This window comes from Sander vitreus, chromosome 22 (assembly GCF_031162955.1).
Source record: "Sander vitreus isolate 19-12246 chromosome 22, sanVit1, whole genome shotgun sequence".
Taxonomy (NCBI): Eukaryota; Metazoa; Chordata; class Actinopteri; order Perciformes; family Percidae; genus Sander; species Sander vitreus.
The window spans coordinates 24,991,382-25,096,381 of NC_135876.1; the positions used below are offsets into that span (position 1 = coordinate 24,991,382).

General features: G+C 42.4%; 6 protein-coding genes across 14 annotated transcripts in view; 2 read left to right on the forward strand and 4 right to left on the reverse strand.

Annotated features, from left to right (window-relative positions):
• The window catches only part of nebl (nebulette), a 162,458-nt gene extending 159,620 nt beyond the window's left edge, over positions 1 to 2,838 (reverse strand). Inside the window, exon 1 of one of the 2 annotated variants that reach the window (XM_078280898.1) lies at positions 2,554 to 2,838. In XM_078280898.1, coding sequence (XP_078137024.1) covers positions 2,554 to 2,622 — 69 coding nt within the window. In that variant the 5' untranslated portion in view covers positions 2,623 to 2,838. The remainder of the gene's footprint in view (positions 1 to 2,553) is intronic. The other variant, XM_078280896.1, reaches the window with a different exon arrangement.
• A 1,196-nt stretch (positions 2,839 to 4,034) lies between these two features.
• On the reverse strand, positions 4,035 to 15,933 carry LOC144537222 (uncharacterized). 5 transcript variants are annotated; one of them, XM_078280756.1, is made up of 7 exons: positions 15,754 to 15,933; positions 15,013 to 15,183; positions 14,284 to 14,404; positions 13,311 to 13,853; positions 11,168 to 12,792; positions 8,878 to 9,046; positions 4,035 to 8,568 (listed from the first exon to the last, which is right to left on the reverse strand). In XM_078280756.1, exon 7 carries the CDS (start codon positions 8,502 to 8,504, stop codon positions 5,916 to 5,918), a length of 2,589 nt encoding a protein of 862 aa, XP_078136882.1. In that variant the 5' UTR covers positions 8,505 to 8,568; positions 8,878 to 9,046; positions 11,168 to 12,792; positions 13,311 to 13,853; positions 14,284 to 14,404; positions 15,013 to 15,183; positions 15,754 to 15,933; the 3' UTR covers positions 4,035 to 5,915. The 5 variants fall into 5 exon arrangements, with proteins under 5 accessions (XP_078136882.1, XP_078136881.1, XP_078136883.1 ...); XM_078280755.1 differs by having other exon boundaries at positions 4,035 to 8,572; XM_078280757.1 differs by having other exon boundaries at positions 4,035 to 8,572; positions 13,311 to 13,872.
• A 2,750-nt stretch (positions 15,934 to 18,683) lies between these two features.
• LOC144537225 (uncharacterized) lies at positions 18,684 to 23,401 on the forward strand. Its single transcript, XM_078280761.1, has 2 exons — positions 18,684 to 18,737; positions 19,607 to 23,401. Exon 2 carries the CDS (start codon positions 19,853 to 19,855, stop codon positions 22,151 to 22,153), a length of 2,301 nt encoding a protein of 766 aa, XP_078136887.1. The 5' UTR covers positions 18,684 to 18,737; positions 19,607 to 19,852; the 3' UTR covers positions 22,154 to 23,401.
• A 1,555-nt stretch (positions 23,402 to 24,956) lies between these two features.
• ezh2 (enhancer of zeste 2 polycomb repressive complex 2 subunit) lies at positions 24,957 to 48,282 on the forward strand. Its single transcript, XM_078280760.1, has 19 exons — positions 24,957 to 25,350; positions 27,522 to 27,645; positions 30,095 to 30,223; positions 30,637 to 30,756; positions 31,581 to 31,701; positions 31,874 to 32,053; positions 34,974 to 35,079; positions 37,200 to 37,363; positions 38,188 to 38,285; positions 39,577 to 39,838; positions 40,304 to 40,470; positions 41,001 to 41,136; positions 42,507 to 42,632; positions 42,731 to 42,909; positions 44,152 to 44,247; positions 44,637 to 44,718; positions 46,908 to 46,988; positions 47,084 to 47,168; positions 48,038 to 48,282. The coding sequence occupies exons 2-19, from the start codon at positions 27,529 to 27,531 to the stop codon at positions 48,096 to 48,098; spliced, it is 2,310 nt and encodes a 769-aa protein (XP_078136886.1). The 5' UTR covers positions 24,957 to 25,350; positions 27,522 to 27,528; the 3' UTR covers positions 48,099 to 48,282.
• Positions 48,283 to 59,306: 11,024 nt separating this feature from the next.
• Positions 59,307 to 67,550, reverse strand: LOC144537226 (protein NLRC3-like). The gene is given in 9 exon segments (XM_078280762.1): positions 59,307 to 60,057; positions 60,274 to 60,450; positions 60,854 to 61,027; positions 62,189 to 62,362; positions 62,980 to 63,153; positions 63,776 to 64,131; positions 64,133 to 65,532; positions 66,290 to 66,378; positions 67,405 to 67,550. Coding segments are annotated over 9 exon segments (2,706 nt in total). The 5' UTR covers positions 67,533 to 67,550; the 3' UTR covers positions 59,307 to 60,023.
• Positions 67,551 to 78,493: 10,943 nt separating this feature from the next.
• Positions 78,494 to 105,000, reverse strand: part of LOC144537221 (ras-responsive element-binding protein 1-like) — an 81,388-nt gene continuing 54,881 nt past the window's right edge. For 3 of the 4 annotated variants that reach the window (XM_078280751.1, XM_078280752.1, XM_078280753.1), the window contains 13 exons: positions 102,409 to 102,550; positions 101,623 to 101,771; positions 99,253 to 99,442; positions 98,074 to 98,358; positions 96,406 to 96,877; positions 94,497 to 96,249; positions 92,782 to 92,963; positions 90,702 to 90,893; positions 87,151 to 87,312; positions 85,552 to 85,716; positions 84,510 to 84,622; positions 81,938 to 82,625; positions 78,494 to 80,268 (listed from right to left, as the gene is read on the reverse strand). In XM_078280751.1, coding sequence (XP_078136877.1) covers positions 79,592 to 80,268; positions 81,938 to 82,625; positions 84,510 to 84,622; positions 85,552 to 85,716; positions 87,151 to 87,312; positions 90,702 to 90,893; positions 92,782 to 92,963; positions 94,497 to 96,249; positions 96,406 to 96,877; positions 98,074 to 98,358; positions 99,253 to 99,442; positions 101,623 to 101,771; positions 102,409 to 102,550 — 5,170 coding nt within the window. In that variant the 3' untranslated portion in view covers positions 78,494 to 79,591. The remainder of the gene's footprint in view (positions 80,269 to 81,937; positions 82,626 to 84,509; positions 84,623 to 85,551; positions 85,717 to 87,150; positions 87,313 to 90,701; positions 90,894 to 92,781; positions 92,964 to 94,496; positions 96,250 to 96,405; positions 96,878 to 98,073; positions 98,359 to 99,252; positions 99,443 to 101,622; positions 101,772 to 102,408; positions 102,551 to 105,000) is intronic. The other variant, XM_078280754.1, reaches the window with a different exon arrangement.

The following is a 105,000-nucleotide window of genomic DNA, read 5'->3' on the forward strand; positions in this document are numbered from 1 at the left end:
AGAGCAACGATCCGGGTGACGTAGCAGCGACAGCGGCATCAACGGGTCGCTGCGCTTCGGTGGCCGCCACGTTGAATGTAAACAAGAAGCTGCTTGGTCGCTTCTCTATCGTCATCGTGTTAAACCAGCCAATAGCGCGGCAGGTGGATAAGCCAGTTTGTGATTGGTCCCCGCAAATTTGTAACGGAAGCAGGAGAGATAAACGTGCAGGTTTCCAGCCTGAGCTGCAGGGAGATATCAAATCACCAGCAGACCGGGCTGGGGTTACCCAGTCTAGGTGTTTATGTCTCTGTAGCTAAAATGTAAAGGCAGTGACACCTAGTCTTGCAAAGGGCCTGATTAAATGGGCTTTTTGAAAGAGACTGCAGGGAAGTCTGAAGTCCTTGGACAGTGAAGTTACTTCTGTCTTTCTTCCTCCCCCTCTCACTCTCCTTCTCCTTCTGGCTTTCTCCATATACTTCTTTGTTTCTTTGCCAGCCTCCTCCTCTCTAAAGCTCTGCCTCTTACACTGCTTTTATTCCCTCTTTTATTCATTTCACTCCCTTATTCTCTCAGGACAGAAGGTACATTTAGTCCTGTTTGGTCTAGAGATATTGAACAATAACACAATCAACAAACAGTATTTGCTACAGCTCCGTGGAACGGGAGTCTTTTATTATGAAAGGGGGGAGCTAATATCATGAGCAGTGCCTACATGCTGTTGTGTCATCGGATGCCTCATAGGACAGACAGTGAATGCATGAGACCGCTGAAGATAAATTAATGTTTTATCACAGTTATGCAACAGACTATTACAGAGGTGTTAGCTTGCAAACACAAAAATCAACCCTTACTTTTGTATACTGGCAAATAAAGGGCAAAGAAGTTTATCAAGATGCTCCTAAAATATTCCTACAATATCCCTTATTTAATTTGTATAACCACTTGTGCTATTTTTATGGTGTGTTAATATTTATTTGCCACAAAACTTACTGTATGTATCTTTAAAGATGGCACGATAGCAGTTTCATTTAGGAACTTCTACTTGGTGGTATATGCACATGGACTATGGACTGTCTGACTACCTCTGATCACTATGCACTTTACTAATACACCTCAACAATGGACTATATACATATATATATATATATATATATATATATATGATCATACTGCATTATGTCTCTACTATTATATTGCACTACTGGTTGGATGTAAACTGCATTTGGTTGCACTGGTTGTCCTTATTTGTGCAATGACAATACAGTTGAATCTAATCTAAAACAGATTTACAGGTTTTTTTATGGGGGAACACAAGGCCTAAAATATAACATAGATATGATAACATATCATAGAGGGTTATGTTGTGTTGGCATGACACTACAGGAATGAAACTTCCCATTAAAAATGATAAAGTCATCGTAAGATGATAAAATAATGCTGCTAAAAGAATATTAAAAACTGATCAACTATATTCCATCATTAGATCAGAGGCCAGAGAACTAATAGATAGATACGTGCTTGTTCTGTTTTCTGTTCTTTGAGGATTCAATATTTTGGTACCACTCTTGCAACAAAGTATTGGAGTAAATTATTCATAATGACACGGCAGATACGCCGTCAACACAAATCTAAGATATTTGGAAAGGAGATTTGACTACACAAACCTTCACCAATCAATCAATCAATCAATCAATCAATCAATCAATCAATAACTCAATCGATTAAAACTGCATCAGATCCTGAGTTCTCAACTTTAACAGCATTTTTTTGGCAAACACTTATTTTACTTGATACAGATACATATACATATATGTATCTATATATATATATATATATATATATATATATATATATATATATGTCTACATCTCATTAGGCATACACATTTATTACATTCTTTGTACATTCTTGTTTACATTTCATTTATCCATTTTCAATTACTGTACACCTTTCTACTACACAGTTATAACATCTACATCTTATAGCTTATTCCCTGTTGTATATTGTTCTTAAGGTATATTATTTCTTTTCTTGTTTGTCAAGCAATTCTATTATGTTTACATTCTTGTCTTTTCATAGTCATAGTTAATATTTAATAATAAGCTATGGCACTGTTCACTTTTGCACTACCACCACTGCACACACTCTACCATAGCACCTTATCATGGTCATTGCATCACATGGTCAGTCCACACCAGACCCCTCGGGATGAATAAAGTATATATATATATATATATATATATATATATATATATATATATATATACCTTCTGCACTATTTTATGTCTAAGATTATCTTCTTTTTTTACTTGCATGATTTGCTTTTTATACATATTTAATGAGTATTGTTGGAGGGAGCCTAAGAGCTAAGACTGTCACTGGAATCGACTGACTATCTGTAATTGCTGTGCACATGACAATAAATATCTTAAATAAACAACTTAAAATCTTTGAACTCGGATTAGCGCCAGTTTGAAGGTTATTATCAAGGTTTTATCAGACACAGTAAGTGCGAAAAAATACACCTGCGTGATTCTGGATGTTTTTATGGTCCACAAACAAAGTGCTAACCTTGTCCAGGCAGCTGACTTTCTCCGTCGGGTAGACAATCTTCCCACAGCGGGCACACTGGGGGTTCATCCTCCAAAACCTCCTCTGTGCTCCCCAACCGGTAAATTCCACTTGTTATGCGAGAGATGTCAAATGTTGTCCAGAACGAGAGTCCCAAAATGTCTCCACTGAGCCACTCTTCACACTGTAAACAAAGTGGAAAAAGATGGAAATGTAGCGGAGAAACCGCGGCTCTGCTCCCTCACTCAGCGACTCACCGTCCGGTGTGAAGGCTGGATGCTGCGCTGCTGGGACCGACCACTCCATTGGCAGCAAGCTAGCGGAGGCTAGCACGACGTAAACAGGAAGTTAGCCGGGAGAAAACAGGACGTGGCTTTACGTTCCTTTCAAAATAATAATAATGAAAAAAATGACAGAAAAAAATAAATAATTGAACGAACATTGTTCAATAAATAAACACGATTTTATAGGAAAAGTGAGGTTTTTCTAAAAAATAAATAATAATAATTAAAATCAATTAATTTAATTAAAAATAATTTAAAAAAAATGTAATAAATAAAGAAGTACAAATACTTTGTTACTGTACTCAAGTAGATTTTTCAGATATTTTTACTTTACTTTACTATTTATTTAAAGTGCTGACTTTTTACTTTTACTCCTTACAATTTTAACACATATATCGATACTTTCTACTCCTTACATTTTACAAAATTGGCTCGTTACTTTAGTTTAAAATAATTTCAGTGAAGTTACCGTTATTATTTTTCGCGTCATCAATACCAAATTCAATCTAATTGGATGGGAATATACGTTGCACTTGACGCACCACTACAAGATGACGCGACAGATTCGGCAGCATTCATTGGCGCCAAATCATTGCGGCTTGATGGTGATAACGTTAGCAAATAGTAGTACGGACGGCGACATGATTGAAAATGAAGAAAACAGAGATCCCAGAGATTCGGCAGACAAGCAGCAAGACATTCTAGGCTACTTTTACTTTTATACTTTAAGTCAATTTCCAAGCCTGTACTTTGTTACTTTTACTTGAGTAAAGAATTTAAATCAGTACTTCTACTTTTACTAGAGTATTTTTTAACACAAGTATCTGTACTTCTACTTGAGTACGGGAAGTGAGTACTTTTGCCATCTCTGGTCATAACTAGTCACGTAAAGCAATACTGTAGTTTTACAGAACGAACGTGTTATTTAAATACTTTGAGTAATAAATACAACATATCTTCTTTGCAGCGTCCACGCTGTTTGCACATTACGACTTAGGATACACCTCTTTGTTTACATTCATTTATTCAAATTAGTTAGTGTCGGAAAAAATCCCGTGAACGTCTCCTCATGTTGGAACAACTCAGTATGTCGGCGAAACTACACAGGTTGACGTCGTACTACGCAGAAACAAGGCGGAGCAAAGTCAATTTTGGGTTGAAGGTAAGACACTTTTTTATTAATTCACGTATTGCATATCAAGGTTTTGCTCACATGTAGTTTTTTTCTTTCTATTTCGTAGAGGGACCTATTTGTGAGAAAAGTTATTTATAAGCATCAACCCTCATAACAAGTCAGGTAAAGCAATAATTTAGCTATAAGCAATAAATAGGACATATCCTCCTTGTAGCATCCATGGCGTTAAGGCCACATTTTGGTTAAGTTGTTTACTTTCACTAAGTTTTCCAGCCAAAACACTGTTGTTGCTGTTGCCTCTGTATTGTTTTGGTCTAGTTTCTGTATTTGTGATGATTACCTGTAAATGTCAAGGCTGTCTTAATTGTTTTTTTAATGTTTTTTAGGTTTTGCACCCTCAACGCCTCAATGGACCTCCACTCAAGCCATGGGTGAAGTGTGCACATTGCACATGCATGGCTGGCATACCAGACTCTTACATACATGTTGGGGCTCTCCTGTTTTAAAATTAAAGAAGCAGTGTGGATACAGGGGACCAAGACGGTCACTGACGTTCCAGCCGACTGGATGATGCCAAGTAGTGTGGAAAAGATCCAAGCAAAGGTGGGCCACAAGGTTCGACTTCTCCTCTGGTGCAGGTAAGAAGATGGGGCTTTACAAGTGCATAAGTGAAGACAGAAGAATGTCAGCGATAGGAACTCAGCTGTTAGGTGCAGCATGATCCCAAAACACACACTTTCTGCCCTGTCACCCCTACTTCATATTTACAGCAAGGCTGTTTGTCCTTCTATAATGGAGGACTATTACCAACATAAAAATCTCAGCCTTGAGTTTGACTTTAATAACTGTGTCCAAGTACTCAGCTACACATTGACATCTAAAATACACCAGAAAACACTGTCTCTTAATCTCCTCCTCTCCTCTTTGCCATTTCTGAACTGCAATTTCTTTTTACTTACAGTAGTGATTAACATATATGCTGATACCAATATGGCTGTGATAAATTAAATATGGCATGCTCTACACACATTAAACATTAAGCATGTTTGTATTTATTATATATAGGCTGTAATGGCTGTAATATTTAACGGTAGCCTCACAGCATGTTTCACTGACCCCAACCACTCATTCTGATCATCAGTGAGCAAATGACTCCCCCTGCTGGCTGATTAAGGCGTAAAATCAATTAAACAGAGTTATTGATTTGAGATTACTAAAATACGATCGTTTAAATAAAACTTCATTGATCTGACAACAAAGTAAAAAGTAAATGAATAGGCTACAGCAATATTAAGAGCAGTACTTTAAAAGTTCCATTATTGTTTCGTGATGAATACAACTTAATGACACCTGGTTTTTGTTGGGGGCATTACAGAAAGCAAAGGCATGACTAAATAAAACAACATCAACAGTACTAAATTCAGACATAAGGTGCAACAGACTGCAGTCGCAATATTTGGTTAAAGGTGTTTTAAATAGATCAGTTTGTGAATTGAATACTTCAAATCCAACATTTAAAAAATTCCTTTAAACCTTTATGGCAGATACTTTAAAGAAATAAGGTAAAGGTATTTAAAAACATGTATATAAAGAAAAAGAAATACAAGTTTTACATTTAATTGTTCAAACATTTCCAAATGTATTTACAATTTATGGATTCACGTGATCATGAGGTTCCTATATATTTATCAGATAATCCATCTTTCAACTATTATCAATTATTTTAACAATTATTTAACAGATAAGTCAAGACCAACTACTCATAACTACCTTAGGCCTGAGCTATGTACGTCCCCCCCCCTTTTTCACTTTGTCAAGGAAAGTTCTGAAGATAGTATCTGTTGCAGGGAAACAGTTATTGTAGCAGTCTTTTGTGGCAGTTACATGATGATCACTTTAACACTACCAGGTCAACATGTTCTGCATGACTTGTTCATTTAGCTTCAGATCAACCCAAGATGTTCACAGAGAAACGGGTCGGCCTCACAGAGGAACTCAATCATCTCTGAACTAGCAGCTTCACCTTTCTTCCTCACTGTGTCGACAACAAAACGAGCTTTGTCTCTTCTGTTTTGCATCGAGTCCGCTGACTCCCTCTCAGAATCAGCCATCACCTTTTTCTCCAACAGTTTGTCCAGCAGACTTTTGAGAACAGGTCCTGATATCCCATCGATGAAGCTGCTCCGTATGTCCAACAGCCTGTCATTAGGACGGAGATTCACAGCGCTCTGCCCACCGGACCTTCTTACTCCAGTGGATGATAGACAAACTCGTCTTTCCCAGACACTGTGGGAGCTGTTGGTGTCCCTCAAAAACAGCTTAATGTGTTTCATTATTGTTTCTAAGCTCACCTGGAATGATGGGAAGAAGTTATCATAGTTGTCACAGTCAAACTCTGCTTCTGTTGGTTGAACTAGAACTGAGTCGTCTTCAGGACAAGTGGACAGAGAGTATTCCTGCTGTGGGTGCAGTTTACAGTGTGGGGATGTCTCTATGTATCTCTCATCTCCAACTAATTTCTTCCGGATGCGCTGCACATCCCGGAGAACAACGTTCCTCGGTAGCAACAACACATTGAGGAGGGATTCGGGATCAGGATCAGCTGGGGGTCTGTAGAACAGCAGAACCAGCGCTCGGACCGGGTCAGGTGGTGAATCTTCATCCTTGACATTACCGAAACCAGAAAACCCTGTGATGTTTATAATAACATGAGTTTCTGTTATCCTGTGAGGGCTGATTAACTCGATGCCTTCATTGTTCACATGAGCAACTGACAAGAAATCACATCCACCTGTGCAGCGGATCTCACAGTGTGGGAGATGAAGCTGACACACCGACTGCTGCAGACATTTGATGTCAAACAGGGGTCCTGCAGGCTTCTTGTGATGCTGGGCCAGTAGCCTCCTGTTCCAAGGGACAATCCTGTAAACCACGTCCCCTTCTCCCTCCATGTGGAACACCAGGCCGGTCACACTGCACTGGTACAGGCCTGGGCAGGAGCACTGGAACCTGTAGGTTTCATCGGTTTCATCAGCAGTGATATCAGGTGTAAACTCCTCAAAGCTGGTTTTTAACGGAATGTCAGGTAAGCTTTCAGATCGTGTAAAGGTCTTGTTCTTTTCAGAGGTTATTTGACTCAGTGGAGGCATGCTGGGAGGACGAGGCAGGCAGCTGGAGTCTCTTCTTCTACAACCAGGATCTGAGGAGAATATTTGGCGTTGAGAATGGGCTGGCAGGGTGTTTGTGTCTGAGTAATTCACAGCTGTAACAGGTGCCTCCATTTCCGGGTGGAGAGAGCAGGTTTGGATACTGACAGTAGAATCGGAGTTCGAAAAGCTGGGACCTTCATCATCTGAGTATTTTCCTTTCATAAAATGTAAAAAAGGGATTGATAAAGAAGGAGATCTACAATCATCGTATTGAACAGAAAAAGAGGGAGTGTTCTGGCCAGAACAGTCATTTGGTACACTATATTGGCTCAGGCTATCCATATCAGGCAACTCAGTCTCAAATAAGCGTATCATTTCGTCACAAACATGTTCTTCAGAGGATTTGGTTTGGTACTGAAGGTTCGAAAGGAACAGATCTGTAACCGGTGCCTCCTTTTCCATCGGGGCATCACTGCCACCTATTGGTTCCCTTTCAGACGAAAGCTGAAATTTTGTTCTGCTTCTTTCAGTGCAGGCAGTAACCCAGGGATCATTTGTGGGTATTTGTATTTGATCTACAGGGGCAGCTAAATTTGGGGCTATGTATGTAGAACCTTCTGCATTTTTTGTCATTTGTGTTTCTGTGATTGAACCAGAAGTTTGAAAAACATTGTAGTCAGGGAGATCACTGGTAGAAGCAATACTAAGGGAATCTTTCTCACATAGCTTCCGTTTTCTGAAGCGTATAAGGGACATAAAAGATGACTTAAGAGAATGCAAGTCCCCAGAGATTTGTTTTAAAGGCATGTCTGGTGAGCTATTTGCTCCTGTGAAGATATTGTTCTTTTCAGAGGTTATTTGACTTGGTTGAGGGTGCAATATCAGGGGAACGTTGCTGTCTTTTGTTCTTCTGGTAGATAAATCTAAAGGCTGTTCATGGTCAAAATAGACAGGCAGAGAGTTTTGACCAACCACAGACGGATGGAAAAAGGAAGAAGGTGGAACGTTTAAGCTGGAGCTGCTATCTTCTGACATGTACATGTTCTGTGACATATTTCCTGGAGTTAGTTCCAACTGTGATGGATTAAGGAAGTATGGAAAAGGTTTTGTGTCTGGGTCAAGATGGACTGTCGTTGTGGGTGTAACTTCCAAAGAGAGAAGAGGGGAGGAAGAAATACTGCACCAACTTTGGCTTTGCAGCTTAACCCTCACATCGTCCTCTGAAAACTTCTCATCTGCATTCATCTGTTTTTCTGAGATGGAAGTTTGACGTCCTTCATTGAACTCCTCCTCCACCTGTGGTATATCACCTGCCGGTTTACACCTGCCTGCGTCATACTCAGAAGAGGAGGGCGAGGCAACGTTTGTCTTTTTTCGTTCCATCTTTCAACTTGATTTCACACAGAAACCTTTAAAACATCTTCTTCATGTTGGCTGCTGTTTTTTTCTTTCTGGTCCAAGACAGAAATAAAGCAGAGAATAGAAAATGTAAGTCATTTTTAAAGTATAAAGTTAGAAAATAGGTAAGTATGCTCCATATAATAGAAATAAGAAATAAAAAAGAAATATGTAAACAAGGAATAAAATAGAATAGGAATATGTAAACAGAATAGAAACAAGAAAAAGGTATTTAAATGGAAAGTTAAAATATGTGCATTAATCTAAATTGTATAGCAATAACATTCATGTAAAAATGTAGATACTAAATAAGTCAAAATAGGTTACTAAGGTATATACAACAGTGTAAATAATCAACCTAAGGGAGGAGTTGAAGAGTTTGATGGCCACAGGCAGGATTGGTTCGGGTCACATGACGTCACTGTAGCTTTTCGCCGCCATCTTTACGACCAACGGTCTCAGTTATGCCTCCGATATGTTGTGCAGTTGGCTGCAACAACAGCTGAAAGAGGAACTGGTGTTTTATTCTATACAAAAAGAAAAGTATAGAAGAAAGAAGTGGTTAGCTGTCATTCGAAGAGATCATTGGACACCTTACTATGCAATGAACACTTCGTGTCAGGTAATCCTTCGCCTCAATTTAGCTACGTAGCTAGCTAGCTAGCTATTAGCAGCTAAGGGACGAAACAAGCTACCGCAAACTGGAGATTAGCTGCTAACGCTAGCTTTCGGGGCATTTGGAAAGTCACTATTTTATACCACTAAAAAAGCTCAAAATAGCACCACACTTCAACGGTAGCATAATGAGGCTCCCTAAATGTTAGCCGAAGCATTGAGAACTCTGTAAGTGTACAGACAGTTTATTAAAAAGATAGATTATGAGGACTGCGTCCGATTGCGTCCGCATGTAAACATGTAGGCTACAGTCTTTATAATCTAAAAAAAATCCATCCATGCTGTTTTGAGTGAGATACGGTTTCTGAAGTGTGAGAGAGAGCTGTGCAGTACAACAAAAATATGGTGTTTTTTGAAAATTAAACCATGTAAACCTATTGTGGTACAACCTTAAAATACAATTATGAAGCTGAAAATGAGCAGAATATGGGAGCTTTAATGCTTCAGCTAACATTTAGGGACCCTCATTATGCTACCGTTGAAGTGTGGTGATATGTTGAGCCTTGTTAGTGGTATAAAATGGTGATTTACCAAATGCCCCAAAAGCTAGCGTTAGCAGCTAGCTAATCTCCGGTTTGCATGAAAACATCCCAGAGAACGGTCGCCTCGGTACACACGTTATTAACCACTATGTTCATTTTGCGCCAGAATTGTCTTTTAAACCTATATTTCACATAAACACAAATCCCGAAAGTAGGACGATGTCAAAGTTAATTTTTCGGTCTACCTATGCAAGTCCCTTTGTTTAGCCCATGTAGTAGCTAACTTAATGAAAAGATTTATCAGCCACCATTTGCTTAGTGCTATCCTAGCAGTTAAAATGAACTAATTATTGGGTTTTAAACCTCCCAGTTTCCTTATCTGTCCCTTATTACAACCTACATAGGTTCTAAGAGAGAGAGAGAGACTCAGGTTGTACAATATCTCACACATGTAATCTTTTACTATGCTCTGACTTTCTAGGAGCAAAACAGGACAATCCTTTGAGCCCAGATTTTGTGCCCAGTCTTTTTGCACACACCTCGGCGAGGGAGAGGGATAAGCAACATCATGCCTGCAAAAAGTTTCAACAGACTCAGCTGATGAAGCGCAAGATACGCGAGACCTGCAGCAGTCTTGCTGACCCTTCAACCACCGATGTGGCTGACGTGGAGGAGCATGAGGTCACTACTTCCACTGACCACAACTATACTAAAGACACAGGCCCTGGCATCGTAGAACCATGCGCGACTCCATCCTGCCAGGCTACGATGTCAGCACTGGAAAGTGAGTGTGCGAGGCGAGGTCCGTGAGTTAAGGGCCAGGGCAGAGGAGCGGTCCCTGAATGAGGAGGCATTCAGGGATAATGACACCATGGTGCTGGAACTCACAGGTCTTCCGTCCTTCGCCAAATTAATTGTTTTGTTTAATTTTCTATCAGAATTTCTTAAAGTTGGACAATCAATCACCCCGTTCCAATGTTTAATCCTAACATTAATGAGACTGAGGCTTAATGTGCCGCTTTACTTTTTTTGCTTACTTATAATATCAAAGTCAGCTGTCGTCAGAGTGTTCAATAGCACATTAGATGTAATGTATTTCAGATTATCAGATCTAATCTTATTGCCACAAAAAGAACAAATTCAAAATAGTTTCCCAATGTGTTTCAGAAATAACTTTAAGAACTGCACCTCCATCATTGATTGTTTCGAAATATTTATAGAAAAGCCAAGTAACCTGAGATGCCGTGCACAGACATACTCACAGTACAAGCACCACAACACTGCAAAATACCTGATCTCAATAACACCACAAGGTGTTATATCTTATGGGTCAAAAGGATGGGGTGGTCGCACAAGTGGCAAACACATAATGGAAAATTGTGGCTTTCTTGATAAATTGTCACCTGGAGATGTCATTCTAGCTGATAGAGGCTTCAGTGTGAAAGAGACAGTGGGTCTGTATTGTGCTCAATTGAAAATACCAGCGTTTACCAAAGGCAAGCAACAGATGCATCCACTGGAGCTAGAGGCAACTAGGGGACTCGCAGCCATCAGGATCCACGTGGAGCGAGTCATTGGCCTGGTGAGGAATAAGTACACTGTTCTTCAGACCACCATCCCTCTGTCCCTCTGCCAAGCTGGCGCGCAAAGGACAGCCCTCCATTGACAAAATGGTAACAGTTTGCTGTGCTCTTTGTAACATTTGCCCATCTGTCGTCCCTACAGAGTAGAGAGGTGATACAATTGCTTTCCTTGTAAATTGTAATGTATGTAGTATCTTTAGTATTTGTGTGGACTCTTACAATGAACAACTGATACATGCAATTAATAATTATTTGTTTATTGTCCATTTGTGGATGTATGGATCAAATGTATTTGTTACATGACTACAAACACATGCACACAATACAATATATACAATGACAAAAGAAGAAAAAAAAGAATGTAATATCAATTCATCAATTAATTCATTTATAAAAGCTGCAACTCTGTTCTTTTAAATCAAGGCTGGCTGCCTTTCTTTAACCCTCCCGTTGTCCTCGGGTCAAATTTGACGCATTTAAAAAAATAAAAAATAAAGTATCGGAAAAGTGGGTTTCTTTCAACCAAATGTTCAGGAAACTAACGTGGATTGTTCCACACAATGCTCTGCACAAGTTAAATAAATGAGCCTACAACTTTCTTTAAATTAAATCCACAAAAAACGTCAAAAGGCGCAGAAAAAAAATGACGAACATCGGAGGGGAAAGCAACAAAAGTTTTTAAATTTTGATCCAGAAAAACAAAAAGTTGTAAGATTTGTAACTGTTTTGAACTGCTCTTTAATGTTTAATGTAGTATACTGCACTGTAACTTCTTTTATTTTATCGGTTTTTATTTTTATTATCGGTTTTAACCGCTCTTTAATGTTGCTGATATGTGCTATACAAATAAAGCTGCCTTGCTAACTTCATTTCTTGTTTATTTGCTTTTTGCATTCTACACACTTCCAACTCTTTGGCACCCTGCTCAGCTTCAGACATGACTTGTGGAAGCGCTTTCGTTTGCATTGCTCAGATGTGCAAGAGAGGATGTCTGTGTCATCAACAGGGTTTCCACAGTAACATCCCTCAGGTGCCTTCTCAAGGTTGGCACTTGAGAGGTGTGGCACAGTAAACCATTTACCCAACAGCTCAGGCAGTACCCCTGTTCTAATGAACTCTTCCACCCTAGTGTAGGCCTCATCAAGAAAGTGTTGATCAAATTGGACTTCTTATGGTGTCCACACAACAAAATCTCCGTACATTACCTCAGCTACACGCATTTGGGCCTGCAGTTGGTACATGTAACTATGATCTTGCTAGAGGGGCATACCTTCCGCAGTCACAGTAAGGCAGAAATGTGGGTCGCTGACACATTCCTTGAGAGCACGGCCATTAGCATTAAAAGGACATTTTATTTCAAGCACACCAGTTCCATGGCAATCACAGGTCACCACACCATCTGGCGATGCTCCTAGCCACGGTAGGTCCGGGTTGATAATGAGCCCTGATGCTGTAATGCTGAAGTTCACATGGAGATCTCGCATGGTCTTCAGGTACGACTCCCTGGCAGTGTCTTCATTTTGCAGACCCCATCTGATGAAAACATGCAAGTCTGTCAGCAATGATATTTCAAACTTTATGTAAAACCAACTAGCCTTCATTGTCCCAAATATACTATAGCACTGTTACATTAAGTATAATTCCTGGAGTGTATTCATGATGGAATTGCAAGAAAAAGGCATGTTAATATGTCTTACTTTCTAAACTGTATACCTGGTTGCTGCTGTTGAAAAGCGAGAAGACTGGGGATAGCAAACTCTCTTTATCAGCGATGAAGAATTCTTTGTCCTGGCTGCCTCATGAAATGCTGATGCGGTAACTCTCCCTGCTCTCTGATCAAACCATACCCTGGACTTTCTCTGCTCTCTTGTCTTCTCCTCAACTAACAAACACTCCAAGAATAACCAAATCATCAAAAGGGTTGTAATGGTAATTATTACAAAAAGCATGATGTGGTACAAGTGGTGCTTGACAATTACCAGCCTTCAAGGTGGGAAATGACAAGAAAACGTTTGAGAACCACTGTTAAAGAAGTCTTTTTCATATCTTACCTGCTCAGGAGTGAGATGCAGCTCCTCAAAAATCCTAGCAGCCTCCTCCAGCAGTGCGGGCAAATTCAAGCCTGGTGCTTGAGTACAGCGTAGGAAGAGGTGGTGGCATGTCCAACTGTACAGTCTTGGGCATGTATCTGATAGAATGGCCTTCAACAACTGACAAAATGGCACTTTTCTTAGGGATGGCCTCCAGGTTTTCACTGTGGTGGAGCTGTTCAAAAAACAGCTTGAGCTCATCAGTGGATGCTTTCATGTGATGGTGCTTGTCTTGTTTTTTATCTTTCTCCTTATTTTGAAAGATGTTTGATAGTTCATCATATTTCACGAGTTTTTGCCTTGGCTCTTCCCATGCACATGCTTTGCCTGTCCCTCTCTGTGCTCAACAGCAGCTAGGAGTGAGAACATTAGTGCTGCGGCGTGGGAGCACACTTCTCCCAGCCCTGCCATACAAGTGCAGTGTGCCATAATGACAGTCCCTGCCTCCTGCACCACTACCCATGGCCATGTTGGCTTAGTGTTAAGAGCCTGTGAATGATGGACCTGTTAAGTGAAGAACAAACTATTAAATAGTGAATATCTTTTCTAATTCTCCTACTATTGCTGTAATGGATAGCATAATAATAGTTGGAGTCGTAGATCTTCTGTAAACCTTCTGTAGGACAATCCAGGTAGCAACTAGCACTAAAACTGAGCAGCTAAAGCTCTAGCAGAAAGCTGAAGTGCTCACTAGCATCACTGACATCAACAATGATCAGAGTAACCCACCACAAAACTGTTAACATAAAGTCACAATCGCCTCGTTTCCCTTCCCTTCATGTTCTTTCAATGAGTACACATCTGACATTAAAGAACATTATCCAGATTAATGACAGCTAGCCGTGAGCCGTGGCTAACAGCTGGCAAGCTACCAGCTGTTAGCCACTTAGCTAGCTAACAGCTCGATACCTAGTAAGATTTTTATAATACTTACATTTCCCATGATTAAATATAAATCCTTGGTGGCCAGGTGCCGCACTTTCACGTCTTTCACCCATCCAGCCACGGCATACTGATAAGCATCGGTACTCTTGAAAGCCTTCAAGCTATCCACACTGTAGGAGGAGGGGTTATGGACAAGATAAATATATACATCATGGAAGGCCAATTGGGGCAAGTCTGCGGCAGATAATAATGGACAAAAGAAAACGGGGGGGTAACAAATAAGGATCAGAGCCTAAAATCGAAATTTGTCTGTCTGTCTCTCTCTCATTCAAATGGGCAGCGCGGGCGAGATCGGTCGTAAATATAGCGCCGTTCAATGTGGTAGTGACGTAGATGGCATCTATGAATAGACTTCCTGTGATGCATCGCTGTGGAATAAGTCTAGGGCTTCCTGTGTGTCACCACTGTGTCATGGAGTGGGAGACATTGTCCAAAATGACACATACTCTGATCTCAAACTGGGACAGAGTGGGGCTAGTTTTTGGGGCTCCAGCCCTGAACGTTTTCCCTAAAGCCCCAAATCTTTTAGGGTTTTAAAATAGCTTCAACTTTGTGTCATTTCCCCTCAGTCTCTCTGACTCGACATGCAAATCAATGGAGTAAAAGCTCTATTGCTGGGAGAAATATTGCTTCTATTATTTCGTTCTTCAACATTTTACAGTGTTTAAAGAAATGTACTTAGTGACTCTGGACAACTGATATATAGCCTACAACATACCTTTGTTTACAACATAGCCACGGCTTATTCCTCTTTCCGTGTTTTGACTTCCTTCTTCAGCCACAGATGAACCCTTTGACATCTTATAGGCTAGTACAAGATTTTTTTTTTTTTAATTGTTCATCCACTTTATTGTTTTTGGCTCCTCAGTGTTTAACCTGCTCACATATCCTGAAAAAAAGCAGTTCATATTAAATCAAAATCGACCATAAATGTTTGCAGCTCATTTAAATGGACTACATTATACAGCGCGTTACAATGTTGTCTCTCATTCACTCATTGATACATGGATAGCAGCAGGCTCTGACCACACACTTTACTTCTCATATATATTTGCTAATAAACATATATTAGTTCAGTTATGAGTTTTTGTAAATATTACAGATACTCCTACCACCAGTTTTATTTCTACGAACTACAGACAGGGTGCGTCATACTTTCTTTGGTATTTTTTCTTTTCTTACTCATGCTAGGGTGTTATTTCCACTGGGAACAGAAAATCCCCGGCCGTGACACTTGTATGTGAGTGACTGTGTTTGTTTTGTTTGTCTTTATCTGCAGTATGCTTGCTGTGTGTTCTGTCTATTCTGTGTCGTGCCTCTTCCGAGTAGAAGAATAATAAATAATAAAGAAGAGGAAAATACTCTGGTTCCTCAACATTTTACAGTGTTTAAAGAAATGTACTTAGTGACTCTGGTCAACTGATATACAGCCTACAACATACTTTTGTTTACAACATACCTCATCAATCTTGTTATCTGTATCAATGACCGTCTCCGGGAGCGTGGAAGAAAGAGATCCCTGAGGTACAGAGCAGGACCGACACCAAGGAACCAAATAGAGGAGGATTAAAACATTGGTTATTTTAATATCAGATATCAGATATACTTGATGCTCATTCAGCTCCACTGACTGATTGTGAACACAGCAAAATGAAAGTGAAAGTTGAAGAACCAGTAAACTCACCAGAAAGGAGTCTACATGTGTCATACATTTAAGCATGAGTCAGATGAGAGGTTGGGATTCAACCATAAAAGACCTGAGAAGAGAGGAAAGACTGAATGGAAGTGGGATGACACACACTTCCTGAAAGAGGTCCACATTTACCATAAGACTCAACTCTTACTAAATGTAATATACCAAACAAATATGTTAAAAAAAAAAAAAGTGCGGGGGGGGCAGAGAGCTGGCTTCAAGGAAAAGAAGTCTTCATGTATAATGCACTGCTTTAATCCAGTGGTTCCCAACCTGGGGTCCGGGGACCCCTCATGGAGGCGGCAAAGATCACAGGGGGTGCGCAAGTCTTTATCTGGTTTGAGGTTGAGGTAAAAAAAAATATATATTTGCACGTTAAACAAATTATGATAATACACTAGAATATATAATGTATACAAAAGTCTATAAAAACTATGTATTTTTGTTCTTGCTTAAAACTGTAGGCAGGCTACTTAGTAGGCCAAACCTCCGGGACCTCTTAACCTGGGACCCCTGCTGTCATCAGGTCAGCTGCTAGCTGCTAGCTGCTGTCATCAGGTCAGCTGCTAGCTGCTAGCTGCTGTCATCAGGTCAGCTGCTAGCTGCTAGCTGCTGTCATCAGGTCAGCTGCTAGCTGCTAGCATCCCGCCAGAGCATCACTGTTTTATGAATGAAACATAGCAGAGAAACGTAAAAGTGCTGATAACTCCTCTGTATCAAAAAAGAAAGTAAGGCTCTAAGTAGGGGGGGCGCCAAGGAAAAAAGGTTGGGAACCACTGCCTTAATCTATTGTCATTTGAGTTATTTTTTAAAGAAAATAGCATATAATTAAAATACCCCAAACCTTTACAGTCCTACTTAAGTACAACACTTGAATACATTTACTTAGTTACTTTCCACCACTGTTGAACAGACAACATTTCATAAAAGTTATTAAACTATAAATACTAACATCAGCTCAGCCTTTCCTCATGTGATGATGTGATACACTTCCCAGTTAAATGAACTTCCTATAATCTTCCTTTCTAAGTACTACATGTATGATTACTACATGTCTTGAGAAAGGCTCTTGACAGAAACGTCGACAACCAATAAATCAATGTGGAAGTGTTTGTGGGACTTCTTTGGAAATGGATCTTTGGGGGAATGAATTCCCTGCACCACAAAAAAAGACAAAGCAAGGTGTGTGAGTGTTGCTTTCTAATCATTTGGTTTCAACACTGTAGTATATATATATTTTTTAAATGTAGATAGTCAACTTATGTCCCCTACAGAAGACAACAAGACTAAGACCATGAAGGTGTGTCCCAAATGTAATGGCAATCCATCCAACAGTTGTAGAGATATTTCAATAACAACCCAAAATGATAGAATATTAGCTTGTATTTGCTTGAGGAAATCTCAGAAGGATCACTGAAGTCATTAGGATGCATCTTTTGGGGAACTTGAATATCTGCATCATGGAAACCCATCTGATAGTTGTCCAGACATTTTACCCAAATATTAACCTCATGGTGGCGCCAGAGTCAAAGTTAAAGGATCAGAAGTCAAGGACCGCCAGCATGGCTCTAAAGTCGCTTTTCTACTACATGGTACCTGCTCGACTCGCCTCGACTCTACTCGCCTTTTTTGGTTTTCCATTACGAAAAAAAGTCCCTGGTACCTGCTAACAGGTACTTTTTTTAGTACCACCTCAGTCGAGGTTCCAAGCGAGCTGAGGCGAGCCGAAAAGGTGACGTGAAAGCGACAGACGGGGGCGTCCTGAACTAACCCGCTATCTTTAAATAGTTTATCCAGCTGTGTTTATTTCTGCTGCCTCCAGCTTCATTTGAAACTAAATGTGTCTTCTGGCAACAACACACCTTCCACGTTCTGTGTGTCGCGTTAGGTCACGGCAGTTTCCTGCGGCGCCGCTTGTTTTACAGTTCTGCGGAGGCTCCAGGCAGAGCTTTCGCCGTAGCCACGTACACACACACATGGCCGGCTCGACGCACGCACCAGCACACAAGTATAAACATCAGGCCACTTACATAGGCTACGGAGAAAGCTCTGCGTGGAGCCTCCACAGAACTGGAAAACAAGCTCAAGTGGCCTGATGTTTATACTTGTGCACTGGTGTGCGTGTTGAGCCGGCATATAACGACCAGCCACGCTGAGGCGGTACTAACATCTGCAACGGAAAACGGACGCACAGTGTGTCGAGGCGAGGCGAGGCGAGTAGAGCAGGTACCATGTAATGGAAAAACGCCAAAAGATCTCACAAAGTTAAACTAAAACAACTATATGAATCTATATTAACAGAGAAGTTTGATATTAAATAGGATATAAATGTTCACACTGAAACATTTGGCGTCACTCAAGGAAATTTATATACACAAGTATTCAATTCAATAACATCCTAATCATCTAAAAATATGAGAATCATTCATTTATACACAGTTGTAAGCTAAAATGATTAAACAAATACAACCCAAGATATACCAGTATATCTGCACATATTTCAGTTTTTTTTGTTAACATACACTCACAAAAACATATGTACATATCATTGGTGGAGAGACAATAAGTAGTTTACTTAAGTACCGTCAAAGTTTGAGGTATTTTCATTTTATACTTCTACTCGTATTGTACTTTTTACTCCTCAACAAAGGGTTCATCTGTGGCTGAAGAAGGAAGTAAAAACTAAAAGTAAAACACGGAAATGATCGCAGAGGTTTCCAGATGGGTCCAGAAAGTCAGTCCCTTTACCGGTAAGTCTGAAACAAAACTGGTGTGGTAACATCTTTATTAACAGCTACAACTTATAATTAGACATGTGTTTGTCAGAATTAAAGAATAAAAGAAGTGCATTTAGTATTGTAAATTAAATGTTGAGGTATGTATACTTTCTGCTACTTTAATATCAATTACATTTTAGTTATGGTATCAAATCATAACAAGAGTTATCTCAAGACACTTTACAGATAGAGTAGGTCTAGACCACACTCTATAATTTACAAAGACCTGACAACTACCCATGAGCAAGCATTTGGTGCGACAGTGGCCAGGAAAAACGTCCTTTTAGGCAGAAACCTCGGACAGACCCAGGCTCTTGGTGGGCGGTGTCTGTCGCTGCCGGTTTGGACTCAGACACTGATACAGATATAGAGTAATATGATGCAATGATTTGTAACAGAGTATTTCTACTTATACTAAGTAATATATGAGTATTCTTCCACCACTGCTGTTAAAGGTGTGTATCAGTGACAATGAACAAGTGAATGATTCTGCATTTCAAAACCCTGCTGAGGAGAATAAAAAAGTAGTACACACTGTTATAAGTCTAAGTTCTGCATTCAAAATATCATTAATGTAAAAGTATCAGCATTAACATATACGTACCAAAAGTGAAAGTACTCATTATGCAGAATAATCATTATATTACTGGGTTATACTTATATTTTCTATTACATTTCTAAATCTGCTAAGTAACAAGTACAGGTATTTTACTAAATATATTATAAACCTTGTATACATCCTGTATACTAGTAAACTAGGTTAATTTGTACAGAACTGTATTTTATTGATTAAATTAACTGTAATATTTGTAAGAGATTTTGATTTTGTGATTTCATTTCAGGGTACAGATCAGGAGAAACCATCCAAAAGGAGAACGGAGCCAGATAGAGGAGGTTTGAAACATAAAAACTCTCAGAAGAAAAAAGATCAGACATCAAAAACAAGGAAGTGACGTTGAGCTGGGGCTGAAGAAGGGAGTCGAAACGAGAAAGAGAACACGGGAGGGAAAGGTCACGGAGATCTCCTGGCTTCTGTTGCTCATTTGAGCTCCGCTGACTCTGATCGTGACCTTCGTGAACGCAGCAAAATGGCATCAGCTGTGAAACATGAAAGAAGAGAAAAAGAAGAATCATGTTTCAGCAGAGCAGCCAGAAGTATCAGGAGAGCTCTGTCCAGGATTTGCAGAGGTAGAGATAATTCTCCCTCTCCCACCGTTAACTCTGACAGTGACCAACATTACTATGAATGTTCAAAATGTTTCTCCTCTCTTCCTGACACAAACTCTTTGCAGTATTGCAATTTATCTCTGCCTGGAACAGAATCTATTCACAGTTTTCCCTCCCGACATTCTCCTTTCATTATTGCGTGCCAGAAGAGAAAATCCAGTGTCTCCCACCTCAGAAGAAACAAAAAACATAAGAAAGATTCCCATAGCATTGCTTCTATGACTGATTCCTCTGACTACGTGTTAGGTCGACCTCCACCTGGTTCCCTCACAGAAAAAGAAATAATAAAAAATGCAGCAGCTTCTACGCCAGGAGTCAATCAGGATGATACCAGGGAAATGGAGCTGCATGCAACAGCTGGTCCTTCCACCCTTCAGTACTCATCCAGCGATGATGATGATGATGATGATGATGATGATGATGATGATGATGATGATGATGATGATGATGATTCAGAATCTGATACATGTTATCACAGAGAAAAAGTAAGGGAGGAGTTATCTCGTAGCCTCTTGTTTGGCTGCCAGGACCGTGAAACTCGTTGTCCTCCTTTATCAGACCCTAACTTACGTCTTCCAAACAGAAAAGAAACAGATGATGGTGGACCCAGCTTCACTAACTCCAGTTCTACTGTCAGTATACCGACCTGCTCTCAGTCCATAGCCCCAAATGTTGCTGCACCTCCATGTCCACAAGTCAGACCAGCCTGGATCATCCAGGACTCAACTCACTGCACTGAAGGAAGCAGAACACAAGATGCATTTCAGTTTTTGTCTTTCCATTCTGAAAGCGAAGCATTAGGTGACAGTGATGCCCTGATGGAAATGGAGGCACCTGTTACACGTGTTTCCTACTCAGACACAAACACCCTGCCAGCCCATTCTCAACGCCAAATATTCTCCTCAGATCCTGGTTGTAGAAGAAGAGACTCCAGCTGGCTGCCTCGTCCTCCCAGCATGCCTCCACTGAGTCAAATAACCTCTGAAAAGAACAAGACCTTTACACGATCTGAAAGCTTACCTGACATTCCGTTAAAAACCAGCTTTGAGGAGTTTACACCTGATATCACTGCTGATAAAACCGATGAAACCTACAGGTTCCAGTGCTCCTGCCCAGGCCTGTACCAGTGCAGTGTGACCGGCCTGGTGTTCCACATGGAGGGAGAAGGGGACGTGGTTTACAGGATTGTCCCTTGGAACAGGAAGCTACTGGCCCAGCATCACAAGAAGCCTGCAGGACCCCTGTTTGACATCAAATGTCTGCAGCAGTCGGTGTGTCAGCTTCATCTCCCACACTGTGAGATCCGCTCCACAGGTGGATGTGATTTCTTGTCAGTTGCTCATGTGAACGATGAAGGCATCGAGTTAATCAGCCCTCACAGGATAACAGAAACTCATGTTATTATAAACATCACAGGGTTTTCTGGTTTCGGTAATGTCAAGGATGAAGATTCACCACCTGACCCGGTCCGAGCGCTGGTTCTGCTGTTCTACAGACCCCCAGCTGATCCTGATCCTGAATCCCTCCTCAATGTGTTGTTGCTACCGAGGAACGTTGTTCTCCGGGATATGCAGCGCATCCGGAAGAAATTAGTTGGAGATGAGAGATACATAGAGACATCCCCACACTGTAAACTGCACCCACAGCAGGAATACTCTCTGTCCACTTGTCCTGAAGACGACTCAGTTCTAGTTCAACCAACAGAAGCAGAGTTTGACTGTGACAACTATGACAACTTCTTCCCATCATTCCAGGTGAGCTTAGAAACAATAATGAAACACATTAAGCTGTTTTTGAGGGACACCAACAGCTCCCACAGTGTCTGGGAAAGACGAGTTTGTCTATCATCCACTGGAGTAAGAAGGTCCGGTGGGCAGAGCGCTGTGAATCTCCGTCCTAATGACAGGCTGTTGGACATACGGAGCAGCTTCATCGATGGGATATCAGGACCTGTTCTCAAAAGTCTGCTGGACAAACTGTTGGAGAAAAAGGTGATGGCTGATTCTGAGAGGGAGTCAGCGGACTCGATGCAAAACAGAAGAGACAAAGCTCGTTTTGTTGTCGACACAGTGAGGAAGAAAGGTGAAGCTGCTAGTTCAGAGATGATTGAGTTCCTCTGTGAGGCCGACCCGTTTCTCTGTGAACATCTTGGGTTGATCTGAAGCTAAATGAACAGGTGATGCATTCAGTTTAAGAGTATTTTCTGCAAGAGACCATGAACACAACAGCCCAGTTTCTTCATAAAAGTGTATTTGTATCTGATCAAATGTTAAAATATAAGAGCTAAATAGTAGGCATCTAATGTGCAGCTGGTTAGTTAAATTGGGTTTCCGGTTGATGATGCTGTGTGAACTACTTTTTCTTCAGGGAATCTCCCTGAGCTGTTTTTACAGACTGAACATGAGAGGAAACTGTGTGCCACCTGCTGGCTGACATGAGTTACTGTAAACTGTTGATGCCATTTTATTTTACAGGATGTTGGAGATTAAGTAATTCTTGTTCACAACAGTTCCATTTGGTGGCTCCTCTGGATGAATGAATGAATGAATGTATTGGTCGTAACCAAAGGATAGGGTCAGAAGCTTCAGCTTATATAAGACCCAACCATCTCACATACAAAGTGACAAGGAAAAAAATGTACAAGACAAGAAAGATAAAAATAAATCATACAAAAAAACTAAAGAACATATACCCTTACCCAGATAACTTTCTACATACATGCATACATACAGTGTGTTTGCATACACTTACCTACTTTATACATACATACATACACACCTACGTATACCCATACGGGTCAGTACTTATATACAGTACATTGCCACCATAAGGTGAATAATATCCTAAATAATGATGATAACCATAACGATAATAATGATGTTCATCATCATCATCATCACCATTATCAACATTCTCACAGAATAATACTACTCAATGTCTGTACTTATCTAGTGTCATGTCTTTGAACCCTTTTTTTTAATAGTAGGATAGTAGTATACAGCTGTTATACATCATATCATCCATACAGGGATAGTAGTATACAGCTGTTATACATCATATCATCTATACAGGGATAGTAGTATACAGCTGTTATACATCATATCATCCATACAGAGATAGTAGTATACAGCTGTTATACATCATATCATCCATACAGAGATAGTAGTATACAGCTGTTATACATCATATCATCTATACAGAGATAGTAGTATACAGCTGTTATACATCATATCATCCATACAGAGATAGTAATATACAGCTGTTATACATCATATCATCTATACAGAGATAGTAGTATACAGCTGTTAAAACATAATAAAATATATGACACACTGGTATCAGATCGGTACTCGGTATCGGCCAATACGCAAGTTCAGGTATCGGAATCAGTGTGTGTGTGTGTGTGTGTGGGGGGGCATCTTTTCAAATACGCATCATAAATTGCCAATTTCCGTCAATAACTGTGTCTGTGGGTGGCTTAGTGACTACCTCACCTATAGGCCAGTAAACCAATCACCCCCTGCAGTAACTCTGAGGACCCCCCTAGGGGCCCCGGACCCCCTGTTGAAGATCCCTGCTTTAAAGGGATAGTCCAGCTCCCTTCAAAGCCACCAGACTTCTTTGACAAAAACAGTCACTTTACCTGCAGAACACGGGAGTTGCTGCTCTGCTGCTGCCTCCATCGGTCAGTTTGTTTAGGTTACTGTTTGACTTTGGTGTTTTAAACGTGTAGGAACTAACAAAACAAAAATCAGACGGCAAGAGTTATAGATGTGTTAGATTAGTACATAATCTAGGAACTATTATAGATTGAAAAATGTAAACATTCATTTTAAATTGTTATAAATTAATGAATCTGAAAGAGAATCATTCTTACTTGAGTTATGTTGATAGAATCCCTTTAATCCCTTTTTTTTTAATTGTGTATTGTGTCTTTTTCTGCCTACTATTCTTTTTGTTTAAATATGTTGCTTGTAATTCATTTAAGATGTGTTTAACAAGATAATGATTAACGTGTTTGTGAGCCTATTTGAAGATTGCAGATTGCAGACACTTTGGAGCTGTGAGCCAATGGCTGTTTGGAAGAGGCAGGGCTCAATAAACCTGGCGACCCTTCCAGTCCATAAAACTGTAATACATCCATGCCCTTGCTGCACAGCCACATGCTTCGTGTGTGTGTGTGTGTGTGTGTGTGTGTGTGTGTGTGTGTGTGTGTAAACTGACGCTTAAACTAACTATACTATCTATTCGCAACATGACACCGACACTGGTATAGAGAATCTAAGATGATAACAACTTTATATATAGCACCTTTTAAAGCAGAGTTTACAAAGTGCTTTGACAGACAAAAACAAGGCAAAAGCAGGACATCCAGAGGTCAATATAACAAAAGACAGCCAAACAATGGCAAGGTATTAGGGTAAATAAAGACAAGAAGGCAAAACAAGCCAAGGCAAATTCCATGCAAATGAAAACTTACTTTATGCATGTTTATTTTTTGCATATGTTTGTTTTTATTGTTTTTATTTTGTCTTTTCTTTGCTATGTTTTGCGGGCATACAATAAACCTATGAAAATAGAATACACAATAGAGCAAAGTACTGCAACAGTCAAGAACATAAATATATAAATATTGCAATAAAAATATGTAAAAGACACTATAATAGGATGATCTGCCTACCGCGAACTTTAATCAAACTGACACCGACACTGGTGGATAATGAAAGATGAAGACTGCTTGTTAATAATGTAATTGTCAAACAATCTATTTGTGTTTTTATTTATATTCTGTTGACATTATGAGAGAACAAAGAGAACCTGTCGGTCCACATGTCCCCGTTGCAGACCGCCCCGGCGCAGCTCTAAACTCTCATTGGCTAGCACGTTGAAACAACCCAAACCAATCACGTGACACCACACTGAGCAGCCGTAATATAGGCTTCTGTGATTGGCCCAAACGTTTGGCGCCTCTTGAATCTGCCGAAGCCGTAGTGGGCGTTGAGTGTGAGCAGTTTGAACCGTAGCGGAAACATTAGATTTGGACGAATTGTTTATAGGCTGGGTGAACTTAAACAGCCTGATTCACATCCACAAATACTGTCTTTTATATAGCCGTGTTCAAAGTAGAAGGGGCGGCGTCTTTTTCTTCTGTTTGCCGACTCTCGCTACGTAAAGCCGGCAAAGTGAATCCCTCCTCCTCCTAAGCTAACCGCTAGTTAGCCGCCGAGCTAACGTTACAGCTAGCCGAAACACGGAGCCAGGTAACGTTAATCCCCAACAAAAAGGACGATTTCGGCCGGTGTTGTGTCACATCGATCCCATATCACTCCGTTGAATGAGTACTGAGCCTCCTGTGCAGGTAAGAGGAGCTGTCAGTGCTGTTGTCTTTTTGTTTCCAGCGATTCCGACGGTCTGTCCTCGAGGCTACACTCTTTGTTAACTAACCAACAGTTAGCTTTAGCTGGACCGGGTCGCATGCCAACATTTTGTATCTCTGTCAAGATTCAAGATGTTTATTGTCAGACCGGTTATACGGGTGCAAACGTATGGAAAAGCTTATGCTAGCAGGCTCCATTAAAAAGACATTTAGTAGAACATGTAAGGGACATATTCAAATATAATATAATAAAATAAGTAAATAAATAACCAGAAAAATGTTTATTGCCAAGAAAGCAAAGACTATGAAGGGAACAGTTAATATGAAATATATGAAGTAATACAAATATATACATTAAAGACGTATCTACAAAAGAAACTAGTGCACATAAAATGAGTATTGCACAGAGACTGTGGGTCAGAATGTATTCCCTCCTAAATAACGCGTGTGTGTGTGTGTGTGTGTGTGTGTGTGTGTGTGTGACAGAGTGAAATCTTAATGAGAGACAGTGAGAGTGAATTACTGACACTGGCAGTTAAGGGGCACCTTAGTGGGAAGCATGTGACAGGTGCCAGAGAGATGTCAGGATGTTGCCAAGCTTGCTGTGTTATTTGTATGCCTTGAAAACACATTTCAAGGCATACAAATCATCTAGAATACTAGTTGATATGCATGTGGATTTCTGCCAATGTGATGGAAAACAGATCCTGTAAGCAGCTTCTAAAAGTAAGGTTTTTTTTGTTTTGTCCACCAGCCAAATGACTAGTTAATGTTTAAATTTTAACAGCCACTCAATGGATTATCATTGTTTTTTTTGGCTGGTGAGTGAAGCAAATCTACCTGCTACTTGCATACCAGCATTTGACTGTTAGATTGGTGCTAATTTTTAACCCTGTCTGTAAGTTATTCTGAGTTAGTTTCTCAAAACAATGACAAGCTTTTCCCAATATTTATATAGTGATACTAACTAGGTTAGTAGTTTTGTTTTTCATTTAAATGTCTGGAAAATCTCAGTACAATTGTCAAATCGTATTTTAGTTGCTTTTTTTGAGTTGATGTAAATGTAGCTGTTTGTTAAATGGGCGTTAATGATATTGTCTCATATCGATCGCAGCAGACCCCTGAGTATGTCATTTGTTTCTTGTGGAATCAATAAATAATTCTGCTGGTGGTGGAACTGCAGCCAGTCAAAAGCATGATGTTGGTTTCCTTATGTTTAAGACCCACAATCCAGTCAAGATATAGAAGTCCTGGCAAAGACTGCAAATATTAAATGTGCAGACAGTGTTGCAGTCAAGACCACCTAAAACGAGACCAAGTCATCAACAGAGTGTATTGAGGCCGAGACAAGACGGAGACTTTGAGGGGTCGAGACCGAGACAAGACGGAGACATTGAAGGGTTGAGACGGAGACTTTGAGGGGTTGAGACCGAGACAAGACGGAGACTTTGAGGGGTTGAGACCGAGACAAGACGGAGACTTTGAGGGGTTGAGACCGAGACAAGACGGAGACTTTGAGGGGTTGAGACCGAGACAAGACGGAGACTTTGAGGGGTCGAGACGGAGACTTTGAGGGGTTGAGACCGAGACAAGACGGAGACTTTGAGGGGTTGAGACCGAGACAAGACCGAGACTTTGAGGGGTTGAGACCGAGACAAGACGGAGACTTTGAGAGGTTGAGACCGAGACAAGACCGAGATCAGACCAGTGCCAGACAGCTAGAACTACTTCTTCTGTCTCCAAGATTCACTTTCGTGTGTGTGTGTGTGTGTGTGTGTGTGTGTGTGTGTGTGTGTGTGTGTGTGTGTGTGTGTGTGTGTGTGTGTGTGTGTGTGTGTGTGTGTGTGTGTGTGTGTGTGTTAAGGAGGCGGGGAGAGGGGGTTATAAGAAACCCATTTCAAATTAGAAATGAGTCATGTTATTGGTTGCATTTGAAGCGTTTTACGTCCAATCACAGTAACAATGGTAACACATAAAGTTAGAGAATGCACAGGAAATTTAGCAATATCTCTGCAGGGGTGGTTTTAAAAATAAAATCCCAAGTCCTCTTTATACGAGACCGAGACCTTCAAAACGTGGTCTTGAGACCGGTCCCGAGTACTACAACACTGTGTGTAGAATCCTTCACCCTCCCTCTGTTTTTTGTTCTGCAGGTTGATCATGGTGCTGACAGGGAAGCGCTCAGAGAAGGGTCCTGCCTGCTGGAAGAGGAGGGTGAAGTCTGAGTACATGAGGCTTCGGCAGCTCAAACGCTTCAGACGGGCCGACGAGGTCAAGGTTTGTCCACACGCAGACGGACCTTCACTCCACGCAGATATTCATAGAAGCCGGCTAACAGGCTGGCAGAGGAAAAACACTAATTTAATCACATTAAAATGATAGAAACGATAATAGATAATAGTTTTCAACAGCTGAAATACTTGTACGTGCGATTAGCCCTGATATTAAAAATTTTCTGCACAGAAAGGATTGTAAAATTAGCATTAACAACGCTGTAACTTTTGCAGTTTAATATAGATTTTTAAATGTTTAGCCTGTCACTGTTTGACAAAGTGTTGGACAAAATTAAAGAGAAGTCTGTAAAGGTCCATTTTTAGTTATTCGTCTGTCCTAATTCATAAACACACGTTTGCTTTTGAGAATACAAGAGGCTGTTGGTGAGCTTGTCTACTGTTGTCTCCCTGGTTGCATGATGACACAGATACATGCTTCTCTTATGACCTTAAGAACAAAAGCCTTGGCTTAACTGAAGAGAGAGATGGTAGGTAGATGGATGTAACTGCAGCAGCCTCTTGCAACAAAGAGCTGCAGGACGTGGAAACAATCTTCACTAGGGATAGAGCGATACTGGTTTATAATGGCAGATACCGATTATTAGTACCGTATTTTCCAGACTATAAGTCGCTCCGGAGTACAAGTCACATCAGTCAAAAAATGCGTCATGAAGAGTAAAAAAACATAAGTCGCACTGGACTATAAGTCGCATTTATTTAGAAATTTATTTCACAAAATCCAAGACCAAGAACAGACATTTAATCTTTATTTTTGATATGTGCATGTTTTTAAATCTCTATTTCAAAGATAAAATGTAACCCTAATAATTACTTAACATGCACAACATTTTCACCAATCTGCACTTGTATACTTAAATTAAAAATGTATAATGTAAAAACATATTGTATTATAATAATAATAATAATGTAGGTAGTGTAATGTAGTATAAAAAAAATATATTTTTATTTATCAAACTTCTGAGAATACAAATCTGCAAACTTTCATAAATAAAATAAACACTTTAACAATAGTAGTGCTGCACACAGTAGCAGCCAGCAGCATTTCTTTGTTTTTAGGACTGAAGAAAACACTTGAACACAAAGAATCGGCTCGATATACTCTGATATCGGCCGGCCGATTATGTGAAAAATGCCAAAAATTAATCTAATACAGATAATCTGCAAACTGCCAAAAAACCTGCCTGATCTTCACTACAGGGTCCCTTAAGTAGCTGCTCTGAAACGTTCAAGCACAAGATCTTCATTACCAGATGATGCGTTTGCACGTGAATGGTAGACGATCACAACTACTCAGCATTTAAAAGACTTCTCGTCCATGTTGGCTTAAAAGTTAAGGCTCATTCTTGACCTTGACTGACCTTGAGCTAAGCTACTACAGGTGACAATCACTCGTGGCGGTTTACGTAAACCCATGCACAGTTCTCTTACTACAAGTCTTTAATCATGAAAAGCAACAACAGGAAATGTGATGTTTGCATGCCAACGTTGCTTGTGTTCTCGTTTCCTCTTTACGTCAGCAGTGTTTTGTCCCTTTGATGATTTGTTTGTTTTTTGTCATCCTGTTTAGGTGGTTAAAATCACTGAGGACACCTTTATAGTTAGGCCGGTGTAGTCCGAAACCCAGTGATTAGATGTATGAGAAATCTTTATATAAATGTACGTGAAATAGTGTTAAATTGTCCACATGGAGAAGAGGTGGCAGCCGGCGCTTTTTAGAAGCCTACTTTTATACATCAATAATCAGACCTAATGGATACTTAATATGGCAGTAGTAGAAGTAATGTTTTTATCACTTACTTTGTGCATTATCATTTTAGTCTTAGACTGAAAGCATCAGAATATATATTGCCACGGATATCCTGAATCGATTCCGATTCACAAAGGCCTGATTTGATCCATTATCGTGTCTATTAGGGATATTTCAGTTAAAATACAGATTTTGCTTAAGATATGAAGGAGCTTCTCGCACAACAAATGCTGTAAATTGTACAAGAAACCCTCTAACCTGCTGCATTATTAAAGAACTATTATTAAGAACTAACCCAAAGCAGTTACATAGTTTTTTTCAGTGCAGAGACGGTATATCTAAAGCCAAACATTTGGGAACATGGCCATGGCAGATCTTTCCCTCGCCAAAATGTCTCCTAACTTTTGGAGCGTTATTTAGCATGACGTTGATTCCTTAGATCGTCTAGTTTCATATGACCCCAATATCTTCACTATAGCTTTAAAACAGAGCCTCTTAAAAGATCAATCTCTGGATTTTATGACTCTATTTCGCATCATTCAACTGAATCGGAAAATCACTTTTTCTTTAAACCCATTCCTAATCGGCATCCTGTCAAGTGTGGCACATTTTGGCTGCTGGCCGACTGACACGTTGCTTGTCTTTTGTTCTTCGCAGTTAGTTTACATTTCTTTTTCTCTTGCAGAGCATGTTCAACACCAACCGTCAGAAAATCATGGATCGCACTGACATCTTGAACCAGGAGTGGAAGACCAGGAGAATCCAGCCGGTTCACATCATGACATCTGTCGGCTCTTTGAGAGGAACCCGAGAGGTCGGTGGATTAACGCTGTTCTCAGATGATGAAAAGCTTCTGGAAAGGTTTTTTTTAGGCTGTGTTTATTTCTGTTTATTTGAATAGGGACAGACACAAAAAACATATATTACACAAAGAACAATCTGATGCCTGTATTGCAGTGTTTATAGCCATGGCTAATTGGCAACACCTGTCCCTAGAAGGGCTTTTAACAGTTAAAATAATATAGGAGTCAAATTTTTACAGTGAGTACAATAAAAAGTCCAAAAACCAGTTAGTAGCAATAAAAAGTAAGTGTAGTAAATAAACACATTCACTCGAGCTCACACAGATGCACACCTTGCATACACACAGCTATACATTTCATACGACATGATCACGCTGCTGCTGCTGTGTTGTGACTGTACCTTTTCTCTGCCTTTCCTCTGCAGTGCACGGTGGACAGCGGCTTCTCTGAGTACCCCCGGCAGGTCATTCCCCTGAAGACTCTCAACGCCGTGGCCTCAGTCCCGGTCATGTACTCCTGGTCTCCGCTGCAGCAGAACTTCATGGTGTGTATTAACGGTTAACAGCTGCATGTAGTGGAAAACATTGTCTAAAATGTACTTCAGAGTTTTTTTAGTGCAGAGTTGTAGAAGTGAAACAATTGCATCAGTGGTCGGGACAATCGGTACGGCTACATGCACTTTCATTATCCACTTTTATTCCGAATGTGACAATATTCTGACTTTGGTACGGGTCATGTAAACAGCGTATTCTGTTTAGATATTCAGAATAAGACCTTTTCCAGAATATAGCCTTTTTCAGATTAAGACGTGTGTGTGTGATATGCCGGTATTATTCTGGTTTTAGAAACATTCTTTGGACATGTCGAGCATACAGCGCATTCAGAATCTGTGTCTCAATCAGGGTTATTACTGCAGTTTGACAGTTTATGGCTTCTTGGCTGTTTACGGCTTACTATCAGCTCTGAGCGTTGCTGTGGTTGCTGTAGGCAAACCAACCAGCCAACAGTTTGCAGGGCTTCGGTAGAGATGCACGGCTTAAAGAAAAGAAGGAGCAACACGGCTACTTTTAAACATTATCAAAGACTTGGATATCAACAGAGCCGATCTTTTCAAGAACCTGGTTGAAGGAATGAAAGAGGGAGGCTCAGTTTGCACGCTCCAACAAGTCTGCCAACGCTAGAAAAATCCTATTTTGCATGGCTGCATGTAATCAGGAATATTAGTGGTATAGTCACAGTCATTAGCCATGAATCCATTGTGAAATAAGGGCAGAAACCGGCATAATGTGTACATGTAAACATAGTCAGTGTTAACCACAGGGGTGTGTGTGTGTGTGTGTAATGTTTGTTTTGCATTCCTTGTTCCAGGTGGAGGATGAGACGGTGCTCCATAACATCCCCTACATGGGAGACGAGATCCTGGATCAAGATGGTACTTTCATAGAAGAACTCATCAAGAACTATGATGGCAAAGTCCATGGAGACAGAGGTGAGGGTCAGTCGTAAACGATGCCTGTTGCTTTCCTTAATATTAAGATGAGAACTTCTCATTCTGGTAATGTTCCATCAACAGAGACGACCTGACATGAACCTGAAAACATTAAACGTAAACATTATTCTGCTGAGTAAAGGCATTTGATTGAATGTCTTGTGTTTTGCAGAGTGCGGCTTCATCAACGATGAAATATTCGTGGAGCTGGTCAGCGCTCTGTCGCAGTACAGCGACAACGAGGACGATGAGGAGGAGGAAGAGCACGACTTCAAGGTAGAAAAGATGGAGCTGTGTGAGGGCAAGGAGCATCCAGAGGACCCGCGCAAGGATGGGCTCATTAACAATGAGAGTAAGTACCAGTGATCATCACAGTGTTATCTGTTGACACGGTAACCATTCCCTTTTTAATATCGCAGTTGCAATATCAGTACGAATAGTCACAATACGATCTGCTTTTATCTTGATTCGATTCCTTCACGATACATGGCAGGGTTTCCCGCAGAAAATGTCTTAGTTAAGGTGATAGGTTTGCCATCTGACCGGGGGGTACACACTACACTAAATATTACATTTAAGTCATAATAAATAATTAATAAATAACCAGCTTTTCAAAATAACAGTTGCAATGTGCAATTTTTAAGCTCATAACAGTTTTACTCGCATTGCTCCCATTCTCCTCCGTGACACGCTCTCTTCTACTTCGCCTGACTACTCTTCTCTAAAAACAAACAGCTCTGTGATAATAGCTCAGCCCATAGATTCACTCACTCAAAGCAGATAGTATGTGTGAAATAAAAACAGGACATGTAATTTCACTGTGTGTAACTACGCTAACTAACCGTCAGACAAACGGACAACAGCTGTGTCTCAAAGACCGGGCAACAGACAGGACGTTGAGAATCCAGGCGCGAGAGGTGCTGGATAGTTCCAGTCACTTCGTCATGTATTCACTTCGTTGAAACAATAGAAGAAAGCCTCACTGCTGTGAAGAACAGGACAGAGAAACGTATATAAATGTTCTCTGCCTGCCGTATGCCAACGCGCCGGTGGGTCCATCACCCCGTCTCTGCCCGGGCATGCCCCAGCTGCCACACATTTGACAAACTCTGACGCACACGCGACGGTGAAATGGCGATTTGTCCCTTTTTTAAATGTGAATAAACGACAGTTACACTCACCGCCAGGAAATGCTCTTTCCGTTGTGATTGGTGGTATCTTTACAACTCGCCGTTACCTTGTTTCCTACAGACTGTGTTGATGCGACTTGCGTCTCTTTCTTTCTTTCTTGCCCCCTCCATCCGCAAGTCGCATCAACACAGTCTGTAGGAAACGGGCCGCCTAACCTGCAAAGTGCTGCGGGAAACCCTGCATGGGCGCTGATTCTAGTATTGTGATTCTTTCACAAAAGCTGAATGATACACTTCTACAGACAATATAGTATGAGACATTTCTACAAACTGAGAAGAATGCACATCACACATTTCATTTGTAAAGAAGAACATAACATGGATTTTTTTGCATTTTCGGTACCGTATAAACTGTATTTAGGTGAATCATTGGTTACATAAAAGACAAATATTGATACTGTGGGAAATAATCACGATTCATTCGTGATCGTTTTTTCCTATTATATACTGTTTTGGGAGAACATACTGAACAAAATTATAAACTCAACACTTTTGTTTTTGCCCCCATTTTTCATGATCTGAACTCAAAGAGCTAAGACTCTATGAACACTAAAGGCTTATTTCTCTCACATATTGCTCACTAATCTGTTAATGAGCACTTCTCCTTTGCTGAGAAAATCCATCCTCCTCATATCAAGATGCTGATTAGACAGCAGGATTATTGCACAGGTGTGCCATAGGCTGGCCACAATGAAAGGCCACTCTAAAATGTGCAGTTTTACTGTATTTGGGGGGGGGAGTCCGTAGTCCGTCAGTATCTGGTGTGACCACCATTTGCCTCACGCAGTGCAACACATCTCCTTCGCATAGAGTTGATCAGGTTGAGAGAAATAGGCCTTTAGTGTACATAGAAAAAGTCTTAGATCTTTGAGTTAAGCTCATGAAAAATGGGGGGCAAAAACAAAAGTGTTGTGTTTATAATTTCGTTCAGTGTACTTGCAGACCTCGTCGTCTTGCCTACGGTTAGGGAGGGCCGAGAGAACTCAGCCGAACCAAAACCGTACACGCTAATTAATGAGCAGAAGATGCTGTTTTTTTTTGTTTTTTTTTTAAACACAATATGAATTTTGTCGGGGGGAAAAAACTGTATTTAAGTTTCTGAACAGCCACACAGGTGTTTCATTTATTCTGGCTGATTTAACCTCTGGTCAGGTTGAAGATTGGGCGGAGCTTAGATGGGAATTTATTACATCACAAATCTTTTCTACCAATGAGAATGACGCTGTCATTTGTCCCGCCCTAAAAGGTGCAACAAAGCTAACAAGAGACTCAGGAAGAAGTCAAACACTCAGTCTATACCACATGTTTCAAACTCAAGGCCCGGGGGCCAAATCCTGCCCCTTGCAGATGTTAATCCGGCCCGCCTATCAATTAGGTTCACAATAGATTTTGGCCCACCTGGTTTTTGTCGGGTTTTTTTTCAACATTTTGTAGCTTTTGTGAAGTTTTGTCACTTTTTCCGACTGCTTTTTTGGCACCTTTTCCGACATTTTTGGCGCCTTTTGTGACCTTTTTTTTGGAGATTTCTTTTTCTTTTTTTCTATGATGGCTAAGGAACTTTTTTTAGGGCTTTATGTCGACCAAACTGTAAGTGAGAAGACCAAATCAATAATCCTACAATAATACAGTCAAAGGATATTAGATTTTTCTCTTAAATACACGTCTGGCCCTTAATCAGTCCCTCCGGAAAAACGTGATTATGCGATCACATAATTCAATGCATAATCTGCCAAAGTCTGCATATTTATGCGCACACACACACACACACACACACACACACACACACACACACACAGACACAGTCCTGGGAAGAGGTCTGATCAGCCTGATAAACTGAAAACACCTGTGTCTGTGATCAGGGCCTTTTTAAAATGATATTACAGCAAGAATGTATGTGATTGTGTGCAGCGCAAAAGACTATTCAGTGGGTAGTTAATTGGCAACGACTTTAGCCTTGTTTGGCCCAGAGGCGACAGACAATTAGAAACGTGGTTACGTAGGTCACTGGGATTGGCCGGTGGGTTTAAGTAAAAGTGAGTTTTGTGCCCTGATGGAAAGCGCGTTTGCATGTGTCGTCTCCAGGCCGAACCAGCAATGACGGCACCAAGAAGTTTCCCTCTGACAAGATTTTTGAAGCCATCTCCTCCATGTTCCCTGACAAGGGCTCCACTGAGGAGCTCAAAGAAAAGTTAGTGGGTTTGTTTGTATGTGAGTGTTAGTGTTGTGACAATAACAGAGGGACACAGTTTATTATATATATATATATATATATATATATATATATATATATATATATATATATATATATATATATATATATATATATATATATATATATATATATATATATATACTGCAAATATGAGCTGCACCAATATAATAAGTTACTGTACACATGTTTTTGTATATTTACTCTTCATGTTGAATTACTTTTGTCATACTTGCATCGTTTGTCCATCAATACTATAATCTCTAGTTATGTTAAAGGCAGTCTATGTCACTTCGGGGACTGCTCCGGTGCCGCCGGAAATTCCTGCCGCATGTCCTTCTTTTTGGCCAGATGTCCGTCCCCTTCCTCTGTCTCTGTGTTGGCGTTCTAACCTCTGGTGGATTTGTGAGGACTCTGGTTAACTGCTCCTCAGATCTCTGCAGGGTAAATCCAGACAGCTAGCTAGACGATCTGTCCAATCTGAGGTTTCTGTTGCACGACTAAAACTACTTTTGAACGTACACATGTTCCACCAAAACAAGCTCCTTCCTGAGGCTATTTTGCAGCAGCACTGTCTGTCCAGTGCTTAGCCCCGCCCAAGACGATTGTGATTGGTTTAAAGAAATGCCAATAAACCAGAGTACGTTTTTCCTCGCATCCAGGAATGCTGTGTGGACTAGCCAGACCCTCCGCAGCAGCAGCACTGGGGAGGAAGATCTGGCAATGCTCCTATTATGCTTTTCCGTATTTCCTGTCATATCTATAATGTTACAATGTCCGATGTTCATGCTAAATGTGGCCAAAGGTTCAAATAATGAGGTAAACGTGTTTAAAAGAAATCACTGTGAGCAAAAACCTCATATTTCCAACTGTTCTGAACACTCAGGTTTCAACAGTTTTTTTTCTACTCTTGTGTTAAGTCACACAGAGACAGTTTTTTATGATTGGTCATCTGCTACAGATACAGCAAACCTGTCACACCCACGAAGCACAGGAACATGCAGCTCTATCCCCCCTCGGTAACCGCTACTCAGTCTCCGTCTCTACTGCTTAGCGCAGCACAAATTAAGCTTGTTTGGTTTTCCTAAAACAAGAAAGCGCCACACAAGCTTGGATGTGGTTTCTTTTTCAGACCAACAACAAAGGCTGTTCAAAATCTTTTGAAATTCATCTTTTCTTTAATTTCTTACAACTTTTTCAGCCAAAACTTTAAGAATCTTTGCAAACCTTTTCTTTCTTTCTCTCTCTCCCTTCTATTCTATTACTAAAGGTGTAAATATTGGTATAAGTTAAATCCTAAAGTTGTAGTTCATGAGAATGATGAGCCTATTCTTTTTAGCCCACAAGTAAGCATCATATATACTGTTACGTTTTGATAGAAACCTTTTGTAATAACTCGAGTACACACTGCTCGCTACATAACATGCCGTGGAAATATACAAAACAATCTCTTCTATTTCACCCTGCCGTGTAGTTTCTTTTATCTTTCTACCATAATATATTTTATATGAACACTCATATTGAAGTCTCTCTGTTATTGTGACAACAATATAACAAAGTATGTGTGTGCGATTGACTGAAAGAATTAGGTGTGTGTGTGTCGAGGCATGTATCGGGGTTTCTACATAGCTGTTAAAACCAGTAATGGCAAAACAGGCAAACCTTGCACATTTAACAGGTTCTTTGTTAGTGCGAAACCTCCCTATTTTGTAGGAAAGTGTTTACGACACACAGTTGTGTTTTTATCCTAAAAATAATTGTTCATAAATCCTTGCAGACTGGATGAAAGTTTCTTGATTCTTTGCCTAATTCAATTGTTAGAAGACTGCAGGTGTTTCCTCTTTACATGGAAGTGAGTCTTGTTTACTCCATTGTGTCCTTTTTCTTCATATGAAGACTCATTATTTACATAATCTGTAAGATCAAGTTCTCTTTTATTCCACAAGAACAAAGAGATATTATGGGGCTTGTTTGATGGGATGAAGACTGCTGTTGTGACACGTAGATTCATTGTAAACTCGGGTGTATGCATGGGCCATTATTCAGTTCCTGACATCGACTGTAAGCCGCTTTGATTTCTCTCTCTGTCTGTCTGTCAGGTACAAGGAGTTGACGGAGCAGCAGCTGCCCGGCGCGCTGCCCCCTGAGTGCACACCAAACATCGACGGTCCGAACGCCCGCTCTGTGCAGCGCGAACAGAGCCTGCACTCCTTCCACACGCTGTTCTGCAGACGATGCTTCAAATACGACTGCTTCCTGCACCGTTAGTGTACACACACACACTCGCACTCTCTCTCACACTCTCTCACTTTAACACTCACTCACTCACTTAATCACACACATACTCACTCTCAAACTCACACACACTCTCTCTCTCTTTCTCTCTCACTCTCACTTAATCACACACATACTCACTCACTCTCAAACTCACACACTCTCTCAACACTCACTCACTCTCAAACTCACACACTCGCACTCGCTCTCTCTCTCTCTCTCACACACACTCTCTCACTTTAACACTCACTCACTCACTTAATCACACACATACTCACTCACTCTCAAACTCACACACACTCGCTCTCTCTCTCTCTCTCTCTCTCTCTCTCTCTCTCTCTCTCTCTCTCTCTCTCTCTCTCTCTCTCTCTCTCAAACTCACACAATTGGCATCTTATTAAAAAATGATGGGTGAGAAAGGATGCAATCTAATATGCTGGATTGGTTTTGGCCAAATGAACTGTAAAATCCAAAATAATCCCTTTTCTCAGTTACTATTTTTGTGATCGCTGGGAGCCCAAATCACGTCTTAAAATTTGATTAATTGCACAGCTCTAGTGCATCCCTATAAAAAAAGCAGACCACTATAAACGTCAGACTTTAACAGACTTCAAAGTCGATTGACTTTTACATTTTTTAATTTTTTGCCCTGCTGAGTCTTTCACCGACTGGAATGAAACGTGTAAAACCCTTTTGAATAGATAGTTTTTGCTTTTAGCATCTTTTTTTTAACAGGCTTCCTCTCTGTTATGTTTTGTTTTAGTGTTCACATCAGACTTTCAACACACATCTCTTCCATCTCTTGTCTTTTAGCTTTCCATGCAACTCCAAACACCTATAAGCGCAAGAACTTGGAGAACCAGGTGGACACCAAACCCTGCGGCCTCGACTGCTACATGTACCTGGTACAGGTGAGTCAACTGTCCTTCATTCATTAAATATCACAGCAGTGTTAATTGTTGTTCTCCTTAAGGTAGTTACACACCAACCAGACGGCCGACCGTCGGCAGAAAAGCCAGTCGGACTGATCAGTCGGGTCCCCGAGGTCCAAAAAGTGCCTCAGAACGCACCGAAGAGACGCCGACTTGAGCATACGCTCTGCACGTGCGCGAAACGTAATACGTCTCAATAGCAGCAGGCGGCGCTGCTCTGTATTGTTTCCCAGAAAATGAAAACCGGCAGCTGATAGGACGAATGCGTCACGTGGTTCTTTTTTCTCCGTAAATTCACAGCCAGACTGTCATGGCGTCTCGTTCAGAATACGATCTCATATTGTCCTAAAATAGTTCACCGAAACAGGTTTATGAAAACATTTGAAGAGAGAAACAGGCCGTGCAGCTGCTGAATCTGTCTTCATTTCAGATCAACAAAGGTCAGTTTAAAAGATGTTCATCAGATTTTGAGATCCGCTCATCCGCTCGCCATTCCCGGGTGAGTCCCGACTGTCCTGTCTCTGACTGAACATGTGAGGTCGGCCCAAATGAAGCCGACAGCTCCTCCAACAGACGACGGCACGGACACACCGACCAGACTGGAGTCACTGACCTCACCAGACTGTCAGACGGCCGATTATCTGCTCTGTGTGTCAGCGCCCTTACTCTGTTTCTGTCTTCACTTCTATCAAACAAATGGGGGGAAATAGCTCTTTTGTTAGGGTTGGGCAAAATGTAATTTTGATTAAATGGTGATTTGCAGTTTTACAACGTAAAATAAAGCCACACTTTAGAGCGCCACTTACCAACTTACCAACAAGCGCCTGGAAGTACGGCGGACACTACGGAAACCAAAACTTGCCCATGTTAAATTTGGAACCGATGTACAGATTTGAAACCACGTTTTCCAACCAATTCCATTGTAATTATGCATTATACATATATTTTTGAAACGTTTCCAAGTTGGACCCGGTTCTCGATGCCCAATCCTACCCTATCTTTCATGTGGATTTTTTTTATTTAGTATCTTTTTTTTTTTTTTTATTGTCCATATTATTCATGTGGATTTGTCATTTGATCATCCTGTTTATGATGTATGTGTATGTTGTGTGTGATGTCTGTAAGCTACTGGGACCTTGAATTTCCCCTTGGGGATCAATAAAGTATCTACCTTTTTATATATTTAACTGAAGAATAACCTGATAAAATATTCACTTCACTGGCTACTTTCCCTTCAGTGTGTCACTGTTATCTTGCTGTGATTACTCAGGATGGGATAGTGAGCGAGTACCCCGCAGGCGTAGTTGCTGAGCGGGCCAAGACGCCGTCCAAGCGCACGGTGGGCCGTCGCCGTGGACGAATGCCGAACAGCAACAGCCGACCCAGCACGCCATCGGTTTCCTCGGAAACCAAAGACACAGACAGCGACCGCGAGGGCAGCAAAGAAGACGACAGAGACAACGACAAAGATGATGACAAAGACGACGACAAAGACTACGACGACAAGAAGGACGAGAACACCAGCAGCTCAGGTACAAACACTCGCTCGTTATATAAAGTAATAAAGAAGCTGCCATCAAAGTTCTGTACTTCTTTGGCAAGACATATCTCAGTATGTCCCTTGGAAAAGCTGAATCAAACCCAACTTCAGTGTTTTTAAGACTTTTTTTTTAAAGGCTACAACCAACAAGAATGTCTCTGATACACCAACCAGACGGCCGACCGTCGGCAGAAAAGTCAGTCGGGCTGACAGCCTCCCCAAGTTGGTCCAAAAAGTTGGTCCAGCCACTGTGTCTGTGTTTAGCCAGTCAGCAACGGTAAACTTCCTGAAAACGTTGCAAGTATTCTCCTCAAAGAAGGGACGTTTTTGCAACCTGAGGCTACATTTAGTCACTCGTTCCTTTTATCAACAACACAGATATAGTTCCTTAGTTCCTCATAAGGTCGTTGGTTTCCGGAGAAAGTTCCTTCCTTAAAGTGTGTGTGTGTGCACGCAGAGGGAAACTCGCGGTGTCAGACTCCAGTGAAGATGAAGCTGAGTGGTGAGGCTGAAGCAGTGGAGTGGAGCGGCGCCGAAGCCTCTCTCTTCAGGGTTCTCATCGGGACATACTACGACAACTTCTGCGCCATCGCACGGCTCATAGGCACCAAGACCTGCCGACAGGTGAGCATCTAGTTTGACTCCTGCAGGCAGCTTAGTTCATAGGTTGTTCTAAACACGAGAGAAGGAAAAAAGAGTTTACATTTTGGTTCAACAGCTATCGATAAGAGTCACTTGCCAAACTGACGTCCTTGGAAGAAAAGATTTAAGTTTCTCTTAAAACTAAAAACATAATGCACTTGTATCTAATCTTACAGCAAAACAAACTATGTAAGGAAAGTTATTGAAGGACACTAAAGTCTAAAATGTTTAGGGCTGCAATATATGATTATTTTCAGTTAATCTGTGGATTATTTTCCAAATTAATGGATAAATTGTTTGGTTAACAAAATGTCAGAAAATGTTGAAACGTGGATCTGTGTTTCCCAAAAAGCCCAAGACGACGTCCTCAAATGTCTTGTCCACAACTCAAATATATTCAGTTTACTGTCCCAGAGGAGAGAAGAAACTAGAACAATCTTCACATTTAAGAAGCTGAAAACACAAGTTTTTTTTACTTTTTCTAAAACGTTCTCTCAACTGTGGTTCTGCAGGTTTACGAGTTCAGGGTGAAGGAGTCGAGCATCATTGCTCGGGCTCCTGCTGAAGACGAAGACACACCGCCCAGAAAGAAGAAGAGGAAACACAGACTCTGGGCCACTCACTGCAGGAAGATCCAGCTGAAGAAAGGTCAGAGGTCACTTCAACAATACCGTTTGCAAAAGGAAACAGAAAAGTAGAGGTGTTTTTTAATGTGGACCATACAAAAAAAGGACCCAAATGTGTTATTTTACTATTGGTTCGTACACAGGTTTGGATTGAAGCTCATGAAATTACAGAGAGACTCAGGGTCCTGTCCTGCACCCGGTGCAGCGCAAAGCCCGACGCAAGTGTCTTTGCTAGTTTAAGACCGACCCAGTTGTCAATTTCCTGTCCAGCGCCCACATCGTTTAAATGGTAAATGCACCTGCACCCATCTGTGGCCCATGGGCGTGCTGGTCTTACAGGGAGGTGTGTTCAGGTGCATTCTGGGCGTGCTGGTTTTACAGGGAGGTGTGTTCAGGTGCATTCTGGGCGTGCTGGTCTTACAGGGAGGTGTGTTCAGGTGCATTCTGGGCGTGCTGGTCTTACAGGGAGGTGTGTTCAGGTGCATTCTGGGCGTGCTGGTCTTACAGGGAGGTGTGTTCAGGTGCATTCTGGGTGTGCTGGTCTTACAGGGAGGTGTGTTCAGGTGCATTCTGGGCGTGCTGGTCTTACAGGGAGGTGTGTTCAGGTGCATTCTGGGCGTGCTGGTCTTACAGGGAGGTGTATTCAGGTGCATTCTGGGTGTATTGCTATCTTGAGGCAGCGGGAAGTGATGGCACCATTGACCAACAAAAACCTGGTCTAAAGTCAATAACGCAGCATTTCATTGTTATTTTAACAGAGCATTAGTAAAATGCTCCTAGGCTCGTGCACAGCACGTGCACACTATGCTTGTTACACACACAGGGACGCACAGCAGCACACACACATGCAGAAGATTACAAATACAAATATTACGGTGCAAATCCTCCATCATAACAGCAATGCTCCAAGGTCCAAACGTATTGGACTAACTTTGTGGAAAATGTGTCTGTCTGGTGGCGCAAGATGAGAAGTTCTTACAGTCATCCAATAGTTGACTCCGTCAGCCTCCACGTGGCTGAAAACATGTCAACATTTTAGCCTCCAGGATTTTTTACACTTCCGAATCAGAATTAGAAAAACGTTTTATTGCCCATGTAAGTTACACTTACAAGGAATTTGCGTTGGTGGTTGGTGCATACATAAACAAACAAACATATTGAACATTATTATATAATAAACGATAAATACAGAAACAAATGTATACACAATAGCTGTTGGGATGAACAGCATGAATTGGGATTACTCGGTTTTTCTTCCACAGAAATAAACGGGCAGATAAATGACTCTTGTTAAAGCTACAGGAAACGTGTTTGTTTAACTTGGTGAAACGCAGAAGATGATTGATTTGAAACATCCAGTTTGACCGCTGCGTTTCTTCTGATCCCTTACAGATGGCTCGTCCAATCACGTGTATAATTACCAGCCATGTGACCACCCGCGGCAGCCCTGTGACTCCTCATGTCCCTGCGTCACCGCTCAAAACTTCTGCGAGAAGTTTTGCCAGTGCAGCTCTGAATGTAAGAACGAACACACACACACACACACTTCTGACTTCAGCAGCTTTTATTCCTGCTAAAATGAAAGTTAACTTTGCTCTTCTGCTGTGTGGCTGCAGGTCAGAACCGTTTCCCGGGTTGTCGGTGCAAAGCTCAGTGTAACACCAAGCAGTGCCCCTGCTACCTGGCCGTGAGGGAGTGTGACCCCGACCTCTGCCTGACCTGCGGCGCTGCAGACCACTGGGACAGCAAGAACGTGTCCTGCAAGAACTGCTCCATCCAGAGAGGCGCCAAGAAGGTTTTTGATTCATTCCAGACCTTTAATCACACTTTCATACAACACAAAAGTTGTCGGAGCCCAAACAATGCACAGATATTTCTTAAGGCTGTTTTATGCTTCAGCGTCGAATCGACGGCGTACCCCTGCGAACTTCTCTCCGAGCCCTCCGCCGTAGCTCGACGTGCACCTCCAAAAATTTGTAACTTGGTGTCGAGGCGACGCAGACCGAAAGGACTGTGATTGGTCAACTGGTCCTGTGTGTTGACAGTCGGTGTTTCAAGCAGCCTGCTGTGGGGAGTAGCAACATGCTAGTTCACTGACATCGGCTTTGCAAATAAAATCAGACCTATTTCGGTTACAATGACGGGGTTATCCGTTTGTAAAGTGTCTATATGTGAGTAACGTTTTTAAACTAGCACTTCGCCAGCAAGTAGTACTTTGTGGGCAGTTGTGCTAAAGTTTGCTTGATAACATAACACAAACTGTCTCTCTCTCTTTCGCTCGGCATTATCGGAAATCGTGATCGACCCTCCGGAAACCACACACCCACTAGCGTTCTGGCGGTGAAATGCACCGCGATGCAAAGAAAACGCGTTCAACCCCGACGCAGAACTCCGAAAGGGTCACGACGCCGTGAAGCGACGGCATAGATACAGCGTGGCGTTGACGCAGAAGCATAAAACAGCCTTTACTTACAACACTTTGAACTTCAATTTCCCGAACACAACCATGTGTTCCGTAGCAAAAAAATCCAATATGAACACTACGTTTGAAAAGTTATGAATCAGCTGTTTTATTGATGTTCGTCTTTCCTTCAACAATAACTACAGAAATGAGCAGCAAACAAAACAAAACCGGTGAAAACACTGGATTAAATAGCAACGTGTTCCTGTTTAAATCTGCACATATTTTGATGCTAATGGTCTAGTTTCTTTAACAAACGACTGCTGATTTCTTATCTCCTTATTCAACTTTTTGAGAGGGATCTTTGTCTCTTTCTGCCCTTTCAGTTGTCAGTCTGTTTGAACCATTGTACAGCATTTTGTTCTTTGTGTACAAAACTAAATAACATATTTGTAAAGTGGACTGTCTACAAGCTAAAAGCATCAAAGAGCTTCGGACACGTAGAGTCGTCCTCTCAGACATCTGACCGACACAATCAAGCTTTGTGGCAGGAGATGGCAAACTTTTCAACAGTAGTGTCTTTGTTTTTATCACAAGCTCAAACAGCCCACTCTGATGTTGCTCTCTGTCTCTCAGCATCTGCTGCTGGCTCCTTCAGACGTGGCAGGTTGGGGCATCTTCATCAAAGAGCCGGTCCAGAAAAACGAGTTCATATCCGAGTACTGTGGAGAGGTAGGACTTCACTGTCCGTGTGTTTTTACTGATGGGTCTTGTTGTGGCTTCACCTTCATTAGCGTAATCTGTACAGATATACAAATGCACCATTTTAGATTCTTGTTTTCTTTAAACGATTGATTGTATCTATAAGCTGCATTTTCACGCACACTTTTGAAAGGAAGAAATGGAAAGATGGAAAGTTCAGCAGGGCTTCCTTAAAGATAAATGGAGGCAGAACACTTTAAACAAACACGTTTATTTAATAAAGCCCACAGTGTGATGCAAAGAAATGGAAAAATGGAAGCAATAAAAGCTGAGAAACCAAGTCTAATCTTCCTAAATGACCTCTTCAACTGAAGAAAAAGTATTCCATTTAAATGTGTAATATAATATCGTATTTGCAGATAATCTCTCAGGATGAAGCCGATCGCAGAGGGAAGGTCTACGACAAATACATGTGCAGCTTCCTCTTCAACCTTAACAACGGTATAACACGCACACACACGCGGGGACACACTCACTCTCACACACGGAGGCACGCACACACACACACACGGAGGCACGCACACACACACACACGGAGGCACGCACACACACACGGAGGCGCGCACACACACACGGAGGCACGCACACACACACACGCACGCACACACACACACACAGGCACGCACACACACACACACACACACACACACACACACACACACACGCACACACACACGGAGGCACGCACACACACACACACGGAGGCACGCACACACACGGAGGCACGCACACACACACACACACACACACACACGGAGGCACGCGCGCACACACATGGACGGACACTCACTCACACAGACACACACACTCTCACTCACACAGAGACAGGCACACACACACACACACACACACAGGGGGACACAGGCACACACACACACACAGGGGGACACACACACACACACACAGAGGCACACGGGGACACACACACAGAGACATGCACACACACACGGGGACACACACTCACACAGACACGCGCGCACACACGGACACACAGACACACACACAGATGCACAGCCTGATTGTGGGCTTTTTTTATTTATTCATTCATGTTTCAAGATATTGGAAATTTGAGAAGTTTGAGAAACCCTTAACAAAGTGATCATTTGTACCAGGGTTCAACGATAAAGGTTAGTTACCATAACAACCTACTTACTCTTTGGGGCATCATCGTATCATAAGTGACGTTATCGTTCTGTTGCCAGAGAACGCTTGTTGAATGATTTGATTTGAATGTGCCGTTGGCCAATCAAGAATGGAGTTGAGGCTTTTGGCAGGACATTTTCTGTCGTTTTTGAGGTTTGTTTTACCAACATTTTTTAACTACCGTATTTTCCAGACTATAAGTCGCTCCGGAGTATAAGTCTCATCAGTCAAAAAATGCGTCATGAAGAGGAAAAAACATAAGTCGCACTGGACTATAAGTCGCATTTATTTAGAAATTTATTCCACAAAATCCAAGACCAAGAACAGACATGTTACTACTAGAATGTTTAGCCTGTCACTGTTTGACAAAGTGTTGGACAAAATTAAAGAGAAGTCTGTAAAGGTCCATTTTTAGTTATTCATCTGTCCTAATTCATAAACACACGTTTGCTTTTGAGAATACAAGAGGCTGTTGGTGAGCTTGTCTACTGTTGTCTCCCTGGTTGCATGATGACACAGATACATGCTTCTCTTATGACCTTAAGAACAGACCTTCCGGACTATAAGTCGCTCCGGAGTACAAGTCACATCAGTCAAAAAATGCGTCATGAAGAGGAAAAAAAACATAAGTCGCACTGGACTATAAGTCGCATTTATTTAGAAATTTATTTCACAAAATCCAAGACCAAGAACAGACATTTAATCTGGAAAGGCCAGTTATTAAACTACACAACAGCCCCCAGAACAAGGGGCTGAATACGGTAGGTGTCCTCTATGTTAACATAACACATTAACAGTTATTAAACTACCCAACAGCCCCCAGAACAAGGGGCTGAATACGGTAGGTGTCCTCTACGTTAACGTAACGTAACTGCTCTGTTGACGAGCCTCTCCCAGCAGCACGTTGTTCAAGCACCCATCTGTGGACTCCTTCCTCCAGCTCTGGCCATCTGGATTTCAGCGCGACTAGCTTTCTTTGTTTTCTTCATTGCAGTAAGACTAACCTTTTCTCCAGTCCCTCACAAGTTTCTCTCTCACTCCAAACTCTCCTTCTGCTGCTCGATGACCGTTTCCGGCTGCGTGTTTTTTTTCTTTCTCAGTTGTCTTTAGGAGCAGCATATAGTCGTCACAAGCCTAGAGCGCCTCTCGCGGCTGTAGACGGTAATGTTTTCAGCATGAAATAACATTTAAAACATGTTACATTATATATATTTTGATATATAAGTCGCAGGACCAGCCAAAGTATGAAAAAAAGTGCGACTTATAGTCCGGAAAATACGGTATCTTTTTTGACACTTTTTACAAGTTTAAAACTAGTTGTATACTGGACAGTAAAAATTGGCTTTGGGCAAGTAGAATTTTTTTTTTTTTTTTATTGAACCCTGTGGAGTACAAATAAGTTGGGCATTTGGTTTCGTACTTCCGTGAAACGTGGAGAGTGTCCTTCCAACAACACAAGTGTTGAAAAGTTTATTTTTTCTCCACAGACTTTGTTGTTGATGCCACGAGGAAAGGCAACAAGATCCGCTTTGCCAACCATTCTGTCAACCCCAACTGCTATGCAAAAGGTAAGAAGATGAGCTGAACATTATGAAAAATGTGTATAAAGACATGGATGTTTATACTCATGTTGAGCTGTGGCTGACTTGTGTGTCCTCTGCAGTGATGATGGTAAACGGGGATCACAGGATAGGAATCTTTGCTAAGAGAGCCATCCAGACTGGAGAGGAACTCTTCTTTGACTACAGGTAACTACAAAACTATTTACAAACAAATGAATCGATAATGAAAAATCTTTTGGCACACATCTGGACTTTAAGCTGCCTTTTTAGTTGGAATAATTCCCAGTTTTCAATATAGCATAACATTTATTTTCAAGTAACAATAATAACAAGAAATCGGGCCAATGAACGAATGCACTAAAAGCTCGGTTTGGCGTACTTGTATTCAAATATCCAGTTAGCTTTTAGCACTCCGTCCATGTTTGTGGTATCACTAAAACGATTATTGCTGCCATCAGTCTCGTCAAAAAAAGACAGTATAAAATATATAAATAAAGAGAACAGAACACAACTGTTCTTTCTGTTCTCTGATTGGTTCTGTTTAGTTGTCTCTATCTATTTCTTCATTACACTGTCACTCTGTCCAAATCTGCACACACGTGGTACGCTCCATAGGGTTTGTAATGTGGTACGCTCCATAGGGTTTGTAATGTGGTACGCTCCATAGGGTTTGTAATGTGGTACGCTCCATAGGGTTTGTAATGTGGTACGCTCCATAGGGTTTGTAATGTGGTACGCTCCATAGGGATTGTCACGTAGTGGACCCGTGCGCTGACGTGCACTAACATGTGCAAGTGGCACAGTAACCACGGTAACCACAGTAACTGGCCAATGAAACATGATCATTACAGCGTTTCAAGCTCTAAATCAAACACAACTAAGCCACACAGCCAACGGACGGGACGCAGCGCCCCACAAAATAAACTAAATACTGCATACTTATTGTGACATTTTCAATATATTGTGATAACGATGTTGAGTCAATATATCTTGCACCTCTAGAGGAAACCCTACTAACGTGTGTGTGTGTGTGTGTGTGTGTGTGTGTGTGGCAGGTACAGCCAGGCTGACGCTCTGAAGTATGTCGGGATCGAGCGGGAGATGGAGCTCGCCTGATTCGGACTTCTACCTCCTGTGGATCAACGACACCAAGGCCTTACACTCAAACACAAACACACCGTCACTTCAGGAAACCCCGATGACTTGTCAAAATGTTTAAAAGCTTCAGGAAAACTGGGAATATTTGAAGCTGAATTTTGATGCTCTTTAGTTGTTTTTTGTCACCTTGATCTTTTTTTTTTTGTTTCAGATCTGTTTCTCTTTTGTCTTGTAATTTTTCTCCTGTCAACAAATCTTCCTCTTCTGTAAATCTTTCCTCAGCTGGAAGTGCACATCACCGACAAACTGACTTTCGTTTGTGTCGTTGTTAAATAGGAGACAAACCAACAACTCTTTGTTTAAAAACTAGCTTTTCAATTCATGCTTCAGGGACCAAAATCCTCCACCAGCCGCTTTCACACACGACCGTCTGGACTGTGTGTGTGTGTACCGTGCGCCACATGTGGGTCCGTTGTCGCGTTGTTTTTAAACTGTGTGAACTGAACCAGCCGCACTCTCCTCCGAGTGCCAGATCACTGTCTGTCTGTAAAACGGGGAGGCCGTTCACAAAGCAGCGTCACACCACAGCCAACACAGATTTGGTTTCCAAGCCGTCTTTGGTAGTTCCTGTGTGTGGGATCGGAGGGATATTGCCACTGTCGGCCACCTGTGCCTGATGCCTGGTGGGCCACATGGGTCATCAGCTCAGTCTCTGAAAATCTGGATTGGCGCCTCGATGCTCTTTCATGTGTCTGTTGACGGAATGAACACAGAGCTATTTTCTGGGACTTTGTGTGTTGCGCTTGTGTGTTGTATAATTCCTGGCCTGCCATTCACGGATGGTCATTTTTGGTATTTTGGTTTCCAAGCCGTCTTTGGTAGGTCTTGCGTGTGAGATCGGAGGGATGTTGCCACACAGTCGAGTTTTGATACATACGTACATTCGCCGTTATTAAACGATTCATCAGCAACAATTCAGATTTGATTATTACTTAAGTCAAACATTCACTGGTTGCAGGGATTTTCTACCTTTTTAATAGACTAAAACATTTAAGAATAATGCAGATTAATCAGTTATTAAAACCATTACTAGTTGCAGCCCAAGACTTTTTCCGGAAGATTTATTGAGAACAAACAGACTGTTATACTAAAGCATATTCTGGAGTTTGTATCTTGTTGTCCTATGGTCAGAAATTTGGGTTTCTTTCAACCAAACTGTCCATACAACGCTCTTCACAAGTAACAAGTACATTTTATAGCATTGGAATTTTGTTTTTGTTTTTAAGTGCAGAAAGAAATGGACTAAAACAACGGAAAAGGTGTCAAAAACATCGGGAAAAGTGTCAAAAGACGACCAAAACTAGAAGGGAAAAAAAAGTACGATGATAAGACATAACGCAGGTGTGTGAAATGGGATCATCCTGGGAAACTATTTGGAGCTTCTGTATAGTGGCCCAGACACTATCAAATAATACACATTATAGATACTATCATATTGGTTGGATAAAATAGGAAATGTGTATTATAGAATATCATTTACAACCTACAAAAAGAAGGGAGCCTAACTACCCTAACCCTTCGTAAGTGGCCCCGAGACATTGATAGCCCATCAGTCTAAGCATTGGTTAACCCTTCTGTTGTTCCATTTTTGGGTTTTCTTTAACCAAATTGTCAACAAAAAAATAACGTGGATGGTTCCATACAACGCTCTTCACAATAAAATAAAGGACCAGTTCACTACTTTCATTGTATTTGGGTGTTTAACTCAATTTTATAGGATTTGAAAAAACGTGAAAAAGTGACAAATGTCGGAAAAGACGACACTAAACTAAACGGAGCTAAATGTTGCAAGGTGTGACGGGAAGACAACCCAAGGGTTAAATAGATGAAATGGAAATGAATGTGTTTCTGGAGATGACTCTGCTTTGTGACGCTGCCTCTTCTTTAGGTGCTAACGTGAAAACCCAAAACCAGGACTACTCCTTCACCAGGACGGGAAACTAAACCTGCCAGAGAAACACGTTGAACCTTTTTCTTGTCTGGCTGTAGTTTGAGTTTCCTGTCGTGAAACACGTGCTTTTTTTCCTCAGTGAACGGCGCTTTATATTCTCCTCCTCCTCTGTCGCTCTGCTGTTTGTCCCGTCGTCTCTCCCCGTCTCTCTACTCGTACTGGTCGACTCGGTCCAGTTTGTTTTCTACGTCTGTGCTTTTCGTTTGGGTTGGAGCAGTTTGTTTTCAGTCAAAGTTAACTGTAGCAAGCTAGAGCTGGCTTCTAGTTTTAAAAGCTGGAAACGGAAAACGCTAAACATCTTTCCCTGTAAGAACAAAGTGCAAATTGTTGCAAGAACTACAAGAACGTTTGGAATAGTTTTCCTGTGAACTGATTTATTGCAGATAATTGATTTAATTGAACAGGAGTTTTCGGACGTGCAGCTAAAAGCTGCTGGACCGAGCGGACAACGCGGCTTGCATACGAGTGTAGCGCGGGGGAGAGTGCAACGAGAAACCTTTCCTAAAATGTTAAATAGTCCTGAGATGTTTGTAGATGTTGAACCACCCCCCCACCCCCCCGCTGTGCCTTGAGTCCTTTTTACAGGACAGTCAACAGTCCTGTCAGTAGATCAGCAGAGCGTCTTTTAACTTTCTGCATGATGTTGTAAATAGGGATGCACTGAATCCAGATTTTTGGGGTTCAGCTGAATCCTGAATCCCCTGGTTGAGGTTCTGCTGAGTCCTCGTCCCGTCCTCAGTCCATGAACACAGTCAACACATTAATGAAGTAAACAGTGACTGTCCTTCCTTTGCCGTACCTGAAGTTGCTGCATTCTGGCTGCTGTCTGTAGATTCCTTCATGCTCAGCTCGTATTCTTCCAGATGTTTCATACCAGATGTTGTAACAGCGGTGATGTTGTGTATTGTTTAGGGTCCTCGCCACCACCAGACTAATCAGCATTGCAGATTGAACATGTAGCTGGACTTGAATGGCCTTCTTTTGACTGAAAGTACTGCCAAACAACACTTTTTCTGCTCACCAGTTCCATTTCCACTTCCTCTCAGCCTGCTGCATTGAAGCTCCACCTACGTAAACACCTTCCTGTAATCAACGGCGCCGTCATCACGTCGACCAGCGTAGCGCGCGGAGTGCAAGCTTAGGGTTCAGTTTGGTGGAATAAGGTTAGGCAGAAACCCAACCCCGTCAAAAAGCCCAATATTCAGCCGTATCCGAATCCTGGATTCGGTGCATCCCTGGTTGTGTATTTAAAAAATAAAAAAAACTCCCACAGAGGATCCTCTCCGACTTTTTCCCCCCTCCGTTTAGAGGAATTCAAATGACTGTACTGCCTCCTCTACGTGATGTCCAATCAGTATAAATATCATCTTTATAGTTTTTCGGAGAGTTCCTCTTGTTAAAGCCTTTTAGTAACGTACCAACAATCACACTTTGACTCTATTTTCTGATGTGAGTTCTGGTGCCTAGAAGAAGAATCACACAGACTCTCGGCCCGACTTAAAGCAATACCAGCCTCTTTTAACTCCATCTTCCTGCTGGTGTTCCTGTTCCTGGTCTCTACTTTTCTTACTTTACACCTGTGTAATTTTGTATTAACTTCCCAGAGACAGACAGAGGGACGTCTCATGGTGCTGTGATGTCTGTAGTTGATGAATGAGGGACTCTGAAACCTGGTGCTTCTCTCTCTCTCCCTCCGGGGTTCCTACATATTCCCTGAACTGTTTGAAATCAACTCTGGGAATTTTCCAGATCAGGAAAAGTTTTTTTTGGGAGGGGGGGAAGAGATTTTCAGCTTGACTTTTCAGATTTAGTGACTTTTTATGTGCATGAAAATGGCAAATATGTTCTTGTAACAATAACCTGGTGATCCAGAAGTGTGAATATTTCAAACAAATGTGTAGGAACCCTTTTTTCCCTTGTTCGTTTTTTTTTTTTTTTAAATGAAAGTTGTTTAAAGGCTCTGACGCACCAACCCAAAGGCCGACCGTCGGCAGGAAAGGCCGTCGGACTGATCAGTCGGCTCCCCGAGGTCCAAAAAGTGCCTCAGAACACACCGATGCGACGCCGACTTGAGCATACGCGAGAAGTAATACGTCTCCATAACAGCAGGCGCCGCTAATCTGTATTGTCGCCCAAAAAATGAAAACCGGAAATGACGGAACATCTCTCTAGACCTCGTTAACACAGAGCACGCTGTCATCGGTCATCGTTTTCATCAGAGAGTGGTGATAGTAGTCAAGAAGGATCGTTGTTGTCATTACTCGCTGAACGGAAGAAAATACGATGGCTAGTAATAAGAAGATACTGGCGTAGTCAGCTCCGGGTTTCTCGTGCACGGATTCGCTAGTCAAGGGCTAGCACTCCACCAATCAGATTGGTCATTGAGTCCGACTGCCCACTGGCCGATTCAACAAGTCAAATCGTCCCAAATGAAGGCCGACGGCTCCTCCAACGGACGACAGCACGAAGCACACCGAACAGACTGGAGTCAGCGACCTCGCCAGACTGTCTGACAGCCGATAATCGGGTTGGTGTGTCAGAGCCTTAAGATCACAAACTACTTACTGCTGATTGAAATGAGCCTTTTCTATCCTCCCAATGTTGATGCATTTGACTGGGGGTGTGACAGCATTTAAAGACCATGTAAACCAGCGATTCATCCCAAAAACAACCCATACAGCCGCTGCTTTTACTGATATAACTCGTGTGTTGTTCAGTGAAATCATCTCCTGTGGCAACGTGACATCATGACTGTGTAAACATACGCGCCACTTTCTCAAGCCAAGTGGCGTGTTATCTGTACGCATTTTGAGCTATCTGCGTGTATGTCTACGCTGTATACAGCGGACGAGTTGGGTTTAGGAAAACGATAACGGGACGGTTGGGTTTAGGATAACGATAACGGGACGGTTGGGTTTAGGAAAACGATAACGGGACGGTTGGGTTTAGGAAAACGGGACGGTTGGGTTTAGGGATAACGGGACGGTTGGGTTTAGTAAAACGATAACGGGACGGTTGGGTTTAGGAAAACGGGACGGTTGGGTTTAGGAAAACGGGACGGTTGGGTTTAGGATAACGATAACGGGACGGTTGGGTTTAGGATAACGATAACGGGACGGTTGGGTTTAGGATAACGATAACGGGACGGTTGGGTTTAGGAAAACGATAACGGGACGGTTGGGTTTAGGATAACAGGGACGGTTGGGTTTAGGATAACGATAACAGGGACGGTTGGGTTTAGGATAACGATAACGGGACGGTTGGGTTTAGGAAAACGGGACGGTTGGGTTTAGTAAAACGATAACGGGACGGTTGGGTTTAGGAAAACGGGACGGTTGGGTTTAGGAAAACGGGACGGTTGGGTTTAGGATAACGGGACGGTTGGGTTTAGGATAACGGGACGGTTGGGTTTAGGAAAACGATAACGGGACGGTTGGGTTTAGGATAACGATAACGGGACGGTTGGGTTTAGGATAACGATAACGGGACGGTTGGGTTTAGGATAACGGGACGGTTGGGTTTAGGATAACGGGACGGTTGGGTTTAGGAAAACGGGACGGTTGGGTTTAGGATAACGATGACGGGACGGTTGGGTTTAGGATAACGGGACGGTTGGGTTTAGGAAAACGATAACGGGACGGTTGGGTTTAGTAAAAGAAGAAAACGACAGTGAAAGTCCTGTGTTGACCCATCCACCACCTCAACCAACCTCCCTATGCAGATTTTCGGGCTTTCATACTACTCGCTACAGCGTAAATTGACACGCAATCGGAGGCCAAACAGCGTTGATATACACGCTAAAAAGCAATTATGCATCTTGATAACACGCCAAAATGGCGTACCAATTGGCGTGTCATACATACGCCACTTCATGAGATCAGTCTGCCTGTGGAGTTATTAATAAAAATGTTCTGATGTTAAAGGTTGTGAGTGCGAGATGATTCAGAAACGGAAACGTTTGCAGCTCTTAAAGGTTAGTTGTTTGTTTGTGTGATTAAAAACACGGCTCTGAAGTATGTACAGGTATCTAGAAGTGTTTAAAGATCAGTTATGTGGGTAAAAAAGCTTCTTAAATGTCACAATGGAACATCATTTGATCCTTAAAAAGGTAAACACGTTACCCTGTCTTTGTTTAAATCCAAACTGCAGGTTATTTATCGTTTTAGATGTCCGCCTGCGTTAACTTTTCACTCTTCTTGTCAAGCCAGGACCACTTTGTATCCTCCGATGACACAGGTGCTGATTTTGTAATGTTTACAGGGATTTTGTTGTTTAAAGTGATGCAGATTAAAATATTATAAATGGTGGTGGTTGTTGTTGTTGTTGTCTGTTTTAATTTAAACGGGACTTTGGGTTGAGTAGTAAGTGCCATGGAAGTTTTGGGGGATTTACATTTAAAGCATTTCTGGTTACACTTGTCTTCTTACAGGAACGCTCACGTAACTGACTAAACATGATCAGACAGAAGTAAAACTGTTTTACTTTCATTGGTTAGCATTTTTAGGCTAATTCTGTGCCGCTAGCGCTGACTTTATTCCACATACTATGACTTTTTATCACGTTTTTTGACATACATACTATGACTTTTTATCACGTTTTTTGACATGCATACTATGACTTTTTATCACGTTTTTGACATGCATACTATGACTTTTTATCACGTTTTTTGACATGCATACTATGACTTTATCACGTTTTTGACATGCATACTATGACTTTTTATCACGTTTTTGACATACTATACTATGACTTTTTATCACGTTTTTTGACATACTATACTATGACTTTTTATCACGTTTTGACATACTATACTATGACTTTTTATCACGTTTTTTGACATGCATACTATGACTTTTTATCACGTTTTTTGACATGCATACTATGACTTTTATCACGTTTTTTGACATACTATGACTTTTTATCACGTTTTTTGACATGCATACTATGACTTTTTATCACGTTTTGACATACTATACTATGACTTTTTATCACGTTTTTTGACATACTATACTATGACTTTTTATCACGTTTTTTGACATGCATACTATGACTTTTTTGGACATACTAGACTGACTTTTTTGACCCACCAGGCTCATCACAGTATCCTAAACCACCAGAGAAGGAAAGGACAGATGTCTTTTTGTTTGAAGACATCATGAAGAAGCGTCCGTATAACCACGGCGATCCGGGCGCTCCATCCAGCTGACAGAACTTCAGTGTTCAAATGAACCCTCTAATGGAGAACCTGATCATGATTACATAAAACGTGCATTATACATATGTACTCATGTGAATAAAGTGCTTTATTTTGGTCTTTTTTTTATTTTATTCAGTAGTACGGCCTGTGACAGAAGTCGTAGTGTAGTATAGTATGTTGAAAAAATAAGTCAGTATAGTATGTCAAAAGAAAGTCATCCTGTAAGTATGTCGAAAGTCATCCTGTAAGTATGTCGAAAAACATGAAGTCATAGTTTAGTATGTCAAAAAAAAGTCCAAAAAGGTCATAGTATGGTATGTTGAAAATAAGTAAAAAAAAGTCATGGTATAGAATGCTGAAGAAAGTCACAGATTAATATGTCAAAACATTATAAAAAAAAAGTCATAGTATAGTATGTTGAAATAAAGTCCAAAAAAGTCATAGTATATGTCAAAACATAAAAGTCATAGTATAATATGTCAAAACATAAAATAGAGTATACTGTCAAAAGTAAAAAATAAATCATAGTATAGTATGTCGAAAAAGACAATAAGTCAAAATATGTTGGAAAAAAGTAAAAAGCCATAGTATAGTGTGTTGAAAAAAGTCAAAAAAAGTCATAGTGTGGTATGTCAAAAATAACTCAAAAAAGGTCCTAGTATAGCCTGTAGTATAGTATGTCGAAAAAAGGTCCTAGTGTAGTCTGTAGTATAGTATGTCGAAAAAAGGTCCTAGTGTAGTCTGTAGTATAGTATGTCGAAAAAAGGTCCTAGTGTAGTCTGTAGTATAGTACGTCGAAAAAAGGTCCTAGTATAGTCTGTAGTATAGTATGTCGAAAAAAGGTCCTAGTATAGTCTGTAGTATACTATGTCGAAAAAAGGTCCTAGTATAGTCTGTAGTATACTATGTCGAAAAAAAGGTCCTAGTGTAGTCTGTAGTATAGTATGTCGAAAAAAGGTCCTAGTGTAGTCTGTAGTATAGTATGTCGAAAAAAGGTCCTAGTATAGTCTGTAGTATAGTATGTCGAAAAAAGGTCCTAGTATAGTCTGTAGTATACTATGTCGAAAAAAGGTCCTAGTGTAGCCTGTAGTATAGTATGTCGAAAAAAGGTCCTAGTGTAGTCTGTAGTATAGTATGTCGAAAAAAGGTCCTAGTGTAGTCTGTAGTATACTATGTCGAAAAAAAGGTCCTAGTATAGCCTGTAGTATAGTATGTCGAAAAAAAGGTCCTAGTGTAGCCTGTAGTATACTATGTCGAAAAAAGGTCCTAGTGTAGCCTGTAGTATAGTATGTCGAAAAAAGGTCCTAGTGTAGTCTGTAGTATACTATGTCGAAAAAAGGTCATAGTATAACGTGTTGAAAACAGAGAACTGATCCCAGAAGTTTGAATCTGTGAATATCTTCCTAATTTTTCGACTTTTTTAAAACTTTTTTTCGACTTTTTTTCGAGTTTTCTTTTACTATTTTTTAACTTTTTTTAGACTTTTTTTAACATACTATACTCTGACTTTTTTTAGACTTTTTTTCGATTTTGTCAACATACTATATTATGATTTTTTTATGATTTTTTTATGATCTTTACGACATACTATGATTTTATATTATTTTGGCTTTTTTCAACATGATATTTCAACATACGATACTATGATACTATTTTTTTGACATTTTTAGTATGACTTTTTTCGACATACTATACAATTATTTTTTTTCGAAATACTGTTACTCTTTTTTACTTTTTTTTTGACATACTTGTGTGTTTTTTTGACATACTATACTATGACTTTTTAATGATTTATTTCAACATACGATACTATGACCTTTTTGACTTTTTTTTCGACATACTTTTTATGACTTTTTTCCCGCCTTTTTTTGACATACTATATGATGATTTTTTAATGATTTTTTCGACATACCATACTATGATTTTTTCGACATGACTTTTTTTGTCATACTATACTATGATTTTTTTTCAACTTTTTTTCTACTTTTGTCGACATACATTACTATGACTTTTTTTCAACAAAATATACCATGACTTTCTTTCAACTTACTATACTATGATTTTTTTCGACATACTATACAATGATTTTTTTCGACTTTTTTCGACAAAACATACCATGACTTTTTTTCTCGAATTTTTTTGACATACTATATGATGATTTTTTAATGATTTTTTTTCAACATACTATACTACGATTTTTATGATTTTATGATTTTATTCGACATACTATACTATGACTTTTTAGATTTATTTTCAACATACCATACTGTGATTTTTTCGACATGACTTTTTTTTCGACATGATATACAATGATTTTTTAATGATTTATTTCAACATATAATACTATGATACTATTTTTTTGACATACCATACTATGACTTTTTTTTCGACTTTTAAAAAAAAAAAATTTCGACTTTTTTCGACATGCTATACTATGACTTTTTCGACAAAATATACCATGACTTTTTTTTTAACTTTTTGATTTTTTTTAACTTTTTTTTGATTTTTTTTCAACTTTTTTTTCGACATGATATACTATGACTTTTTTTCTGGACTTTTTTCGACATACCATACTGTGATTTTTTCGACATGACTTTTTTTTGACATACTTTTGTGTTTTTTTGACATACAATACTATGACTTTTTCGACATCCTATACTATGATTGTTTTATGAGTTTTTTCGACATACAATACAATGACTTTTTTTCGACTTTTTTCGACTTTTTTTCGACTTTTTTCGACTTTTTTTTCGACTTTTTTCGACAAAACATACCATGACTTTTTTTCGACTTTTTTTGACATACTATACTATGACTTTTTTTCAACATACTATATGATTTTTTAATGATTTATTTCAACATATGATACTATGACTTTTTTCGACATACTTTTTATGACTTTTTTCCCGCCTTTTTTTGACATACTGTACGATGATTTTTTTAAATGATTTTTTCAACATACTATACTAAGACTTTTTGATTTTTTTGACATACTGTGATTTTTTTGACATACTATACTAAGACTTTTTTGTGACTTTTTTTGTGACTTTTTTTTGATTTTTTTTCAAATAGTTTTTGACTTTTTTAAAACTTTTTTTTCGACATACCATACTGTGACTTTTTTCGACAAAATATACCATGACTTTTTTTGACATACTATACTATGACTTTTTTTAGATATACTATAATATTTGTCTTTTTTTTACTTTTTTTTATGATTTTTTCAACATACGATACTATGACTTTTTATGATTTTTTCGACATACTATGGTGTGACTTTTTCTGACAGGACAGCTAGATGAGAAAGGGGAGAGACTCGAACCCTGGACCTCTGCATCAAGGCATAAACCTCTAAGTACATGTGCGCCTGCTCTACCCACTGACCCAACCTGGCCACATACTATTACTTTTTTAGATTTTTTTTCGACAAACTATACTATGACTTTTTTTTAGATTTTTTTGACATACTATACTATGACTTTTTTCGACTTTTTTTGACATACTATGATTCTTTTATGATTTTTTTTGACATACTATACTATGACTTTTTTATGATTTTTCGACATACTATACTATGACTTTTTTTGACTTTTTTTGACATACTATGATTCTTTTATGATTTTTTTTGACATACTATACTATGACTTTTTTCGACTTCTTTTCGACTATGACTCAAAAAACATTACACTTAGTTTTTTTAACAACACATTTTAATATACAAAAGGAGCAGTTACATACATAACAAAAAAAATAAAGGTTAACAAACTTCATGACAAAAAAAACCCATAAAATACGAATCACATATCTACAGTTTTATCAAGTGCCACAGTGTACATCTCAACATCTTTACACTTACACGCTGCAGAACATGAACTGTGGGGATAACAGCTGCTTCAACATTTATTTCTGAGGAAAAGAAGATCCACAAGTTGACTACATGTGTCTGTGTTTACATATATATATATATATATATATATATATATATATATATATATAAATGATGTAAAAACTAGCTGAGTCACATCAAACTGTAATAAATAAAAAAAACGATTAATTTCTTTTTCAGCAAAAATAGAGTCAAGATTATTTTCCTGTGTACTTGCAATATTTTTTATAGACACACGATCAATAATATAAACTACAGTCCGCATGTTAATCACTTCACATCAAAAATGATTTCCAAAATAAAATATCAATATCCAGACATAATCTGTTTGTAGTCGGTTGAGAAACTTCAGTAGTCTTGATTCAATTCAGGTTTTATCTTCTGTTTGTTACAAGCAAATATGTATCTGTTATAATATAAGAATCGGCTGGTATTGGTGGTAATTAAGTAACTTCATACATGCAATTTGAACTTATATTATTTAGAAATATGTGGGAATTAACTGCAATACTGCATTGTTCCACAGGATGAAGCTGCAACAGAAAGCAAAGCAGACATATCTATTTAAATGTGTTAATGTACAGTTGTTTATAAACAGAACTAATCTGCAGAGGCACTTTGGGTTCAGAACATCTGACTGAATAAAGAGAAGATGAAACCCAGGTCCAGGTGGAGGGTGGAGGAGGTGGTTGAGTGTGAAGCAGGAGTCTCAGTGTGTCTGCAAAGACTGTGTAGAGAGAGCAGCAGCAGAGCAGTCCATACACAATACTGATACTCTGTCAGATCCAGAGGAACAAACAGGGATGATGGTGGACTCCACATAATGTCTCAACACATCAAACTTTCTGATCACTCTGACACAGATCCCCACCGCCAATTCCATCTGATGAGAGAAGAAGCCAACAGAAGTGAAAAATGAGTGTTTACAAAGACTCCCTTCATCAGCTGTCATTCAGAGATGCAGCACATCCAGTATAAAGACCAGCAGGGACTTCAGTCCAATTCGGACAACAAATGGCTGTGTAGTGTAGCCTGCTTCCTTTCAGCTCTTATGTTAACATACTGGAGAGACACACTGAGCTACCAGCCCTCTACTTACCCCAGAATATCCAGCCTACAGTGTGGACTCTTCTTCAGGTTAGACAGCAGCTTCACATCTGACTTCTTCAGGTTGTTGTTGTTATACAGCCACAGCTCACTCAGATGGGAGGGGTTGGACTTCAGAGCTGAGGCCAGAGAAGCACAGCTGATCTCTGACAAACTGCAGCGATTCAAACTGAATGAAGAATACATGAATTAGATACAAATCCATTTATAATCCAATCAGATGTGTTGAGGTTTTAAATCAATGAGCTTGTAAATGAGATTTGTAAAAACACATTAAAGTTAACAGAAACCAAAGAAATATTTCTACTTCAAAAAGTAAACTTGATCAATTTAAAATCAATATTAGTGTAGACGGTCTTCTGTATACAGGTGACCATTTACCAAAAATAACAGTACACAATTTTCTACAGTTTCTTTAACAAGTATTTTGTGACTGCAGACTGAATTTAGTACGCAAAACATTAATTTATGAAAAAAAGAATATTTACAACATATGTTTGTACATAAATTAGGTTCAATCATTAATTAAAAACATTAGAGCTAGAATGGTAATGAAGGGCCAGTGAACTGACCTCAGAGTCTCCAGTTTACAGTGTGGATTCTCCAGAAAAACACACAGCAGCTTCACTCCTGAATCCTGCAGCTTGTTGAGACCCAGCTCCAGATTCCTCAGATGGGAGGGGTTGGACTTCAGAGCTGAGGCCAGAGAAGCACAGCTGCTCTCTGACAAACCGCAGTGATACAATCTGAATAAAGAATAAATTATGTAAGTTTAAAAGACAATGCTCCCACTTGAAATCGTTCAATGTTTAATAATCTGTTCAGACCTAAAGGTTTAGAATGAAAGTTTAGAAAATATAAACTCCAAACACCTGGACCCAACAGGATGCAAGTTAAAAACGGTATAATACAAAGAGTGAAAAAGAGCTTTTATTAATATTAAGGACAACTTGCTGCTACTTCAATGAAGATGTAGTCGGCTGTTAGTGGCCAAGTGGTTTAACACAGTTATCACATTTGTATATTGTTGTTCTTGTCATCAAATCTTGTGTTCAGCCTCTAATCAACAGTAAATAAATATCCTTAAAATATTGTGTGCATCACAGCCTGATATATCATAAAAACAGATAAGTGAACCATGCTGTTGCACTGAGTTACATGTTCCTTCATCACCATGAACACACTCACACACACTTAGACTCAATCCCACATACACTGTCTCACAAATACTCACTAGAGCACCAAATGTGGCTGAATCCACTGCTGAAAAAACAACACAAGTGACAGTCAAAGCTACACCAGACTCCCTGTCTGTCCATGCTACAAGGTCAGTCAGTCTTCAACCAACTGTGGTAGGAAGATAATGGAACGATACATGGATGACAGTAAAACATCAGCTGTGATTGCTGGACTTCTGCAGAGCTTCTGGTCTGTATACAGATTGCATGGTTACTAAATGTAATGATGGTTCTATAAAATAAGTATTTTGCAGGCTTCATTCAGACTGATCTCAGAGCTGTGAAAAAGGTGAACTGATCAATAGTTTAGTGTTGAAATGAGAGTACAAACACTTTAACATGAGATTTGATGATTGGACAGTTTGATGTCTCTGTAGACGTTGTGATGCTGTCAGCAGTAATCCAGCTTTATTTCCTGCAGACATAAAGAAAACAACAGTCCTCTTCATCAACTCAAACATCATCACAACAAGCTTCTGGCTCATCTGATTGGCTGACTGCTCTCTCTCTCTCTCTGTCCAATCCTGAGGCCTGTCACCATTCACCTCTCACAACTTCACTGAGAAGGTTGAAAGTTTACAGGAAATACCGGATCGTTGCTTTGATACTAATTGTGTTTCGTTTAATACTGCTGAATCCAGCATGGACTGACTTAAACCCTCTACTTACTCCAGAGTCTCCAGTCTACATTGTGGACTCTCCAGAAAACCACACAGCAGCTTCACTCCTGAATCCTGCAGCTCGTTGTTACCCAGGTCCAGCTCACTCAGATGGGAGGGGTTGGACTTCAGCGCTGAGGCCAGACGAGCACAGCTGATCTCTGACAAACTGCAGCGATACATTCTGAAAAAGAATAAATTATGTAACTTTAGAAGACAATGAATGATACCTGACCCAATAGGACGCAGGTTAAAAACTGAAAAAGAGCTCTCATTAATAGTGGAAGATGATACAGATGAAGTGCAGCCCCGCTTTGTCATTTAAATCTGGTTGGTTTATCAAATAAATGTTATGGTTCAGCAGATACAATACGTGATTACCTGGAGCCTAAATGTTATATGTATTAACAACTTAACCTTTATACTATACTATGATCCATACAGTTACATGTTATTATAAATCTCAACACTGTCTCCTCCTAACTCCCTTTAAATAAGTTAATTATTGTTCATTTTATAAAATTAAAATAAAATGAATCATGGAACATTTTATTTCTATAGTTATTAGCTGACATTACAAGCTGACTTCTCTATTGGCTGTTGAAACGGGTCTAAAACCAACCACTGGAGACTTGACCAGCTGAGTTACAGCAACACCATCGGCTGGCATGAGTCGAGCTGAGACGGGCCGGATCAGACCGCTGCAAATTATTTCCTGCAACGTTCTAAGACGATTTTGTCTCGTCGCTAGTCTTTGGTCAAAAATGGGCTTAATTAACAAGTTACAGTCAGTGGACTTACCTCAAAGTCTCCAGTCGACAGTTTGGACTCTTTAATCCAGCTGACAGAAGCTTCACTCCTGAGTCCTGCAGGTTGTTCTTACTCAGGTCCAGCTCTCTCAGATGGGAGGGGTTGGACTTCAGAGCTGATGCCACGACTTCACAGTGAGCCTCAGAGAGTCCACAGCCAGAAAGTCTGTCACAACACATTTATTAATGTAACTATAAAAGACAACACTTTAAATTTATCTCATGCATTTGATGATAAAACAGTTTTGATGAACATTTTCTCTTCACAGTGTTTCAACTAATCTTTTCTGACTGTGTTTGACATGAACCAATGCTCATTTCTCTTTCTCATACCTGACTTTAATCTTTGTTTTGCTTTAATCTTGCATATGAAATGAGGAAATGTAGTTACATCCATAATGTCCACAGTCTGTCAGTGTGATATGATCCCATGTCTGTCTCCACAAACTTAGCATGAGGTCATCTTTATTGGAAAACTCAGTGAACAATTACAGTTAGAAAAGATGATTTTTTTTTTGCTACCTGCTGCTGTCAGGTTCATTAGATATTGGACTGATGATTGCATGTCACCACCATTGCTGCGTTGTTGTTGTTTATGTTCTGTTTTCTGTATCCTCTACGTCTTCAATGTTGTTGGATGTTTGGTGTGGTTTTTTACTGTAATTGTTTACTGTTGTCTGTGCTTAATTTGCAATGTGGCTCCCTGAGTGCAAAACAAATTCCCCTCTGGGCAATAAAGGTTTCATTCATATACATTGATTTATAATGTTAATCAAATCTGGACTTACAGAGCCTTTCTGCAGTTCCTCACAGCTGGAATCATTCTCAGTCGTCCCTCCGCTGATGTGCTGTACTTCTTCAGATCCAACTCATCCAGAACCTCCGACATCTGCAGCATGTAGGCCAGAGCTGAGCAGTGGATATCAGAGAGTTTCTTCTTTGATCTGTTCTCTGACTTCAGGAACTCTTGGATCTCCTGATGGACTGAGAGGTCATTCATCTCCGTCAGACAGTGGAAGATGTTGATGCTTCTGTCAGGAGAGATGTTTTCACTGTTCATCTTCTTCAGGTTGTTGATGACTCTCTGAATGACTTCTGGACTGTTGTCTGTCTCACCCACCAGGCCTCCTAAGAGTCTCTGGTTTGGACTCCAGAGAGAGGCCATGAAGGAAGCGGACAAACAGGTCCAGGTGGCCATTCTTACTTTCAAGGGATTTCTCCATTGCATTCTGCAAGTAGACATCCAGAGGCATCTTCCCCAGTAAGTCCTCCAGTACCTTTGTGTTCCTGTTGGTGTAACAGTGGTAGAAGTAAACTGCAGCCAGAAACTCCTGAACACTCAGATGAACGAAGCAGTAGACTGTTTTCTGGAAGATCACACTCTCTCTATTCAAGATCTGTGTACAAACTCCTGAGAACACCGAGGCCTCTGTGACATCCAGACCACAGCACTCCAGGTCTTCTTGGTAGAACATGATGTTTCCTTTCTTCAGCTGCTCAAACGCCAGCCTCCCCAGCTTCAGAAGAACTTCCCTGTCAGCCTCCATCAGCTCCTGTGGACTCATCTCATGTCCCTCTGCATACTTCTGTTTCTTCCTCTTGGTCTGAACCAGCAGGAAGTGTGAGTACATGTCAGTCAGGGTCTTGGGCAGCTCTCCTATCTGGTCTGTAGTCAACATGTGGTCCAGAACTTTAGCAGTGATCCAGCAGAAGACTGGGATCAGACACATGATGTCGAGGCTCCTGGATGTCTTGATGTGGGAGATGATTCTGCTGGACAGCTTTTCATCACCAACTCTCTTTCTGAAGTACTCCTCCTTCTGGGTGTCAGTGAAGCCTCGTACTTCTGTTACCCTGTCGACACACGCAGGAGGGATGTGATCAGCTGCTGCAGGTCGGGAAGTTATCCAGACGAGAGCCGAGGGAAGCAGCTTCCCCTCGATGAGGTTTGTCAACAGCACGTTGATCGATGACTTCTGTGTGACATCAGAAACAACCTTCCTGTTGTTGAAATCCAGTGAAAGTCTGCTTTCATCCAGGCCGTCAAAGATGAAGAGAACTTTAGAGCCAGCGAGCGGCTCTGCTGTGAGCTTCTGTAACGCTGGATGGAAAACATGGAGCAGCTCGAGAAGACTGTACTGCTCATCTTTGATCAAGTTCAGCTCCCTGAACGAAAGAGGGATTACCAGACTGATATCTTGGTTTTCCAAATCCTCGGTCCAGTCCAGACAGAACTTCTGCACTGAGATGGTTTTTCCAATACCAGCTACTCCTATCATCAGAACAACTCTGATATGTTTCTGTTGGTCAGGTAAGGCTTTTAAGATGTCGCAGCACTTGATTGGAGTGTCATGGAAAGTCTTCATCTTGGTCTCAAGCTGCCAAACCTCATGTTGGGTATTAACTTCTTCACTCCATCCCTCTGTGATGTAGAGCGCAATGTAGATCCTGTTGAGGGGAGTTCCACTTGTTGTATCAGCTCCTTCAGTAACACGTTCACATTTCCTCTTCACACTGATCTTATGTTTATGCTGCACAACATTCACTGGCAAAAGGACAAAGGTGAGAGACAAACAAGAAAAGTTGTCAATCTGGTGATTATTTTTATTACAAATATGAAAACAATCAATATGAGAACATATAAAGAAGTAAAGGTTATAAAGTCATCATTCCATCCCAACACAGGAGAAGTGATACAGAGCAGATATGTTCGCTGGAGCAGAAAAAAAACTGTAGTTGAATTTCAAGTGGACTTAAAGGTGCTGTAGGTAGGATTGTGAAGATCCAGGTCTTAGCCAAAAAATGTGAACATCAATTCTTCTCAGTCCCTCCCCCCCTTTCCGCTAAAGCCCAAAACGCTCTCCTAAGCCCCTCCCCCCACAAGGGAGAATAAATGTGTGTGCATAAGCAGTGATTGACAGACAGTTAGAGACCCCCCCTGGCCCTGATTGGTGCATCTGAACAGTAAGACACCCCCCCTGGCCCTGATTGGTGCATCTGAACAGGGAGCTGTGGATGTTTGTATATCTCACTCCAGGCTGTAGGTGGAGCCAGAGGAGCCAGATTTTTTTTAAATGACCAGCTTCATGTAGTTCTACTTGAACATAGGGTCAGTTTCAGCAAAAATGACAGAAAGGTAGTTTTTACCTACTGCACCTTTAAAATGTAATATTTATAATGATGTTAAACGGCAAGCTGTATGCACAGCCATTGTCAAATGTGCAACACCATAAATGTCACTGTATTAAAACAAGTCGTGTTTTCAGACATGAAAATATCAGCAGACAGATGTTCAGACTTACTTTGAACAGTGCTGGTCTGACCGGCTGTCTGCAGTCTAGTTCTGGTTCGGGATCTGGAAGGCTGCTCCTTAGAAACATCACTCCTCTTTCTGTAAAGACATTTCTTTAAAAACTAAAATGATTTGTTGATTACTGCTGAAAAATATCAACCTTTGTCTAAGAAACACATCATGTAACAGTGATTCTCTGGTTTAAGTCCAGATTTGTTTCCTGTCACTTTCTATTGACAACTATCAAATGAAGGCATGATTCAAAGCCAAAGTGGTCCAAAACTACATTTGTTTTTTTAAGATTATTTTTTGGGGCTTTTTCCGCCTTTAATCAACAGGACAGATAAGTGAGAAAGAGGGGGAAGAAATGCAGGAAATCATCACAGGTTGGACCCGAACCCTGGACCTCTGCATTGAGGCATAAACCTCCAAGTATATGTGCTCCTGCTCTACCCGCTGAGCCAACCCGGCAACTATACTATGACTTTTTAATAACAGAAGTGGTCCAAAACTACATTTGACCATTTTCTTCCCTTTTTATTATCTGCTGAAAGCTTTTAATTTATAGTTATACAAACACAAACAACTGAAAACATTGGCAGAGCAAACTGAAAATGTGTCATATAAATGAGTTAGTAGCAGTTCTCTTACTTACTTTGTGTCTGAGGGTCCAGGTTCATTACTGAACTTCAGAGGCGTATCTTTGGACCGGTCACTCTTCATAGACAGACAGCGTGATACTAGAGACCCTGCTCTCTGTGTGTTGTACTGAACTCTGCAAACATCAAGATGTTTTTATTCTTATCTCTTGAATCTTTGATAAATTCTCGTTTTAAGCCATTATTGAAGCTCTAAATGCACAAACAAACTGCTAGTGTCAATAATTAGGAGGATTAAAAATGTGTATGAGTCCTCTTAGATTAGATTACAGCTTTTCTAGATGACTGAAAGGTGTCACAGATACGAAGAGGACGATGGCACAAATGATTTCTCTTTGTCACAAAAGATTTGTTAAATTTCAGTTAGCAAATAAACTTTTATGAATTATTAATTCATTTTAATATACAAACACAAAGTAAACAAAAACAAGCAAAACAAAAATGGCATTAGCAGCAGTTCTCTTACTTTGTGTCTGAGGGTCGAGGTTCATTACTGAACTTCAGAGGTGTATCTTTGGACCGGTCACTCTTCATAGACAGACAGCCAGATAGTAGAGACTCTGCTCCGTCCTCCTCTTCCTCCACATCACTCATCTTCTGATCTGAAGTCAGTCTGAGAGGTAAAACAGAAACACTGACTGACTGTGTGTGCTCACAACAAAGGATTTGTAGGTTTATTCAGAAGATTCGCCTAACACGCTAGTACAATATGCCTGGCATATGCTGTGCATTTGGCTGTAGTAACAGTCGTATAAGAAACCCCGGACTACCATTTTATTCAGGGAATCTAGGGAGCTGCATGATTAGGGAATGTTTTGTTTCAGGACGGTCTCCTTTTGGAGGTTGGTGGGCCTGCCACACTTTTGCATACTTCCCAGAGAGAGAGATAGGCTGAACTAGGCTTTAGCGTTTGTGTTTTAGGCGACTGAAATATCTTTGTTTACGTTGAAGGTTCAGCTGAACGCAACGCTTTCAGCATGGGTTTAAATACACCTTCAGGAAGACAGAAACTTCAGAGAGTTGGGAGTAGAGCTTAGATCGGGCCCAAAAAAATCAAGCCTGACCCTACCCAAGCCCGTGCACGTTGTGTCCGAGCCCAGCCCGGCCCGACACATTAACAGTGATTATGATCGTTCTCAACTACAACTCTTGAGTTGTTTGAACTGCAGAAATCTGTTCAGAATGATCTTAATGAATAATGCACCAAGGACGAAGCTGTTAGTTTATTCAGAACGGATCGCAAATGGATCCGAATGAAGAAACGTAAAAAAAACCTCGACCCTAGCTGCTCCCTCAGCTGAATAGTGAGGGGAACAGATGAAGGCAGCATCATAATCAAAGCCCTGGAACCATATAGGAGACTTTCTGGTCTCCATCACCTGATTGGCCGACAACAGTGCTGCAGAGGGGGGGAGACGCGGTGTAGCCCAGTTTACTTCACACTCAAGTCAGGTCAGGACATCCACCCAGAGCTACGGGAGGAGCTGGAGAGGCAGAGCTGATATTGATATTGATGATGATATTATCTATCATATTTCTCTATGTCTGTGTATCTGTATAGTGTCTCTGTTGTGCCCCCTCCCACCAAGAGCCTGGGTCTGTCCGAGGTTTCTCGCCACTCTTGGGGAAATTGTTAGAATTGTTGGTTCTTTGTAAATCACAGTGTGGTCTAGTCCTCCTCTAATTGTAAAGTGTCTTGAGATAACTTTTGTTATGATTTGATACTATAAATAAAATGTAATTAAATGGTGGCCGACTGGCAGAGAAGGGACGACTCTATAGTCTCTCTGAACTTGCTTGAAAAAAAACAATCGATCCAATGAGCACAACAATTGGCCAATCAGCGGCATGGGCGGGACAAACGCCATTGTCAAACATTGTCAAGCTGTGTGCTGGAACTAAGGTGGAGCCATAAAAACAATGGTAACCTTTATTTGCCTGGGTACAGACCTTTGAATCTACAGACTAGGGCTGCACAATTAATCGAAATCGCAACACGGACTAGTGCAATATCCAAATTGCAGGGGTGGCGCAATATTTGTTGAAGGCCAAATATGTGTCTAACCAGTCTGAATGAAGTATTGTGGTGCTGCAGAGACGTACCGGCCTACAAATCCTATCCTACAGACTACAGGAAACATCTTTGTTTGGTACAGATCCTCGCAGAAATCACACTATAATCACTTTATTTTTAATTTTAATACTTTTTATGAAAATGAGAGTAATGATACAAACATGATCATTCCCTCCGATATCGTGAATCATATCGCAATTGCAATATCAGTCAAAATAATTGGTTAGATATTTTCGTGCAGCCCTAGTACAGACCTTTGGATCTGCCCCCTCCACGGAGTATAACGAGATAACAATTCTGTCTGATATCAGGCAACAGCAAAACCAGATTGTTGGCAGAGCTACGCATCAGTGTCGTCTTAAAACATTGTTAGAGTCAAACAGATATGTTTCTCTGTGTGGGAATCTGCAGACCCAGAGTTCCACAGATTTTTAATCTGGATCCATCCATCCATCCATCTTCCACCGCTTATCTGGTGTTGGGTCGCGGGGGGAGCAGCTCCAACAGGGGACCCCAAACTTCCCTTTCCCGAGCCACATTAACCAGCTCCGACTGGGGGATCCCGAGGCGTTCCCAGGCCAGGTTAGAGATATAATCCCTCCACCTAGTCCTGGGTCTTCCCCGAGGCCTCCTCCCAGCTGGGCGTCCCTCCACCTAGTCCTGGGTCTTCCCCGAGGCCTCCTCCCAGCTGGGCGTCCCTCCACCTAGTCCTGGGTCTTCCCCGAGGCCTCCTCCCAGCTGGACGTCCCTCCACCTAGTCCTGGGTCTTCCCCGAGGCCTTCTCCTAGCTGGACGTCCCTCCACCTAGTCCTGGGTCTTCCCCGAGGCCTCCTCCCAGCTGGGCGTCCCTCCACCTAGTCCTGGGTCTTCCCCGAGGCCTTCTCCTAGCTGGACGTCCCTCCACCTAATCCTGGGTCTTCCCCGAGGCCTCCTCCCAGCTGGACATCCCTCCACCTAGTCCTGGGTCTCCCCCGAGACCTCCTCCCAGCTGGACGTGCCTGGAACACCTCCCTAGGGAGGCGCCCAGGGGGCATCCTTACCAGATGCCCGAACCACCTCAACTGGCTCCTTTCGACGTGAAGGAGCAGCGGCTCTACTCCGAGCTCCTCACGGATAACTGAGCTTCTCACCCTATCTCTAAGGGAGACGCCAGCTACCCTCCTGAGGAAACCCATTTCGGCCGCTTGTACCCCGGATCTCGTTCTTTCGGTCATGACCTCCAGCCTTCATGACCACAGGTGAGGGTAGGAAGGGTAGGTTTTAATCTGGATCACCGTTAAAAACTGTAAAAACATCTGCAGAATCCGTTGCTCCCCCATCATGAAATCAGATTGAAGATAGAAACGAAGTGAAATGAGTTGACAATTCTGTCTGATATCAGGAAAGCTCCTTACGTACTAGAATCACTTAAATACAAAGTTTGAGCAGGGAATTTAAAGAGCTTTCTAAACAGTTGTATAACCGTTTGCACTGATTTATTATCTACCAATTACAGTTGGGTACCGAAACCCGGTTCCACTACAGAACCAGTTCCTACACAACTGGTAGGAATCGGACCGGATAAGAACGCAAATTTTGGTTCCTCATTTCGGTTCCACTTAATGTGTCGACTGACATATTTTCCTTCTGTCGCTCCGAAACGGAGGTAAAAATATCCCCCTTTCTCTGTAGTCTACCGTTAGCTAGCTACCGTAAATGTAGGCTACTTTTTAAATGCCATATACAAAGTACAGGTTCGGCATCGGAATCGTAAAAATCCAAACGGTACCCAACCCTACTACCAATACAGATCCAATTACCTCAATATACTAACAGTTATTTTCCAGTAAATCTGACAGATTAAGTCAAACAGATACCTGCCACAAGGAGACTAAACTCGACCCTCTGACAGTGAAATAATAATATAATAACACTTACCCCTCGTCATCGATGTTCCTCAACAACAATAACTGCAAGTCTCCATTTACAAAACAAAAAACTTGTCTTGTCTACAACTATCAGGACAGCAGCGAACAAAGACTCCAAAGTGATTTCCAGTAAATGGAGAGAAGTAACCTTTGATTATGTGATCATCCAGGTAAATGTTTAAACAGATAAAACAATAATACTGAAAGGGTTCAGCACGGTTCACGGCAGGTAACGGTAATAAAATCTGTGACTTCATCTGGAACGGCTGTCAGAGTAACAACTGTTCGCAGGTGTATGACCCGGACGTTTTACTGTGAACCGTGAACATGAAATAGTTGAATGTGTGGAAACAACGTGAAGCATAATGTACAGGTTTTTTAAAAAGTTATATTTGTATATTGATGTTTCTTCCGATATACAGAAAGGTGTGAATATGTTGCTGATGTTGTATAAAAACAGCGAAGTTACTTTACTGACTGTTACTTTATGAAGGATGAATGTGAATGTTATAAAATGTATAACTACCAATGGTGGAATGCAACGATGTACAAATACTTCGTTACTGTACTTAAGAACATCTTTTACGTATCTGTACTTTACTTAAGTAGAATCAATAGTGCATACTTTTGACTTTTACTTCGTTACATTTTGCAGCAATTATGATACTTTCTACTCCACTACATTTCTACCACGTTCTGTTACATTTTCTGATCAGTATCAACTCCTGCCAAAACGTCTTCCTGACCATCACGTACGGCACGAGCCGGCCCGAAGCCCGAAGTGGGAGTGGGTGAGCAGGTCAGGGATGGCAAGTGACGGTGATCCCCGTAGCTCTCCGCGGGGTAGTGGAGCTGCCGAACCCGCTGGCAGCGTCCCGACTGATGCTACTACGGGCGGAGATGAGAGCTCAGCTGCTGGACTGCTCCTTCCAAGGAAGGATCCTTGACATTGAGAAATGGCTACTGAATCCAAAGTGACCGTTTACGCTGACGTCAGCTCCATGGCTTTGCCACTAACTAACAAAGCAAGCCAACTTATTTTAAAAATGAGTTCATCTCAAAATGTACTCACACATAGATGACATTGTGGTCGGTCAGGGCTCTTTGTTTCCATGGCAGCCAGCTGTCCAGTCATATCAGGTGAGCCTCACTGTCCTCAGAAGAGTCAAATCCACCGAACTGACACTGAACGGACGTCTGTGACGTCACCCTCTTCCTTCAGCTGTAACCTAACGTTAGCTAGCTAACTAACAGATAATCACATGGTTCAGTTAGCTATAGACCAACTTAACTAACAGATAACTAAACCAAGAAGACAGTTTGATAAGTTTAGTTTAAGTTACATTTGTAATAATGAAGTTTGAGAGTTATCTACTCTCTTGAAAATCCGCTGTCGCTACCAGAAACGGTCAAGTTCAGTGAAAAGAAACGTTGACGTTAGCAATGGGATGCTAACCTACCGTTTTTTCAGCCGTTAGCCAGCTAGCTAGCTCGTGATAAACCATCCTGAGTTAGTCCACTATGTCGGAGTAAAACTTTACTAAACCTCACTGTAATAAAACGCCAGCTTCCTCACATCAGCCTCCATTAGTTTAGTTGTCGCTTCATTTCCTGCTCCGTTGAACTTTTTACAGTGTGTTCAGGGGACAGGCAGCTAGCAGATAGTGAGATGTTTTTTACAGTGTGTTCAGGGGACAGGCAGCTAGCAGATAGTGAGGAGATGTTTTTTACAGTGTGTTCAGGGGACAGGCAGCTAGCAGATAGTGAGATGTTTTTTTACAGTGTGTTCAGGAGACAGGCAGCTAGCAGATAGTGAGGAGATGTTTTTTACAGTGTGTTCAGGGGACAGGCAGCTAGCAGATAGTGAGGAGATGTTTTTTACAGTGTGTTCAGGAGACAGGCAGCTAGCAGATAGTGAGATGTTTTTTACAGTGTGTTCAGGGGACAGGCAGCTAGCAGATAGTGAGGAGATGTTTTTTACAGTGTGTTCAGGAGACAGGCAGATAGTGAAGAGATGTTTTTTACAGTGTGTTCAGGGGACAGGCAGCTAGCAGATAGTGAGGAGATGTTTTTTACAGTGTGTTCAGGGGACAGGCAGCTAGCAGATAGTGAGGAGATGTTTGCTGTATGTGACAAAAAATGTTGTAGCCTAAAAAACATGTGACATCGCTTAGAGCACCTTTAACTAAAGGCTACTTAATTAAGGCATTAGTTAGGTTTCCAACAGTGAAAAGAAAGACAAAAACATGGACAGCATTTGATTCACACACCTTTCCTTAATATAATCTTTATTGCTGTTTCTTATTGGGTTGAATACAGAACAGGTTTACATCTCTTGACTTTGTGAAACACTGTCATGTTTTACAGACAGCAGAGGGAAGAGAGGACAGACGAAGGAAGGAAGGAAGGATGGATGGAAACACAACCGTGACGGCTGTGTGTTAATGCTTTCTGATTGAGGTTCAGCATCTTTGTGTGTTTGTGTTAAGAGGAGGGATGGGTTTAAATCTCCTCTCTGACGTTCCCTTTGACCTCTGAACGGGGACTGGAAACAAAGTTCAGACTTCAGGTTTAAAAAAGACCCAAAATGTCTGAGTGAGACGGGAGAAACAGAACAACAAATGTCAACAATATTCTGGCTTTTTTTTTAAAAACACCAAAACATTCAACGACATCTTTTATCTGTTAGGCGATGATGAGTTCACAGTCAAGTGCTAAATGTAGTGATTGAGAGTTCTGAATCATTTAAAAATAAAAAAAAAGACCAAAAAAAGACAAAATAATCAGGACTTGGAAAAGAAAAAAGTTGCAACTCAGGAAATAAGAACACGAAGCATTTTGAATAATGGATTTGTGAAAGACCCTGAGAGCGAGATTATATAATATTTTTATATTTATATGTGTGTGTGCGTGTGTGTAGCGCAAGAAGAGATGGAGAAAGGAGAAATCATCCATAATTGAAATTAGATTAACATGCAACAACAACAAAAACTAACCTAAAACTCACCCTTTAACTGAACACAATGTATTTTCACAGTTTTATACGCATTTATATGTCATAGAGGAAAAAAAACTAACAAAAAAATCATTTCTCTGCTTAACTAAAAACAAACAACAGAACCAAGAAGACCCAGACGAAGAGTCTCGTTCTCATATACAGGAGATCTACGTAAAGCTTTTTTGGATTCAGAGGGATTCTTATTGCTAGTCCGATTTGCACCCCGACGCGCCGCAAACCTACGGCGAGCCGGTTAGTCCACAACACAAACCATCAGTTCCTCAAAACAGTTCTGCAGCATAAATGTGATATTTTTAATACATGGCTTCTTCTCAAGTCATTGTAGAAACTAACTCGTACACACACACACACACACACACACACACACACACACACACACACCTGGGCTCCAAATAAATACATTTAAAAACAGTCCACGTGCATTCGAATGGAAGTCCAGTATTCATATGGCCGTGCACAAACACGCACACAAACAGACAGACACACACACACGCATGCACACAAGTCAGACGTACATTAACGCACGCTCTCGAGGGAGAGGGGTGTAAAGATAGAGCTGACAAAACATTAAACAGTTGAGAGAGAGAAAGAGAGTTTCTATACCGATATAAACAAAAAAAAAACAACAAAAGTCAAAATGAATACCTCATAATTCCAACGTAATCCAGAATAATTCAAAGACTTTCAAAGCCATTCAGCCATAGCCTAAGAACACATTTTGTTTCGGGGTTTTCGTGATTAAGCTGTTTTTATTTTTTTATATTTTTTCCAAATATAAATAAATACATCGAGGCGCCTATCCAGATTTTCGTGACTGAGCTGCTGACCCCGATGACCCATGTGGCCGACCAGGCATCAGGCACAGGTGGCCGACAGTGGCAATATCCCTCCGATCCCACACACAGGAACTACCAAAGACGGCTTGGAAACCAAAATGCCAAAAATGACCGTCTGTGAATGGCAGGCGAGGAATTATACAACACAAGCGCTTTGCCAAGGTCCCAAAAATCTTTGAAAAGGAGCCCAATTTCCCTAAATTAGGAGTAGTTGACAGTCTTCTTGTAAACTGATTGTGCTTAACCTCAAGAAAACGTCAACATGCTGCAATATTTCTGTCTAAATCTGTTTTACCATGTACCAATGGCACTTCATATCAATTCATTTCAAAAGATTTGTCGCGATCAGTTTTTTTACGCCTCACGTTAAACTTTGGTGGACTTTGACACGCAGCGAGACTTTAAACTGGTTGAATATGAAATGCACATTTGGGCCACTGAGCAATAGACGCCATTTTGACAGTTATTAGCTATGTACAGTAGCATCGTTTAGTTGTTTTTTTAAAAAACCTTCCTCACGTTGAGTATAAACTGGTCCGCAAAAACGGAATCAGGATTTAATGGTACGAAAGCCTTTCTGAGGTACGTTGTGTGACGAGCGTTTGGGTCTTACTCAACTATGATTTCTTTAGTCGCTTCGTCACGGTTTAGGTTGTTTTCATGGTCAATGACCTATTTCCAAGAAACGTGAGAGCAATTCTCTGGTAAACACAAGATTTATAGCAGCGCTTTAAATCTTGCATCTTTGCAAGGCGTGTAAGGCGACTACGTAAGAGTTTCTTTAGCTGAGGACAGCCCTTAGGGAACTTATCGTCCCGGTAGCTTCCAAATTAATAAATGACAGTTAGCAAGGACTTCAGCTCTGACTGTAAAGTCACAAAGACTGTAACTGACTCGCTCTAGCGCGTTCTGGCGAGTAGTCTCCGATTTAGGTCACCAATCTTCTTGCATTAACTATTTCACGAGGCACTAAAACTGTTAAAAAACTTTATTTTTATTTGTTTTTAAAAAAGTAGACATCCTGATTATTTCTGCCAATCAATGTTCATGTTTTGGAACTCAATCCTTTGCTGCTGAAGACTACAAACAGTGAGTTGTGAGGACATTTTGGGTTTGGGCTTGGTGGGTGCTAGTAAGTTAACAGCAGCCATTTTCAATTCAGACCAGAATCTATAACGTTCTTTTCACCGTGAAACTGCAAACATGAAACCCCTGAAAGCATTTTCATTACAGAGATGCTCATCCTGCATTGACACATCTATTTCATTTTCAGTTCCTCCCTAACTTTCATGGGTACATTCGGACTGGATTGAAGAGCCACAACACAGTTACAGCGCTCTACATTTGGAGAAAGTGATATTTTATTCTGCATTGATTGCTTCAAAGTGAAATTATACTTCAAACACACTCCTGCTAAGAGCTGGGACTCAATACTTTTGGAGTCCTGACCACTTAAAAAAAAAAAAAACCCGTGGGAAACTCTCTCACTCTCTTCTCTTGATTGTGTCACGATATTCCACTGTAGTAGTACTAGTAGTAGAAGTAGTAGTAGTAGTTTTGGAAGTTGTTAGTGCCAGTTCACAGCAGCGTCCAGTCAGTCAGTCAGTCAGTCCAGTTGTGGTTGTTCAATATTTTCAGTTGGACTGACTTAAATGTCCGCCCGTCGCTGCTTTACAGTTCCGTTATGAGCCACTGAGGTTCGATTCGTTTTTGATTATGAGGTTGCTTGATATATATATTAAAAAAAAAAAAAAAAAAAAAAAACAGAAAACGTAAATGTACAAGAAGAAAAATTAGCTATGTTCATCTTCACACGACAAAGACAATGCACATACACACTACCCGTCCCCTCTGGTTGTGATTTATAAGGATCAATAAGTGATCAGAACTTCACCGCCTGTTTTCTGTTGTGGAAATGTCCGGTTGGGTTGGTGCGAGGGGGTGGAATTAGCCCTTTGTGTTTGTTTGTGTGTGCAGCAGGGTAATACAGTTCAGGAACACACCCCCACCCCCACAACCTACCCATCCATCCATCCTACCCTCCATCCATCCATCCTACCCTCCATCCATTCATCCATCCTACCCTCCATCCATTCATCCATCTCTTTCACCCTGTCATCCATCCATCCATCCATCCATCCATCCATCCGACCCTCCATCCATCCATCTCTTTCACCCCGTCATCTAGCTCCTTCTGGAAATCTACTGAGATTCAACAGAGGGGTTTACCGTAAAAAAATCAGGGGGAATAAAACTGATTGTCTCTACCGCCAAATTCAGTTTGTCCTCAAATTGCTTTTCACATAGGAGAAGACTGGGCTAAATAAGGACAAACTGTACCAAAGCGCTCCAGGGCCAACTCAATACTAAGATAATACTGGAAGGAGACTAGCTAGACCAGCTATTAGCTCAAAAGGCAGTTAACCAACTTAGCGATGTCTGGTCTGGTCAGTTAGCCACAGCTAGCGTGTGTTTTTACCCTGTGGTTTAAGTCTTAGACACCACTAAACGAATCTCAGGAAAAAGGCTAAAGATAGCTAGAGCTAACTGACCATAGCAAAACAAGCTAACTGAGCTAATCCATTGTTAGCTTGGTTAAGGTGTCCGGTCAGCTTGCCATAGTTAGCATGGGTTTTAAGCCTAGTGGGTCCCCTGCATGAAGCTAAGGCTAATGATAAGAGCTAGCTAGGGCTAACTGGCCGTACGAGACGCGTTATTATGGAACCCACGCAACTTCTAGGTAAGACCCGTCCTTCAATGGCATTCACACGCTACTATTAGCCAGGCGTCCATGCTTACGCAAGATAACGTAAACCAATTTGTTCATGTCTTATCCCCTGACCAGTTGGCTATCTGAACCTTAACCACTCAAGGTCAATGCCTAACCCCAACCAATCGGCCTGCTATGTAGGGCGGGACTTGCCTAGAAGTTACGTGGGGGTCCATAATAACGCGTACGAGAGACATTAAGCAAATTAAGGCATTGGTAGCTGGGTTAACTTTGTCTGGTTTAGTCAGTAAGCCCTAGTTAGCTTTTGTTTGACTCTGTCGCTGATGTCTGTTAAGCTATCACAGGCTAAAACAACAGCTAGCTAGTGTTAGCCATTTTAAAAAGCTGTGGTGAACACAAAGCGGACAAAGCTGAAGCTTTCCTGTGTGTAGTAATGACTTTGTGGTCCATTACAGTGTTGTTGATACTGAGTTAGCATTGGTTAGCTGCTTGGTTAGTTTGGGCCTTTGCGGAGGCCACGCCAGTAACGACTTAGTTAAGTTAGCCTTTGCTAGCTGTGTTTGAAGCCACGCTAATGATTTAGCCCTGGCTAGCTCTGATTTGGCCCACAGTGGAAACCAGGCTAGCAACAAATTAGCCCTTGCTAGCCCTGTTTAGGAAGACATGAGTTAAAGGGTTGCCTACAGAGCTGCTCATCTGTTGTTTTAATGGTTGCAGTGAAGAAGCAGAAGTTGAGGTATACTGAACCTGGGTAACGCGTTAGCGGCGATAGCACACTGGAGGCCCTGTAATAGACCCTAAATGAACACTAGGGAGGCGATGATGAGAGCCAGGCGGGAGTCTCACACACACACACACACACACACACACACACACACTCGCACAAGAAAAATTGATTTGTTCAGTTATAAAAAAAATCCACAACAATTCCCCTCCCTACACCTAAATGTCACTGATAATCGCACACACGCCGCCCCCCCCCAAAAATACTCTAGCATCACGTGCCACATGTTCAACTCTGTACACACATGGAATCAACTGAGAATGATTGTGAATGAGAAATTATTAACACACAAACCAACTCACAGGGTGGCTTTGAGGGATAAAAGGGATCAATAGTGTGATGGGTTTAAAAACATGTAGAACACAAACTGATCAACACTATATCGGCCCTTTCAGGAGTTCTTTTTCACACAGAAATCGGATGCGACTTTGACAAGTTCGTGAATGTTTTCGTGTGTTTTCGTGAGCCAGCCGAGAGACGAGGATCGGTGCGGAAGCGAGCCGAAAGGACGTCAACAAGTGCCGACCTTTCTTATGTTTTCCAGTTACAAAAATCTTCCTTCGTTGCACCGTTAAGCGACGACCACAAGCCACCTGTGGAAGTCATGATTTCTCAGGTGAAACTGGGTTCAAGCAGCCACTTTGGCAGCCTAACAGCCATCCCCCTCTCCGAGTTTCATTTCATCCAAACAATATTTAAACAGCTGGTCAAGCCGGAGAAGTGGCTGGTGAATTTTGGAAAGTGGCTGTGGCTGGCAGACACGAAAAGTTCCCCACCCTGACTAGCCCGCTCTAAAATCCGAAGCTGGTTGAAATGTTAAAATCGGATTGTTCAGTCTCTGTTGTGTGGCCGGAGCCGAGCTGTGATTTAAATACAGAAGAATAAACGCAGATACCGACAGTCCATCTCAGTCTCTGTCCCTCTGCGTCTCCTAAGTTGATCATCAATTCTCAAACAGAATCTAGAACGATAATAAATCATAACTTTATTCTTTTTTATTGCTGAAATATAGATTCCCCGCACAAAAAAAATAGTAATGCAAATCATTGTTATCATAAAAAGCTATAAAAATTAGATCCATCTTCTGTAATAATGCAGATAAAGATATAGCAAAAAACATCTCTTAGAAGTATGACTAGTAGTAAGGCACTTCAAGAAAACGAGGTTTTCGTCTTTCTATCAAAAAAAAGGTTTTCCGGGCTGGTTTTTGCATCATCATCTTCATCAATGGTGTAGCGTCTATTCCGTGGTATGGCACTGTGGTGACGTTGGTTCAGACAGCCGGGTGGGGGAGGGTTTCCCTCAGTCTACCCCGACCAGAGGAGGCTCTCCGTTGGGCAGGATGTGCTCCAGAGGGGGCTTGGCGTGGATCTCCAGCAGCCCCTGGATGAAGCCCTCTGCGGGGGCAGCTGCCACGGAGGACGAGGGAGAGGGGTCTTTGGAGAGGTTTGATTCGGGCGTCGATTTCACGTTGTCGTCGTCGTCGCTAGTAGTTTTCTTTGTGTCAGTAGCTTGTTGGCTGGGAGTCGTGTCACTGTCAGTGGAGGGCTGTTGCGTCGCAGACTCTGCAGAAAGTTCAGACTTCTCAGCGTGCAGCTCTCCAGAAGCGACGGTTGTCGGGGGTTCTGAGTCCGCGCCAGACTCGTCTTGTTTCGCTGCGCTTTCTTCCTCCAGCGTGGTGGATTCTGCCACCTCACCCTCCTCTTTCACGTCCTCCTCATCCTCCTCGTCCTCCTCGTCCTCCAGCTCTTTGCCCCCGGCGGCCGCGAGGCTGCTGCCACACTCGCTCTCGTTCTCCGAGGGCGGGCAGGTGGAGGGCGGCGTGTGGGCGCAGGAGTCTCCATCCTCGCTGGCGTCATCGTTGGCGGCCGACGCTCCGTCGGCTCCGCGGGGCTTGAGGTGGATCCTTTGGTGGCGGACCAGGCTGTGCTTCAGGGTGAACGTCCGCTCGCAGGTTTGACACTGGTAGGGCCGCTCACCTGGACAGAGCACAGAGCGAGGAGGGATTTATACACAAAAAGTAGATCCTCAACACACACAGAAACACTTCATGAGTCTACAAAGACATGCAGGAAAATATAAATACAGAAACTGGCATTGTGTGCGTCAACAAAACCTCAAAATAAGAGGAATAAAAAATATCTCCGATAAAATAATTATACAAATAATTAAATATATCAAACAAAATTAATACATTACCTTAATAATATAAAAAAATAAACATTAAAAACAGAAATCAATAAAAAAAACAAGCAACATTTTTTTGTCTTATTCTATTTTAGCTGTTTTTATGTCTTTTTTTATTATTTTTGGGGCATTTTTAGGCCTTTATTTGATAGGACATCTTAGACATGAAAGGGGAGAGAGAGGGGGAATAACATGAAGCAAAGGGCCGCAGGTCGGAGTCGAACCCGCAGCCGCTGTGTCGAGGACTGAGCCTCTGTACATGGGCGCACGCTCTACCAGGTGAGCTACACAGGCGCCTGTTTTTATGTCTTTTTAACAAAGGTTTTTAATTGTTTTTAACTGCTCTTTCATGTGTTATGTAAAGCGCTTGGAGTTACCCTGTTGCTGACTATCTTTCGTGTTTTTATTTTCTTCTTTTATAGGATGTTGATTGTTTCAAAACATCTAATTAAATGTGCTCCACAGATCAGGGTTTTCCCCGTCTACCGTTATAAGCTTTAGGTGCAGCACCCGAGTCGTTCTGGGCGCTACCTAAGCCAAATATATGTAAGTAAATTACTTCACACTTCTGTCACACATGCTCAGTACCTAGGTAAGGACTACTAGCCAGTCAGAAGCAGAGTATGAGGGCGTGTCCTGACAGTAGCTAGGTAAGGACTACTAGCCAGTCAGAAGCAGAGTATGAGGGCGTGCCCTGACAGTACCTAGGTAAGGACTACTAGCCAGTCAGAAGCAGATTATGAGGGCGTGCCCTGACAGTAGCTAGGTAAGGACTACTAGCCAGTCAGAAGCAGAGTATGAGGGCCCTGACAGTACGTAGGTAAGGACTACTAGCCAGTCAGAAGCAGAGTATGAGGGCGTGCCCTGACAGTACGTAGGTAAGGACTACTAGCCAGTCAGAAGCAGATTATGAGGGCGTGCCCTGACAGTAGCTAGGTAAGGACGTGTGTTCCAAAGTGACCACGTTTGTCTCTGAAGTAAAGGCTGGACTACAATAGAGCTGTTTGGAGCAGTTTGTGAACAGTGTTTTCTGTTGGAGATGATAAGCCAAAAAGCATAATATGAGCACTTCAAGCTTTTTGAGTGTTATTTATTTATTATTTATTATCTAGCTTTTCCAAGGTTTTTGACACAGGTGTGGTGATAATAATGACCCAAATATTTTCTGGAGGAAGGACCCCTAAACCCCTAAACTCACCCGCCCAAATACGTGCACCTAACTCTTCCACAGACCTCGGTGAACACTGACATGAAGCGGCCTTTCCTAACGGATAATGGGATATATTTCTTGATATTATGTCTCATTTGTATATTATGTTGATATGTGTCTATATGTATACTGTTGTCTCTATTGTACAGTATGTGTCTACATGTCTATTTGTTGAATGCATAGAGTTAACACCTACCGAAGTCAAATTCCTTGTGTATGTAAGTATACTGATTGTGAAAACCCTCCCGTACCTGTGTGTGACCTCATGTGTCGGGTCAGGTCCTGCAGGGACCAGAATCTTTTCCCGCAGACGTTGCAGATCTTCTTCCTCTTGTCCACCCGTCTCCCCGTCGCCTCTCCCTCCAAACTCTTTGGTTCCGACGCCTCCTCGTCGCTCCTCTCCTCCTTCTCCTTCTCTTCCTCCTCCGACTCTCCGCTGTCTCCTCCATCGCTCTCCGCTCCCCTCCCGTCTGCTTCCTCGGCCTCCACCTCCTTCTCCTCCTCCTCCTCCTCTTCGTCGTCTGTCGGTTTTGCGGCGCTCTCCGACGCCGCGTCTTTCGCCGGCGGGGTCTCCTCCTCTACGGCCGGGGTTGGCGTCTCCTCTGAGAGGTGCGCCCGCTCGTGGCGAGCGAGCGTGGTGGCGTAACGGAAGCTCTTCTTGCACACTCGGCACACGTGTTTGTACTCGGGCTGCTGCTTGGCCGCCGTGCTGCTGGAAGAGGAGCTTGTAGCGTGTTTCTCCTTCTCTGGGCTCTCTGTCGCTACGTGCGGAGCAGAGGTAGAGGACGATGAGGAAGAGGAGGACGAGGAAGAGGACGCAGGCTGTTCTTCCTGAGCGGGGCCTGAGGATGCCGAGAGCTTGAAGTCAATCAGCTTTTTGCCGAAGTTGAGGTCCAGACTTTTGTTGCTGTGGCAGTCGTCGTCGTCTGCGCTCTCAACCTGGAGGAGAAAGAAGAAGGTTAAATCAACGCTGAGTGGACGTTAGATGTACAACTATAAATGGTCAACAAGTGGATCAAGTACAATCCTATAGATACCTAGGGACAATTACTGACTCTACATTTCCAGGAGAACTGTGAAGCCATGTTTCCATCCACACGTTTTTATCTGAATTAAGTGATATCGAATGAAAAATGTCTTATGGAAACAGTACAATTAACTCAAAGGATTGTCTCTTGATCGATATACGGCTTATGCGATACACGCTGACGGAAACGTTATTTGCCGAATAAATAATGAATTGCGATGAAGTTTTAGGTCATTTTATGGTTGCAACCCGCCACAAAACGAAGAAGAAGTAGTTGTAGTTCATTTCCGCCCAGTATTTCCGCAGTTTGCACACATGGCGGGGGTCAACAAAGACAGATGGAAGTGGACTGTTTGGAGCGCTGTCGCTCCCACACCACAGGCCGCCTCCGCTGTCGTCGGGCATTTACGTGCATCTGCATCATCACAGCAACGTGTTGATAGCGTCGTTGTTGTCTTATTATAGCGTGATATGTCAGTATCAGCTGGCACATGAGCACGATTACAACTCGTGCAGTATTGATCATTTGTTGGCAGATGGCAAATGAACGGAAACACCTTAAGATGTCTAAAATCAATTCCATATACCAATCTGACCGCAAAACAGCACGTGACGTCATTACGCAACAGGTTTCTACTGGCTTTAAAGCCGTTGGATGGAAACACACTTTCACCAGCGTGAAGAAGTGGATGGAAACTGAGCTACTGTCTATACTGCTTGAGTAAATTGTACCATTTTCATATAGACAAGACCATGATGACATTATTTTATCGTGCCTTTATCGAATCCATCACATCTTTCTCCTTAGTGGCATGGTTTGGGTGCCTAAATCAAACTGTAAGATGGTCCAGTAAGCTGACTGGTGAGTCCCAGCTGCCCCCCCACATCCCTGTATGCTAAACATCTACAGCGGATAGCTACTAGCCAGATAGCCTACACCCTTTTTGACGGAGGCTACTAGTCTCTGGTTGTAGAACTACAAGATTTAAAAACAGTTTTGTCCCAGCGGCAGTCGCTCTGTTAAACAAACAAACAACGCACAAGTCAGTGTGGTCATGTACTGTTTTTTATCCATTATCTACTGTCTGTTTTTATATGTTTTAATGTTCTGTGTGTTGCCTGTTATGTGGTGGTCTACAAAGTGTTAAGGATGTCCCGCCTCTTAGACTGTAAACCTAGTTTACCTACGGGTACCAATGAAGTAACCTGACCTGAGATTAGGGCTGCACAATATATTGTTTTTTAATCATCATCGTGATATCAACCGGTGCTATAAACACAGAGAGGCTGCGACACATCGCGAAAGACATTCAAATATAAGTAGAAAACTGCACTTTATTTTAGCAGAATACTGAAAGCAGCAGAACTGAGAACACTTTATTATCTGTTTCTTTATTGCACGATATTCAACATTATCGCATATTTTCCTTATATTGTGCAGCCCTAACTGGACGTGTTGGATGATATATCAAAATCAGATTGGTCTGAATGTTTGCAGACTTTTGAAATCAAACTAAACTATGAAATTAGGTCAACAGAAAGCCATTCGAGTGGGCCTCTTCTGTCACGAAAAAGGTCATGAACATCACACGCAGGGTTATAGTGATGTGCTTAAGAATCTGATACTATATCGCTGTATCGATGATTCCCCGCCTGTCACCCCTCCCTAATGCACGCGTGAAAAGAAATCTGATTACTGACAGGAACCAGGTGCCTACAGTCCCTGTGAACTCTCCAATCTCCTGTGTGACCTGATTTCTCAGAGTGTAACCAAGGCGAAGACAGGCTCAGGTTACCTTGGTGCTGTTGCTGTGTGCTGCTCTGGTCTCTGGCGCCCCCTGCAGGTCCGAATGCTGCTCTGTGGTTTCTGTCTCCTGCTGCTCTGCACAGCCGCCAGCCGGACTGCAACCTGCAGAACAAACCCAAATATCCGTCAGTATCATCGGCAAACTGGGCAACAACAAACATGCATGGCTCAACAATACAACTATCAACAATGCACCCCCCCCCACCTGTTCAGGTGCATTCTGGGCGTATTGCTATCTTGAGGCAGTGGGAAGTGATGGCACCATTGACCAACAAAAACCTGGTCTAAAGTCAATAACGCAGCATTTCATTGTTATTTTAACAGAGCATTAGTAAAATGCTCCTAGGCTCGTGCACAGCACGTGCACACTATGCTTGTTACACACACAGGGACGCACAGCAGCACACACACAGACGCACAGCAGCACACACACATGCAGAAGATTACACATACAAATATTACGGTGCAAATCCTCCATCATAACAGCAATGCTCCAAGGTCCAAACGCGCCTGGCTTTTAAAGGGAATGGGAGATGATCTCTGATTGGTTGATTGCATGTTACGCCCAAAACACACCTCTGATTAATGAAGACACTAAGAACAACCCTTTTAGAACCATGCGCCCGGCACACGGACCCTTTTTTCCGCCGTCAAACTAGCAAAAGTGGATTTGGACACGCCCTAAACACACCTGCACCAGGCGCTTCACGCCGTGCTCTTAGATCGTTAAAATATGGCCCTAAATCTAAATGTGTAAATGTACCCAAAGTTTAGCTTCCGTTATCCAGTCTTTAAACGAGAACACTTGAATCTACGCCTGCAATTTACGATACTGTTCATTATCATTTAATGTGCTGATTATTTTCTCTATTAAGGGATTAACTGTTCAGTCTGTAAGAAGTCAGAAAAATGCTAATTAAACCCCCAAATATTCAGAAAGATTACTTCAAGAGATAATCGATGATCACAATTAACCATCAACTCTGAATAATTTGACTAATGGATTGATCGTCTTGTTTGAGATGACTCACCGGGGCTTGGTTTGTGGGAGGGGCTTGACTGAGATGACTCCGCCCCCTGGTGGTCTGAAGGGGTGGGGCTCTCGGATGAAGGGCCGGAGCCTGAGTCGGTGGAGGTGTTGGCGCCGCTGAGGTCTTGTGCCTCTGGTGCCGTCTGCTCCGTCTCTGACTGACTCTCTGCGGGACCAAACACCATCAACACAATCAATACAACAAATATAGAATATAGATCAGGGTCACAAGTTAAATAAGAACACATTTGAATTCAGCTTTTCAAAAAGTCTGCTTTATTTTCCTGCCAATCTTTGCTTTTCTTGCAGGTGATAAACTCTTACTGATGACTGACTCTTAATGATGAACCTTCAAGCTAGGGCTGGGCGACAGAGAGAACACCAGATATCACGATACTCTTGACCAAATACCTCGATATCGATATTGCGGCGATATTCTAGGGTTGACAACTGGTGCGTTAACAAAACATCTTCACACCTAGAGTTTAGATGAATAATCATCAGTAATGTGGACATAATGTCTAAGTGGGGAAAAGGCAAATAATAGAGTCGGTGGCGTTCAGAAAAGTACATCACTTTACTGTAATGCAGCCTTTAAAACCAGGAAAAGACACTTATGTCATATCACGATACTACAATATCCAAAATCTAAGACGATATCCAGTCTCATATCACGATATTGATATAATATCCATATATTGCCCAGCTCTACTTCAAGCTCAACGTACGGTGGAGTTCTGGCCACGGCAAGTTGCCGCCCATAGTAACATAGTTAAAGAAAAAGTAATAGTGTTACAAGTGTCTATTACTACTTTTACAAATATATATATATATATATACATATATACACACACACACATACATACTTGTAGGCTAAAAGTACATAGACTACAAGAATATATAATTTGTAATTATGGAGCTAAAACTTGCAAACACACTGAGGATCTTTAAAACTTATATTCAGCCACCAGACTCCTTTGACAAAAACAGTCATTTTACCGCGCAGGACACGGGAGTTGCTGCTCGACCGCTGCCTCCGACGGTTAGTTTGTTAATGTTATTGTGTGACTTTGGTGTTTTGAAGGGTTAGGAACTACCAAAACTAACAAACAAACTAAGCGTCGGAGGCAGCGGTAGAGCAGCAACTCCCGTGTCCTGCGCGGTAAAATGACTGTTTTTGTCAAAGGAGTCTGGTGGCTTTGAAGAGAGCAGAGATAACGGCTTCAGTTCCCCGTCGTAAAGGGCTGTCTAACAGCGAGGTGAAGGGCTGAAAATAGTCTAAATAGCCCATCCACTTAAACCAATATAGATGTTTTTAGGTGTCTAAAATGCGTCTAGCTGCTGCCCCCCTCTTCCACAGCAGGACGTTGCTTAGCTTCCGTGTCGGTACTCCTGCCTGCTTCTCCAAACTGGGGGCGTGCCGACCGCCATCTACTGTAGCTAACACACTGACTATGGAGAAGTAGCTCAAACAACCACACTGCAAAAGATGTGAACTGTCCCTTTAAGTTTATACGTAGCACTTTAACCAAAACAAGCTGGATCTCTGCCTCTCCAGTTTGCCGTTTCCTACTAAAGCTGTGATGTGTTTGCTTCTGACCTGCGCTCTCTTGTGAGCCCTCGTCTCCGTCTTTCTTGGCGAGGGCACCGTTTCGTCGCAGCGTTCGGTGGGTCACGCCGTGCTTCCTCAGCAGGTGGCGCTCACAGTTGGATTTGGTGGAGAAAAAGGCGTCGCACTTTGGACAGGGGAACGGTTTCTGGCCTGAAGAAAGACAGAAAGGATTCAGGTGAGGAAACATTTCTTTCATTTTGTGACTCAGGTTTAGTTTTCTTATGAAGTTTTCCAATAAAGAAGTTCCAGAAATTATTAAAAGAACTAATCTGGACACACAGAAGTACACGACAGTGGTGCAAGAAGTACTCGCTAAGATGCTTTACTTAACCCTTGTGTTGCCTTCCCGTCGACAACTTTTTGTTTTTCTGGGTCAACGCACTCAACTGGGTCTTTCTTTCAACATTTGGGTCGTCTTTTTCGACACTTTTGTCGCTTTCCAACGTTTCTGTCACTTTTTGCAACGTTGTTCCTGATTTTTTCTGCACCTTTTTAACATTTCTGTCACGTTTTTTATGTTCTTTTATCTTTTTTTTTTACTTTTCAAATGCTATACAATTATATTTTAGCTACAATAGATTAGTTTTTTGGGCTTTTTGACAGGACAGCTAGCTGAGAAAGGGGAGAGGGGGCGGGGGGCGGGGGAAGAAGACATGCAGGAAATCGTCACAGGTCGGATTTGAACCCTGGACCTTCTGCGTCGAGGCATAAACCTCTCAGTATATGTGCGCCTGCTCTACCCGCTGAACCAACCCGGCCACCACGTTATCTTTTTTTGACAATCTGGTGGAAAGAAACCCAAATTTCTGATATAGAAACAGGACAACAGGAGGTTAAGTAAATGTGCTGCAATCAAGAGTTTACTTTCTGTAAAACTAGAAAGTATAATCAGCTAAATGTACAGCTGATTGTTCCTTTCTTCTGTCCTGGTTCCAGACTAGATGTTTTTTATGTTATGTTGAATACTTGAAGGGAACCCAACACGCCAAGCAGCCAAGCAGGTTTCCTTTGCATGTGAAAAAATGTCTCTTAAATGTATGATTGTTGTTGTTGTGCTAAATAAATCAAACAGCTCAGCCCCAGAGACTGATATATTATCATATCTGACGTTATTGGTTATCAGCACTGATCATTAATGTGGGAGGAGCCACTTTAACTACTTTATATACAGTTAGATAGTTTGGTCCAGGGGTTCCCAACGTTGGGGCCGGGTCCCTCCAAAGGGTCCCCTGATAAATCTGAGGGGTCGTGAGATGATTCATGAGAGAGAGAGGATGAAAACACTGATTTAGTCCGATTTTATGACTTTCTTTTTCGCTAACGTTTTGCTGTTTTTGTGAAACCTGTTTATAATTTTCCCTCTTTGTGCCTCGAACAGTTATTTAGTTAGAAAACGTAGCCTGAAACATGACAGGACGCCTCAAAGTAGACAGTTTTATAAAAGTTAGGATTTGTATTCTACCGTATTTTCTGGACTATAAGTCGCACTTTTTTTCATGCTTTGTCTGGTGCTGCGACTTATAGTCAGGTGTGACTTATATATCAAAATATATATAATGTAACATGTTTTAAATGTTATTTCATGCTGAAAACATTACCGTCTACAGCCGCGAGAGGCGCTCTAGGCTTGTGACGACTATATGCTGCTCCTAAAGACAACTGAGAAAGAAAAGAAGCTGCAGGAGACTGCAGGTAGTAAAACACGCAGCCGGAAACGGTCATCGAGCAGCAGAAGGAGAGTTTGGAGTGAGAGAGAAACTTGTGAGGGACTGGAGAAAAGGTTAGTCTTACTGCAATGAAGAAAACAAAGAAAGCTAGTCGCTGAAATCCAGATGGCCAGAGCTGGAGGAAGGAGTCCACAGATGGGTGCTTGAACAACGTGCTGCTGGGAGAGGCTCGTCAACAGAGCTGTTACGTTACGTTAACATAGAGGACACCTACCGTATTCAGCCCCTTGTTCTGGGGGCTGTTGGGTAGTTTAATAACTGTTAATGTGTTACGTTAACATAGAGGACACCTACCGTATTCAGCCCCTTGTTCTGGGGGCTGTTGGGTAGTTTAATAACTGTCCTTTCCAGATTAAATGTCTGTTCTTGGTCTTGGATTTTGTGAAATAAACTTCTAAATAAATGCGACTTATAGTCCAGTGAGACTAGACTATATGTTTTTTTCCTCTTCATGACGCATTTTTTGACTGATGCGACTTATACTCTGGAAAATACGGTATTTTAAAGATTATCATTAGTGTTTTAATGTGACTTTAAAATGTGAAAAGTGTAGTGGAAAGTAGAGTATTTCCCTCTGAGATGTAATGGAGGAGAAGTATAAAGTAGCAGAAAATGTAAGTGCTCAAGTAAAGTACAAGTACCTCAAAATTGTACTTAAGTACAGAACCTGAGTAGTTACTTTCCACCACTGGTAGCTAATAGAAAAATAAAAAGACAAACCAATCAACAGAAAACAAGCATGAATGAAGTACAACTTCTAGAACAACAAATATCTGGCGGTACATTTTCACATTTACCAAACTATGATTACTACGATTAGAGACTCTAAAGAGGCCAGGTTACATTTCACCATTAACTGTAAAAAAAATAATGAATGTAGCATTCGTGAAGTCAACCATTGGCTTGTTGACTGCCGTTTGTTGTTTTTTAAAAACTGGACGCGAGGGCGGAGCTGGGGAGGAAGACGCAGCTAAGCCAGTGTTGTTTAATGTTGCCGTGGCGCTGTGCTAAGCTAAACGCTAAAGAGGGAAAGTTGCAGGTTGTCAACCCTTCTGAAGCGAGTCGTCCAGCGGACATTTACCGGAGGATGAACACGGATCTTCCGGTACCGGAGACATTTATCAGCAGAACCCAACATCTGCTGACTTGTTATTCTATTCTCTTAAAGAGATCAACGCACAAATAGAAACTTCAGGGCTCTTACGGAGACTACGGAGAAAGGTCTGGGTGGAGCGCCACAGAACCATGAATAGGTAGGTATGTTGTTTTGGGGTGGGGGTGTGTGTGTGTGTGTGTGTGTGTGAGTGTGTGTGTGAGTGAGAGAGAGAGAGTGTGTGTGTGTGTGTGTGTGTGTGTGTGTGTGTGTGTGTGTGTGTGTGTGTGTGTGTGTAATGGTAGGTCTGTTGTGTAGGTGTGTGTGTGTGTGTGTGTGGTAGGTCTGTTGTGTAGATATATTGTGAAGGTATATGTGTGTGTGTGTGTGTGTGTGGTAAGTCTGTTGTGTAGATATATTGTGTAGGTATATGTGTGTGTGTGTGTGTGTGTGGGTCTGTTGTGTAGATATATTGTGTAGGTATATGTGTGTGTGTGGTAGGTCTGTTGTGTAGATATATTGTGTAGGTATATGTGTGTGTGTGTGTGTGTGGTAGGTCTGTTGTGTAGATATATTGTGTAGGTATATGTGTGTGTGTGTGGTAGGTCTGTTGTGTAGGTATATGTGTGTGTGTGGTAGGTCTGTTGTGTAGATATATGTGTGTGTGGTAGGTCTGTTGTGTAGATATATGTGTGTGTGGTAGGTCTGTTGTGTATTACCGGTGTGTGTCAGCATGTGTCTCTGCAGCGAGCTGGCCCAGGGAAACACTCGGGGGCAGAAGGGGCAGGTCATCTTCTGGACCGAGTTGGAGTACGCGTTCTTCTTCCCTTTGGACTGCGGCCCGACCGTCGCTGGCTTCACCTCCTCCCTCGATCCTCCCTCCTTCTCCTCCCCTCCTCCTGCTCTGTCATCTGTTTACACAGAGAGTTTGGAGTCATTTTTTTTTCTTGTATAAATTATATTATTTGGTTACAAACCTCTTAAAAAATAAGGATTAGTGCTGAAACAATTAGTCAATTTAGGAGAGACACTACAGGCAAAAACATAATGTTTCAATTTAGAGATATGGGGCTATTTGTCTTCCATAAGTCTTCTTTCAGATTAGTGTGATGACAGAAATCTCCACTTCAGTGACACTGTTGTGTTTTCTGTGGAGTTCTGTCATTTGTGAAGTTTTGTTATTTCTTATTTACATGTTTAATCAAATGTTTACCTTAAACCAGAGCTACAAATGCCGAAAGTAACACTGATGGAGAAACGTTTGCGGTTTAGCAGCCCAATAGTGTAGTGTCCCTTTAAGAGGGGGTGTGCTGTGAGTACATGTGACCGGTGATTACTACGTGAAAAGGAACTGCGAGATTCATTTAGTTTGTAACGACTTTCAACCCGGTGTGCAGCCACTTGGTAAGCTCTCTTAATTTCATGTTTTCTTGTCTGCTTTTATGATGTATGCTTCATTTTGTCTGTGGTCGCCATGCTACGCTGTTGTGCTGCGTTTACGTCCGTTGCACGTTAAAGATAACACTAGTGATATCCAAACGTCCCTCTGTGAAAACCTTTGACTCTAATACGTCAACTAAATGAAACAAATGTTAGAACGTGGCACAGTTCACATTTCTTTTCTTTTTTTTAAGATTATTTTTTGGGTGCTTTGGCCCTTTTATTTCAGAGTGACAGCAGTGTCTGCATAGACAGGAAAGGTGGGAGAGAGATGGGGGGACGACACGCAGAAAAAGGCCGCAGGTCGGATTTGAACCCGGTGCGAAGGACTCAGCCTATATGGGGCGCATGCTCTTACTGGGTGAGCTAGAGGGCGACCCCACATTTCATATTTCTGTTGTGGACATTTATGCAATTCATTTGCATATTTAAACATGCAATGTCAGTATCTTCCTTTAAGCCTCAGTGTTTCATTTAAAGGAACACGCCGACTTATTGGGACTTTAGCTTATTCATGGGAACTATATTCTCAGAAAGGCAAAGCACTGCTACTTCTGCTACTCCACACAGAGCGGAGTGATATGCACCTGAGAAGCCCCAGGCAGAGTAGCAGTGCTTCACCTTTCTGAGAATATAGTTCCCAGTTTATATACGGTTAGAAGATGGCTGTGTGTCATGTGACCTTGTTATTTGTACACGCTGTGACTCTACAAATCACAACATGTAAACAGGAACATGTTGGTGTTATTTTGTCACTTATTGGGAGCAGTAGGCTAGATGGAGCCGGTTACCTCCAGGATCTGTGCTAAGCTAGGCTAGATGGAGCCAGTTACCTCCAGGATCTGTGCTAAGCTAGGCTAGATGGAGCCGGTTACCTCCAGGATCTGTGCTAAGCTAGGCTAGATGGAGCCAGTTACCTCCAGGATCTGTGCTAAGATAGGCTAGATGGAGCCAGTTACCTCCAGGATCTGTGCTAAGCTAGGCTAGATGGAGCCGGTTACCTTCAGGATCTGTGCTAAGCTAGGCTAGATGGAGCCAGTTACCTCCAGGATCTGTGCTAAGCTAGGCTAGATGGAGCCGGTTACCTCCAGGATCTGTGCTAAGCTAGGCTAGATGGAGCCGGTTACCTCCAGGATCTGTGCTAAGATAGGCTAGATGGAGCCGGTTACCTCCAGGATCTGTGCTAAGCTAGGCTAGATGGAGCCGGTTACCTCCAGGATCTGTGCTAAGCTAGGATAGTGGTGGGGAAGTCAGACAACACGCACGGAGATAAGAAGGGTATGTCTGGTCCCAAACTCCCAATAAGTCGGCGTGTTCCTTTAAGCCTCCACTCAACCTTGAGTGTGTGTCTCCTCCTACCTCTCTTTCCTCCCAGGTCTGCAGCTCCGGTCTGCAGGTAGGGGCTGAACTTGTTGGCGTCCGTGGTGGCCAGCATCTTCTCCACGCTGGCAAACTCCCCGCTGGACTCCAGGTCGATGCCGGCGCTCACAACGGCTTTCTCCTTCACTGCCAGGGCAGCAGGCTTCTTCCTGGACCGCTTCCTGATGGACACAATAACAGAAAGACCATTTTATTTCCTTTAATTTGCATCTGGTGGTGCAATCAGAAATGGCACCGTGGTAGATGACGCATGCTGCGAGTTTACAATCCAAAGTAGGGCCCAACATAGGGAGTCAGAAGACTTTTCAATGACTCCAACAACTGTGTAAGTGTTACTTTGCTCTGTTTTTGACTCCTAATGTACAGTTTTATCCGTAAAAAAGCTATTTCAGACTTGTTTTGTAGTGTAATATATTGAGTATATAAATATGCTTTGACCTTTCACTGGGTATTTTGAGTCGGTCCGAACTGAGTCGGTTTGTTGTTGCTTGTCGTTAATCTTTGCAGCTCAGGTTTATTTAGTTATTACTAGAGCCCGACCGATATATCGGCGGGCCAATATTATCGGCCGATATTAGGCATTTTCCAAACTATCGGTATCGGCATTTATAACGGCCGATAAATGAATATTATAAAAAATAAAATAAAAACTGACGAAACCCCCTTCAACCATGTTCTGAGTGTTGGCGTTGCGTAGTTTGACCACCAGAGGGCGCTCTACAACCTCCCTGTTGGCAACACTCTTTGATTTGTGTTTTTGTTCAAAGGACTTTTTCATATCTTAAAGGTGCCATGGCATGAAAATGTCCCTTTATGAGGTTTTTTTAACATTAATATGAGTTCCCCCAGCCTGCCTATGGCCCCCCCAGTGGCTAGAAATGGTGATAGGTGTAAACCGAGCCCTGGGTATCCTGCTCTGCCTTTGAGAAAATGAAAGCTCAGATGGGCCGATCTGGAATCTTCCCTTTATGACGTCATAAGGGGAAAGGTTACCTCCCCTTTCTCTGCTTTGCCCAACCAGAGGATTTGGCCCCCCCATGAGAAAGAGAGAGAGAGAGACATCACGGCTTGAAAACGAGCAAAGTGGCAGCTGGTCAAGGCCAACTGCCACTTTATACTTTATACATTTTATTTATCAGAACTTAATATTAACAGAATATATTTTGATGTTCTGTTGTGACAATAAAACACACGTTTATTTTTAAACTGCATTGTGATATTATTTTAGTGAGGACTCATAAATAACGACAAATAACTAATGTTAGGGAAATCTGTTTATGTTTTGTTTCTGGATTTAAAAAAAAAAATATATATATATATATATATTGGCCGATATATCAGAATATCGGATTTTTAAATCACCAAATATTTGTAATATATCTTTATTATGACTATTATTGCCATTGTTCATCACCCCCCCAACCAGCACCGTCAGACACCTCCTACCAAGACTCTGGGTCTGTCCCAGGTTTCTCCCTAAAAGGGAGATTTTCCTCACCACTGTCCCACTAAATGTTTGCTCTTGGGGGGAATTAATGTAATAGTTGGGTCTTTGTAAATGATAGAGTGTGGTCTAGACCTATCTGTAAAGAGTCTCGAGATAACTCTTGTTATGATTTCATACTATAAATACATATACACATATTAAAAATCCTTTACCGGTCGGGCTCTAGTTATTACTGAAGCTCACGTACCTGGAGGATACCTCGGACGTTTCGTCACTTGGCGTCTCCTGGACCGCGGAGGGTCCCGGGGCGTCTGCGGCGGCCTCGGCCAGAGAGGGAGCGACGACCGCGTGGGGTTTGACGTCCAGCGCGGCGGCCGTGGAGGCGGCCTCTCTCTTCAGCAGGTCTGGCGCTCCGGAGACGGAGTGGATGATCTGAGCGATGGACGCCAGAGGGGGGAGCTCCTTGATGGCTGCGGAGGAGGGCGAGGATGTGGCTGCGCAGGACGCCGGTTTGGGGAGCAGGGGCTTGAGGCGCTGCGCTCGCGTAGCGTTGCTAAGCGAGGCCGGGGGGGGGGGGGTGGATCCGGGGGGGAGCTGGTAGCAGCCGAGCTGCGGGTGAGGGTGGAGAGGAGGCAGCGCGCTCGCTGCCTTCTCCTCCCTGGACAGAGCCTGCTGCTGCTGCTGCTGCTGCTCCACGATGCTGCTACTGCTCAGCTCCGTCTTGATCTCCCTCTTCTCCTCCCTCCGCTGCCTCTTGCTGGGGACGGACAGATCGATGGGCTGGTCCAGGATGGAGCAGTCGAAGCTCGGCGAGACGCTCTCCAGTTTGATGCCGGGAGACCCCGCCTGGCTGCCGGCTCCAAGACTTTTGGCGGAGAAGTCCAGAGGCTGGTCCAGCTCTGCTGGATAAACCATGTTCGCTTCCACTTTGACCGCTTGGAGCGCCTGAATCGGAGTCTGATTGATCCCATTGAGCGTTATCGGATTCACCGGAGTGGCGCGTGCAGAGGCGACGGCAGCTACGGTCGCGACAGCTGCGGCGGCAGGAAGGAGCGTGGCGATGTGCTCTTCGATCTCCCTCTCCTGCACCTCAGGGTGCTGCTTGAGCAGGTGGTGGATGCAGTTGCGTTTGGCCAGGAAGGCCGCCCCGCAGCGACGGCACTCAAACGGCTTCCTCTGGCAGCCGTTGTGCGTGCGCAGGTGGATCTGCAGCGCTCGGTATGTCTTCAGGTCCTCGCCGCAGAAACGACAGGTCGTCTCAGCTCCGGCGCAGCCCGTCTCCGTGTCCTGGGTGGTGGTGGTCGTTGCCGCGGTGATCGCTGAGGCGAGGTTGGCCGTGGTGGTGGAGGTGACGTACTTGATGTTTTTCTCGATGTCCTTCCGCGACGTCTTGGCGTGCTTCTTCCTGAGGTGGCGCTCGCAGTTGGCCTTGACGGTGAAAGGGTAGTGGCAGACGCGGCAGACATAGGGCCGCTCGCCGCTGTGCGTGCGCAGGTGTCGGATCAGCGTGGCTTTGTCCGGAGCCACGTAGTCGCAGATGTTGCACTGGTGGGGGAGGATGCCGAGGTGGAAGCGCATGTGAGCCTGCAGGACGCCGGAGAAGGCAAACACCTGGTCGCAGAATCGGCACGGGAACGAGCCTTTGGCCGAGCCGGCGTTGGCGTTGTTTCCCCCTTTGGTTCCCGGCTTTCTCCCGCTTAGCCCCGCCTCCTCGTGCACCGCTGTGGTAGCAGCTGGCGGCGAATCCGACAGGGGCGTGTGAGCGTCTCCAATGCACTCTGCGTCCAACTGGCCTCCGTTGCCGGCCGACGAGGAGGACGACGAGGAAGAGGAGGGCGTTTTGAAGAGAGTGGGGGTGGGAGGCGGCAGGCTGGGGCTGATGCAGCCCAGCGAGGCCTGCTGGGAGCTCTGGAGCGGGGGGGGAGTTGTCGCTGTGAGGCTGGAGCGAGGGGTGATGGGAGGTTTGGGCTTCAGCGGAGGCATCGCCTTCTGGCCTTGACCTGGAGGAGGAAGAAACAGAGTTTCTTTTTTTTGGATTCTACGACTAGGAGTCAGCAAATCTTATTCTTTCAGACACTACCTGATCGGATGACTGATTGATTGATTGATTGATTGATTGACAAACACAAGAACATCCAGCTCCAACCGACACCCACCTTGACCTCCCGCAAATCCCGGAGCTTTAGCCAAAGGTGGGAGGGTCAGCCCCATCTGATTGGGCGCTGAACTCGCCACTTTGAGTATCTGCTGAATGTCTGCCAGCTCCATGATCCCAGCGCCACCCGCCTCGCCGGGTTTGACCCCTGACGAGGCGGCGCTGGCTGTTGCAGCACTGCCGTCTGGTTGCAGGAGGAAGCCGCTCTGGAAGGGCTGCAGGGAGAGCAGGCTCAGGGCGTCTTTCTGCGAGAGGCCCTGCAGTGCGGAGGCGGAGCCTGAGGCCTCCAGCAGCGGGATGCTGAGGGCAGCCAGGCCGCCCACGCCCAGCCCCAACGTCAGCCCCAGGCCTCCGGACAGGTAGGCCGAGGCCGGCTCCTGGGGGAGGCTGGAGGACGGCGGCTCCACGTGGATCACCTTGATGCTGTCCAGGTGCGCCTGATGGATCTCATCATCTGTGGGACCGGACTTCACCTGGGGAAAAACACAGCATCCATTAAGACCAGTGTCCAAATCCACTTTTGCTAGTTTGACGGCAGAAAAAAGGGTCCGTGCGCTGGGCGCATGGTTCTAAAGGGTTGTACTTAGTGTCTTCATTAATCAGAGGTGTGTTTTGGGCGTAACATGCAATAAACCAATCAGAGATCATCTCCCATTCCCTTTAAAAGCCAGGCGCGTTTGGACCTTGGAGCATTGCTGTTATGATGGAGGATTTGCACCGTAATATTTGTATTTGTAATCTTCTGCATGTGTGTGTGCTGCCGTGCGTCCCCTGTGTGTGTGTGTGTGTGTGTGTGTGTGTGTGTGTGTGTGCTGCTGTGCGTCCCTGTGTGTGTAACAAGCATAGTGTGCACGTGCTGTGCACGAGCCTAGGAGCATTTTACTAATGCTCTGTTAAAATAACAATGAAATGCTGCGTTATTGACTTTAGACCAGGTTTTTGTTGGTCAATGGCGCCATCACTTCCCGCTGCCTCAAGATAGCAATACTCCCAGAATGCACCTGAACACACCTCCCTGTAAGACCAGCACGCCCAGAATGCACCTGAACACACCTCCCTGTAAGACCAGCACGCCCAGAATGCACCTGAACACACCTCCCTGTAAGACCAGCACACCCAGAATGAACCTGAACACACCTCCCTGTAAGACCAGCACGCCCAGAATGCACCTGAACACATCTCCCTGTAAGACCAGCACGCCCATGGGCCACAGATGGGAGCAGGTGCATTTGCTATTTAAACGACGTGGGCGCTGGACGGGAAACTGACAACTGGGTCGGTCTTAAACTAGCAAAGACACTTGGGTCGGGCTTTGCGCTGCGCTGCGCCGGGTGCAACATAGGACCCTAAAACAGCGCGAAGATTTAACATTAAACATCACGTGCATTCTGTATGTATATGTAGCTACAGACTTCTGAGACAATATATCTGGCCCTGACAAAAACAACCTAAAACTAAACCTATAAAAACTAAAACTTTCTGAAGAACAAAACTAGAAAACACTCTGAAAACTAACTCAAGCTAAACTGAAATGAAATCCAAAAGTCAAAACTATTATAACTTCCCACACCTACCCTGCTGTACGTGGTGAAATAAGTGAATGTGTGGGCTGCTGTGATGATAATAATAATAATATTATTATTAATATAGTTTTGTTTCCAGATCTTACCTGAGAAACGTGCTGAAGACCCAGCGCTTCCAAGAAGCTGGCCTGCTCCGAGGGCGGGACTTCTTTCTCGGTGTCCGGACTGTCGTCATCATCGCCGTTTTCAGCGGCTGCGTCCTCCGCCTCCTCTTCCATTTCCTGCGTGCCATTGTCGCTGGGTTTGTCGGCGTGGGAGATGGTTTTATGGAGGTCCAGGGCCGAGCGAAGGGGGAATGCCTTGTCGCAGCAATCACAGACAAACCGGTGGAACTTGCTGATACAGCGACGAAGGTTTGTCTCGCACCAGACCTGGAGGGAAAGAGAGGGGATTTAAAAGGGTTACTTTTCAACATGGGCCCTATTTTACCATGTTTCTGTGGTTAAGTGACTGATGGGAACAACAATCTTTGACATTGGTCCAGTATTAAGCGAGAAACAAGCTGCAATGTAACGTTATTGGGCAAATGTTCAGCGTCAGTTTACATCCAAAAAAGTTGTGTTGTTGCCGCTGACAGACTCAGATTATTATTCTAGGTGTCTGACAACATTATGAAAGGATCCCTACAGAGATAGACCTTTTAGTTAAAGAGTAAGATCCTTTTAGTTTAACATGAAACAGCCCCGAAATCACCATCACCAAACTACACCAGACTCCATGTAAATAATCAGGACTTTTATCATCGTAAAACACACTTCATTCAAAGTCGACAGAAACGAAATAAAACTACCAAAAGCCGTCTTGGTTCATTTTTCCACTGTTCCAACAATCACCACTCTGGTTTGGTTGAAATAAACCCTTAATTCACCCATTTACATGTGGAGATATGCTGGCTCTATACACGCTAAAAGTACGGATTATTTACATGGAGTCTGGTGGAGATATGCTGGCTCTATACACGCTAAAAGTCCTGATTATTTACATGGAGTCTGGTGGAGTTTGGTGATGGTGATTTCTTGGCCCTGTCTTTTGTTGTCTGTTGTCTGTCTTAAATGCTTCCCTTTAAGTAGTAATTGCACTTTATGTATAGTCTATAATGTGTGTGCATTACATGTAGCAAATGTCTAAAATAGTCTGAAATGTCATTTTATATATTTTTAAATGTGCAACACCACTGGATCCACGGTGAAACGTTGTTTCGTCTCACTATATACAGTGTATATGGTTGAAATGAATATAAAATCCACTAGACTTGACTTGGATACCTGTGCGATGTGAGCGAACTTCTTGCAGGAGAAGTCTATGAAGGCCAGGTCGTTGAAGCCGGTGGGGATGGAGGGGTTGTTCTGGATGAAGGGGTGGCCGCTGGGGTCCTGGGGGAGAATCTTATGTACGCCGGCGTTGTGACGCAACAAACCGCGGTGAGTTCGGAAAGACAGGCAGCAGAAATCACACCTGCAAACGACACAACCAGGGGGGCTCACGTTACAGTGTTTACCTGACTGAAAGAGTGGAGCACAAATCACAAACAGAGCAGCAACGGGACACCAAGAGAAAAAACTAAAAACAGTCGACTCAACGGTCAGTTTTGTCTAAGATTTCTTTAGTCGATAAGTCATTTTCTTAAATGTTTTTTCTTTGTGAATGACTTATTTCCAAGACACTTAGTTGTGAGCACATGTAGTTCTTAGTGTGTGTGTGTGTGTGTGTGTGTGTGTGTGTGTGTGTGTGTGTGAGAGACAGTTATGAGCACATTTAGCTCTTCATTTAAGCTGTGTATTGTATTTTTAAATATATATATATATATATATATATATATATATATATATATATATATATATATATATGTGTGTGTGTGTGTGTGTGTGTGTGTGTGTGTGAGAGATAACCACTGGTGGCAGTGCTGGTTCTGCTCTTGTTAATCGCTGCTCAGTGTCTGCCACACAGTGTCCGTCATACACTCTTATCACATCCCGTGTGTGTGTGTGTGTGTGTGTGTGTGTGTGTGTGTCAAGAGGATTTTTGGGGGAGCAGGAGAGGGGACACACACAAAAACACTTGTTGTATTCCCTCCACCTCCCTCTTTCTCTCCATCTTCATCACTCCTCCTCTTCCCTCTTTCTCCTCCTCCCTGTCTTCACACTCTGGTGTCGGTCTCCTGCATATGTGTGTGTGTGTGTGTGTGTGTGTGTGTGTGTGTTTGAGTGTCACACTGGTGTGTGAGTGCAGACTAATCCCTCAGAGGTTGGCTCAGGTCCAGAGATTTACCCTCCGAGTGTGTGTGTGTGTGTGTGTGTGTGTGTGTGTGTGTGTGTGTATCAGTATCTGATGCTAGCCACTGAGCCAGTTAACCTGCAACTAAGACACCAAGTGCAGGAACCTTAAAAGGAACCATTAATATATTTTTTCATGAATGGTTAATGAAAACCAGAACGTGAACATATGAAGAGAACCAGAGATATCGCCCTTTTTTATTCCACACTCTTTTTTCCTTGTCCTGAAACCTGGCGCCTACATTACCCAGAATGCAATTCAACCACATGTTAATGCTCACTGAGACTTTGTTAAAACATAAAGCTGAACTCATATTCACAGTCCTCCGTCTTCCTAGTGGTCCGTTAAATTACCTCCCTCCATCCTCTCTCTCTCCCTCCATCCATCCATCCTCTCTCTCTCTCTCCATCCATCCATCCATCCTCTCTCGCTCTCTCTCCATCCATCCTCTCTCTCTCTCTCCATCCATCCATCCTCTCTCTCTCCAGATCCTCTTACAGACTCATTAGTGAGGATTTACAGCTAAATATTGCTGCCTTCCTCCATAACGAGCTCAGCCTCTCTCTCTCTCTCTCCCCCTCCCTCTCTCTCTGTCTCTCTCTCTGTCTCTCTCCCTCTGTCTGTCTCTCTATCTCTCCCCCTCCCTCTCTCTCTGTCTCTCTCTCTATGTCTCTCTGTCTCTCTGTCTCTCTCTCTCTCTCTCTCTCTCTCTCTATAACTTTATGTCCCGGTCCTCCATCCCTTCTTCTACTTCCCTCCTCCCTTCCCTCCTCCATTCTTCCTTTTTCCTTTCTTCTCATCCTTTTTCTTCTTTCTTTTGTCATTCCCTCTTTCTTTCCATTAAATTGGTCGTTCTCTCCTCATCTTTTCTTCCTTTATTTCTTCATTTCTTCAGTGACAACAGGAGTCACGCTATGTCGCCTCAAACTTTTAACTGTGTGTGTGTGTGTTCGTTTGCTGCCATGGTGACAGACTGTCTTTCTTTATTTTTTTTTAGGCAGGGTGGGGGGGGTTGCCATGGCAACGGGGCCTGGCCAAGCGCGTCTTGAAACCTCCTCCTCCTCTTCTTTGTGACTTATTAAGTTGTCCTCTCTCTCTCTCTCTCTCTCTCTCTCACTAGTGATTAGCCTCCATCTTTTTTTCTCGTTATCCGTCCGTTCTGCTCCCTCTTCTTTAACCTGACCCCCCCCCCACCCAATCACTCCATCTCACTCCCTTCTCTTACCTAACAGTACAGAAGTATTAGCAGCAATATGTACTTATAGAACAAAAGAAGTCAGTGGAAACTAATTAACTAAATACATTAAGTGTGTGTGTGTGTGTGTGTGTGTGTGTGTGTGTGTGTGTGTGTGTGTGTGTACCTCAGAGCGGTGTCGGGGTGTGTGTCCATGTGTGCGTCCAGCTCCAGTCTGGAGTTTAAGGTCTTGAAGCAGATGGGACAGGGCAGCAGCTCCTCCTCAGCTCCACGCAGCGCTGCTGCTGACTCCTCCACAGCCGCATCATCCACCACCTAAACAAACACACACACACACACACACACACACACACACACACACACACACAGAGATACACACACACAGAGATACACATGCACGCACACACACACGCACAAACACACAAGTTAGAGAGAGTAAATATTACAATCTGCTGTTTTTATAAGAAAAAACTGGTTTCAGCCTCAAATGTAAATATTTTCTGGTTTTCTATTATTGTAACAAACTGAACAAGACACTTTGAAAACAAACTTTCACAATATGTTGACATGTTACAGGTCAAGCAATTAGTCGGTTAGTTGGGAAAATAAAAAAATAATGACTAGATTAATTGATGATAATAAAAAGTACATTTAGTTGCATCTGCAGTCTCTGTTACGATTGTCTAAAAACGATCATTGAGTCATTTTTTTATGTCAAAACAGTCAAACTTCTCTGATGTCAGCGTGTTAAATGTGAACATGTTCTAGTGTCTTCTCTCCTCTGTGACAGTAAACTGAACATCTTTGAGTTGTGGACAAAACAAGACGTTTGAGGACGTCATCTTGGGCTTTTTGGGGGAAACACTGATCCACATTTTTTCACCATTTGCGGACATTTTATACAACAACTTATTCATTCATCCAGAAGATAATCCACAGATTTCTTTTGTACCTTCTTGCTGGGCGGCTCGTCTCCGCTCTCCTCCTCCGGACCCTGTCTCCTCTTGACGGACGGACGGCGGCGTTTGTTGGGGGATGGCGGGCTGACGGGGAGCAGACCGCTGGCCGGGTCCTTTTCATGGATCTTCATGTGTCTGAGAGAGGAAGGGTCAGAGGTTAGTTTCACTCTCTCACTCTAAACCTTTACCCTAAAAGCTGACTCCTAAGCCGGTAAAGATAGAGAGTTATTAGCAACTAAGTAATCTGATCTTGGAGTAAGAATATGAAAGTTGTGCACGTATAATTTCAAGTATGCGTTGTTTGTTTCACTGACTGTAAAAAAACTAAAGCTGCATTCTCTGTAACTTCCAGCAGGGGGCGACGCCACTGGCTCCAAACAGAAGTCTGTTTCTATAGAAGTCTATGAGAAAGTGAGACGACTTCTCACTTGATTTATACAAGTTTATATAAGATACAGAAGGAAGGATAGAGGGGAAGGATGGAGGGGAAGGATAGAGGGAAGGATGGAGGGGAAGGATGGAGGGAAGGATAGAGGGAAGGATGGAGGGAAGGATAGAGGGGAAGGATAGAGGGAAGGATAGAGGGGAAGGATAGAGGGAAGGATGGAGGAGAGGATGGAGGAGAGGATGGAGGAGAGGATAGAGGGGAAGGATAGAGGGGAAGGATAGAGGAGAGGATGGAGGAGAGGATGGAGGGGAAAGGATGGAGGAGAGGATGGAGGAGAGGATAGAGGAGAGGATAGAGGAGAGGATAGAGGAAGGATAGAGGGGAAGGATGGAGGAGAGGATGGAGGGAGAGGATGGAGGGAAGGATGGAGGGGAAGGATGGAGGGGAAGGATGGAGGGGAAGGATAGAGGGGAAGGATGGAGGGGAAGGATGGAGGGAAGGATGGAGGGGAAGGATGGAGGAGAGGATAGAGGGAAGGATAGAGGGGAAGGATGGAGGGAAGGATGGAGGGAAGGATAGAGGGGAAGGATGGAGGGGAAAGATGGAGGATGGACGGGAACATTTGGGTCGCCTAAAAATGTCTCGTTCAGCCAACCAAGCATCAGTTATTTTTACAGTCAACTGTAAACGGTGGAGATGGAAACACACAATAACCCCAAAGCTACGCACCAGGCCTCATTGAAAATTAGACACATTTTAGCCCAAGAAAAACTTCTGGAAGAGAAGATACAGACTGGAACTGGGTCAGTTTCTCCCTCAGCTGTGTCTCAAAGGTCAGATGGTGATTTAAAGAGGTGTGTGTGTGTGTGTGTGTGTGTGTGTGTGTGTGTGTGTGTGTGTGTAAGTAAATGTGACAACCGAGTGTTTGTGAGAGTTTGTGTTATTTAAGCGTTACTGGAAGCGTGAGAAAGCGTGCAGGCTGTTAACATGTTCTGCTATTTCAGTGTGTGTGTGTGTATGTGTGTGTCTGTCTCTGTGTGTGTGTGTGTGTGTGTGTGTGTGTGTGTGTGTGTAAAGGTCATCCAGCTAGCTAGCATGTGGCGGTAGCGAAGGTGTCATTTTACAGAAGTTCAAAGAGGAGAGAACGAAATGAGTACAGGGAATAAGGAGAGAGAGAGAGAGAGAGAGAGGGGGGGGGGAGGAAAGTAGGGAGGAGGGGAGAACAGTAAAGGAGAGGAAGGAAGAGTAGAGGAAAACAAGTTGGAGACAGAAGAGAGGAGAGAAAAGATAAGACAAGAAAGATGAAAGAAAATGAGAAAAAAGAAAAGAAAAATGGGGAGAGGCTAGGAGGACACACTAGAGGAGGAAGAAGAAAACAAGGAAAGAGGAGAGAAAACAAGGGGACAAGATGAGAGAAAAGGGGAGGAAAGGAACAGAAATGAAGGGGAGGAGGGGAGAGGAAAATGAGAAAGGAGAGAAAGAAAGAAAAGGAGGGGACACAGGAGGAGGAGAAAGATGATGAAGAATGAAAGAAGGAAAGGAGAGAGGAGAGAAGGAAAGGAGGAGAGAAGGAAAGGAGAGAGGAGAGAAGGAAAGGAGCGAGGAGAGAAGGAAAGAAGGAGAGAAGGAAAGGAGAGAGGAGAGAAGGAAAGGAGAGAAGGAAGGATGCAGGAGGTGAGGGGGCAGAGAGAGGAGGAGGAGGAGGATTGGATGATATCATCTATTAATAGGACCCAACAGGCAGCAGGCTGGACGCCCATAACAGGTCCTGACAGAGTCAGCAGATCTGAGACCAGCTGACAGGAAGTCATTCTTTAACCAATCAGTTTAGTGAAGGAGGAGGAGGAGGCGGGACAACAAGAGAGAGAGAGAGAGAGCAAAGTCTTCTGGGCCCAAACTGTACTGTGACCCCCTGAACCGACCAATCACAGAGCAGAAAACATGCCGAGTCAGCTGAGACACAATCCTGCTGCGTGTGTGTGAGAGACGCTTGAGTCGTCAACAGCTGCCACACACACACACACACACACACACACACACACACACACACACACACACACACACAGCAAGGGGAGTAAAGGAAGGAAAGGAAATAAAGGAAGGAGAGGAAAACTAGGAAAGAATATGAAGGAAAGGAAAGGAAGGGGAGGGAAGGAAACCAAAATAAGAAAAGAGGGCAGGAGAGGAAAACTAGGAA

Excerpts from the sequence above, each read along its gene's own strand:
- LOC144537222 (XM_078280758.1), bottom strand. The coding sequence starts at position 8,504 with ATGGAACGAAAAAAGACAAACGTTGCCTCGCCCTCCTCTTCTGAGTAT.
- ezh2 (XM_078280760.1), top strand. The coding sequence starts at position 27,529 with ATGGTGCTGACAGGGAAGCGCTCAGAGAAGGGTCCTGCCTGCTGGAAG. Across the intron at positions 35,080-37,199 it reads ACTGAGGAGCTCAAAGAAAA|GTACAAGGAGTTGACGGAGC; the intron begins GTTAGTGGGTTT and ends TCTGTCTGTCAG. Across the intron at positions 47,169-48,037 it reads GAACTCTTCTTTGACTACAG|GTACAGCCAGGCTGACGCTC; the intron begins GTAACTACAAAA and ends TGTGTGTGGCAG.
- LOC144537225 (XM_078280761.1), top strand. The coding sequence starts at position 19,853 with ATGGCATCAGCTGTGAAACATGAAAGAAGAGAAAAAGAAGAATCATGT.